General features: G+C 41.2%; 4 protein-coding genes and 1 pseudogene across 14 annotated transcripts; 4 read left to right on the forward strand and 1 right to left on the reverse strand.

Annotated features, from left to right (window-relative positions):
- Positions 1-7,737: 7,737 nt before the first annotated feature.
- Positions 7,738-72,942, reverse strand: STX7 (syntaxin 7). 11 transcript variants are annotated; one of them, XR_011497862.1, is made up of 14 exons: positions 72,792-72,930; positions 65,634-65,784; positions 39,368-39,437; positions 37,283-37,376; positions 36,468-36,605; positions 35,650-35,702; positions 35,016-35,112; positions 33,463-33,535; positions 29,207-29,289; positions 25,388-25,596; positions 25,010-25,285; positions 23,574-23,632; positions 23,073-23,203; positions 21,592-22,810 (listed from the first exon to the last, which is right to left on the reverse strand). XR_011497862.1 is itself a non-coding variant. In XM_070496624.1 (10 exons), exons 2-10 carry the CDS (start codon positions 65,716-65,718, stop codon positions 25,537-25,539), a joined length of 753 nt encoding a protein of 250 aa, XP_070352725.1. In that variant the 5' UTR covers positions 65,719-65,784; positions 72,792-72,930; the 3' UTR covers positions 24,219-25,536. The 11 variants fall into 11 exon arrangements, 2 of the variants coding, with proteins under 2 accessions (XP_070352725.1, XP_014684379.1); XR_011497861.1 differs by having other exon boundaries at positions 22,274-22,879; positions 23,073-23,121; XR_011497860.1 differs by having other exon boundaries at positions 22,274-22,879.
- Positions 72,943-97,684: 24,742 nt separating this feature from the next.
- Positions 97,685-104,457, forward strand: LOC123279610 (trace amine-associated receptor 9). The gene has a single exon (XM_070496374.1). It carries the CDS (start codon positions 100,758-100,760, stop codon positions 101,802-101,804), a length of 1,047 nt encoding a protein of 348 aa, XP_070352475.1. The 5' UTR covers positions 97,685-100,757; the 3' UTR covers positions 101,805-104,457.
- Positions 104,458-114,783: 10,326 nt separating this feature from the next.
- LOC106823306 (trace amine-associated receptor 8) lies at positions 114,784-115,813 on the forward strand. Its single transcript, XM_014828886.3, has one exon. The coding sequence runs from the start codon at positions 114,784-114,786 to the stop codon at positions 115,810-115,812; it is 1,029 nt and encodes a 342-aa protein (XP_014684372.3). The 3' UTR covers position 115,813.
- Positions 115,814-124,311: 8,498 nt separating this feature from the next.
- Positions 124,312-129,029, forward strand: LOC106823303 (trace amine-associated receptor 6-like; annotated as a pseudogene).
- Positions 129,030-136,708: 7,679 nt separating this feature from the next.
- LOC106823302 (trace amine-associated receptor 7c-like) lies at positions 136,709-137,773 on the forward strand. The gene has a single exon (XM_014828882.3). The coding sequence runs from the start codon at positions 136,709-136,711 to the stop codon at positions 137,771-137,773; it is 1,065 nt and encodes a 354-aa protein (XP_014684368.3).
- Positions 137,774-144,179: the final 6,406 nt, after the last annotated feature.

A 144,179-nucleotide genomic window follows, 5' to 3' on the forward strand; every position in this document is an offset into this window, starting at 1 on the left:
CTGAGCTTCAGTTACGTGATCTTGATAAAACCTTCCTCTATTGTACTCTGCTATCTCCCCAAAGCTTTCAGAATTCCCAACAGTATCAGGTATGACGTCCCAGTTCTCCAGGATTGGACGTGGAGTGAGCCATGCTCTCCCTCATGTTCATCTCTATTCCTCTTAATGTCTACAGTGCTCATTTGGTTCTTAATCACTGAAAACTTTTGGCTAGTAAAATTCCTTGAGTTTCTCATTTATCTGGATAGAGTTTGCTTTGGCACAAGTTTGATATATCTTGTCTGTTTCTTAAATCTTATTCAGCTAGAACCAGCCCTCCATATTGGAACTAGCCCATTTCAGATCTCTGAAATGAGAAAAGGGCATCACTTTCACAACTACATCCATTTATCTGGGTTCAGCATTTCCTTCACCATCTCATCTAATTTTTTGATTTAGATGTTGTCAATGCTGTTCCTCATAATATTAAATTTTAAAAACCAGACTCCTACACATAGTAACATTAGAAAACTCCAGAAGTAAAAAAAAGAATACAAAGGCTTTTAAGATTTTTATTCCTCTTTGCATACTCAGCCAAAATGGTCTTTTTATGTTAGTTTAAATCCCACAAAAGATTGTTTATTTGGTTTTCTTCTTGAAAAAGAGAAAAGTTGTGTTTGTGATTGTAAGTATTAACGTGGAGAAGGTTAGTTTCCAAAGAAGAAGAATGTGACCTAATTAGGCTTATTCCTTGCTTTCCTCTTACAGACTTTTGTTGTGCCAGAAGAATGCCAACCAAAGCATGTCCACTTATTATAGTAAAAAGAATACAAAGGAACAGTTGGTTTTTAACTTAAGCAATATTGTCTTGAGAAATGCTACTAGGAAATGTTTACTTGACTAGAGCATGGAGAAGGAGGTTATTTCTGCTCCCTAGAACACATGACTGTTTTAAATATACCTTGAGACTATCATTTAGCTAAAGTCACATCTCCACATGGCAAATGGACCAAGCCAATTACACTAGAAAATGCTCGTTGACTTTAGATTAATTCAGCTGTCAGGGGGGTGGAACGATATAACAGACAATCAAAAATCACTTGGGGGGCCAGCCTCGTGGCCGAGTGGTTAAGTTCGAACGCTCCGCTGCGGTGGCCCAGGGTTTCGCTGGTTCGGACGCGGTTCCTGGACGCGGACATGGCACTGTTCATCAGGCCATGTTGAGGCGGTGTCCCAGATGCCACAACTAGAAGGACCTGCAACTAGGATATACAACTATGTACGGGGTGGGGGGGTGGGGGGGTTTGGGGAGATAAAGCAGAAAAAAAAAAAAGGAAGATTGGCAACAGTTGTTAGCTCAGGTGCCAATCTTTAAAAAAAAAAAAAAATCACTTGGAATCTACAATCTGCGTACCAAAATAGAATGAGTTTTTAGTTCTCAAGGGTTTTTTCATGACAATATAGAAAATCTAAAAAGGAAATATGGACCAATTCCCCACACACAATTCTAATGATGAGGACACTAGTATTGTTATTGTCAGTTTTAATGGAACAGTTAATACAATTCATAATTACATACAAAACATCCCCAACTCTCCTTTCCTTGAGATAGTCATATATTGTTTTATTGAGACCAACTCAACCCTTCTGAAATGAGTTTAGCCTGTTTCGAGTTCACTAGAGAGATGTTTTTCAGGGTATTCACAGGGGCAAACGGGAGCACGCACGGAGGGAGCGAGGGAGGGACGGTAGATCAGCACACCTTCCATTCACCATTCCACCTGCAGCCCTGAGATCAAGCTGCCACTCTTGTATCTTTTCAGCACATGGATCACCATTCACCGAGCTGGTACAAAACTTGTGTATGTAATTTTCCTGGAGAAAAGTTCCCAGTCCACCTGTGCCTGCAGATGCCATTCCAGTGGATACCCAGGCTATTGTATTCCAGGAACTCTGAGCTAAATTAATTTTATATGAGCTAATGCAAGAATTTATACAGATACTAGAGCAATCAACAATAGTTTCAGGGTAATAAGGTCAACAGCCATGGAGAAGACAAAGAGACTCAGGTCCCAGTGGAGGCTGAGGAGGGAAAGACTGAGTTAACCTTTAGAGAATCCCTAATCTTGAATAAAGAAGATGAACTTGGGTTGATTCTCTTTATTTATTTATCTAATATATATATACACACATACATAATATTTATGAAGTCAGAGATAGCAAAGTTGTTGAAGGGATGGAGTATTGCAACTGAAAAGGGAAAGACAAGAACAAAGATACAGTAGGACCACACATCTCACATGGAGATATTTGAAAATTGGGGTCTCTTGGCCCCTGCCTCCACCAAGCATAACCCCGAGGAGCTCAAGATGTTTTTTCTTAGGGCATCTTTTGAAAGGAGTTGATTTCCTGACCCAATGAGTAGTACTTCCTTACCTCTACTCATATTTGCATCCAACAAATCTTACTTATAGCTCTGTCTCCCTTTGAAACTGGGAGTCCTGGAACATGCGTATCTGGGACACTTCTGCATTAATTATACTTATTCAGCTGCCCTCTCCAAACTGAACATGATAAATATGTATCAACTGACTACATATTAGTCACTCAATAAATGAGTTTTTAGTTGGGGGAAGGAGTGAAGGGTAAAAATATAAACATGAAACTTATCCCCTAACTGAACAACCTCTTTCTGTTTTCAATTTTTTAAATTCCAAGATCAGACTGGTAAAACTTCAATATCCGTAATATATTCTTTTGTGCACAAGATTTAATACCATATTCTGTACTAGAAAGTCAATAGATTAACTGGGTAAAATATTTTTATGTGTTTCCTTTCTTTGTATATTCTGGATACAAATTCATAATCGTTTGTTTCTCTACTCACAACTTATTTCCTAATTATGAACATACCAACTGTTTCACCTTTTGTTAGCTTTTCAAATCATTTGTAACTGGGGAAGTGTTTTGAACTCAAGTATAATGTAAAGAAATTATGATCGTTGCCTGCTCTGGACATATGGCTTCATTTAGAATGTTTATAGTTATTAAACTTCAGGAAAAATATAATTGAAGGGAAGTAATATGAACAGAGAGTAAAGTTTACTTAAGTGTTTGTGAATCTCTTTAGATTCATTACAAATAATCTATAGTGAATTCTCTCAAATGTAAACAGTGCTGATTTTCAAATGTCAAAAGTTGCTCTTCAATCATGTTCTTTCTTCAAATGAAGCAAAATGGTGTAGTGATCATCACTGGGCAAGATTATTTTAAACAAAATCTGAGGCTGCAAGCCGAAAATGTCTTATTATTTCTATTCTTCTTTGAAGGTTAAACATTAAAAGGTTTAGAAAGCTAATTTGATATTTTAAAATACTATATCCTTTGTGCTTCTTATTCTTAATATTTGATATCTCTAAATCTGTTATTTTTTGGCTTAAAATATGCTTTTTAATATTTAGATCAATTATTTCCTGGACTAGTTAATTGAATTGATTTTTTTCTGTGAAATCTCATCTTTTATCTATCTTCATTTTACCTATTTTCATCTCAATCAAATTAGATATCAAGTAATGTGGCCTAGAAAATAAAAAAAGAGACATTTAACTGAGTTTTTTAAAAAATTAGGAATAAACAAATAAGCATGTCATTCAACATTTCAACTTCTACTTTAGAGATAAAGCACGTTACTGTATTTGAAACTACAATATGTACTAATTCTGTGTCAAGCATACTCCATTCATTATGCATGAGCTTGATTCTTTAAACATAAATATATCTCAGAACTATAATATCACACAAATATCCTCAAAACATAAACCAGTTAAAACAAGTGTTCTGATCTACCAGTGCCAAGATTATATTGAACCTCTATAAGCATGGCCAAATGCACCATAGTCACTCATACTCTACAGGAGCCCACAGCCACACCTCAAAGGGATTAAAATGAAGGTGACCATGATGACACACAGGCTGTTGAACTGACATCCTCAGGCAGGTCTTTAGATTAAAAGAAGGGTCACTCCACTCACTGAACCTTCCCACTGAGCCAAGAACCTGTTTAACTCTTGGGAGACCCTCCACTGAAGCTGAGAAGAGAAAGCAAGCTCTTTCTCTGCTGAACACATTGGGAAAGCACGCTTTACAGACAAAACCCCTGTTTTGAAGATTTGGAGCCAAGTTCCCCATCTAAGTCCAAGTGTTTGATTCAACCTTTTTTCAAGCTGTCATTTATTATTGTTATCATTATTTGGGAGCTGTTAGACTCATGCACCCTGTGAAGACCCAAACCCAATCACGCACTAATAAACAAAGGGGATGTCATGAGACAGCACACGTCCACACTTGAATGTTCACAACAGTGGAGGGGGAGAGCTCAAGTCATGGAATCCAGGGCATATCACCTCCCTTCCTAGGGCAGGGACGGAATACAAGCTGCATATCCTGCGGCACAGAGACCACAAAGGAGCTTTAGGAATATACTCAGGGAGAAAAATCTCAATTCATCCAGTCTTGTTATTAAGTGCTTTTCTAAATGTATTAACAGGGTGAGGTAAGGAAATCCAATCTCTAGTCACTTACTTCCCCAGGCCGTGGCTACCTTCTGGCACAGCGGGCATATACTGTGCCCATGATGTGCACCAAAATCTGCATTGGGATTTGGAAGTGATGGGCATGAGGACATGCCCATCAACTAATATGTACTTCCATGCCCAGATATATGGAATTATCTTGCTTTTTCATGCTTTTATTTTCCCAAAATATGGAAAATAAATGTAGAAAAATCAATATAAAGTTATTCTCTCTCTCTTTTTTTTAAATAAAAAGGATAATTGACAATGGTTTTTCATAAGGAGACTTTAAAAGTAAGGCCAATTTGTAATTTGTGAAACATAATTGACATTCTCTTTTAAATAAATGCTATCGTTGGATGGATGATTCAGTGGAGAGACAAGAAACACTTTCTTTTCTGAAGGTTATACCAATCTTCCTAATATTTTGGTAAACTGAAATAAAAAAATAATGACAGATAATCTTAACATACAATTTATTTGTTTGTTTGCTTGTTTTTGCCTTTCTATACCTGAAAAGGGTGATGGGGGAGGTGGTGCAGAAACACAGTCATATGTCACGAGAGAAATATGACTAAGGCAATGGTGCTGTTTTGGCAAGGATTAGGCACTGGTGGATGCTACCGATCCTCCCCAACTCTTCATGCCTCCTCCAGTAGTGGGCGGGTGAGGATGAGAGAGGGAGTGTTAGAGACATGGGGAGGATGGGGTCTGGCTGCTGGACCACAGAGCTGCAGAACTACAGAAGAAAGCTTCTCAACACCTCCTCTAAAAAAAAAAAAAAAAATCAATCAGTGACGTAAAGCACGCAGAAGAGCAGAAGCAGAAAACCCAGAAGTCCTAGGGGTCCTAGTGCTTGTGGGCCTCAGACAGCAAAGGTGAGGTGCAGAACCAGGGAACCAGGGCCCGGGAGCAAGAGGCAGCTGAAGTGCCGGTAACGCAGGAGTAACAGAGGGGGTGAAGGGATGGCAGTGAGAGCACATCATGGTCTAGCACAGCGCAGTCCTGTGGAATTTCCTGGGGGGTTTGTTGAAATACAGATTCCAAGGCCATAAACACAGGGGTTTCTGATACTATAGGTTTTGTATAGGCTCAGAAACCTGCATTTTAACAAGTACCAGAGGTTATTCCAATTCATGGTCTATCAGCTACACTTCATGAAACCTCAGCTTAAGTGATCAGAGGCAACGTGACTTGGTCTTCTGGCAGCTGTTTTTTTCAAAGATTGGGAGTAAGTTTCTGTCCTAGTCCTTCTGTGTGGTCAATTTACACAACTTTTGAGAAGTGTGCGAGTCCACATACTCCAGCAGTTGTGAAGCGGACACCACGGGCACGTAATGGTAGCTTTAAGCATTGTTCACCCTCTGAGGTAACAACCCGTAACCTAGGGCAGCATGGCAGGGCAGGAGGAAGACCAGGAGTCAGAGAAGAACCTTTGCAGGAAGGCGTACTCCTTCTCCGGAACATATGACTACATAATTTACATTGCTGTAAGCAAAAGAAACATACTACTTTACATCCTATTTTTTACTTACATTGTATCATTGTTAACATCATTTTGTGCTTCTATAAAATCCTTATATTTTGCATAATGTACAATCAAGTAGGCATTCAATAATTTAAACTACTCCACTATGTCAGGCAAAATATATCACTTCTAAGTTTCTGCTATTACATGGTGATTAACATCTTTGGTGATATGGCATCTTTCTTGTTTTCTAGGCTAAATTTCCACAAGTCTTAGGACGCAGGTTTGGATCCTGGTCAAATGGCGTATGCATTCTTGTTTAGCCTTGACACATACTGCCAAACTGTAAGAGTTGTTTTAGGAAAAAAAAATGTAGCATAACCTTATTTTCAAGGAGATGCTTCCATTTGTGGTCAAAAAGAAGTGTCACAAAATCCTCTTTGGAAGACATTGGTTCATAAGCCTAGGAATCCAGTTTCAAAGCGTCTGTGCATCACACCAGATTTCTCAAGATATTCTTCAAGTATGTGGGACTGGGAGCATGGAGGAAAGCTAGTATTCCATGTGGACCCACTCTTTTATTTTATTTTATTAATTTACTTGAAGTTTGAAATGTTTTTTATGACCTTTGGAACAGATGGAAAAAACAAAGTCGGTCAGATCAGCTGCAGGTGTCCATCACACTCAATAGTTGCATCTTTGCTAACACTTTATGATAAACGTGCATTTTGTGAAGATACGTATCCTGTGACAAACCTCTAAAGCATCCATGATTTTATAGAAGCATGAAATGATGCATCTTAAGCTCAGTTTCCTATCTGTAAAATAATGATGGTGATAATAGCTACTTCACGGGGTTATTGTGAAGACTCAATGAGGTAATGCATGAAAAGTTCTTAGCACAATGCCTGGCCCCTATAAGCACACTATGAGTGTTCGCCATTAAAGATAGGTAGATCAGGGGCCAGCCCGGTGGCGCAGTGGTTAAGTGCGCACGTTCCGCTTTGGCAGTTCGCTGGTTCGGATCCTGGGTGTGGACGTGGCACTGCTTGGCAAGCCATGCTGTGGCAGGCGTCCCACATAGAAAGTAGAGGAAGATGGGCATGGATGTTAGCTCAGGGCCAGTGTTCCTCAGCAAAAAGAGGAGGATTGGCAGCAGTTAGCTCAGGGCTAATCTTCCTCAAAAAAAAAAAAAAAGATGTTATATCATAGTAATTACTAATAATCGCCATAAATATCACAGGACCATGAACTACAACCAAGCAGAAGTTAAATGTAAGCATACGATGAGCAAGGGTTAATTTCTGTATATTCTACAAAACCCCAAACCTTCTGTAAAATTTGACATCACACAACAGTATCTAAGTAGGGCTTCAGAAAACAAGGAGATGAGACTGTGGTTTTGAAAAAAGAAAACTGGAGAAAAGCTGGAGATATCAGCAGAAGTAAAGAGGAGGCAACACAAACCAATAAGCAATTGAGTTGGGAACAGGATCCAAGCAAGAGGTAATAAACCACCATTATATTCGCATCCTCCTCAGGAGTCGTTGAGACAACTGGAGAAAATGCTGGATTCCTAAATACCCAGGATGGGGACTCCAGCTATTTTATTTTTATTAATGCAAAAAGTAAGCCTAAGATCCTGGAAAACTTAGAAAGATTTGAGTTACATACATACAGATACGGGTGTTTATATAGAAAAAATCCTGGAAGGAGATAAACGAAACTGTTAATATTTATTGGGAAGGGAAATAACTGGAAACCTTCAGTTTTCTGCTTTGTATATTTTTACATTGTTTAAAAATAAGCATGGACTATCTTTATAAACATGAAAATCAATAAAGATATTTTCATGATCATTATATTTGCATATTGGTATAAAATCATAACGTGCTGGTAATTTAGCTGACGGCGTTGTTTACAAAGCATAAGCTGTTATTCTCCCTCCCTCTGCTGGCTGGCCAACAGGAGCAGTGAAGCATCCTTTGTCCCTGCCACATGTTCAAGGAGACTCTGGTGGGGAACGCAGCAAAAGCACCTCCTCATTAGAGGCTGTTGATTGCAGAATCAGGACCGCACTGCTTGTCATTTCTTGGTCTGGAGGCGACCAGGTGACACGGTGGAGATGGTTCTTCCTGGAGAAATCTTAGAGCAAAGGCAATTCAGAATATGTCACCTGATGTTCCCCTAAGTCCCACCAACAGTATCTCATGTATGGCTACCTTTAACCTTCAATTTGATAGATAGATTAATAGCCTCAATTTATCAAGTGACAGAATCTCTGGTCTTTCCTTCTTGTGTCTGCTTGGAATTTTCCAGAAAACAGAGAGTGTGTTGCATGCAATTAGCACCAGTTCATGGGTTGCTTTGTGCCAGCAGATGCTCTGCTTTCAGGAAAGCCATCTGCCCCAGGATTTCCAGCACCTTCAACATGCCCACAGGCATGCTAGACCTATGGGGTGGTGACTCCAGTGTGATCTCCTGGGGCCCCACCTTCCCTCCCAGATGCCAGAGCTCTTCCTTCCAGCCTCCAGGTCCCTGGACTTTAAATGGCGCTGGCTGCCTCAGCTAAGGTATGTCCACGGCCACTCTGATCAGGACCTGGCCTGTGTTACCCTGCAACACCCTTCATGCTCTCATTCATGCTGCCTCCTGCCTAGATCCTGTCTGTCTGCAATACACCTTCTGATCCCCAGCGTTAACTTCTCTCTCTGCTGGTTGGAAAGCATTGCCCTCTCGGTCTGTCCAGTTCTTTCAAAGAGAAGTCCTCACAGCAGAGAAGTAGCCCCAGGGGCAATTCGTTCTGTTCATCTCTTTCCTTCCTAGTGCAGCCTCACAGGTTGGAAAATAAACCACTCAAGCACCATTGAGGAGCCTAACTCCTGGGCAGTTTAATTACTACTGGGAATTTCCCCCCAAAGGACCCTTTCATCCCTCCTTGCTATCTGTCTTTCTTCACGTCTATACTCACCATCCCTCTTACCCTACTCAGTCTGTCCATTGGCATTTCTGCACTTGACTAAACCCAAATTCTGAAGTGATTTCAAGGTCTTTTGTAGGGATGTTATGCTAATGAGAGCATGTGGCTAATTGCCTTCTAACCTTCTGTGACAGGGAAGCTTTGAGGATGTGTTTGGCAATGTACATAGACACCCTCCAGAAAGATGTCAGCTGTGGTCAGAGGTGGATTTATAGATTTACCGTGTTGTTAATGGACCTTAATCTTTAGGGCCTCTCACTTGCACCCTTTCTGAGGCTAGCTGTGTTCTCCAGGTAACCAGGGAAGAAGTGGCCCTAGCCATGAGCAGTAGGCAGGAAGTACTGCGCAGCCTGGTGATCACCCTCTACAACCTGGGGCAATGGGACTAGTAGGCTGCCAGGCATACTTCTATATCATCCTGGCCCCCCAGATATAACCTCAGGCCTCCAAATCCTATCTTTGACCCCAAGGAGAAGGGCCAAAGAGATGTCTCCCTGCCTGTGGGCCACTATGCCATGACTCAAGAATATTTTCTGTCCACCGTCTCAAGTACTGCCCAATGGGAAGACAGGGCAGCAAAGATCTAACCAAAGTGGACCATCTGCTGTGGCAGGGGCCCTCAGGGTCCATACCCAGTGTCAACAGGCTGGACTTTTCCCATGACTTTCCTGATCACTGCCTGAGTACGAAACTCAGATGTGGCATTATGAGTAATGAATGATGAAGTTGCAAGAAAGCTTTCTAGTCACTCAACTTCCATCACTCATGGTAGAGGAAAGATGGGACTACATTTCTAGTCTTTCTAGAGAAAATACGACAAAGTGTTTCATATGAAGAGATAAAGTGTGTTCAGCCCAAAAAGTAGGAAAAAAATTGTTATAGAGGTGTTAGGCAGACCATCATTGTCATTATCACTAATTATTTTTCTAGATTTTGTGATGTTTGTGCTAATGTGCTTTTTAAAAAAATTAAAATTTTTTTGTGATTTATGTCCTCATTCTAAGTAGTTTCATAGCTAATTTTGTATTCATAATTTTGTGTTCTTTGTCTTAAAGAAGGCCCACCCACTGGGCTCTGGTCTGTCCAACACAAGCTGTTGTCTGCTTCCTACTCAGGCTGACTTAGCAACGGCTAATCCTGCAGTGACAGATGCAGAAGGCACAAAAGTTTTAATTTTGATGAAGTTCAAATTAATTAAATCAATTGACCATAAATGTAAGGACTTATGTCTGGATTCTCAAGTCTCTTCCATTGATCTATCTTCCTATTCTTGTGCCAATACCACGTTGTCTTGATTACTATGCCTTTATAGGAAGCTTTGAAATCAGGTAGGATTAGTCCACCAACTTTATTTTTCTTTTTCAAAGTTGTTTTGGCAACTCTAAACACCTTTTGCATTTCCATGTAAATTTTAGGATCAGCTTGTCGATTTCTACAAAAATTCCTATTGGAATTTTGATAGAGATTGCATTGAATTTATAGATCCATTTGGAGATGATCACCGTCTCCCAATATCGAGCTTAGATACAATAAATACAAAATACATCTTCATTTATTTAGATATCTTTAATTTCTCTCAAGAATATTTTATAGTTTTCAGTGTACAAGTCTTGCACTTGTTTTATTAAGCTTATTCCTGAGTATTTTATTTCGATGCTAATGTGAATGAAATTATTTTCTAATTTCATGTGTAGAATGTTCATTGTTAGTATACAGAAGTAAGTTGATTTTGTATACTTACCTTGCATCCTCCAACTTTGCAAAACTCACTTATTAGTTCTAGTAGCTTTTTTGTAGATTCCATCTGACTTTCTACATAAATGGTCATGTCATCTGCAAGTAATGACAATTTTACTTCTTCATTTCCCATCTAGATGCCTTTTATTTCTTTTTCTTGGCTTATTGTATTGGCGATAAACACCAATACAATGTTAAATAGTAGTGGTGAAAATGGGCATCTTTGTCTTATTCTCAATCTCAGGGGCAAAGCATTTAGTCTTTCACCATTGTGGATGGTATTAGCTTTGAGTTTTTTGAAGATGCCTTTATCAGGTTGAAGGAGTTTGTTTCTCTTCCTAGTTTGTTGAGAGTTTCATCATGAATGGGCGTTGGATTTTGTCAAATGCATTTTCTGAATCTATTAAGATGATCCTGTGGTTTTTTTGCTTTATTCTATTAATATGGAATGTTACATTCACTGCTTTTAAATATTAAACCAACCTTGCATTCCAAGATTATATTTTTAATGTCTATCTTGTTACTCTAGTCTTTCCTAATTTTTTTTTTAATTAGGATTACTCTTTATGAGCAAGTATAGAGCTAGAGTGACAGGGGTTCCTCCAAAATTGAGACTAAGAGGCATATGCTATGGCATTTGTAGGAATATCTCAGGTCCAGATAGGTAAGTACTGTGCTGCCACAGTGATACAGGGCAGTCATTCTTCCCAAGATGACTTGACAACAGCAAATATTTTATAAGCAGCTCCTCTAGAAGCATTAAACAATGATCCTATCATCCTCCTGAAGATGTAATAGAAATACAGATAAAGTGGGATGGTCTAGTGATTATAAGTATGGTCTTTGCAGGCAGGCTCCCCGGGTTCAAATTCTGGCTCTAGCACCTACTTGCTGTGTGACTTTGGGTAAATTACTTAAACTCTTTGAGCCTTAGATTCCTCATCTCTAAAATCCATCTGTGGTAAAATGGGGCAATAATATAACCTATCCCAAAGGGTTGTTGGGAAGATTACCAATAAGTGTAAGTAAAACACGTAGCCTAGTAGCAGGCATGCAGAACTCAACAAAAGGTAGTAATTATTGGCTGAGATGGTTTTAAAGTTCCCCTCAGCTTGACTGAACTTTAGACAGGTTTCTTCTCAACTATGGGTGCCCCCCCCCACACACACATACCTCTTCTTTCATTGAATATTTGCTTTAGAAAACTTGCAATTATAAATTCTTTCTCTGTCCCTTTGAGATGTAAATCTTTTACAGCCCAAGAATGTCTTTCTCAAGGACCTGGGAGCCATCCCTTTGAAGCATAATCACCAAGAAAGATAGAGTCCTTATCTCCCAGTCTCTGTGGGAAGGTAGGAGCCTAACCTCAACAGGCACCAACCAGCAAACACAGACGGCCTAACGACATTGACCAACCTCCTCACTAGTGCCCTCCTGTACATTTCCATTAGGTCACCTCGGTGCTTACAAACTCTCCCACCTTTTGTCTCAGTGGAGTTGAGTGCAGTCTCCCTCTCCCTTTGCAAGAGTCCTGAATAACGTCTTTCTTACCTGTTTAGCCTGCCCAGTGCAATTTTCCTTACATCATGATGGTTATTATAAGGAGAAAGGAGCAGGAGTTCTCCCTCTCGTGGCTTCAGCTGTGGAACTGAAGTCAATACCCACTGAAGAGTGTCTTAATAAAAGGAAACTATTGCTTTGCTGGTTAAAAGGGAGGGACCTAGGGAATGGGTGACAGAATGTTGACGTAAACTAAGAAGGATTGTGGTTCAATTACAGTGTTCTCATTCTTTGTGAGATCCTCTAGTTGTATATTATAATTTAAATGGAGACGACTACTTAGCTTTAGTCCCTTAAAATATTGCTACTGAAAGGCTATTTGTCCTCTCCCTGTTAAGTGCTTTTCCAACAGGCCTCAATAGTTTTAAAGGCATTACAAGGGCAAAGAAGCTAAGCGTCTGAGAGAACTTAGCATAACTGATGATGCAAAGGAAAGCACCACGTATTAAACAATGACTTAAATGCTATTCCATAAATAAAATTGTGCCGCTGTAGGATGTGTTTGCCTGTGTGAGTCTCTCTGTGCTTGTTTCTCCTCAATAATTGCTTCAATAAAAAAGAATGTCTTCCAAATAGTATTGTCATTCTCTAAAAGACAATTACACCATAAAATTTAGATAATTTGAAAATAGTCGTAAGCAAAGAAACAAAAACTAAATAAAAAGTATTGAAAGAAGGTAAAAATTGAGATTTTTTGTTTCCCTCAGTGAACGTAATGTTTATTCTTGCTTTAAGATCTCGATATAAGTGTTTTCCAGTTACTGATTCATCCAAGAAAAAAGAGTCAATTTCTTTTTGCTGTGTTCCATAGAGCTTGAGGAGATTTTTATTTTATTTTATTCTATTTTATTTTTGGTGAGGACGATTCGCCCTGAGCTAACATCTGTTGCCAATTTCCCTCTATTATGTTTGTGGGATGCCTCCACAGTGTGGTTGATGAATAGAGTTGGTCCACGCCCAGGATCCAAACCTGGGAACCTGGGCTGCCGAAGTGGAGTGCATGGAACTTTAACCACTCGGCCATGGGGCCGGCCCTGACATTTTTAGATTCAAAAGAAAAAGAAGAATACAAATGTCATATTGGAATCATTAAGCAGGAGCTATGGTTTTTAAATTTTCTCTTAAATTTCTAAAAAATCTAAAACAATGATTAAAAATAAAAAGGTTAAATCATACTACTTTACAAATCAGGAATAGCTTTGGAAATTAGAAAAGAGTAGACCTTTAACCATTCCTCTTTATTTAGTCAAAAATACCTGGCCTAACTTCACCCTACTTCTCTGAGGCACATTACCAGCAAGTCTTGGACAAGCAAGCCAGCAGAAGGCCTGAGCCGTGAATCTCAGTGACCCTTACACACCTGAGTGTCTCCTCCCATCATGTTTAATCTAAACCAAATATTGTAGCGTACCAAAATAAGACCTGCTTTGTTTTTCTAAATCCCGTGTTTCTCTGTCATTGTGTATTGTATTTGGGATTAAAGGTTGCTCCTTATTAGAACTATTTAGGAAGAAAGTTCAGTTTAGAGGACCCCAAATCAAAGCACGCTCTTTGCTGTGAGTGATCAAATTCCTCTCAGAATAACATTCTTCTCCTCCATCTATATTTTGGAAATTACAGAAAGATTAATAGATATTTGTAATGCAGTCAATGCTGAATTATTACCAAGAGGCTAAGTATGCGCTTAGGGCAACACCAAAGCAGACGAACCAGGAACGACTAAGAAAAGTTGAACTGTGATGAATTTATACAGCATTTCAAAACAAGAAAATCTAGAAAAATTAATTTTAATTTCAGTACTTATATGAGTTTTATGACCTTTTGAAAAAATAAATTTTCTTTTGAATTACATACAGGGTTGTCACCACAATTTTTTCAGTATTTGGAGCTTCTAAAATTCTCAGTCCAGCCCTGCATATAAAAACTTTAAACACAGAGAGTTAAGGCATCAAAGATGAAAGCTAGTACACTTACAACTATTTATATTGCAAAAGCTTTGCCGTTCTGCAAGAACACGCAGTTTCCCAAACACTGACCTCCCTTTACAGGGTTATGCTTATTAGCTGGGATTTGTAGCTCAATAGCAACACTGTTCATCCTTGGTTCAATTCAGATTGTAATTTCTTTTTAAACTACCTGACCCTTATAATCATATGGTGAGTAGGTGTGATCATTCATCTTCCCGAGGCCAAGTACTTGGCCTGAACACAGAGTCACTTGTGTGTCTGAAGCCTTGCAGCATCATGATGATTGGGGTAAAAACTGTCGATTGAGAAGTTTGAAAGAAACCTTTCAATACGACGTTTTCATTGTCTTGTTCTTTTCCTGGAACTAAAATTCCTGATTGAAAAAACAAGTCTTCCTAGATACAAGGATGAAGCTTTTAAGCGATTATCTTTGCTTCTAATTAAGTGGGTAAGCTATCAGCTATTTCATTGTCCCCAGTGTCAGAATTTGCTGAATAAGATTCTGCTTGTTCTCAGGGCCCAGCATTTACTGAGCACTCAGCATACTGAATGAATTGAATGAATGACTACCCAACCTCATGTCTGTGTGCTGAAGCTGCATAGCTCAGGGCGAATCCTCCTCAGGAAAAGAAAAAAATGTTGCATTAGCGCCCGGCTTCACATCCAGAGCAGTAGAGTTCATGTGTTGCCCAAACTGGATGGGAGGTTGGAGGAGAGTTAAGTCCTGAGCTGATTGCTTAGACTGGGTTTCTGTCTACCCCTGAACCAATCACTGAGGCAAAAGGAACGGGATCAGGCTGACTGATTTACGTGAAGTAGTGCCCACCATCTCTGGAGTTCGGATGGAATCAATTCCACAGCACGTGGCCGCTACCCGATAGACAAGAGAGAATATCCCAAAGGAAAGTCTGGGAACATTAAGAACTGATGAGGGTGGCATGGCTGGTAGCCAGCCAAGAAATAGTGACTATGTGATTTCTATTTTCAATATGACTCAATGAAAAACTGATGAGTATAACTTTTATGGTAGAAGTAGTTCCTTATCTCTTAAAATGTAGAAAAATCTCCTTTAAATTGGTTTTAAAAAAATGTAAAAATTTTTAGTTACATTTGACACCATGCTCTTGTTCTTAAGAAAGGGAGCCTAAGATAGAATATCGTCTATTGAGTACTGGAAAGAGTTTTAGATTTTAATTAGACATTGATTAGCTGACTGGCCTTGACTGCTTCTTAAATAGTTAATGCTATCTGGAGAGAGGTTTTAAATAAAAAGTGCTTGATTTTACACAGATTATGGTTAATATCTTCTGCATATTTTCTAAAATATTTTGCTAATTAGGGGTCACAAAAACATTCTTCTAACATTTTCCTTCTAAATTTTTTATGCATGCTTGAGGGAAATGTGCATTCTCCAATTTTTGGGTGCATGATCCTTTACACATTAAATCAATTTTGTTTATTGTGTTGTACTAAATATTTACTTTTTTGCTGCTTGCGCTAATAATTGAAAGGTATATGAAATACAATATAACAGGTTTCTCCATTTTTCTCTGTATTCTATTAATTTCGGATTTTTCCACTTTGTTTAGAACTGTTATCCCTGCCTTATTAGTTGAAATTTTTATTAAGACACTTTTTATCCCTATTAAGGCTTTTCACTTAGTATTTATAAAATTCACTTAGTATTTATAAGGGCTGATATTGATATAGCTACCCTAGCTTGGTAGATTTGCTTGTTACATTATTTCTTCTAATTCTTTTTTTCTTTCTATAACCTCATGCCTTCTCTCTTTGTAAACTGTATATTGGGAGATGGAGCCTTCTTTTGTCCGATGTGGTAGGCCTTTTATATTTATTATAACTTTTGATCTATTATGCCTTCCATATCTTTGTTTTTTCTATGCTCTTTCTCCATTATTGCATTCTTTGGTCTATCAGAGGTGGGATTTTTAAAGAAGGTTTTTTTCTTATTTCAGAATTTTTTTCCTATTGGCTTGGAAGTTATACTCTGTTGTTCTTCAACGGTTATCCTTGAAAATTTACAATGAATACTTAGGTCAACAAAGCCTAAAGTTATTCACTAGCTTAATTTCCATCTTAAAGGGTCTATGGTTCTTGGACCCCTCACAGTGATTTGCAAGTGCTCCCTCCCACCTTCCCTACATACATATTTCCTGGCTTATAGGCCATTTTGCTAGCATTTTAATTATGTTCTTTTTAACTCCACAAATATATTTTTTAATACAGGCAGTTTTTATTTACATTTCCGACATGTTTGACATGATTACCAGTTTCTTAGCTCATCATTCCTTCTTGCATCTCAGACCTTCCTTCATTTTTCTCTACCCTAAAATTCATCTTTATTCTTTAAGTGAAAGTCTATTGGTCATAAATTCTTTAAAAAAAAAAATTTGAGTATGTCTTTATTTTGCCCTTGTTCTTGAAAGATAACTTCACTCATTCCAGGATGACAATTACTTTCACTTAACACTTTAATGATGTTATTCCACTATCTTTTGACTTCAGTTTTTGGTACTGAAAAGTCTTCTGTCAATTTGTCATTCCTCTGTAGGCAGATGTTTAGTTATTCTGGCTGCTTTTAAGATCTCTCTGTCGTTGCTGTTCTGCAGTTTCCTTATAAGGAAACTACATTGGCGTCCTTTTACTTATCCTGCTTGATATAGATTTTGTTTTTTGTATATGTGGATTCATGTTTTTGATTCGTTCTGGAAATTTCTCAGCAATCATCTCCTTCGTTTTTCCTGCTCTCTGAGACCACAATTACACACATATTAGATCTCATTCTATCCTTCAGCGTCTCATAATCTGTCATTCATATTTGCTGTTTCACTGTCTTTGCTGCATATGCGTTATTTTCTTAGTCAACAAATGATTCCTTTGTCATTAATCTGCTCTTAAACCATTGAGTTATATATTTCAATTATTATATTTCATACTTTAATTTCTACTTGGTTCTTTTAATATCTGCCTTTTCTTTGTACATATCTCTTATTTCACTTTCATTTAAATTCATAGTTATTTCTTTAAGCATTTTATAATTGGTATTCCACTTCTGCCAATCCTAATATCTGAATTCCTTGAGTGTACAAATCTTCTGTTTCTCAATCAAAATGGCTTATTTCCTTGGGTGTTTGATTAGTTAATCTAGAAGCATTAATTAGAGAGAGTTTCCTTCAGAGAGGATTTTCATTCACTTTTTAGAGTCCACCTACCCGGGGCCACTTTCACATGTTAAAGGATTCCTGGTTTTATGCAGGAGTCAGGTTCAGCTTCGTTACTTTGCCTGGTATCCATAACTTCGTCTCAGAATCACAGCCTTTTCCTGTTTCTCAACTACGGTGAGTTTAACTCACTTTCATTTGTAACAGCCCTTAGTGATTAACTTGCTTTCTAACGTGCAAGGAAATGAACTAAATATTATACGAGTTGTACTTCCTCCAAGAACTAATTTTATTTTAGCAGAAGAATCACCAAGTGTACCCAGTCAGAACACTACAACAGAGAGAAAGCTATAGATCCACATCCTCCATGAATACAGATACAAAACCCTTACCAAAACATTAGCCAATAGAATTCGGCAATACATAAAGAGAATTACACACCATGACCAAGCGGGGTTTATTCCAGGGACATAAGGCTGGTTTAATATTCAAAAATCAATCAATTTGTAGCTACCATATTAACAGGCTAAAGAAGAAAACACCATAGGATCCTATCAATTGATGCATAAAAAGCATCTGACAAAATTTAATGCCAATTCATGATAAAAACTCTCAGAAAAATAGGAATAAAAGAGAACTTCCTCAACTTGATGAGGAGTATCTATAAGAAAGCTGCAGCTAACATCACACTTAATGGCGAAACACTGCCTCCTTTCCCCCTAAGACTGGGAACAAGGCAAGGATACCTCTTCTCTCTGCTCTTATTCAATAGAGTGTGGAAGTTCTAGGCACTGTATTAAGGCAAGGCAAGGAAATAAACAGCCCACAGATCAGAAAGGAAGAAATATAACTATTGCTATTTGAGGATGACACGATTGTCTATGTAAAATATCCCAAGAAATCAACAAAAACCTCCTGAAACCAATAAGTGAATTCAGCATGGTCTCAGGATACAAGATAAACATACAAAAATCAATTGTATGTATACTTGCAATAAACATGAGAATATGGGAATTAAAACACAAGATCATTTACAATCTCGAAAGAAATGAAATGTTTAGGTGTAAATCTAATAAAAGCATGTATAGAAGTTAATATGCTGAAAACTGCACGATACTGACTAAAGAAATCAGAGAAGATCTAAATAAACGAAGAGCCATCCTGTGATCATGCATTGGAAGACTCAACATAGCAAAATGGAAAATCTCCTTAAATTGATATACCAGTTTAACATAATTCTTATCGAAATCCCAGCAAGATATTTGTGTAGATATAGATAAGGTTATTCTAAAACATGTATGGAATGGCAATGAACTAAGGTAGCTAAAACAATTTGGAAGAAGAACAAAGCAGAAGCAAGCAGTCTGTTTGATTTTAAGACTTATTAAAGAGAGTAATCAACACTGCCTGGTATTGGTGGAGGTACAGACACACAGCTCAAAGGGATACGACAGCTAACCCATACAGACGCACACAAATATATCCAATTGGTTTTTTTCCCATTAACTCAGTTCTGTCCAACTGGTTTTTGGCAGAGGAGCAAAAGAATTCAATGGAGGAAAGATAGCCTTTACAACAAATATGGTGTTGGAACAACTGGACATCCATATGCAAAAAAATGAACCTATATCTGAGTCTCACATTTCATGCAAAACTAACTCAAAACGGATCATGGACTTAAAGGTAAACTGTAACCCTACAAAACTTTTAGAAAAGAACATAAGGTAAGAGAGAAGAGCTTTGGGATCCAGCGGTAGGCAGAGAGTTCTCGATCCTAAAAGCATGATCCATAAAAGGAAAAAACTGATAAAGTGGACTTCATCAAAATTAAAAACTTCTGCTCTGTGAAAGACCTTGTTAAGAGGAAAAAAAGACAAGCTACAGACTGGGAGAAAGTACTTGAAATCGACTTACATATCCAACCGACGACTAGAATCTAGAATACCTACTGTTAAAGAAAAGCACTCACAACCCCACAGTGAAAAATAAACAGTCCAACTAGAAAAAGGAAGACGTGAAGAAACACGTCACTGAAGAAGAAACACAGTTGCCAAACAAACACGTAAAAAGCCGTTAGTGAAGTATAAATTAAAACCACAATAAGATATCACTAAACACCTATCGGAATAACTAAAATAAAAAATAGGGACACCATCAAATGCTGACAAGGAAGTGAAGAAATGGGATTATTCAAACATCACTGGTGGGAACGTAAAATGGTATAGCCACTCTGGAAAAACAGTTTGGCAAATTCTTAAAAACTAAACATTCAAATACCATATGATCCAGTAATTGCACTACTGGGCATTTATCCCAAAGAAATGAAGACAATGTTCACACAAAAGCTGTACACAAATGTTTATAGCAACTTTAATCATAACAACACCACACTATCCAGATGTCCTTCAGCAGGTGAATGGTTAGGCAAACCATGCTACACCCACATTGTGGAATTCTACTCAGCACTGAAAAAGGAACTCTTGATACCTTGATATACTCAACAACCTGGACGAACCTCCAGAGAATTACGTGGAATGAAAAAGCTAATCCCAAAAGCTTACACACTATATGATTCCAGTTATATAACATTATTGAACTAATAAAATTTTAAAAATGGAGAATAGATGATCGGTTGCCAAGGGTGAAGGAGGGGTTGGGGAAGGGAGCAAAGTGGGTGTAGTTATAAAAGGGCAACAGGAGGGGTTTTTGTGCTGGGAAATGTTCTCTATGGAAATGGATGGAATGTTCTGTATATTGACTGTATCACTGTCAATATCCTGGTTGTGACATTGTACAATAGTTTTGCAGGATGTTACTATCGGAGAACTGGGTCAAAGGTACGTGAGAGGAGTCTGTTGTTTCTTAGAACTGCACATGAATCTACAGTTATCTCAAAATAAAAGTTTAATTTAAAATACCAACATTAAACATATTTTATACTTTAGGGAGAATGGGTTCTTTCTCTTAAGGGTCCATGCCATTCCAAAGGAGAGCAGTGGTCAATTGCCTCCATTCCAGTTTACCGCAGCATAGAAGACTCCTAATAAAAATATTTGATCATAAATCAGGAAAAGGCAGACAACAGAGTACCCCTAATTTAGAAAAAATAATATCCCATCGCATCTGAGACAGAATTTAAATGATACATGATGGTTACCTTACTAAATTTTGGTATGTACCCCACCACAAAATAATAACGTTAAAATCATAGTAACCTTCAGGGAGATTAACACATTAAATTTGGCACTGCAAAGAGGTCGGATATGGTCAGGTCCACTAAAAATCTCTTTAAATGAACTTAAAATAACACAGAATCTAGGTTTAGAAAAAGAATGAAATAAAATCTAATATTCTCCACTAAATTATAATTCAGCTTTTTGTTTCTAGAATCATCACTGACAGACGGTTCAGCTTTAACCTGAAAGTTTTTCATGATCAGGTCTTCAGCTATGCAAGTTACTAAAAGCGGGCATCTTGCTCAGGTTAAACCTTCTGAGGTGTAAATGTGGTTCTCCTATCCGGGTGTGACTAGAGTATTTCAGACCTACCACTAATCATCTGAAAGGAAACTTTCAGAAGGCATTAGAAACTGAAAGTAGTACCAGCAAATTTTTTGCGAGGCTAAACCATTGCATTTTTCAGGTTTCCACCAAGGCTAATAGGTTTTGGAGTCAGAGACTACTGTCTAACAGTACTTACAGTAAACACTTAAAAATTTGTACTTTGGGTTTGCCAAACTGTGAATTAATACCCTTTCAAGTTTATTTAAAGACTCAGCTCCGTTCTAGCAGACTCCCTCTACAACAAGCGAGGGTGTTATGCGTGTACCGACGGCACAGGAAGTCTGGTTTTGCTTTCTACCACTTACATTTTAAGCAGAAATGCCATCACTACACAAAACCTACAGGAACCCCACTGTAATTTAAGTGACCAACCTCTTAAAAACCTGCCAGAAGCAACAGTGTCTATAAAAATCTATGCAGTGTGTCAGTTCCTTAGTTCTATTTCTACATTTAAAATCAGGATTATTTGGAGAAAAACATTACATAATTTCCATGTTAACCAAATGACTGCCCAAAAAAGGATTAAAATGGACATATTGACACAGTATTTGAATTATGAGAAAACGGCTTACCACAAGGCATTATGAGGGTGTACTTTATTCCCTTTTGTTACAAAAAAAACTTTGCCAAGGAATAGGATAGGCTTCAGAGCATTCTAAGGTACTGTTTACCAGGAGTGTATGTGATGCACTGGCTTTGAGAGCACTCTGAAGAAATATAGATTACAAATGTCCCTTAACTCCTTTTTCCAATGCTCTGCCCTCTATCGGGAGCAATAATTTTGTGAAAGTCCTATAAATGTCAGTCCTGACTATCAGCACACCCTAGCTCTGAATCCAGACCCCGTCATCAAAAGAAGAAAGGCTCCTTTTTGGAGACATTACATACAGATCACCTTTCAGATTAGTAGCTACTCTTTAGCAAACTATCAATTTTCTAGTAGTCTGTAAACTAAAAAAAATCAAATTGAGTTACTAAGGGGGGAAGAGAATAAACAGAAAGCCAGGCCTTCAGAGTGAACGGTCCCCAGTTCTGAGGTGCCTGGTGGTCCGAAGGGTGTGAATCCCTCCTCACACCCCCCTTTCCTCCTTGTCTCCCCCCTCCTCAGCCACTGGGGGTTTCTTATTCCTAACACATCAAGTGCTTTTTACATAGTGAATGCTGAACTACAAGCTCCCTGCGGGCAGGGACCATGTCCTTTGGGTTCACTCTTATACCCTCAGTGCTCAGGCATGGCGCAGCCTGGCACAAAATAGGTGCCAAATTAAGTTAACCAAGCATTTATTGAGCAACTATGGGGGGCAAACGGGGGTGGGGGGTAGGACTGAGGCCCTGGGGCTCCAGAATGTTCATATATAGAGATTTTGTTCTGGTTGGGAAGAGCGACTTTCCATTTAGAAGCAGTGCTTCTAAGTTTTTTCTATCAAAGAGCTCCTACTGGAAGAGAACTTGGTGAGGCTTTCTGCTTCGCGTGGTTTGTGCTCCCTCCACATAGCAGTGTTCACTATTGTGCATGGGCTCAGCATCACTGACCCCTTGTTCTGCAGTGCCCTCTGCATCGCAGGGAAGCCAGAAACGACATTTCCCAGAATCTCCTTCGCTCTCCAGTTCTAAGTCACAGTGGACCAAGGAGAGTCTTTTCCATGACCTTGGGAGGTTCCTCACGGGCTGCTGCAACGCAAGTGTGGGCTGGCAGCAGACGTGGGCATCACAGCACCTTCAAGATCTCTTGCAGATCACCTGCCCCGGTGCAATCAACGGCCGTGGCAGCTCCTCGAGACTCACTGGCGTCAGCGCTGCAGGCTGAGACGACAGGAGCTTCAGGATGTTTCGGGATTCACAGCAGCTCCTGGACCAGCTCCTGAGATCCACCTGAGAGGGTGCTGCAGATTCAGCTCCCTGGCTCACCCCACCCTTCTGATGCTCACGGAAGCTTCTAACTCCCCACACTGAAACCCATTATGCTTCTATCAAGTGGCTGTTTTCCTGGCTGAACCCTGATAGAAATGTTAAAACAGTTTAAATTAGCATTAAGGGAAGACAAGTTTCCCACAGGTCTCCTTACCTTCGTGAATGAGATGCTTCTTCACTGAATCTGACTTTGAGAAACCCAGCTGAAATGAAGGAAGATGACCCTGCATGTTTACATCCAGGCAATTTCTTTCCCGTGTTGCAGTATTTTGAGGACACAAACTCCTAAACGTGGGGAAAATGGTTTTATCTTCACTGGCTTATGAACTCTGTCTGGACAGTTGTTAAGGAGAGATGTCGTGTGTTCTGTCACACAAGTGCACACTGTAATACTCCTAGGCTCCTGCTGGTGTACATTTTGCTAAGTGTTTTCCTTGCTGAGAGGTCAAGCTGCTCAAATCTTAGGGCAGACCGAGGCAGTCTGGGACCCACGTGTCAGTTTTTGTCGCGTTAAGTGAATCACGAAAATACACAAACAACTGTTTTGTTTTTTTTGTTCAGGAAATGAAGATGCCTGATGATGTTCTTTACCAGGAAATGAGGAATTTTCATCATATTTAAATGAGCTAAAAATGTCATTCAACTCATAACTTACCCAAACAACTCTCTGTATCCCATTTTGAAATTTAATTTTTACTGCAGCAGCCTGGTCATCTGTAAAAAATACAGCCAATTGTGCCTTTCAAAAAGTAAATGCCAAATAAGTTATCCTGGTGAATCGTTCTTTACTATTAAGGTGGACAATGACTTTTTTTTCTTTACACAGGCTTTATCTTTTATTATGACGTTCTTTTTCCTACACGAAGAAACAAAAATCACACCAACTACAAAAACTATTCTGTGCTTTGCTAAACCACAGACTAATTTTGTGGAACAAGAAGCCTTCAAGTCATTTCTTTTTTCATTATAAATCTGTCTAAAAACCTTCCATATTCAAAACACTATTTTTTGTGTACCAAATTTTACCATTTTTTAACAAAAGCAGTGAAGACGTCGCAAAACCCAGGAGCAACCTCTTCAAGGTGCTGTGTTCCCAGTCCTTGATGTGGAAGCTGCTAGTGGGCATCCAGCATGTTCACTGGGCCTGACTCCAGACGCGGCACCCATACTTTGCTGTCCTAGATCAAGCTCCACCTGCGCCCGGACCTGTCTTTTTCAGAGTTGATCCCCTGCCTACTAAAAGGCACTACGTTGCAATAGCACCAGTTACTCTTTTACCATCAACCATTGTGCAAAACCAGAACTTTCCATAATATTTAATGAGCAATACAGGGCCAAACACTTCACACCACACTGTCATTCACTTTAAGCACAGAGGCTGGTTAATCTCAATCGGTGTCATTCAAGTACATCTTTGGAGCCACTAAAATGAACAATGTGTCACCTGATAAGGAATCTTCTTCAGTTTAAGACTCAGTTTGACTCAAACAGGTTCAGACACGTTGACAGTCACGAAAACAACTCTAATTTCATTTTCCATGGTGTAAGCTTTGCCTTTCAAAACGATTCTAAAACGGGGCCGGCCCCGTGGCCAAGTGGTTAAGTTCGCGCGCTCTGCTGCAGGCGGCCCAGTGTTTCGTTAGTTCGAATCCTGGGCGCGGACATGGCACTGCTCATCAGACCACGCTGAGGCAGCGTCCCACATGCCACAACTAGAAGAACCCACAACGAAGAATACACAACTATGTACCGGGGGGCTTTGGGGAGAAAAAGGAAAAAAAAATAAAAAAAATTAAAAAAAAAAAAGATTCTAAAACAAACCTAAAGGAAAACTAAGAATTTTTAAAATTTGGCTGTTGTACTTTTTTTTCATTTTATCTTTTCTAATCAAGACTACTCTTTGTGTTCCAAATACTGTGTATAAATTTTTCCTGCAAAATTAACGTTTCTTAAAAGAATGCAAGCCACTGAGGTTCCTGTTTTTAACCACTGATCTATGTCCCAGTTAAAATAATTTATAAAATACCACATTTTAAAGTTGCTAAAATCATGCCAAAATATTAAGTGCTTTTGCTGTTATAGGGAACTTACCGTGAAATAAATAGAAGTAAATGCATTTGCCTGTATGAAAATAAAAGTCATCAAGTACAATTATGGCAAAAAATGGAAGTGACTTGTGGAAGCCACTGGGATTTTTATACGGCCATAAGCTACTGGCTCATCACACGAAACAGCTCTTGCTCTGTGCACTTGCAGAGGAAGAACAGGTCCAAGCAGGCCTGCCGGGCTTGCACTGACTCCAGAACAGCTGGTATCTGTACGACTTCTCCCCGCATCGCCCATTGTGTTCGCGAAAGCAGGCCGACTCTGGTAACACAAAGTCTCTAATCATTCACTCACAAAAACAGTTCCCCATAGTCTCTTCTGTGGAAGAAACTGAGTTTTGCTGACGTGCAAAGCAGCTTCTACCTTTTAGCAGCAACGCCTTTTAACATCGCCAAAATAAAAACTTCTGAGTAAACGGGTCCTCCAGAAAGATGCAGAACGGCTGCCGCATGGCCCCCTCTCCTCTGCTGAGAGTGCAGGCGGCACAGCAGCGAAGGCGTAAGGTGTAAGTGTCAGGCCCACGGAAGAAGAGTCCTCACGAAATAGAACCATCCAGACACGTTTAAAATCACCTTTATTTTGGTTGCAAAGATACAATTTAGTTAGTTACTTAATATTTTATTTGTTCCCATTTGAAGTCTCACAGCTTGCCATGTAAAACATTGCCTTTACTATCAAACCGCTATTTAAGAACATTATAAAATACAAACTATAAACTAAGGTAATCCCCTTTACAGTTTTCAGGTTAGTGCATTAAAACAACATTGATTAAAAAAGGTAAGTGAGTTAATTGGTAAACATCCAATTCCTTTTCTATGAAGGATGGTACAAAACGGTACCCAAGGTAAACGCTAAATTTTAAGGGTTAGGTGCTGAAAAACGATAATTGTGTGAAAGCAACTTCTCAAAAGTAATCTGAGCCAAGGATACAAACGTAACCATGATTCTACAGGACATAAGGAAGGTAATTAACTTTCCATCATAACAGCTGTGGAATACACAGCAAATAACAAGCGGGGACCTTCAGAATTCTAACGCAACATTGTATTGATTTGTCATACTTTTCCTCCAAATTACATCAGACACTTGCAGTGACTACACGTTCCCCAGCAAACGTCAGACTTACACAGAGCCTATATAGAAACCGTCTACCCTTAGAATTTTACCAGGCAACCTCCAGCAAATGCTTCATATATACACATCAGGAGTATGAGATATACTAGGAAACCATTCACTGATTTCATTCAGAGAAAACAAGTCTTAAGACAAAACCAACAATGAAAGTTAAATAGACAATTTGTGCTGCTATGAACCAGAAAAACAGTACCACAAACAGATATGTTAATTTTTTTAAGTTATCGACAATATTTCCTCTGCTGGCCCAAGTCAAAATTAAATTTGAGATTTTTAGTCTAGGTTAACACAAATCTGGGTGCCTGTTACACTGTGACAGAGAGAGGCACACAGAACACATGTACCTTTAAATTTACTAATTCCGGAAACTAAGTCAAGTGGATAAATAAATTATACATGGGAGGCATACACAATGTGGGCAACAGCCTAACAGTTATTAGATTGAAAAGTACGGAAGTGATGCCAGCAGTGATACTTAGAAAAACTTTCTCTATTAGAAAACATCAGATCTAATCCAAAGGAAAATTCCCCCCAAATAATAACAAAATATGGGAACCATCGTTTAAAAAAAACAAAAAACCACAACACGATTACAGGCATCCTCCTGCATAATTTAGATAATGTAGTGCAATAGTGTGCTCCTTTGTAATTTTAGCGGCTTGCTCCCCATGCGATGAGACTGATAATTACAACTCCGATGACAAGGATAGAAATGATGATGCACAGGGTTTTTCTGGATTTGCGCTGTAGATGCAAAAACCAAAAACATGTTTACAGGTGGAGTGGAGCATCTCCATAGCAACTGAAAATCATCTGGTTCATTTCTAAAGTAAAATCAATGGTAATTTACTGCCCTCAAAATGCTAGCTGTATTTTTTTGCTTCTCAAAAATCTCTTCAATATATATGACACTTTTCTTTTGAAAAATATTCTTCTTGAATTAATGGTATAATTCAGGGAGTAATTATTCAACTTTTGTTGGTAATTTTTCTGGGGGTGTGTTTGGGCTTAAAAAAGAAGACATAGAGAAATAAAAATTACTGACTTAGGCAACAGACTGAGGTTACCTATGTATGAAAACAAAGAATAGATTAAAAGTTTATATATTTTTAAACTTTCATCAAATAGCTGCTCTTCAAAATGAGTTATTTGAAAGTGTCAGCAAGTCTAAGTGTCTGGCAATTTTTCCTAAAGTAAATTTACTAGTTTCCAAAATCATTCCCATTCTTTAATATTAATGCAAACTGCATTCAAAATCTCAACACACAAATAAAAAACAAAGTTAAAAAAATATTATAATACAGTCATTTAAAATATAAAGGTTTAGAGTTCTGTTCTAGTCTTCACTCCCACCCAGCTGTAGATTTCTGTAATGGCTTGTGTATCTCACAGCAACAAGCAGGAATCCTTTTTCTTACAAACTACAAACATTTGTAAGTATTTCAGTTTCCACATCTCACATCTACATATTTCCCTGGAGCCCAGGTGGTCTCTGCTCGTTACCGTGTGCAATGTACGTTTACGAGCGCTGTGGCTCTCCACCACAGCTTCTCTGCTGCCCAGGGCGCCCTCCCTAGTGGGGAGCAGTGAGGTGCCCGGCTGCTGCAATGAAAGGCATCGCTCACCTTCCTTAACTCTCCCGGTCCACCCAACCCCTTTGGAAGCAGCGTATTTGCAGAGGCATGAGCTTCTATCAAGGCTTCCCCTCCCGGCCCAGGATGGCTCTCTTCTCATCCCTCAGGGCCTGTGGGATCCAGTATAGGGGCAGCTCCAGCTCTGGAGGTGCAGCTTGGGAAGATATGTTCCTTTCCCCAGGTTGCTCTGGGCTTGCCCTTCCACAAGGAAGAGGAAAAGCAAAACCTGGCGATATGTCTACATCCCTCCAAAATCCAAAAGCAAAACTAAACAACATGTAAGCCCACTCACTGATGAGTCCTACTCAACACTGTGCTTGAGCAGTTACAACTGTTGGCCTTTACAGATTACTGTGTGTGTGTTTGTGTGTGTGCATTCAACTGCTCTTGAAGGATGCCCACAGTGCCTGACACAGTGACATTAACTCTGATGAGGTGCAGATCTGAATTTCATGCACAAAGATGGTAGACACGAATTACTCCATGGTGAAGACAACTGGCTTGTAACTCAGCACTCTCTACACCACTTCACTGTTCTCTCTGCATCAGTGAATGTATCGTGACTCGTTCAGTGAAAAATGGCATTGAAACTATAGAGAACTTCCAAGGTTAGTGAGAAAAGTGAAACGCAATTTAAATATCTAAGATGATGACAATATCTTAGATATTTTATAAGAAGGTAAGGTCTGAGAAAATAATTATCAACAACAACAACAAAAATGGAGTTTTAAAAGGGAAAGCAAATGCTAGGGTGTTTAGGGATTCCCAGAGAGCTTGGCCTTATCCTTGCCGAGCATCAAAGCACATATGATGAGACACATTAATAGTCTGTGGTCCTACTACTTGTATAGACTTACATACACTTTACATTTGACAGACAGACGGACTCCCTCTATTAACCTGATTCACTTAGGAAATCCATTCATTCCTGGTGAAGGGTCTGCTGAACGCTGACATAGGACCTACTGGTCAAGGACACTCCAAGCAAATATAATTTCCACAGGACCTAAAGACATCTCTCTAGGACAAGGATCTTTGCCTTAGTCCAGAGTGTCACCAACAAAAAAGAAAGCAGAGAGAGAAGGGAACAGCCAGAAACAGGGGGAGAAGGCTCTCCCAGAGGTTTCTGGGTTGGGATGTCACAGAGACATCGGAGTCTGCAGGAGAGCCTGGAGCTCTCCACTGACCCCTCAGGACTCTAAACACCAGACTTCCAGCCCCGGGGGCCAGGGTTCTGGTTCCGTCCTGAGAGGAGACAGTCTACACTCAGTTTTAAACTGACTGGCATACTTCTGACCTGTCTTCCATGGGATATTAAAATTCAACATCTCCAGCCACTTTAAACCTGGTCACACATGCACAAACACACAGTTAAAGTCTAAGTTATAGGACAATTGATTATGTTCCACATTACCTGATAGTCCGCCGCCCTGGACAGCTGCTGGTTTGCTTGCTGAACGTGCACCTCTGCATTTTCCACATTGGCTTCTATGCTGTCTTTAAAATAAAACACAGCCACCCACACACACGGGAAACTGTTAAACACGTGTTGATGCTCCAGTAATAGAGCTGCACAGATCACCAGACTGCATTCAAGGTAAGACTAAACATGTTCACTATTCAAAGGTTAATATTAGTGGCAGACGGACAGAGTTGAAATTTTTTTAAGCTGGCCATAATTCTTCCCTATATTATTTCTTGGGTAATCCAAAGATGACATAAAAATCTGAAGAAACGAAACTTGATCATCTTCATTACAAGCCTCGTTCTACCTGGTAACCCCTGAAAAGTACTGTCACCTGGCTTGAGTTCTCTGACGGCATCTCAGCTTTTACTTAGGGTAAATATAGACCCCAAAACCACCCTCGCTCTGTGGCCATCATCAACCTACTTCTGTGCTGAGACTCAGCCCTCCCCGAGGAGCCATGCAGCCTTCTCAAGTGAGTTTTCCTCCCCACCCTCCTCTGGCCTGGGGTGGAACGGGGGCCGCTTTGCAGCAGCAGAGACCACTCCTCCTTCCCACCGAATCTCAGTTTGAAAGCTCATGCTATCAACCTCACCCAACCCTCCCTGTTGCAGACATCTACAGATCTCACCGTCTGCTCTCCTCATCCAACCCTCCTTGTTGCAGACATCTATAGATCTCATGGTCTGCTCTCCTCATCCAACCCTCCTTGTTGCAGACATCTACAGATCTCATGGTCTTCTCTCCTCACCCAACCCTCCTTGTTGCAGACATCTATAGATCTCATGGTCTTCTCTTCTCATCCCTTGAATATTTTACCCGACTTGCTGACATTCTCCTCCACATTTCTATTAAACATATTGGCGACTTCAATCTCTAACTGCTGACCCGCTAATTCCTTGGCCTCTCAATCCCTTGAACACACAGTTTTCAAAGACTTTGCCTGGTACCCTTTCTCAGCCACCTGCCTCCGTGATGACACCCCCCACCTGTCGCGACCAGTAACTGCAGCTTCTCCATAATCTCAATTTCAGTCTCACTACCTGTTATCCTTACAGTTCACTCCTTCTAAGACCCAACTTCATTGATCTCCACTTCTTCATTGTCCCTCAAATACTTCATGTTCTCTCTTCCCTCCTTACCTGGCTTACATCCCAAGGCAATCATGCATCGTCACTTTCTTGCATTCACCCTCAGCTCCCCTGTCCCCTCTACTTCAGTCATATTTACATGACAAAGCCCTAACCAGTACCCATGCAGCTGAACATGGATGCAACAAAGAATCTCCTAGGCTGACTTACTTCACTTTAAATTCATGACTGTCAAGCAAGCCTACCTCATTTTCCCACCTCCTGGAAGACCACGTCATTCTTTCTCCTTTCTCTTCACACTTCTCATGACTTCTCACACAGAGTCATTCTCAGCCAGTGACCTTGACTTCCAGGTCACTGAGACAACAGGAACAATCAGAAGACATCTCTACATCCTCCCTCGACCTTATCCACCAACTGCATGCAACAGCACCGGTGCTCTGCCTTCTCTCCTGCTGTCCGGGAGAAACAGTCCACACTCCCAGCAAGAACCCACCTCTCCATCCGTGCACTTTCTCCCATTCCTTGTCTCTTAACACAAGGACCTCCACCCAGCAATTTTTCTCTTTCTCACTCATCAGCAATATTTCTTTCCCTCATGAATCATTCCTCACCATCAATACCTACTATCTTAAAAATGAACCGAAAAACCCCTTTTGTTTATTCCACATCTACTGGCAGCTGTGCCCTCATGCTCTGGTCCACTTTCCAGCTTGACTCCTTCAAAGAGCTGTGAGCACTTGCTGCCTCCAGTCGCTCTCCTCTCATTCTCTCTTCCTCATGCTTTCACCTACACTATTTCACCAACACAGCTCTTGTCCAGATCACCTACATCCTACACACTACTGAAGTCAGCAGTCAACTCTTGGTCCTCAGCTTACTTAACCTACAGCAGCATTTCCAACAGCTGACCAGCCAGTGCTCTTGAAGCACTTTCTCCACCTCATTCCAGAACAACACACTGACTTGGTTTTCCTCTACATCACTGACTATTCTTTCTCAGTCTTTTTTGTTGGTTCCTCTTAAACCTTCTGGGCTCTAAATCAGGAGTCAACAAACTTTTTCTAGAAAGGGCCAAATAATAAATATTTTAAGATTTGTGCTTCATATAATTTCTGCCATAAATACTCACCTATGCCTCCGTCATATGAAAGTTGCCATAGGCACAAACAAATGGATGTAGTTTGCTGACCACACTCTAAATATTTATAGGACGCAGGGTGAAGTCCTGAGAGCCCTTCTCTTCTCTGCCTACACCTGTTTCCGATGTGATCTCACCTAATCCCACAGCTTTAAATCCCCCCTCTGTGCAGATGATCCCCAGATTTATACCCCTAGCCCAGACTTCTCCCCTGAACTCCATGCTCACCTTACCAATGCCTATTAAACCTTCATTTGGGTGTCAACTGGCCCCTCAGACTTAAGATATCCAGGAGTTATTGACTTACATCTAGCCAGACCTGCCCCAGTTAGAAATTTCCCCATCTCAGAAAACGGCAACACCACAACTTTTGTGGGCCAGGCCAAAACCTTAGAGTCATCCTTGAATTAACTTTCTCACCCCATATGCAGCTGGGCAGTAGATTTTTTTGCCTCTACACTAAAAAAAAAAATCCAGAATTCCACCACTTGTCATCCACTTCACTGCTGCCATCCTGATCCAAGGTAACACAAGTGCTCACCTGGATTCCTGCAATAACCTTTGAAGTGCTTTCTCTGCCTTTGGTCTTGCCCTCCAGAGTCTGTTCTCAACCTAGCAGCCAAAGTGAGCCTTTGAAAACCTAAGTGAGACTATAACATGCTTTGCTCAAATCCTCCTGTGGCTTCCCATCTATTAATAATGATAAAAGTCCTTGTAACGGCTCAGGATGCTACATGATGCCATCCCCTGTGACCTCTGACACTGTCTCCATCTTCCTCTTGCCTGCATCACTCCCCAGCGATGCCAGGCATGCTTCCGCCTGGAGGTCCTGGTGCCTGCTCTTCCTCCCCTGGAGCACTTTCTCCTACTTGTTCCCTTACTTCCATGAAGTCTTCACGAAAACGTCACCTATCAGGAAGGCCTCACTTGCCTGCCCTACACAAAGCAGCAACATTCTCCACCACCAGCAGTCCCATCCCCTGCCCTGGCCTCATCTTCCCCATCACTTATCACCATTTACTTACTTTTCTCTCTCTCTTTTTTTTAAATTGTCTCTCTCCTCCCATTAGATGATAAGAGCCACAAAGGCAGAGTCTTTTATCTGTTGTTTAATTTCAGCTGAATCTCCAATGTCTAGATTTGTGCTCAGATATAGCAGGCACTCAATAAATATTTGTTGGATGAACGAATGGTTTTTGAAATTTTACCCTGTGGCCTAGTGGGGCTACAGAGCAGGGTAAGAATGGACAAATAATAGTTATATTAAACTATAAGTCCAAGTATTTCAACTGAACCAAATACAGGAAATATAGTAAATGTATCTTTAGACATAAGCACAGGTATCTTCATATTTCAAAATTACAAACATGATCAGGATCCTGATTAACATTGACAATTATACCTTAAACGAATTACTATTACATTTAAAACTTAAAGGGAGTCTCAGTCACTGACTTTTTCAAAGAATTTTTCTAAAGGAATTTTTATCATCTAAGTAATGCTACTAAATTAATCTACCAAAAAGCTATTAGAATGAATGAGCAGAAAAATGGCTACCTATTCCTTCTAATCTAAAAGACAAGACAACATGCACAATTACAAATAGCACACGTTTCCCCAAAAAGTCCCTGGTGTGATGAGAATTAAACCGGGACAAGACTGAAATCAGAGGTCCCAGAAACAGCCAGAACGATGCTGCATGATGCCCTCCATGATCTCAGCGGCAGGAGGCCCTGACTAAATCTGTGGCTCCTGAAATAAATGAGGGGGTCCTTTCAATTATTAGGAGCCAAAAATGAGATGTGCTTCAGCTAACGCCAAGGATGATGCTTTGCGTGTTGTAGAGACTGTGCTCCCAATTCCCGGGGGACCGAAAGAGAGCAGGGGAGCAGCCTCTCCTGCTGGAGAAGATGCCACAGGTCAACGGCGTCTAGCTCGCTCCCACCTCACGAAATCTAATCAGCAGGGCTTACCTATCATATCTCCTTGCTCATGAATCATCATTCCCAAATCTTTAAATATTTCATTAATATCCATAATATCAGCCTAAGAGAAAAAGGTACATTTTATTATAATCAGAAATTCAGTCCCCAATCCACAAAAGGGGAAATTTAAAAAAACCCAAACCACCACCCCAGGCAAACAGGCAAACAAGCATCCAGACTTCATACACAAATGTTGGAAATACTAGGAAACTATTTAACTATAAACAATCCCAACTAAAGAGACCTTGAATAACAGTAACTTGTTCTCTAAGATAAGTTTGTGACATTAAAAGTATCAGGAGAGGCAGGATGGAAATGAAGGCTCTATCCTAGAGAGGGGCCCTGGGTCACTGAGTTTTGTCATGCAATCAGATTAGTTTTGTTAGCACAAGCAGTATTTCCTCACAAGAGTATAAAATATTCTTTTTTTTGGAGGAAGATTAGCCCTGAGCTAACTGCTGCCAATCCTCCTCTTTTTGCTGAGGAAGACTGGCCCTGAGCTAACATCCATACCCTTCTTCCTCTACTTTATATATGGGATGCCTACCACAGCATGGCTTTTTGCCAAGCAGTGTCATGTCCAAACCTGGGATCCGAACCAGTGAACCCCGGGCCAGCGAGAAGCAGAACGTGCGAACTTAACCGCTGCACCACTGGGCCTGCCCCTAAAATATTCTTGTTATGATATATTTCTAGTAAAAATTTATACATCAACTTGACAGCTTAAAAGAATAAAATATTAGGTGTAAATTTAAAGTCCCACATTAATAAATTTGAATATGCAATGGAATAGTGACGGATAAAGAAGTTATAAATTTACTTTTCTTCAATATATGATAACTATTATTTTGTCTGATTAAAGAGTAAAATTTAAATATTTTATTCAGAAGGGGTGGGGCAATTTACATATTCATCCTGTGCCTTAGTTTCCCCATCTGCAATGATCACGACATAGTTAACCACTTCACGGAGGTTTTATGAGAACTAAAGGAGACAATTGGCATAAAGAATTCACCACATAGTCCTTGGCACACGGAAGTCCTCGATACACTGTAGCTGTTGTCAGCTATTATCAGCCCACCTTCTAGGGAACAGGTGGGTTCCGTAAGAACTAAGGCTTACTAAACCCTTCAGATTGCTTTGATGTCATAAAAATACTAGAGAGCAAAAAAAATACTTTTAAAGCCCTCGTAAAAAGTCTTATTCACACAGGTGTGATGTGTATCATGTGCCAGGGGAGCCATCCACACTTGCTGATCAGACAGTTATCTCCAGACTCCTATTTTCTCAATGCTAAGGGGACCTGAGAACAAAAAAATGTTGGGAGTGTAGGGAAGTATGTTCTCTCTTCGTAGCACAAATTCTAAAGAGACTGTTTTTTTTAAGAAAGGGAATAATTCTAATTTATCTAAGAAATGCCACCAAATTGATGTATTTATTTCGTTTTCTTTCTCGATCCCTCTCCGAGTATTATCTAAGCATCTTGAGGACAAACTCACTAAGATCAGAGCAGGGGCCCAACTCTACAATGTCAAGCTTACTTCAAGCTGCCGAATGGAAGACTCTCTCTCGTGAATGAGGCGGAGGTCATCTTCCGTAATTTCTTCATCCTGCACCTGCACTTGAGGTTGAGTTTGGCTAATAAAAAGAACATGAAAAAAAGACTGTTATTAAAACAATGGGACTTTCTTCCTATTTAAGAAGTACTTACTAAATAGAATATTTTTTCTTCAAAGTCAGAGAACTGTTCACTTAAATTCCCAGAATATAACAGAAATACTAATCAAATTTCATTCATGTTTCATTTCACTGATATTATTTTTTAGAGTTATTATTTAATTACTGGAAGCTCTATTTGGCAGCTAGGTATTTCTTCTCAGTTGACTTAAATCTCACACAGCCAATAATCTATATTAAATAACACTTAAGTCAATAATATTTACCTGAATAAATAATTATCAAGTATTATTGCAATACTGGAATATTTCTATATACTTATATACAATAAATAATTATTTTGAAAAATTTTCAAGTTTATTGTTTTCTATTTATAAATAACTTAGGATAGTCATGACATAACAGACTGAAAGCTTTAATTCTGTCTCAGGGACCACAATGTATAAAACGTATTTGAAAAACTCTCTTCTGATCTGTATAATGTTTTATACTTCTTACCTTTCCCAGGACACAAGATTCTTTTCTTTTGAGCTCTCCTCAGGAAAACCACCCTGAATAATTTAGTAAGAGAACGGACTGAGAAGGGGCAAAGAAAAACACACGGCACTCACATTTTCCCTCATTATAATCTAACCTGATTAATGTATGCACGGCAGTGTTCTGTGTAGAGAAACAGAGAAAAGTTCTTGTTGCAATATTTTAGGCCAACTACTTCAAATAATAATAACATTATATCCTAAGCTGACCAGGAAGCAATTCATTAACTATACTCAAGGGCCAAATAATAAATATTGTTTGATTAAAACATAATAGAGTCTTGGAACGTCTACACTAAGGAACAACTTGTAATAGTTTCCAAGGGAATTTAAAATTAGGTTAAGTCAAAATTCACTCTAACTTATCCTTTCGTTGATTTTCTCCAGGTGTACATTGATATGATATATTCACAATGTTCATTTCATCACTGTCACATAACCAGGAGTAAAGTGCTCTCTAAACTAGCAGACGCAAAGTAACAGCCTCAAGTTCAAGCAAATGTGGGAATACCATTAAAGATTTGACCCTCGATCTCTTCAGACAAAACATTTCTATATTTTTATATAATCTGTAATCCTTTGTTCCAGGACATGGACAAAACAATCACAGTAATACATAACTATTACCCTTAAAAACTGAGAACTTGAAAATAAATATTCAAATACTGATTTCCAAGATACTCACAGATCTTTCATGATTTAAAATACATGCCTAGGTAGTCTTTTCAGGGACCCTTAGAGAGTACTGTTCATTTTTACAATGCCTTTTTAAATACTTACAGATACTCTGGAACTGGCTCTTACTCGAGCAACAAACTCTTTCTCTTTCTCAGCTGCTTGCCTCTGGACCTTCTGAAAGTTTGTCAGCGACGTTGTGAATTCATCTACTAAGCGGTCCTTCTGTATTTTCCTTTGACGCTAGAGAAAAGTGGGGGGAAAACCTACTAGAATCAAGCTGTGAAGTTCCACAGAATTTGCAAAAGCAGGTTCACCACTAGCTGGCTCTTTATTTAATGCTGAAATTTTCACTCACTCTCCAATGACAGGGCCTTACTGAGGAATTCTCAATAACATTCTGACAATATGTTCAAATACTGTGTATCTTTACCTTGAAGCAAAAGGCCCATAACGCTGGATTTTTCACCTGAAATTGTCATCCTAAAAAGTGGGCCGTTATTTTAAAGTAATTCTTTTTTTTTTTTTTAGGCAAATAAAACCTTATGCTCTTACCTAAGTAGTAACTTCTGCTTAGTTAGCAAGGAAAGAAATACGCGCCCCTAGGGACCCTCACATCTTGAACTTCGGGCGCCCTGTGTGAGGTCAGTCCTAGAAGGTCAGGAAGCAATCACGCAGGAAGCACTTTCTCAGCACTGACTTCAGTAGGGGTCAGGGCATTTGCATGGACATAATCTTTGCTTTACTGAACCACCGGATACTACCTGGGCAATTAAGCATAGTTTTGTGTTCTGTGAACTAATCTCAAATAAGAGTTTATCCCCCTAAGTTCCTTTCTGGCCTAACAGTCCACAGATCCTGCAGCGCATCTGCTTTCTCTCACACTCATGGCACCAACAGTGTGTCTCACAGCTCGATACCTGTTCACTGGGGGTGGTGGGCAGGGATCCAAACTCTTTAATGTACTTGTCTGTTTCTTTGGCAAGCTGGTTAGTGTACTGCTGCTTCTGTTGCCTAAAGTGAGAGAAGACACATTATAGCCAAAGAACTAAGATATTTCTTTAAGCCACGACTCTGCCACTTGATTCAACCCTGATGAATAATTTTATAAAAATCACTTTTTTACAGACTGGCTCCAAATTTTCTCTATGAAAATAAAATTTTCCAGGTTCTATTCTTTGATAAATATTGAGCAAAGATTACAGGGAAGGTCCTTTCTCACACGGGGGGTAACCAAGTTTTGAGAAATACATAGCAGCTATTTAGAAAGGAGGACGACTCAAGCCAACTCAAGTTGAGCTTGTGAGGCGTCCGATGTTTGAGACACTGGGGGTGTGGGAGCCTTTATCTACAGCCCACAACGGGGAGCTCAGTACATAAGTAAAGAGGATTTGCTGCCTTACACTGTGCCCAGTTCCCAGATCTTTAGGGCACATCCAGCCACTCATATTTCTCTACCTTAGGGGCATTTACAGCTGATAGATACTTAAAAAAAAAAAGAAGAGAGAAAGGAATTGGCAGTAAGTAACAGTACAAATTTACTATTATTTAAGTTTGCTGTGGAAAAAGGTAACAGCATTTCTCTGTAAAGGGAACAGAACACAATAAAAGAGGTAAATTACATCGGTATTGGTATCTATATTGCTAGCTAGCTTATAAAGTAAAAAGTAAGATTTCTAACTAAAGAATCTGACACTAAAAACACCTCGCATTATTAATGTGATGCTTTACAAGTGACAACATCAGTACCTCTCATACACAATCTCTCATTTCAAACACATGCTGCTCACACTTAGGGTTCTTTAAAACAAGCAGATACTATGAAACAGTTTGTTTACATCTGTATTTGACTGATAAGGAAGAATTATAACCTACTTAAATCTACTTACCAAGTGCTCTGTCTTTAATATGCCTCTTTAAATCTTTAGAAAAAGTAATATAATTAAAATTCTAAAAAGACTTTAATGATGTCTACATTTTCAGAATCTCCACTATTAACCTTAGCAAAATATTGTAACTATTAAGAATTATGTGTTTCTATTCCATTTTATTTTAATAAGTCATGGTTTATTATTTAGATTTGGGGCATTTTTACCACTCTGACATGTATCTACTGCAGAAAAATAAAATATAGATTAGAAATAACTGTAAATTCTTCAAATTGTACTTCAAAAAAAAATGAATTACCATTACCTATCTTTTAATTTCTTCTTCTTTGCAATTTCCCCTTCTACAGCTAACACTGTTTGGCATATCACTTATTACAAATATATTACTTGAAATTTAGAGCTGTAACTAAGACTGAAGATTTAGATTCAGAATGATGGATGAATCATCAGACCCCCCAACAGACATGTTTTCCCTACCAGCAAAATGAAAATAGTTCCTTGGATCGCTCTCACTCCAATGCTGTCAAGTTCAGATGAGAAAATGTGTAAAAACACTGTAAAATCTCTAACACTACACAGTATTCTTGATGTTCTTCTAACAGCATATTAATTTACTGAAACGTATTACATAATGTCATTATAAGATTTTTTTTTTTTTTCAAACAGAGGCTAATGCTTCTGAAATTCAAGGATGCAGATGTGAGCTTTTCGGAGGATAGTTCCCACTGGATACACATTGGATCTAAAACAAGGACAAGTCTGGCCACTGTAGGGCCTGCTGGCTGTGGGAAGTAAATCACACCAACAGAGAAGCTTAGAGAACCATTGTTCAGAGCCATCAAAAACAACATACTTAAAAGCTACAAGAAAGCAACTAAAGAAGTTCTGCTTTGACGGAGTAAGCCAGATCTATTTTATTTTAAAATAAAGAAAAACATCTGCCTTAGACTCTGGACAGGGAGAAACCTACACAAAAGCTTGGTACAAATAAGGAAGCAGAAATACTGTATTAATTTTCCACCATTTTCTCCAGTAAACATAACACTACCCACCATCAAGGAACATTACAACAGGTGTTTTTTCTCTTTTTTCTTTTTTGTTTAATTACATACTTACAGCTGTTGCCTCAATTCAGGTGAATCCTGAGGTGTCCCAAGCTGATTCAGAGTCCTCTGTATTTCTGCAGCTATTATGATGGAAAATAAATGTATAATTGTTACAAATGTTAGAGCAACAGAAATTAGTGCAAGCAATTGGGCAGTTAGAAATTAATACAAGCAACTGGGCAGTTAGAAAAACACAGAAAAACAAAGAGAGAGAGAGGAAACATTACTTGAAAAAGAAGAAAAAAGAAACGATTTAAATCTAGTTAGTGACAATGGATTATTTATTTATTTTTTTCCTGAGGAGGATTCCCTCTGAGCTAACATCCGTGCCAATCTTCCTCTAATTTTTAGTATGTGGGCCGCCAGCACATCATGGCCACTAACACAGCAGTGTAGGTCTGTGTCCGGGAACCAAACCGGGAAGCTGAAGCAGAGTGCACTGAACTTAAGAACTTAAGCACTAGGCCACCAGGGCTGGCCCCAACAATGGATTAATTTTCAAGAGGAAATTGTGTGGGGACGTTAACATGAAAAACTGCACTTATGATCCATAAATAGTCACTTCTTCTCTATCCATTAGAACATTTGGTACAAAGGCACATGGACTTTCAGTTAACTCTACTGGCATAAGAATCAGGAGGAAAATAATTCTAACAATTACATAATTCATTGGAATATAAAGTAAATAAATTACAGTTAATAAATGAGGGAGGAATAACAGAATTAGCAATAATCAGTTTTCAACTATCTATGTAACAGGTGATTCTAGCAAGGATCCTCAAAGGAGGCTAAAACCACAGGACATTCACACGACCTCCAAGTGTCACCACATGGACGACATTATTATAAGAGTTAACTCTACCACAGACGAATGTGTTGCTTAAAACAAAAGATCCGAGTTAGCGCCACAACGGTACAAAGTCATGAGCACCCTGACATGATGCAACAGCAAAGTCACAAGGTGAGCCGAGCGTTTCTCCTGCCAAAGTATTTAACCTGAATCTAACCCTGGGAAAGAAATCAGACCAACCAAGACTGTGGGATAATCTACATAACAACTGGCTGGGACTTTTTAAAATGTCACTGTAACAAAGGAAAAAAAAATGAAGGGTGAGGTGTCGTCTAAAGGAAATAAAAAACTCCAAATAGTAAAACACCCAAAAGGCAATGTATGATTTTTGACTGGATTCGGAATCAGAAAAAAGAAAATGCTGTTAACAAAAATTGTAGGGACAGTTGGAGAAGCTTAAGTTTGAGCTGGAGAGAGGGATTAAACAAAGGCTGAACATGCCAACCGCTGGTGAACCCGGTGAAGGGGGTACAAAGAGTGCACTGTCCTACACTTTTACTTTTCTGTAGGTTTAAAACATTTAAAACCACAAGCCAGGGGTTTAGAATTCATGCTAAGCTCAGGATCCAGAAGTCCACGGCCACGGCAGTAAAGAGAGGCTCTTCACCAAAGAGGAGTCTATAGGTTTGTGCACGTGTGTACACAAACCAAATGCCAGGTGGAAGTAAGCTGAAAATTCACCTCAAGGTAAGGAACTTTCACACTTCCGAGAACTAGAGAAAAACAATCCAACCCATCCACTCGTGTCATTTAAAGTAAGTGGTTTATTTACACAGCTCCAATGCGTTTAAACAGCCATTATTTATTTACAGAATCAAGGGAATGACTGTAACCAAAACACAAGACACCTTCTGCTCATGGATGATATAGTGAACACTGCTGCCATGTCAAAGCTGAACAATATAAATACTGGAGAGGAATCACGGAGCAAATAGCAACCGTTAACCCTTCTGCTAGTTTCAAAGAATTTCTTTTTGCTTCCTTTTTGATAGTAGATTTTTGTAGGGTGGAGAGATTTTCTTTGCTGTTTTTAACTTATGGCTGCTTGTAATTAGTTATATATTTCCTTCTCAACCTCAACAGATTTTCCTGGACTACCTTACAGGGGTTTAAAGCTTTTATTTTCAAAAAAAGTTTACTGATAAGACAAACTGTGGTGTGGCCCCCTCTAGGACAGAGGCAGGCAGCTAGCTCACCTTAGGAGGGTTCTCGTCAGAAAAAAGTCCTATCAAGGGAGGAAAAAACAGACTTTCAATAAATGACACCAGGAAAACGGACTAACCACTTGGGGGTGAAAGCAGAGAACCGTGTCTTACCTCATACAGCAAAATCAATCTGTGATAAATTATTAACTTAAATACTAAAAGTTGGAACCATTTAACTGCTACAAAAAAGTACACAAATGTATTTATTACATGATCTTATTTATGATCTTTGCGTGAGGTATAAAATGTTATCTAAGTATGATACAAAACTAAAAACATGGGGGAAAATATGACAAACTGACAAAACAAAATTTTTAATGTTCTATGAAAAATATGTATCTATATTACAATTATATATAAATAATGTGTGTTTGCTTATACATGGGAGAAAATATCTGCAGCATATGATGACCTAAGGGGTTAATATCCATAATATAGAAAAAACTCCTACAAAACGGTAATAGAAAAATAGTCCAATGAAAAATGGACAGAAGATATCTTGAAATTTACAACAAGCAAATGAACGTATGAGAAATTCAACTTCACTGATAATCAACTTTTCACATATCACCCTGGTAAAAATCAAGAAAAACAAGCAGGTAAGAATACAATCACAATCAAAAGCCCTCAGAAAACAAAAGGTAGAGACAGAGATAAGAAAGAAGGAACAACATCCACATGATGAAGAACTAGAAACAACTGAGAAGAGGTCAGACAAGCCAGTACAAAAGCGGATTGAGAACAGGAACTTTAATAATATTCACTGAAAAAATGAATAGCAATACAAGATTGAAAGTAGGTATCAATCCTGGAAAGGATAACTAACTTCAATGTATGAATGTTCAGCCATGAAAAAGAATTCACTAGAACTGCTTCTGAGAAGCCCAGTGGGAGCATAAACCCACCACGTGGTTATTTCCCTAGTTTGCTAACAGATACACTACCCTCAGCAACCCCACTTTTCATCCTCTCTGAGTAAGGCTCTTACAGAAAGAAGAGACAACGGAAAGCCGCTGGGGCCCTGCACACTAACAGAGCAGTAAACCAGAGCGACACCTACTCCTGTTGCATTGCTCAGAAACACCACCACAGACCTGGCAAGCTGGGAGTGGGGACGCCTCTCCTATTCCCATTTAACTGGCCTGGCTGGAGGCTACAGAAAGCAAATAGTCATGACGGCCATCAGAAGCTTATTCAGATGGTGACTCCAATTGCAATGCTCCTCAGAACGTGATCTGTGTACTGGAACAGATGGCCACAATCTCTGGCACCTTGCATAAACCTGCTGATCCATAAATTCTTTTTGCTCTCTCCTAAAAAACAGAGAGCATGAGACGGAGTTTGCTCTCAATCGGATGGGACAGCAGAGAGCCTTCAGTCTTCTCTCACGGTCCCACACACTCTGTACCTCTGTACCGCAAGTTAGTTCTCAAGGATACCGATCATCTCCTAAGGACATTACCCTAGTCCAACGCCCTGTTTACATCTGCATTTAGGATCTGAAAAGCAAGAAACAACATGTGCTCTTGGGTGTCTTGAAGGATTGAGCACGCCAGCAGGTAGAAGATAAAGTCCATGAAAATCCAGGGCCCTGCTCCCAGTGAAGAATCGCGGTCCATTCATCTGTATGGACTGTTGACATACTCCTGCAAAGGAAATCACAAATTGCTTTTCTTTGCCGTCTCAAATAGAAACGGGGAACAACGCTTGGTGAAAATTTTATGCTGCTCCAACACATTTTACTGAATGCCCCAAATGTTGCCAGCTCTCGCTGCAACTCCCCAAAAGAAAGGCTATCTAGGAAATTCAAGTGGTGGGACAAGCAGCTCTACAACCTGGCTTTAACAACTGGTTGATGCAATGGTAACTCAAACGCCTGTGTAATATCAGGATGCTGCACAATACCAGTGGTGAGTCCCAAGAGGAAAACCATAGGAGTCCTTAGGAATCTTCGAGCAAAATCATGCTCTCTTTGGCAAACCAATGTTATCCTTTTGGGGAATAGTTCTGGTCTTGCTCTCAAGCCCTAGATAAAAAGTAAACAACGGTGTTCTAGGTAACCTGGTGACCTGAGCTGCCCACTATGAATGAGGTGTTATGTTATCTTGTTGGTGTATCTCTCTCTCTGTTTTGTTCTATGTATGTCATTCAGCCTGCCCCTCACCCCAACTCCTCCAGCACCTGTTCAATGGGATAATAAACTAGCAATGGTTATAGAAATAAAAGCCACACGAAGGCTCACCAACATGGACTTACCCTTTCTCAGATGAACATGATTACTGGCAATGCCATGGTATCAATTTGCAGCAAAAACAATCAAAAGTAAATATAGTCATGCACCACATGATGACGTTTCACTCAATGATAGACTGCATATATGACCTGCTCCCATAAGATCAGTACCACAGAGCCTAGGTGCGTAGTAGGCTATACCGTCTCTTTGCGTAAGTACACTCTATGATATTCACACAAGGACAAAATTGCCTAAGGATGCATTTCTCAGAACACATCCCTGTTTTAAGCAATGCATGACCGTAATATGGCACCATTCTTGGGGGTATCAGCCAGCCACCCAGTGGCAAGCTGACTGCACTACTTCCATCTTGGTGGAGGCAGAACTTCATGTTCACCAAAATAGCAGGACTATGGATCTCGTTACGCTTACTCTACTCCCCTCCCCGCATGATTCTACCAGCTTCCAATCCATGTATTAGTCACAATCATGGGATTCCACAGACCAGTGGTTCTGATCAAGATACTCACTTTGCAGAGAAAAATATTAACAGACTTTCCAAGGACAATGGGATTCACTGATCTACCAGAACTCCATTATCTAGAAGCTGCTGCACTGGTGGAATGTTTAATGGCCATGTGAAGACTTGATTATGGTGTCATCTGGGAGATAACATCTTGGGAAGCTGAAGTGCTAGGTCTTTAGGCTCACAAAAAGCCACTGCTCCAGGGTGCCATTTCATCCAAAGTGAGAAAGAAAACTTAGACTGGGGAACTCAGGAGTGCAAGTGAAGAGAGATACTTCACATTTACACCTAATTACCCACTTGCAAATTTTCTTCCATCCCTTGAGCTGATTTAGAGACAATATCCAAGCGAGGATGATAACTGTGTCTCTGCCTGAGAAGCTGAGGCCACATGTGACTACCTGGGGCCAAGATGGGCTACGGCGACTGAGCTGACTCTTAGGGGGATGTAGGGGTATGCCCACACCCAGGGGAGGGGGCGTGTGAATAAAGCTCAGGACATGAGCTGGAGGGAACTAGCTGATACTGTTCAGTCATGAGCGTGAGTACCATACAGCATGTGGCAGGAGCAGCAAGGCCCCAGGGTTGAAAGTCAGGGTGACTCCAAACAGCCGAGGTGTTGAGAGAAGGCAGAAGGAACAAGGAGGGGCTACTAAGGAGAAAAGCATTAATACAGACTCAGCCTTGTTTCCAGCTGCAGAGCGACGACGATGGCACCTGTCAATATTTTCCTCCTTGCTCTGGGATGCATGTATTTAGACAATTTAACTCTTGTCTCCTTCTCTATCCACATCCTTCAGTGCTTTACACAGGGTGTGCTGTTCGTGGTTACCCTTACATGCTGGTCCGCAAGCTAAGGACCCTGTGATTCAGCCTTGGAGACGCGAGCCCTGGCAGTGGGTGCAGGAACTACAGAGGCCTTGGTTTCGCCCCTTTTGTGGAAACAGGAGAGGAGCTCAGGCTCCACGATGGACAGCAGCACTATGTGAGACAGGGGCTTGCTTTCTTTTTCAAGCTCAAGTAAGCAAAAAAGGGAAACATATTCACTGTAGGAAACAAAAAGGATGAACTGTAACAGATGTTTACTTTTGGCCACCTGACACCCAGAACTCTTATTGCACTGGGATCTTCTGGGTCATCACGTCATGACTGCTGGGAAGCACCATCACAGAAGCGGTCATAGGAGAAAAAGCCGGTTGTTGAAGTAACGACACTACTCCAAGAGTCTGGGAGCCTTGCCTACCCACCGTGAGTAACACAGGTGATTCCCTATGAGTGTCCCGGGCACAACTGCACAAAGAAAGGCCAGACTCGGAAGCTGGTTATAAGCAAAAGCTAGATTTACTTAGTGCTATTTAGGTTTTATTGATACTGAAGTTCCTTACAAGTCAAATGCTTTAGCTGATAACCTTCTTTTCACTCTGAAACAATTATCTCAATAACACAGTATCTCATAAAGTGAAGTTTCTTAAGAATGGAACCACTATGTGATCGCCTAATAGAATGCATTTAATTAATGAGTGCTGGATGCTTTTCATGAATACGAATGTAAGACAAAGCCCCCTTTACTCAAGCAGCATGTAATCTAGAAAAGAAAAAAAAGACATCATATAAATCCAGAAAGGAAGCAGTAGCAATAAACGCTATGAAACTGCTTCAAACAAGGACCTGCAAAACAGGTGTTCTATTGGAGGACAATCCAAAAAGCCTTAGTGGAGGTGGCACCGGTATTGGTTTTGAGGTGTAAGAAGCAGGACAATTTACTTTAGAGACTCCAACCTCTGATACCACACTCAGACATAAACTGAAATGATCAGATTACCTACTGGTTTCCTCCACCAGAAGGTAAACTCTGTAAAGGCAAGGACGAGGCCTTGTTCATTACTGCATCTCTAGAACCCACTATACTGTCGACACTCAATGAACATTTTTAAAACTGAACCACAAAAGAGCATTAGAAAGATCAAATCTTATATAAGAGGTGACATGTATTTCTAAGACATAAGGTATACAGAAGGGGAGAGTCAAGAAACATAGATAGGGGTGCTCATTTATTGTTCATTCATCCACAAACACTTACTGGGCAACTGCTATGAACCCGGCACAGGGGAGCAGTTTCGGACATCAGCACCGATTCATCTGTGTTCCTTGAATTTGTACAGCTCTAACCTTGAGGATCAACAAAGGGTTATCATCTGATCGGGTGACAAAGGGCCCATGGAAACATAAATTTGAAATTATAGAATCAAATTTAGCAAACATATTATACGGCATTAGTTCAATCCTATTTTATAAATGAGGTTGACAACCAGACAGGATAACTGACTTGTCTGAGAAACCGTACCTATTTACCAGACAAGCTGGGATTAGAATGTAGATTTCTTGGTTTTCAAACAATATTTTTCTGTGTGCTAAAAGAGCTAAAAGACTTGCAAAAAGATTATTCTATAATCCAGGTGTACGATAGCTGCCAAAGCAAACAAAGGAAAAGTAAGTTCCTAATTTGAAGGAGTAATTTAAAGAAGCTGAGCTGCTCAGATGTACGTTTCAGGGCCCACCAGTGATCAGGAGGACCCTTCTGTTTGGCTGAAACTGATCAGGAAATAACTGCCTGTCCTTTCTTCAGGTCTCATGAACTGGCAAGATTCCAGAGACATTTTACATAGGACTAGCTTTATCCTCTTACACCAGAGGTCAGCAAATGATGGCCTTTAGGGGCCGACAGCCTGGTTCTGTATAGCCCTCCAGTTAAGAACGGTTGTTACATTTTTAAAGAATTAACAAAAAACAAAACAAAAATATCAAAAAAGAAGAATACGCAAGAGACCACATGTGACCTGCAAAACCTAAAATATTTACTATTTGGCTCTTTACAGAAAAAGTTGACTGACCCCTCTCCTAAATTAATAAAAATTACTATAACTTTGTATTTACAAACTCAATTCAGCATGTTACTTGAGTTAGTAAGTACTCACTACATTACTAACTTTATCTTGTACAAAATTTAACAATGTTGCAAATTTTCCACTGAACCTGCACGTGCACTGAGTTGAATTTCTCCAATATTCAGAAAAAATATGTTATCAGTACATCATACGTGCTGGTGTGTATGGGTTATCATTTTCAACTGCACCTTTTCTCACTTTAATTTAGAAACAGAATTGTGGTTACTTTTTGATTGTATTGGATGAACATTTTTGTAGAGTAATTGTTGTATTGTTGGTGGTCTGATGGCTAAGATCTAGCCCTCTCACCGGCGAGACCCAGATTCCTTCCCGGCTCAGGGACCCGCACCATCTGTCTATGGGTTGCCACACTGTGGCGGCTGTACGTTGCCATGATGCTGAAAGCTGTGCCACTAGGATTTCAAATACCAGCAGGGGCTCCCAGGGTAGACAGGTTTCAGCGGAGCTTCCAGATGGAGAAAGACTAGGAAGAAGGACCTGGCCACCTAACTTCAAAAAAATCTGGCCATGAAAATCCTGTGAATAGCAGTGGAGCATTGTCTGACACAGCATGGAAGGGAATAGATGGCACAAAAAGGGACCGGGCAGGGTTCCCTCTGCTGTCCACAGCAGGGCTAGGGGTTGGAATCCACTCAGCGGCAATAACGACAAACTGCTGTGTTATTATCACTCTTTTATTTTATTACTCTCCAGTCTGGGGCTACGTCCTAGTTCTTTTTCTTCTGGAAGATATGAATAGTAGGATAATGGTTCACTGGCTCTTTTGCCATGTCCAAGTTGACTATGTTCAAAAATGTTTAAGAAAAATTAGTTTAGAGAAAGGGAGACAGAGAAAGGTTTCTAAGTAGATGACAAACAGGATGGTGATGTGGAAAAAACGATAATCATTCCTAGTTTCTCCCAAGTTGGTTCTACAGAATTTCATTTCATTATCTGGCCTGGGGTACTGTGAATTTATAGGACAGCCACAGTCAATTTTAACTGGCATATGGCCAACTTTAAAGGACAAAAACCTCATAAAACATGAAAATTAAGGAATGAATTCTTTACATGACCATAAACAGTTTCTTGAAGAAAAGTTCACCTCATACACGGAGATACAATTAAATTAGGATGCACCTTTACAAGAGTATAAAGAACAAATTACTTTTGCATATCTACAATTTAGAACTATTTGCATCATTACTTCTACAGAGGTGACTTTAAAGAATATATTACACTTTTCATAACATAAGGGGGACCTTATTTCCTACACATCCGAAAAGGTGTATTATCACTTCCTCAAAACCAAAACAGCTCGCCTTCTGCTGCTTCATCATCGTCAGTACCAGACACACTTTCTGTTCCATACGGGTCTGCTGCCATCTAGTGGATTACTTAAGAAAGAGTGCTTCATAGCAAAGAGTATTTTTTTTGTCATAAAACCACAGGCGGCCATTGGTATCAGCAGCTACGTAATGAACGGTGCCACCTGTCAGAGCTCACAGGCTGCGGGGGGCACCCTGCACCAGCCCTAACAGGCACACAGAGCACCTTCAAAGAACTGTCTCCAAATAACTGAGAACAGAATACAGCTATCTTCTCTTTTAGCACAAAACATCTCTTGCTCAACCCAAAATACCTCAGAGTTGTAATAACCAATCATAGGGGAAAAAATGGTTAGTAAGATCCCTGGACAAGTGATTCTGAGGTTCTGACTCAGCCCCACCCACATCACACTGAGGAAGACGCAGAGTTTACTGCTGACCAGCAGCCTTGGAGCCAGACAGCCTCATTTGGAAACCTGACCTCACTCTTCCTGGCTGCTGACCGGGGGCAGGTACCTCCTCTCTCCAGGCGGTAACTGTCTCCCAAGTCAAATGGAGAGAAAATCCCCTCTCTCGTTGTCATGAACTCTGACTGAGAACAGTGCCTGTGGGCACCTTGTACTGGATACAGATCAGAGCTGACACGCGAAGTGGTTGTCGTTCTTCTCCAAAGTCAGAGAGAGACGGTGAGAACATTCTTACTGATGTATCTTAACCAACTCATGTGAACCATGCTTTAGGAGGGTACTGAACCTTAATAATCTCAATACAGTTATGAGACTTGCAGAGAGAATGATAAATATCCATTGACACACAATAGTTATAACCCACAATTAGGAGGGAACAGTCAGCTACTGCCTGACAGTGACAAGCATCTAGCAGTCACATACAAGTCACAGAATTGAAACTGAACAAAAAAACCCACAACTAAATATTAAAAAAAAACTCTGTTGTAGACTTTACTCTCTCCTCATCTACTGAACCCTCTGTCTGTTTTAAAGGGAGGTTTGGAAGATGACAGGAGGTGACATTTATGAGAACATTCTGGAAATGGCAGAGATCTCTATAGAACATGAGATGCTGTCACTGGTAAGTTGATTGTAATTAGAGTTAGAATCCTTAGCTTAGGTCCATTACAGAGTACAAGGTGTGTAGGATAATGGGTCATGAGAAAATATCTGTATCAGCTAGTTGAAAATAAGTAACAACACAAAAAGGTTCTAAGAAAAAAAATCAAGTGAATTAGTCTATTTCATATATCAAGAAAAAATAAAAGTCTACTAGAGTTCTGAAAAGCACATCACAAGTGGAAAAACTCCCAAGAGAATTGGAAAGAAAGCGACTAAAATAACTGTGGGCTTTTTTCCAATACGCTGCCTATCTCATGCTCTGTCTTGTGACCCGAACGAGGAGCTTATCTCCCTTGTGGGTAAAAGCTGCTGTGAGCTGTGGAGAGGAGCCGGGCTGGGTGAAGAAGAAGGACCTCCTTTCCACAGGAGGAGTCCCGAGAAGCCGGCGGGAGCCTGCGCCCCAGGGGCCACGCCCACGGCGGGCGCCTCTCCTTCCCAGCGCTCGACACCCGCAGGCCCGTCCTGCCTCCACGAAGCAGCCCCAAGCGTGGAACACACGGAATTTCAAAATCTCTCACTGGTTTTCTCCCCAGATACCTCAACCGTAGACAGGCATACAGGTTAACCAAGTGGAAGCTGAGGGCATTTTAAAGCTACTGTAGATTAACAAACGGGTAAATGTGAAAGCACGGTTCTTAAAAATCAAGTACAGAAACAAATCATTTGAAAACTGCATATAACAATACTTCGGATTTCTAAGACGGGCAAACATCGCTAGCTCTCTCTTAGCAAAGCTGTTCAGTCCTAACATTTATCACAGGACCTGCTGTTTACCTGCTCTGAGAGAGGCCAGAATCAGAGGAAACAAGGCCCAGAGGAAGACGCGGCCCCTTGAGAAGGTGAAGCCAACAGCAAACACAGGCGAGGACTTGCCCACGGGGAAGCTTCCTCCTTCCAGTCCTCACCTTCCTGAGCCCTCCTGGCCCAGCTCCTCGACGAGCTTCTCTCCTCTCACCTACCAGCTGGCCCAGTAATTCTCCTGCTCCAGAGGCAGCTGAGTACAGGCCATGGCATGAGGCTCACCTCCAGTCTACACGGCAGGGATTCTCACACGGTTTCCTCAGCCCCAGTTCCTGATCGGTCCTCTCTGCCAAGACACTGCGACCCAGATGCTGCTAAAACACTGAAAACGGATTGCTGCTGCCTACAGGAACACACTAGAAGTTTGTTTCTGAATCTTCCCTTTTCCTCCTGCCTCAAGCCATATAGAACAAAGAGGGAGGAAAAAAGAAAACCCACAGAAGTCCTATTTTCAGAGAAATTAAGACCAAAAAACCTAAAAAATATGTACATGTGGCCAAAAGCAACAGAGCAGATCCTGAGTGGGAAGCCATATGGCTGGGGTGGGGGATAAGGGGCACTGCAGAGGGGAACAGGAGGCCCACTCCAAGACGTCAGCAGCAAACACCCACTTGCACAAGAAGATGTTGGCTCCCTGAGTGGGGCCGGGCTGAGAGCACCGGGAGCATAGCTCAGAGGTGCAGGCACTCTGCTGGGTGACGCGGGAAGGGGAGGCTGGGACCACACCCAGGGACCCAGAGGCTGCTGATCTCTGAAAGAACTCCTCTCTCCAAGAGGAGGCGGACGCCTCAGAAAGAGGTGCATCCAGGGGCCAATGGAGCAAGTGGGGGACATCAGAATGGAGGGGAAGCCCTTCTACACCAGGCTAGGCTCTGAGAGGTAGCGGGGGGGGAAAAAAACAGCGCCTCAGGGCAGGACAGAGAGACAGGAGCTCTCTCCCTTCACAGCAATCCTGCCAGGAAAGTCAAACTCATTCCACTGAACAGCAAAAGAAAAGAGACAGCAACTACACAAAAGACCATAAAAAAGCTGTCAAAAAGAACAGCAAAACTCCCTACAAAGAAAATACAGCAGGAAAAAACGCTGCCACAAAGTGGATCAGGTGGAAATTATAACCCAAAATAGCGCCACAAATTTTTTTTAAAAAACTCAATGAGGCAATTGCAGTTTTAAAGGAAGATCATGAAAGAACTCATAGATGAGATGGTCAGATTATAGGCACTGGCGAAGAAAAAGTGAGAGGAACTCAGGAAAGAAGGAGAATGACAAATTCAGAAATGAAGACTGAGCGACAAGGAGCACGAGACAGATCAGACACACGGAAGCAGGAGACCCACCATCATGATCCATTGCAGCTGAAGTCGCTTGGGGTCGCTTAGGCCACACCCCCTCTTTCTGATGGTTTTAGCTCCTGGCTCCTGTATCAATTCTTGGTGATTTCAAGACACATCGATGGTCCTTCCACCATCCTGGCCTCAGGTCTTTGCAGACCTCTCCACTGATCTTCTCCTCCATCCTACCTTAGTCACACACTTCAAGATCATACCAAATGCCTTCTCATTACCTATAGCTGTAACTCCTCCAACATCTCAGTTTCATACACGCCACTTACAAATGACCACCTCCTGTATGTTCAGCTCCCTCCCACTGGTACCCTGACTCCACAAGCCTCTGGCCCACCAGGACCTACCACCTTTGGTCCCATGGCTTTGCCACTTCCCCCCATGTCTTCACTTGCCTCCTGACCCAGCATGAACTCCACCGTCAGTCATCGTGTTCACTCTCCTGCAGGTATCCTCAAGCCCCTCTCTCCATTCATCTTAACCACTTGACAGATCCCAAACTCTGGCTGCGCCCAACACCGTGCCTCCTCTATTAATGAACGTGCCATACATCATTTAACCAAACCTCTGTTAGTGGGCATTTTATCCTCAGATTGTATGTTGTAAAGCTGGGGAACTTACCATTTAGCTGCCTCCACAAATGAATCCTTCTGAGTGCGGGACAGATAGAGTGTGATGCTAACTATATGATACAGTTCTCATATCTCTGCTTCCACACTCCATTTATTTAAATGCTCAAAACCCTTGTTCGACTCACAGTAAAAGCCTGAGTCCCTACAATGGCTTACAAGGCCCCACCCAACCCAAGCCCAGCTCCTCCTCTCTCCTCCCTCTGTGCTCACTGGCCTCCTCACCACTCCTCTAATACCACAGGCATGCTCCCACCTCAGGGGCCTTGTACATGCCATTTCCCCATCTAGAACATTCTTTCCCCAGACACTGAAGGATGCACTCACTTCCTTTAGATATCTGTTCAACTATCCTCTCTTCTGTAAGGCCTAGCCTGGCTCCCCCGGTATCCCATTTACAAATGTAATCCCCTCCAAGGATACCAGACCCACAGTGTATGTTTTTTGTCATTGCTGCTTTTCATAACGCTTAACATCTCCTTCCAGTACACTATATAATTTACTTATTTTATGTCTGTGTTCTCTCACTAAAGGTTAACTCCATAAAGGAAGGTATCTTGTTTACTTTATTCACTGACATATCTCCAGCAGCCAGACAGGGCCTAGCACACCATACGTGCTTAATAAATCCTCATGGAATGAACGACTGCACATAGAAGCACAAGAAATGCCCTGGGACAACATGACACAAGACCCAAAAGCACAGTGGTCTGTGACTCAGATCGTCCCAGGTTCAGGTACCAGCCTCCCCACGCAACAGCTGCGCCAACAGAGCAAGTGGCTTAACACTCAAACCGAAATTTCCTCACCTGACAGGGCAGGCTGGAAGGCCAAAAATACAGATACAAAATCCCAATACAAGGCACAGAGGAAACAGTTAATAAAAGAGAGCTAAAAGATACTAACTTACAAACCTTCCAGAAAGAGATGTTTGAATAAGGCAGGGTGGACGGGCAATACTACACAGGTGAAATCACTGGCTGTGCGGGGCACCCCAACCAGCTCCTCCTGAGCCCCAGCAGCAAGGCAGCGCTCTGCGTAGTCACAAACAAGCGGCCGCGGCTGGATTTTTAGTTAAAGGCTTACACACTCCCCACCAGGAAAATGGCAGTCCACAGGCCTGCAGGAGGTCTTGCTGATGTCTGTGGGCATTCTCTTGGCCTTTAAATGGGATGAAGACCAAATTATCCAGAGAAGTAGGAGGCCATATTCAATATTGATAATATGCTACTGTAACGATCAATGGTTTCTTCTAATAATGACCGTGATATTGATACTCTAACAACAAGGAAGACTGGAAAAAATAAATGTACCAAGACTCACAGAACACTACTTTGGACAACCTTCAGGTTCTTTCAAATAAATTAATAAGCAAATCACTTAATACCTGCTTTAAGGAAAAAACTCATCTGGAATAAGTATAAAAGGCAATCAAAATATTACCAAAAATATTAATCAAATGTATTGCTCAGTAACTAGTGAAAAACAACAAAAAAAGAGTCAAAGAATGAAGACAACAATTGTCTAGACCATTACAGGAAACAAAAACTAAACCAGCCCAACCTAACTCCTGCTGTCCAGCTTGGACATCAGCACCGGGCAACTGAAATGTGCAGACAGGCAGCATCATCGGGTGGCTGAGCAGCTGTGACACAGTGAACCATGAACTCTATTTTAATGAAAGAGAAGTCACTCTGTAATACAGTTACTAAACATATTAAATATATTTACAGTGAAAAAATCTAGTAATTATAATAATTTCCAAATAGGGTGTGGAAACATAGATATGAGAATTTTCTCATATACTCAGCATCACACTCTATCGATATAGAACTCAGAAGGATTCATCTGTGGAGGCAGCATAAATGGTAAGTTCTCCGACTTTTAAACCTGGAATCTTTGGAAAAAATGTCCACTAACCGAGGTTAGTTAAATGATGTATGGCACATTCATATAACAGAAAATTATGCAGCCAATACAGAAGAGAGAAAAAGCAAGCAGCAAAACAATATGTAGAGTATGATCTCATTTTCATAAAAAAATGGAAGAATATAATTATGTGTAAATACTTCTGTAGCCATTCAGATTTATTACTAAACAAAAGAGTATGTAAACTGACTTTAAAGCTGTTTTCCTTATGTTGCCAATGAGTAGAAACACTGTAACAGGCAAGCCATGTTGGTATAAAAGCACTGAAAATTCAACTGATTTCACATTATTAGTCTTGGCTTACCTTTATAATCATTATCAGTAATGGCTTTAAAAAGAAGTAAATGTTATACTGAACGCATGTTTAATACAGGTATTTCTATATTTAACTATTCTTCTTATTAATGTGCTATTTAGCAAATGGAAACATCCTCTGGAATGCTGAGTTTTTCATTAAAGTCCCAAAAGTTAGTATTCTCTCATTCTACATCCTGTGATCAATAACATCTTCCCAAGCACAGCAATGCACATTCCTTTTTGAAATACACTAACTTACAACAAAGTGTAGAATCTCGGGGTTTAAAAGCAAACTTCAGCATCATCTGGGTTTCCCATAACTTTAAATCCCAGGGCAGCAGGCCAGGGGGCGCAAGGCTGTGTCAGTTTGTTGGGGCTGCCGCAGCGGAACCCCACAGACTGGGTGGCTGAACCAACAGAATTGGATCTTCTCACAGCTCCGGACGGAGGCTGCAAGTCTAAGGTCAAGGGGCCAACAGGGTGGGCTTTTCCTGAGGCTTCTCTCCTGGGCTTGGCCTCCTTCTTGCTGTGTCCCCATGTGGCTTTTTCCCTGTGCCTGTGCATTCCTGGTGTATCTTACTCTTCTTATATAGACAACAGTCCTACTGGATTAGGGCCCTACCCTGATGACCTCTTGTAACCTTAATTACCTCTTTAAAGGCCCTATCCCCAAATACAGTCAGATGGAGTGTTAGGGCTTCAACATGAATTCTGTAGGGGGGGGGGGGTGAGGGAGGGCATAATTCAGTCCACAACAAGGACCTTCACAGAGCTTACGTGAGGGGAAAGCGAAAAAAAGTTGTAATGAATAAATTAACATACCTGTCAAGTATGTTCAGTCTAAGCTCAAACACCTCTATGAGTGAGTAACCTAGGCCAGTCCACAGCATCCTCAGACAGCCATGCTGGAAGGACCACCCACGACCGTTCTAACTTCCTTCTGCTGGTCTCCTGTTGTACTCCTCAACGCCACACAGAATGAAAGACCCTCTTCCAGAGGAAGCCGCAATCCTAGCTGCCTGCTAGGTGAAGCGTCCCCAGAACTTTCAAAATGCTGAATGCATCAATGTATCATCATTTGATTTCTTTACTCTTCTCACTCCATCCTTCACTCTTAGTAACTGTTTCTCTTTAAAGACTGAGCTCACAGGCATGCAATGGGCCTTTCCTTTAAGACTCCTTTACATACTTGTTTCTTCTTCATTGACATAATTTTACATTGCAGTCAGGGTATCTGAGGGCTTCCCATTTTATTAAACTGTCTTCCTTCCTTCCAGTGTCACATCTTGGAATCACAACATTCTCTTTTCTGAAATTTTCTGCTCTAACCTTTGTCAACCAACAGTACAGCCTCTGGATGGAAAGCCCTCGAAGAACACAGTTATGCATAAAGACTGATCCCCAGCTAGAGAAGAGATGATAGAGTGGTTAAGGAAAAGAACGTTTGCACTTAGGAAAAAATATAAGGACAAAAGATGAAACACAAAAGAATCCACAAGCCAGCATCTGAATTACCAAATGAGTGAGGAGATGGCTGCCATAAGGTCAAAGGAGAGGAAAGAAATGAACATCTATCTAATGGCTACTACATTTCTAGGCACACTCACCTCTACTTTTCGAAAACAGAGAAACACTGAGTAACCCATGTGGGCTCACTCATTCCACTTTTACTAAGGGCCGACTCACCAGTACAGACAGAGCCGTGAACAAGACACTAAGCCCTTTCTCCCAGGGAACTGACATTTTAGTAGGGAATGCAGAAAAGAAGTAAATAATTTTAGCAGTTTAATTTACTGATAAGAGGCATTATAAAAACAAAACAAGTTAATGAGAAAAAGAATGAATGGAGGAAGCAAAATGGCCGGTCAGGGAAGACCTCTCTAAGGAAGTAAGCTTTGGGATGAGACCAAGAAACCAATCACATGAGGATCTGGGAAGCTGTTTGAAGCAGAAGACTAGCAAGTGCAAAGACCCTCAGGTAAGAATGAGCTCGACTGTTAGAGCAGCAGAAGGAAGCGCAACGCAGCTGGAATGCTGCAGCTGCAAGGGGGAGGGGGCAGGAGACGGCACTGGGGGCAGGGATGGGACCCCGGAGGATGCTGTGGGGCACGGCAGGGGTCTGTACTGGACTGTAAGTGCCACAGGAAACCACTGTAGAGTTTTCAGCCGTGGGATGATGACATGATATGACTCACAGTGTGAAAAGTCCACCCAGGACGGCACGTGGAGAACAGACTGTGGACAGGCAGGAAAGAGGCAGAGAGGACAATCTGGAGGCTGCAGTCACGCAAAGACACCATAGCAGCAGCTTGGACCTGGGTGGTGACAGCAGAGATGGAGAGAAATGGACAAAGGTGGCAGGTGGAACCAATAGGACTTGGACTGAGACTGACCTTGGGGGGTGAAGACTCATAGTCCTGGGGTTTGGGGTTGGGGGTACGGTAAGAAAGGTCACGTTCAGGGCAGAGGCATGCAGATGGTGCACAGCCAGGAGCAGCGGGTGCTACAGCTCCCTGGAGCACCCTGGAACCATATCCTCTGGTTTCAGTTCAGAAAACAGACAGAGTTCACTCACACTCGGTCATAAACAGCACTCACGTTCGGTCACGCAGGGAAAGTCACCAACGAGACGGGAAAGCTGTCGCTCTGTTAGAGCTCCCCCAGACAAGACACCACCTTCCACACTGTCTCTGTCCTATGTCAACACCTTAGGCAGGAAGAAAATCACAACCATGAAACTGAAGCACCTGAAGTTTTTCTCCTCAAGGGGAAAAAATCCAAGCAAATATTCTCAGATGTGTGAGGTTAGAAGTAGATATCCCAAACAGCATTTTAGGAGAGAGAGGGAAATCACACTCTCAACTCCTTTTACTCTACACACTGCCTTCACATCCACCAATGCCCACCCATGGACCACCTCAGAACAAAAGGAAACATCCTCAATTCCTGAGCTAAGACACAGTTCCAGGAAACTCATTAACTTCTGGCACTGCAGCTGTTTGCAAGCAAAACGTGCCCTGGCACCAAAAAAGAGAAGTGGGTGACATGCGCTTCCCTTTTGTGCAGTCATGCATTCAAACGCAAAAACAAGCGTCCCTCCACCAGACTCTCATTAAGAACGGTATTCATTCTCAAAAGTCACAAAGGGGCCCACCTGTTTATACAGACTTTATTTCATCTCAAAGTCCTAAGAACCTCATGGGGACAAGAGCACTGATCCTTCTTAAGGAACAAGGAAAGTACACACATGGAATGAGAAGCTAATTACAACACAGAGAAACCAGTAACATTCTTTCCAATTCTAAACAAGCCTGTGTTGAACTAACAGCTTTAATCTACCGGAGATAAATGATAAAAAAAAAAAGAAAAACCCGAAACAATGAAGATTCAACATAAACATTTTTCAGTCACCTTCTCTTAACCTTTATAACATGGGCTGTTCACACATTTTATGCCTCCCTAGAAAGTCCCGCCTTCCCAAATCTTCTGGGAAACACAGACACACAAGCCCACGTGATAAATTATGCATATTTTAGCAGATACCTTCTGCACTCATAAATTCATATTTATTTATAGCTTATGTTACCAATGGATTTATTTTGTTCATTTTCCAAAGGCTAACCTTTAGCCTCTATCTTCCTCTTTCAGATTATCCTTTAAAATAAATTCAAATGCCAGAACTCTCATTAGCACTGGTGGTAAGACTTACTGTAATATGTACATATGGGAAAATTTTATCTCAAGGACTACGTTTCACGGTCAGCTGTCATTTCTACTCATCAATTTTCTCCAACTCATAACTTAGTTAATTCTGACATGATTCACACCAGAATCTCTTGTGACTGCACCTCTCCCATCTCCTAATACTTAGAAATAATATGTAAAACTCTCAGTGGAACTTTAGCTGGTCTTGTGAATGACTGTTTCCATTATGAGATTTTAAAGTACACATTGCAGGTCCAGATATGGCAATTGGTCTCTTAATAACAAAGAAAATAATCCTGCATATGTTAGAACAGCTTGCAGGATTCTTTAAAATTTTGGTTAGAATTATATAGCCTGTTAAAGTTGGAAGAGGCCATAATCCAGCCCACAGAAAATATATATAAGAAAATCATATCCTGGAAAGTGAAACAGCTTACTCAAGGTCACACTGCCATTCAGATCTGATTTTGGGAAATGCACATGCACACATATATGGTTTGCCTAATTAGAAAACTTTTCCTATTGCCTCACTGATTTTCCTAACTCAGCGACGTTCTGAAAAGTCTGATTCTAAAAAGGGAATTGCAATATAAATCACAATGAGATACAACACTGGCTAAAATGGGTAAAATTTAAAAGACTGTAAATGCCAAACGTTGGCAAGGATTTGGAGCCATAAACTCTGATACACTGGCTGGTGGGAGGACAACCTGGTACAAGTACTTGAGGCAACTGTTTAGCTGTACCTACTCCACAGCTGGGCATATACATATCCTGTGACCCAGAAACCCAATTCTTAGGTGCACACATGCAACAAAAGAACGTACAAGAATGTTTAGAGAAGTGTTGTTCATAATAGTAAAAAAACAAAAACAAAGCAAAAATCCAGAAACACTCCAAATGTGCACCAACAGTAGGGAGAATAAACAGACTAGTAGGTGTGCATATGGAATAACATACAGCAATGAAAACAATGACCTAAACTGCATGCAACAACATGGATGAACTGCACAAACATAATGGCAGAAAGAAGTCCAACAGAAAACATGTTACCTGATCCTATGACAGTTAAAACAACTAGAACAATTAACCAGGCCACGGGTTATCTCTGGAGAGCACGGAGGGGCTGGAAGCATGGGGAGGGCTTCGCGGGGCTGTGATGTTCTACTTCTTGACACATGTCGTGCTGTGATAGATAACTCATTGAGCAATACATGCAAAATTGGTGTACTACTCAATTATACACTATACTCCTATTTTTTTTAAGTTTAAAAAAACCCTAATCTTTAATTATGTGATGGATTTCAATGTATTTATTCTGCTTCTTTCAAGGACATGAGTTCTCTGTGTGTCCTGAATACACTTGTCTATATGGTGTGTTTGTGCAAGGACGAATGGCCCCTGTGAAATATCCTGCTCTGGTTTACCGTATATAAAAAAAAGGCTCAGCTTTTTGAACCCACAGAGGCTTGCCCATCCTTGAACCATACATCACAGGCAGGAGTTTGTCTCAAGGAAAATACAGACAGATGATAAAGGGTCAATGGGTGGATATCTCATTTCCAGATACTGCTGATAAAAATGTTACTTTTGAGCATCTCGATCCAAAGCTTGAGAACTAAATCGGAGCATTTCTTTGAAGCATTAGGACCTTCTGGGGCTGGGATAACAAACAGTTTTATTTGCATGCTAATTCCAGTCTACTGGGAAGGACGGCCTGGAGCACTGGGTTGAGAAAGACTTGATGCCATGTTAGGGACAGTGACAGAGAACACTGTCTACACCACGGGCAAAGGATGGGGCTGTGGAGACACAAATACCCTGCTGACTGTGACAGAGTCAACAGAACACTCTCTCCCATGGGATAAAAATACGTTCTCAATCATTTCAAATGCTCCACAGATAAATTCCTAATAAAGTCTTAGTTTGTTATACCTGTTTATTACTCATTCTTAAAAAGTTACATTATTTTCATATAATTCTATGTCTAAGTATTTACGACACAAATATTTTATGTTTAATATAAATTACATGATTGCAATATGGTTTAAGTACTTCACTAGTAAAGCAAATCGGTAAGACTATAGACTATTTTTAACAAAAAGTTTAATGGAAAAAAACACACAAGTTTAAAAACATTTTGTTTCATCTATCCTATTCTTTGCAAAATGGAATTGTCAGAATATAATACTATTTTAGGGCCAGCCCCATGGCGGAGTGGTTAAGTTTACGTGCTCTGCTTCGGCGGCCCAGGGTTTCACCGGTTCGAATCCTGAGCGCAGAAATCGCACCGCTCATCAAACTATGCTGAGGTGACGTCCCACATGCCACGACTGGAAGGGCGCACAACTAAAAGTACCTAACTGTGTACCAGGGGGCTTTGGGGAAAAAAAGGAAAATTAAAATCTTAAAAAAAAAAAGAACCAAAAATCTTGTTGGTTGCTATTTTCTTTTTTTGTATAAACTAAACCATACAACTCAATATTTACAAATTTTCACTGACCTTAATCAAAACTAATATGGAAATGAACGCTGCCCACTGCAGTGCTCAGGAAGACCGGAGCTTAGCTGAACAGATGCTCATCTTCTAACCACGAGGGTGATACCTTACTCACAGCCATGTTCTCTTTAGATTTCTTTAAAACTAAATAATTTGTACTGACAAAAATTCAAAAGATGTAAATACCGTGTGAAGAGAAGCACCTAAATGTGGTGCAAAGTACCAGCTTATTCACTCATATCCAGTATTATTAGCATTACCGGATGGGAAAAAAGTGAACTGAAATTTCACACTTCTGTCTTTCACATCCACGTGATTTCCACGCAGCCCTCATCAGTAACACACACTGGTGGTAGGTTAGACTTATAACAATAAGTTACTCTGTCTAAATCATTTAGATATCGAATCTGAGAATCAGAAAAAACACATAGTGATGACATTCTACATTCACGACCCAGAATCTCAGATGAGTAGTTAACCTGCCACACAACTCTTCTCCACTTTCCCCGTATGTTCCATTCCCTCGACTGTCAGAACCACAGGTAGTCCATTTTCTCTCCTGTCTATTATGTTTCCGACAGCCTCCCCTTCTCTATCCGACGCCCTTGCCTCCTATTTTGTTTAAAAGTAGACCCACTCAGGAACTCTCCCATCTTCACCCACCACACCTACTGTCCGCACCACACTCGCCTCGACTCTGTACAGTGGATGAAGGACGAACCACTCACTAGCGATCCATTCCCCTTCCCCTCTGGCCTCCAAACACATTTTTTGCAACTATACTCTCACTAGAATCTCCCTTTGGTAGTGGAAAAATGCAAGCCCTTCTTTGACCCTCTCTACTTCTTGTAGAATCTGCTAGTTGCCTACTAAATATTGACACCTCCCTTCTCTCACAAATGGAGCATTCCCCAATTTTAGTGAGCACATTGCAGGGCAGCTCAAGGATGCTGTCAGCCTCCCTAGCAGCTGGGTGTGGCCATGTGACTGTGTCTAAATTCTGGTCAGTAACATAAGCAGAGATGACTGGGATTCCAGGCAGTCACTTTAAATGGAAGGGCTAGGTCCTCCTCCCTTTCTTCCTCCATCTACACTTGGAACGTGGATATGAAACCACTCTTTTCAAAGTCACCAGATTGCCAGATCCAATTCTGTGCTTTCATCTTAGTCCCTCGCGGCAGCATTAGACACAGAGGATGCCTCACTCATTCTTGAAACACTCTTGTTTTGATTGCTGGAAATCTACCACATTCTGATTTTCTTCTTACCCCACTGGGCACTCCTTCTCTGACTTTTTATGCTGTTTCTCCTTCCCTTCTTGACTTCATTTTTTAACGCTCCAGCCCTCTTCTCTTCACTCACTCCTTTGTGACTATTTTAGACTTATGGTATTAATACCATTTATACTCTGATGACACTGTGAACTCCAAATTCACATATCTAAATTAGATGTCTGACATCTCTACTTAGATGTTTAAAAGACATTTCAAAATTTACTTGGCCAAAAAAACCCTCCCCACTTCTTCTGAACTATGGTCCTTCCCACCTCAGTTCATCCTTACTACCACCCACTTGGTAGCTCAATGTGAAAACCACAGATTCATCCTGGCCTCCCCTCTTGGCTCTCATCCCACTCACATTCACCAGCAAGTCCTGCTGGCTCTGCATCCCCAGTATAGCCAGTGCTTCTCTTTGTCTCCAATGCTACCACCCTGGTGCAAGCCAGCATCTCCCTCATCAGACTCCCTTGATGGCCAATGTGTCCCCTTCTATTGCCCCAAAGTCTATCTTCTAAGCAGCGGCCAAAGTAATCTTTTCCAAGTGCAGATCTGGTTGTGTCTTCCCTGTCTCTTAGAATGAAATCTCAACACCCTAGACGGCTTCCAAGGCTCTAGATAACCTACTCGGCCTCCTCTCTCATTTCATCTCCTGCCACTCTTGCCTCAAGTGCTCTGTTTTAACAGCAGCTGCAGCCTCCACCTAAATGCTCTTTCCCAGTATTTTCTCACTACCAGCCCCTTCTCATCCTTGCACAGGGACCATCAAAGCGAAGGCAGCTTCTCCCCAAGTCACTTGTGCTCACATCACTCTCATTTTATTTTCTTCATAGGAAATTACGTTGTTGATTAATTTTTTCCTTTTTTTTTTTTTTTTGGTGAGAAGGATTGGCCCTGAGCTAATGTCTGTTGCCAATCCTCTTCTTTTTCCTTGAGGAAGATTGTCACTGAGCTAACATCTGTGCCCACCTTCCTCTATTTTGTATATGGGACGCCGCCACAGCACAGCTTGATAAACAGTGCTAGGGTCACGCCTGGGATCCGAACCTGCAAACCCCAGGCCACTGAAGCGAAGCATGCAAACTTAACCAGTACGCCACCAGACTGGCCCTTATTTTTTTTTTACCATCTGTTTCTCCTTACACTATAAACTACATGAGAACGTAGCCTTGTGGATCTGGTTTACTGCCATATCCCCAGGGTCTGGAACTGTGACTAGCAAGTAGACGCTCAGCAAATTATCTGATGAATGAATACAGACAGAATATCAAAATTAAAGTCACTTTATCTAAGCCATTATTCCAGTGTTTAATACTCTTACTAACAGACCTGACAAACATCTGACCACCACAAGTGGTCACTTAGGAACAAAGATCGCACTCCTGCTGAGGTACCCAACTCCATCCCTGACCAGCTTGGACGCTTCCAAAGCCGTTATTCCGTCTCAAGTTGACGTCCGATGACTGCAGCTCCTGTTCATTTGTGGAGGCCTTTACGATCACACAGAACACACGTCTCGTTTTACATAAGACAGTGCTTCAAACATCTGAAGGTGATGGCTGTACCCTCTCCTGACTGTCCCAGTCTTCCCAACAACTCGTCCCAAGGCACAGCTGGGGGTCTCACTGCCACCCTCCTACACATTCCAAGACTGCCCCGAACTGCAACGTATTCGCTTACTTAGCTATTGGCTATGCCGCAGATATGCAACACTTGCCCAATTTATCACTTCTCATCTGGCTGGACCAACAGATCTCTTTCTCAGGGAGCATGACCTGACTTAAGCTACCTCCTTCCTCCTTTCGTTTCAAGCTCACACTCAATCTCCAATCCACATCCTTTCGTACCACCAAGAGCCTACTGCTCCATAACCTGAGTGCATTACAGTCATTTCTCATCCTCTTCCCAGAACTCCTGACCCCATTTGGCTTTCCCAACACAGGATACCTGTCCTATTCCCTGTAGGAAGGCCTGCTGACCCCCTTTTTTTTGTATAAAGGTCCTGGTTTTCTACACATGTAAATTAAAATTCTAAATTCTTCTAATTTTCACACAGGCAGCCTGAGGCAGACCAGCACTATTCTAACCAGCAGCAAGGGGGCCATAAAATGAGGCCCTGCTGTGGCCACCATCAGAACAGATCTGAAGCTAGAAGAGCAAGGCAGAGCCAACACTGGTGCCCAGGGACAAACTGGAACACCCTTGCTGTACCCTCATGTACCATCCTTAACGCACCATTCCAGTAGCCCCTGCTGTGGACAACACGAAACCTCCACATCAGTCACTTCCTTGATCCTCTAAGCATAGCTGGAAAAAACAAGAACTACCCCAGATCAGAATAAGCATTATTTTCCAAAGCTGTTCATGGCGGCACCTTTTTACAACTATCTGTTCTCTGATTTTACTCCCTTTGCCTTCAAAACACACTGACATCTCAGTTAAATCTTCTAGGTAGAGTAGTAACTGTGGGGAAGTTAATGATTAGATAAGGAAACACAGTTTGGTCATCTGAAAACATTCTTTATTTCAGCAGTGTGCAAACACATTCAAGTGAAGGAGTAGCCTTAGCAAAGCAGGCTGGCGAATCAAACTCTATGATCTTGCTCTGAAAGAGCCCAGGTAATGGCAGAGGGCCCAGACACCGACAGCAAGATGACCAGAATGATCCCACTATGTGATTAGCTGTGACTGAGGAACAAAAAAACATCTATAGGCTCAAATCTACTACAGATTTTTTCCTGAGAACTAATAAGCATAAGCATTTTACAGGCCATGGTATTCTGTCTTTGACAGGTGGAGCAAAGGATAATTTGTGGGGAATCTGGTAGTTATCTTCTATATCTGCCCCCGTTAGATTAAAATGTCTCCTCCTTAGTTCTCCCTTGCTCCAGAATACTGTACCATGTATTTACCCTTTACAAAATTAACCTAAACCACATCCAGTCAGACTTTACTTTTAATAAACATACGTCCCATAAGCTCTTGGTAGTGTTCCTCAGTTCCAAACCTATGACATTTTGCCAACAGTCTCATTCGTCTTATTTAGAACCAGATCATTTTAAAGCAATTAAAAGTATCTATCCTTTCAAGTCTTTATCGCATTAATGAAATAATGCACATTACTTACTATACAGAAAACTGCAGTAAGTGTTATCTCTTCTAATATGTTTCTTATATTCATTCTAAAGAGTTCTAACCTTTATAAATCTCGTCTTGTGGGAATGTCCTCCCTCTTTCCATCACTAGAGTTGTCCTTTTATGCGCCTCCACCAAGTTCAGTTAAAAATTGAAAACAGGGACCAGCCTGGTGGCATAGTGGTTGAGTTCGTGTGTTCTGCTTTGGCAGCTCAGGGCTTGCTAGTTTGGATCCTGCAGACCTACACACCGCTTATCAAGCCATGCTGTGGCAGGCATCCCACATATAAAAAATGGAGGAAGACGAGCAGAGATGTTCGCTCAGGGCCACTCTTCCTCAGCAAGAAGAGGAGGATTGGCGGCGGATGTTAGCTCAGGGCTAAACTTTCTCAAAAAAACAAACTTGAAAACAAACAGTGAAGTCAATTTAAAACTCAACTCACAACATTGTGTGATCTTCTGGATGTTGGATGAGATTCGCTGGGCCAGCTGGGCGGGGTCACCACCTATTCCCGGAGTATAAGACATGGTGGACGAGCTTGTTCGCCAATTTCATCAGATGATGGTGGGCTGTGCAGTTTTCTAAGCAGTCACCTAAATAATATAAAAGAAAAGTCACATAATTGTACTTTAAAAGTTATTGGCTTACATTTTCCAAATTATCAACCTAGGAGGTTATAAGTACAAACCTGATTTACCTAACAGGGTTGAAATCTAGCAAAGGAACACATCAAATAGTAGAACTCTCATGTCTATCAAAAAAACTGAACTTTAAAGGACAGAGTTATGCTAAACTTGTTAAACAATTAAAATAAGACTCAAATTGTACATTCTCTTTCAGAACTTCTTTGATCTCTCTAAGGATGAGGTGTTAATTCCCTTTTCTGGGTATAATGTTAATTGTTTATATATTTTCTCCTTAACTCAACCGCGAGCAAATACATGGCAAGGCCCAGATGCTATTTATCTCTCTTTCTCCAACACTTAAAGTAATTTCTAGCACAGAATAGGTATCTAAATATTTATTAAATGGAATACAGACCCCAAGCTATCCCCAGAAACTTCATTATATTTAATTTAACACACACAGGAGCACCTCAGGAACATATGACTAATGAGTCCCAAATTTTAATGGGGAAGAAGGTCAAATTTGAGAGAGCAGAACCTATGAAAGAGAAAAAAAGGAATGACCTGTAAAATGTTCATCACACACACCTTCCTGACACAGCAAGAACAACTCCCGTCTGCCAGAAGCTGGTGCTTTATAAGATAGGAAGCAGACTGGTCCTGCTCCAGGAAGGAGGGAAGATGAAGTCCTTTTCTTCTTCACTCCACACCGCACCACTCAGGGTTTAGAAAGAAGGATGAAAAGGGGTGTCCCTGCGTCCAGGACCATGCACAGCAAAGATTTCAACTAATCCGACATCCTCTTCCCACTGAGCGTGCAGTGAATGTTGCAAAGGTATGGGCAGGGAATTTGTAAGCCAACTCTCTTCTAAGAGTCTGTGACATGCTCAGCACTCAACTGAGCACTTGGGAGTTGCAAGGAAACAAACAAAACATCAGACATAAAGGATCTGCTTAAATCAAGTTTGTCATTTAGGACAAAGGCTGAAATTAATAACGTGAAACAACAAAAGCAATACGAATCAGTAATAGGTCACACGCTGGGCGCAAGCGATAGGAGTTACAAAGGGGAAACAACATCACCCTCATCTACGAAGAATTCATGAAACAGAAATGTCAGATCTGGATACCTGGGTATGACTGGTCTAGAAAACAACAGAGGCGAAGACATGAAGCCCAGGACAGGGCAAACGCAGTGTGTCCTTTAGCACAGGAAGGGGGGTTCCTGGCCAGCCCCAGGTCAGATGACTCACGGCTAGGACAAGCAGGAGACAACATAGTAAGGGAAAGAGAAGGATGACCTGACATTGATCACACATCTGTGAAATGCAAAGCACTTCACACGGAATGTCTAATTTTCCCCTTTAAAGCACGGAGTAGCAAATAAACCTTGTTTTAATGATGAGCAAACTGTGGCTTACCAAGATTAAGTAACTGGAAAAGTAACCCAACCCACCCACCAGGTGGAGGTGGGATTCAGTCCCAGGGTTCTGGTTCCAAAGGTACCCCTGCTTGCTGCAAAACTAATGGCATAGAAGGGGCCAGGCCCTGGTAGCCACGTTTAGTTTGAACGTGTCGCAATAAGAAACCACTGGAGATTTCTGGTAGGGGAGAAGAGGCAACAAGGAAATGCGTGTCTTTGTTCTAAGGGTCAGTACTGGCAGGAAGTACAAGAGCTGAACTGTTGAGACAGGTGGAAAAGACCTGGCTCCATGCCTGAAATTCTGATGCATCGTGGAATGTGCCTGGCTACCTGGAATTCCTGGGAGCTTTCAGATGCTCTCCATTCTTTCATTGATCTACAGGTCCAGTTTATTCTGGGCCCTTTGGACCTCAGCAAGTCCTAGAGACAGACCCAAAACTAATTTCATGAATGGGTAAACTCAGACCTCAACTCAGACAGCTGAACGGCGGCAGCAAGGTGGCAGAAATAAACTTCCTTTCAGGTCACCCTGGACTTGGGCCTGCAGCCACCTGAAGAGCTGGGGCCTAGACAGAACAAGACTGGACCTGGGGATCCAATGAGACCAACACTATCTCAAACATCCTGCAAATCAGCAATCGGATCTCTAAACGCTGCATTTTTTTTTTTTTTTGAAGATTAGCCCTGAGCTAACTACTGCTACCTCCTCTTTTTGCTGAGGAAGACTGGCCCTGAGCTAACATCCATGCCCATCTTCCTCTACTTTACACGTGGGACACCTACCACAGCATGGCTTTTTGCCAAGCAGTGCCATGTCCGTACCCGGGATCCGAACCAGCGAACCCTGGGCCGTCGAGAAGCGTGTGAACTTAACCGCTACGCCACCCGGCCGGGCCCCCCTTTTTTTTTTCATCAAGAGTTTTACTAATTCACATACTATACAACTCACTTATTTAAAGTGTACAACCCAATGGTGTTTTAAAATATTCACAAAGTTGTGCCACCATTGCCACATCACTTTTAGAACATTTCATTATCCCCAAAATAAAGCCCATATGCATTAGCAGTCACTTCTTGTTTCTCTCTAACCTCCCCAGCTGTAGGCAACCACTAATGTACTGTCTGTCTTTTTGGGTTTGCCTGATCTGTACACATCATATCAATGGAATCATACAATCTGTGTTCTTTTGTGGCTGACTTCTTTCTCTTAGCACGTTTTCAAGGTCCATCCATGTAGGAGTATGCATCAATACTTCATTCCTTTTCATTGCCAAATTATATTCCACTGCATGGATAGAGTCAATCTTCTCCTGGCTCAATGGCATCTTTCTTCCTCCTTCCCCTCTATCAACCAGATTTCTAGAAAAACTGGCTCCCAGCCAACGCAAAGACATTGAATGAGGAAATGTTCCTTTCTCTTATTTATGTACTCTCTTAGGAGGACTCCTCCATCCACATACATAAATATACCTATACACAAATGAGTCTCACACCCAAGTCACACTCAACTCTCTTTAGTGTCTATGTGTCTTCAAAACTACAGGAACCTGCCAACTGCCTTCTCAGCTGCCAATGGACCTGGTAACAGGAAATCTCCACTTTGGGCAAGACACTTAGCACGGAGGCCTGCTGCCAGGATCAAAATGAGATAACCCATGTCCAGGGACGAAGAGCTTTTCCATTGTGCAGAGGAAAGGTACCATCTGCTCTTGTATCTGCAGGGGCAGCATCAACAGACAATGACAACTTGCTTGCATAGAGCAACCACAAAACCACGTTATTCCCCAAGGCCTACTCTCTCCCCAAGACAGGAGATACAAGTCAATCACTGAGTCCTGTCACCTCGAGCTTGGTATTTCGGCATTTCCCTTAACTCTCAAAACTCACGCCAGCCTAGGCCAAGCCTTCTCACCATTTCCTTTTCAGGCCCCCCTTTTCCCTCTTCAGAGAATCAACCAATTAGCTACAAACACTACCACTTTCCTCATCCCTTTACTCAGGCAACTAAATTTGGGAAAGTTCCTGTTGGTGACATAATTAGGTTTCACACATCCTAAGAGCTGCTGCCGTTGGCGTGGTGAGAATTTCCTTAGAGAAAGGGCACAGCCGTGTTCACCTCAGCTCAGCATCGACTGACGAACGAAAAGAAATTTGCCAACGATGGAAAAGAAAGATACATAAAAACTCAACAACATTAACAATGGCTAACTTACTATTTCCTAAGCATTGGCTTTAGGACTTTTACACCTTTTTCTCAGCTGATTCTTACAACAAGCCTATGAGGTAGGTACAACTATTATTCCGATTTTTCATATAAAGACACAGACATAATGAGAAGAAGTAATTTGCTAAATGTAAGAAAAAAGCTAAAATTTGAAACTATATCTTAGAGCCCATATTTTCAAAACACTAAACCATGTTGCCTCCCTCTGCAACAAAATCAAGGACACGTGAGCCCACTCAATTAGAAAAAACAAATTTACCACCTTTCTGCAGACCCCATATGAAGTTTTGCTAAGCCCACTCTTAAGATGGGGAAACAGGCTTGGGATAAGTACCTGCGTGGATCAAGGTAACACAGCTGAAAAGTTTACTCCTTTTCTCTCTTATTCTGCTAGCAGTGGTATGTAAGGACAACAGTGGCTGGCTCTTCTGATGATGAGATATGAGAAATAAAGGAGCCAAATGATGAACTTTACTGTAAAAAAATATATATACACGGATAGACAGACACATAGCTAACTATAAATTGACTTAAAAGTTTATCTTTGTGTACAGGCTTAATCAACCAAGTTATTCTGGTGTCTGCTTCCCACATCGGTGTCCAGCACCTGGCCCAGAGCTAATATGCACTAAAGTTCTCTTGCTGAATACTTCTGAAAGCCAATTCAGAATTCCTAGTTTTACTGCTCAGAATAACAGTAACTCATTATCTGTACTGCACTATCACGTGTTCAAATATCACATGTATGGCCAGTGACTTGGACAGCTCACGCATAGACCATTACCACCACAGCAGAAAGTTCTACTAAACAGTGCTCATCTAAACATTTCAATAATTGTGTTCCTATTAGGATATATCAACCCCATAAAGACAAAGGAGGACAGAGAGGATCAAAGTGCAAGACAGTCCTCTGTCGGTGTCTGCAGAAGAATGGTACCAAGATCTGGGGATGCTCAAGTCCCTTATATAAAATAGCACAGTATTTACACATAACCTACACACATCCTCCCATATACCTTAAAATAGCTCTAAATTACCTATAATACCTAGTACAATATAAATGCTATGTAAATAGTTGTTATACTGTAACCTTTAGGGAATAATGACAAGAAAAAAAAGTCTGTACATGTTCACTACAGATGTAAACATCGTAGGCCTTTAGATTCACTGTTGGTTGAACCTGCAAATGTGGAACCATGGATATGAAGGGCCAACTATACTCATAACGAGCATCTTCTCAAGACTGTTTCTAAAGAGAACAAATGAAAGAACAAAGGAAATTTTAACATGGAATCTTGAGTGTCAAACACCACTTCCAGTTACTACCGGACATGTGCAGAATCTTTAAGAGTCCCATGAAGCATAAACCTCATGCTCTATAAATCTAGCATGGACAAAACAATAGAAACAGTCTTAATGGTGAGCAGCACCATAAAGCACTAGACTTCCCTCCACGCCGTGCTCCAAAATGTTAGGTTCCCAGAGGGGTAGGGGTTTTTTTTCCTCTGTTTTGTGGACTCTCTATTCTTAGTACCTGGCTATATAACAGGTGCTTAACAAATATTTGTAGAATGAATGAATAAATGTACCTATTTCCTAAGAACACACACCTAGTGTGAGGGTAAATATGACCATTTCTAAGACACTGAATTCCAGTGCCTTCTTTCAGATCTTGGATGTTCCAGGCCTACTGCTGCCTTGGGACTTTGCTGGGTGCCATTTCCTATGCCGAGAATGCTCCTCCCATGATTTTCGAGACAGGCTCCTTTTTCCCAGCAAGCTCTCATCACAGGCTAGAGAAGCTCTCTGGGACCACTCCCATGTGAAGTGAGAGGTCACCAACCCTGCCACTCTCTGTTGCTCTGTCTAGCTTACTGCATCATAGTGCTAATCACCACTTACAATGACCCAGTTAGGATACAGTTTATTATCTATCTCTACCTCTGGAAAATAAACATGAGAGAGAGAACCTTGTCACCTTGTGGAATCCACAGATGTTCCATGAATGTCAGCGCCATCGCTCTACAGACATGAGCATTCTCTATGAACTACACTAACGGCACTCTTTAGCTCAGCTCCTCCATCCATTAACCTATTATACTATTTGGGTTTAGTTCACAATACCAAGGATTTTTCACCCTTTCACATAGTAAACGTTCAAATTAAATGGAATCACGGGCAAACTTTACTCAGACTTACTGCAGGTGTTTTATAGAATTTATTTTTCAAACACCAGCACGTGGCTCAAGTTTGGGATCATAACCAAAATTAGGATGGACCTTGTTATTGGGAGCAGATGCAACACACTTGAAGAAAAATTACATAGATGTTAATGAGTTAATACACTATCGTATTAACTTTCACAGAAACTTTTAAAGTAGACTATAATTCTTAGTCACAAGTCAGACGAACTTCTCAAAGTGGCCTGCAAAGCAGAGGCTTGTCCACATCACGAGACACAGTTTAACACCGCTATCAGTTATTGCTCGGGCCACCCCCCAGAAACGCCCAGCTACAATATTACCAAACAGCGCAGCATTTCCTCATTCCTCGTCCAGATTCCGCGCAAGTTTTACATTATACATATGTATAGTCCGAATACTTTGATCTGAATTAAACAAAAAGGAATGTATGTATATAAGAGCCAAGCAAATCTAAGAAACCCGATAGAAAAAAATACAGCATCTGACCCAATGCTTTTTTTCTCTTTTGGTCTGAGTTTAAAGAAAGTAACAACCTAAAAAACAAGGGGGGAGGGGGCGCCTGGAAACATTTTATGTATTTTTAAAGGTCCTTAGGTAAACCCATAATGAGACGGACTGAGATCAAAGAAAGTTGGCGCGTTGTCACAGCCATCAGGCCGATGGGGAAACGACGCCAGGGCGCCCCGGGACGCAGGCGCGCGCCCCCGCCCGCAGCCCGCATTTTCGGTTCCCCGAGCCGCGCCGGGAGGAGGACGCGTCTCCGCCGGGACTCGGAAAGAGGAAGAGCTCAGCTGGCGCCCCGCGCCCGGCGCCAGCTGGATCCGGAGCTGCCAGAGCGGCCCGGCCGCCGGCCCCACCCGGAGCGCGCGGCCCGCGGGGCAGGCGGGAGGCCGGGCCCTGCTGACCGCGCCGGCCCGGGCCGTGGGCCGTGGGGCGCGGTGCGCTCCCGAGCCGGGGCAGCGCCCGCCGCCGCCGCCGCCGCCGCCGCCGCCGCCGCCTCCCCAGCGCCCGCCGCACAGCGCAGGGCGGCGGCCACCTGACCACGCGCAGCGACACGGAGGCGCGGCAGCCGCGGGGCCACGCGCCCCTGGGCGCAGCGTCCCCCGCCCCTGGCCCCTCTTACCCCGACCTCCTCGGCCGCCGCCACCTCCTCCTCCTCCGGCCGCGGGACCCTCGGCCCCACCGCCCGCAAACACCGCTCTGAGCTGATGGGCGGTGGCGTCCGGACGCCCACTGCGCATGCCCGCGGTACGGCCTGGGAAGGAGGCGGGCTCGCTCCCCTCCCATTGGCCCGCGGAGCTGAATGACAGCGGCCCTGTCCCGCCCCTTCGGGCTCTAAGCTGAGGAATGGCGGTTGGGGGGGACCAGCAAAATTGCCGAGGGGTGTTTGAGGCGTGGCACGCAGATGGTGAACGCCTCGGCCTGCGTGCGAAAAACGAGAGGAGGGAACGGAGGGGGGCCGTCGTCTGTATCCAGGGGTGCCCTCCTGCCTAGCCTCGAGTCTTCGGCCCGCCGCATCAGCTCGTGCCTCCTGTTTGCTAACCCTCGGCTCTGCAGGAGAGTATTCGCGGGTCCATTAACAAGTGCGAACGCAAATGCGCAATGCCAGCAGGAACAATGCAGGCATCAGGGAAGTCACCTCCGTGTGCTCACTTGGTAGACAAGTTTTCATGGCACATACAGGTCATCCTTGAAGGACAGGGCGCAGTTTTCACGGGGTTTGAAGAGAGCAGAGAATGTTCTCGTAATAAATACAGTATTCAAACAGAATGTAAGTGTTAAAACAGCATCAGTTGCTTCAGGTGAAAGAAATGCCTCACCAAATGAATTAGAAGATAGATTGGCTTGGCTTCTGCCGGTATTAAGGCAACACTGTTTTCTGAAAGGATCATCAGGGCATCAAAAGGCCGGATGCACTTAGAAGAAAAAACAAGAGTATTTTGAATTGAGCGAATTCTAGGTTGTTTGGAATTATACATACATATGTACATAAAAGTAAGGTCGGCCAGGGATAAGAAACACAAGGGTCATTCAATTTTTCATTTTTCTACTTTTAACAGATAAATGGGAACAAGAAATATTTCTTTCTCATCTTTACTGAAGAAAACTACAGTGCAAGTGTGATAAAAAGCAGCAACTTATACTCTGCCTCTGTGAAGAGGGGGTGATGGAGTGAGGTGGGCATATTGGCCAAGCAGAAGGCACACACCCCATCTGAAGGGGCAGCGTGATTCACCTAGAGCCAATTGTAGACTTTTAGGAATACTGGCCCAATACACAGTAGTCAAATTTTCTACTTTGTCAAGATACACTGGAAATTCAGATTTTCATGTGAAATTTCTCCTTTCTTCAGTATTCTTAAATTTGTATAATATATTCTGTGATCAGACAAAATATGTGTTTCAACCTCTATAAAAGGCAATAGTGTCAACCACAGAGTATGAAAGCTGGGGAGGCCCTTATGGAAATCTAGCTCTACTTCCTCGTTTCACAGATTAAAGAAACTAAAACCCAAAGAAACTTCATCAAAATCACATAGGTAATTATAAGCAACACATGTCCAGATGACCTAATTCGGAATCTTGAGATCTTCCTACCATGTCACTCATTCGGCAGCTGTTCATGGAAAATCTGTCATACATCAGGTATTGTGCCAGGCGCTGCAGGTATCAAGATGGGTAGGGTATAGTGTTTTCCCTCAAGGAGCTCCAGAAGTGATCCTTGCCACGACACTATAAGAGGAGCTGTGATAAAGATTTGTACGCAGCACAGTGGCAACCCAGAGATGCTGACGCCTTACTGTGGGGTCAGGGACCATTCCAAAGGGGAAGTGTACACAGAATCTTGAAAGATGTGTAAAGGTTCACTGGGAAGACAAGATGGGAAAGGACATTTCAGGCAAAAAAAGAAGCACATAAAAATTTATAAAATCATAGGCAAGTGCAAACTCTTAGGGATCTCTATATAAGTTTACTTAGATAGAGCATAGCCAGTGGATTGGCAGGGTATGAGACTGGAAAGGCAAATGGAGTTCATATAACAAAAAGCCTCTATATCACGTTAGATGAGTATCTAATAAGAGTTAAACCATTAAAGAATTTTAAGCAGAGGTGTGATGTGTTGGTAATTCCATGCTATGAAGAAAACTCTGAGAAGTGAGGGAAATTAAAAAGAAAGAACACTGAGACTAGAGGGTGGGAGGGTGAGAAGGAGGGAGAGAGAGGTTGCAGCCACTAAGGAGGCTGTTGCAATAGTAGCATCCCCCATCAAGAATCTCCCCAATATCCGAGATGTTGAAGGACTAACTAAAGCAAATACATTGGAGAAAAAGAGGTGAGGACAGCTTTGAGAAATATTTAGGAAGACTTGGAAATCAAATAGGTATGGAGAATGAAAGAGATGACTCACTCTTAGGACATGTGAAACTGAGCTGAACATGCTGTAGCTAACTGGGCTCGGAGGTTGCTAATAAAGCAATTGCAGTTTGAAGGTGGAGGTGGTCAAATGAGGGAGCAAAGTGACATTAAGTTGAGCTTTGGACGTGTTGTCTTTAAGATCCTGGGGAAGGGAGATCCAGTTTGAGATGCTCAATGCCCTACAGGTACTTGAAAATGTGAGCTAGTGTTCAGGATAGAGCTCTGGTTGGAACCCTGGGAACAGATGAGCTCACTAACTCTAAGGATGGAATGTCATGGACTTTCTGTGTTTAAGGGAGGGCAGAGAAAGAGAAACTCTGGAAAGGTTTAATCAGAGAGATAGGTAGTAAATCAGGAAAAGGTGAACTAGAGAATGAGGGATAACACTTCCAAAAGAAGGCGTGGTCTATGATATCACATGTCACGGAAAGTTCAAGTAAGTTTACAACTGAAAGTTGTGTGTTGGACTTGAGAACTAAGAAGTGGTTGGCGAATTTAGGAAGAGGGATTTCCATCAATCCAAGAACTATCATGCAAAGAACTTACATCTACATAAGGTCTGCTGCACTTTCCAAACATCCTTCCCTGTTACCTTTGCTAGAACCCTGGGCTGTGGGAGGGGAAGTCACCTGCACTGCAGTAGAGCCTGAGGCTAGGTACCTCTCAGGTTATCCTGCTGGTTATTGACCGAACTGGGACCAAACCTCAGCTCTGAATCCTCCTCCTGGGCTCTTTCTTATTTCTCAAGGTTTAAAATACATCATGAGTGGATTCATTCCAGGTCTTTTGAAAATCTAAGAATAAGATTTCACCCCTTTGTAGTCAATTGAAAAAAGATAAGTGTATTTTAGGTAAACCTACAAAATTTAGAGGCACAGAAGACAAATGAATTCTGAAAGAACTCATTTATAGCATCCCATCTCTGCATCTGTCTGCTACTTAGTGAAATTCAGCCAGGTGCCTTCAACCCAGGCGGAGCTCAAAAATTCTGCTCATTCAACAAGTGATCATTTCATTTCTCCCCAAACAAATCCTTTACACTGCAGGAGTTACCTATGTTTGAAGGCTTGTAATTTGGCCTTCCAGAGCCAGTAATTTTGGGGATTTTGGTATTCTTCAAAGGTTTTGAAGGGCAATCAGAAGTCCTTAAGTGATAATTATTAATAATTAAATAAATAATAAAACAAGTAATTAATAATTACTTATTTGTTCAGATTAAAGTAGTTTCAGAATTCCTAACTCATACTCCTGTGAGAAAAAAAGTAAAAACTTGAGTACAGTGTTTATGGAGAATTCTTTTTGTCTTTAGCCTTAGATTATTGAGTCAAAAGAATGTTTTCCAAAATTAACCAGATCAGTTCTTTTTCCCTACCCCCTTCAGTGGAGTTATGTTATATGTTTGTATTGCATTTAGTTTCATTTATCATGTGTCTGCATTCTATCTGGCATTCTCAAAACACATTGGTTGATTTTTTTTAATTTGCATAAAGTTCACTCTGTGGCATGTAGTTCTATAGATTTTTGACAAATGCATGGAGTCATGAATCCGTCACCCAAGTATCATACAGGACATTTTCATTCACCCTGAAGATTCTCTTTTGCAGTAACTTTTATCCAACCCCTCCTCCTCCCCCAACTCTTTGCAACCACTCATATTTTCCATGCCTGTGGTTCTGCCTTCTCCAGCATATCATACAAAGTGAATCATACAGTATGTAGCCTGTTAGGTCTAACTTCTTTCACTTACCAGAATTTAAGATATTTAAGACACATCCACATTGTTGTATGAATCAATAATTTTTTTTTTATGGCTGAGTAGTGTTCCATTGTTTGGATGTAACAGTCTATTTATCCATTCACCTGTTAGTTTTTTCTAATTTTTGGCAATTGTGAATAAAGCTTCTATAACTATTTGCGTACAAGTTTTGACAAAAATATAAGTTTTCAATTCACTTGGATAAATATCTACAAGTGAGATTGTTGGGTTGTATATGTTTAATTTTATAAGGAACTACCAAATTGTTTTCCAAAATAGCTGTGACATTTTGCATTCCCATCAGTAATGAATGGGGATTTCTGTTGCTCTAAATCCTTATCATCATTTAATATTGTTAGATTTTATTTTTTAGTTTTAATCCATTCTAATAGATATGTAGTGGTATCTCATTGTAGTTTTAATTTCATTTCCATAATAATATTGAACATCTTTTTATATGCTTATTTGAAATTCATATATCTTCTTTATCGAAGTGTCTTTTCAGATCTATTGCTCATTTTTTATTGACTTGTCTTCCTGTTGTTGAGTTTTAACAGTTTCTTATATATTCTGGTGCCTTACAAACATGCCATTTGCAAATATTTCTCCCATTTTGTAGCTTATCTCTTCATTTTCCTTACAGTGTCTTTCACAGAGCAAAAATTTTTAATTTTGATAAAGTCTAATTTTCCAAATTTTTCTATTATGGATCATGCTTTTGGTGTTGAATCTCGTCACAAAACTCACTACCAAACCCAGAATTACATAGATTTTCTCCTATAATTTCTTCCTAAGGTTTTGGAGTTTTACATTTTACATTTCGGTCTATAATCCATTTTGAGATGATTTTTGTACAATGTATGAGGTATGTACCAAGGTTCTTTCTTTCTTTTTTTGGGGGGGGGCATATGAATATCAAGTTATTCCAGCACCATTTGTAGGAAAGACTATCCTTTCTCCATTGAATTGCCTTCGCAATCCTTTCAAAAATTTGTTTACTGTATTTACATGGGTCTATTTCTGCTCTCTTTATTCTGTTTCATTGATCTAGTACATAGACACATAGATCACCACACTGTCTTAGTTATAGAAGCTCTAGAATAAGTTTTGAAATCAGGTAACTTCTTTTCCAGAATTGTTTTTCCAGAATTGTTTTGGCTATTTCAGTTTCTTGGCCTTTCTACATAAATTTTAGAAGCATCTAGTCAATATCTATAAAATCTTGCTAAGATTTTGATAGGTATTGAACTGAACCTATAGAATGTATTGGGGAAAATTGACACCCTAATATTTAGATTTTCAATTCATGAACACAGTATATTTCCACATTTATTTTGATTTTCTTTTATTTTTTTATCAGTTTTATAATTTTCAGTATACAGATACTGCAAGTATTTTGTGTGTTATGTAATTTCTGCATTTATTTTGGTTTTACAGTAAGTGTATTTTTTATATTTCAAATTCCATTTGTTTATTGCTGATATATAGGAATGTGATTGGCTTTTCCATATTAACTTTGTCTCCTGTGATCCTAACTAAACTAATTGATTAGTTGTAGGAGTTTTTTTTGTGTATTCTTTGGGATTTCTCTACAAAGACAATGTTATCTGTGAATGGAGGCAGTTTTATTTTTTCTTTTCCAATCTTTCTGCATTTTATTTCTTTTTCTTGCCCTGTCAAACTAGGTAGGACTTCCAATATGATGCTAAGTAATAATAGCGAGAGAGGACATCTATGCTGTGTTTCTGATCTTAGGGGGAAAGCGTGCAGTTTCTCACCATTAAGCAGGACGTTAGCTGTGGGTTTTTGTAGATTCTCTTTATTAAGTTAATCATACACCAGGGGTTTTCTTACTTCTGTGCTTTGCTCATGCATGTCTCTGTAACTAGAATATGTCCTCTCTTCCTCCTTATTTTTTAAGTAAACTATTTCAAAATAATTATAGACTTGCTGAAAAGTCACAAAGATAGTACAGTTTCCTTTCTACTTATAGTTTGCTGAGAATTTTTATAATTAATTTATGTTGAATTTTGCCAAATGCTTTTTCTCCGTCTTTTGAGATAATTGTGAGCTTTACTTATTTAGTCTGTTAATATGGTGAACTATATTAATTGATCTTCCAATATTGAACCAGTCTTGCATTTCTGGGATGGAACTCATTTGGTTGTGATACATTATTCTTTTTATATATTGCTGGATTTGATTTGCTAATATTTTGTTGAGAATTCTTATGTTTGTATTCTTTAGGGCCCATCTCTATAGTTTTTGTTTGTTTGTTTCTTCTTATAATGTTTTTTTCTGGTTTCAGCATTAGGATTATTCTGGTCTCACACAATGATTTGGGATGTGTTTCCTCCTCTTCTATTTTCTGGAAAAGATTTTGTAGAATTGGTATTATTTCTCTTGAAATGTTTGGTAGAATTCACCAGTGAAACAATATGGGTCTAGAGTTTGGTTTTGTTGGTTTATTTGTTTGTTTTTGAAGGTTTTTAACTATGAATTAAATTTCTTCTGTAGATATAGAACCATTCAAGTTACCTATTTTTTTTTTGAGCTTTGATAGTTTCTTTTGATATCTGTCCATTTCATCTAAGTTACTGAATTTATGTGTATAGTGTTTGTAGTATTTCCTCCTTCTCCCTTTAATGTCTCAGAGATCAGTAGTGATGTTCTTCTTTTATTCTTGATATGGGTAATTTGCAACTTCTCCTTCTTTTTCTTTTTTTTTCTTGATCCATAGTGTGAGAAGTTTATCAGTACTACTGCTATTTTGAAATAACAGCTTTTGGTTTTTGTTTAGTTACTTTATTACTTCCCTGTTTTCAATTTCATTGACTTCTGCTTTAATCTTTATTATTTCCTTCCTTATACATGCTTTGAGTTTAATCAGCCTTTTTTCTTGGTTTCTTACGTCATAAGCTTAATTTACTGATTTGAGATCCTACTTCTTTTCTAATGTAAGCATTTACTGCTATAAATTCCCCTCTAAGAACTGCTTTGGCTGCATCACATATTTTGATATGTTGTATTTCCATTTTCATTTAATTTAAAAATTTTTTTAAATATCCTTTGAGAAATCCTCTCTGACCCATGGATTTTTTAGACGTGTTAATTTCCAAATATTTATTAAGTTTCCAGATATTTTCTTTCATTAATTTTTAGTTTAATTCCTTTATGGTCAAAGAACATACCTGGTATGGTTTCTGTTCTTTTAAATGTGTTGAGGTTTGTTTGATAGCCCAGAATATAATCTATGAATATTTCATGAGCCCTAGAAAAGAAAGTGTAAGTGGACTGCTGCTCTTGGGTGAAATATTCTATAAAAGTTAATTTATTCAAGTTTGTTGATAGTGTTTTGGAGATTTAGCTGATTTTCTGTCTACTTGTTTCATCAGTTACAGAGAGAGAAGGGTTGAAGTCTCCAACTGTAACTGTGAATTTGCCTACTTTTGCTTCCAAGTCTATCAGGATTTGTCTCATATATTTTGAAGCTCTGTTGTTCTGCGTCCACAAATTTAGGATTGTTGTGTCTTCTGGGGAATTGAACCCTTTATCATTATGTAATGTCCTTATTTATCCCTGATTATTAAATCCTTGTTCTTAGGTCTACTTTGTCTCAGGTTAATGTAGCTACTTCAACTTTCATTTGATAAAGGTTTACCTGGTATATCTTTCTCCATCATTTTATGTTTACCTCATCTAGGTCTTTCATCTGAAGTGGATATTTGATAGGCAGCATACAGTTGTGTCTTGTTTCTTTATTCTGTCTTAAAATCTTTTCCTTTTAATTGTGATGTACAGATCACTCACATTTAAAGTTATTATTGATATGTTTGAATTAAAATATGCCATCTTGCTTATTGTCTAGTTGTTCTTTCTTTATTCTTTTTCTTTTCTTCTTCCCTGGCTTTAATTAAGAATTTTAAAGTTATCCTATTTTACCTCCTCTTTTGACTTATTATTTACACTTGTTTTAATGATAATTTATACCACTTTTAAAATTAATCTGAATCTCTCTTCAAAGAACGTATTTATAAGGACATTATAACAATATATTCCCAATCTTCTCTCTCCTTCCTTGTGCTACTATTGTCATATGTTTCACTTTTACGTATGCTATCAAAACACAATATATTTTTCTGTTTTTGCTGTAAACAGTCATCCACCTTTTAGACCAATTTAAAATGAGAGAAGAAATTTATTTTACCTTCATATATTCCATTTCCAAATCTCTTCATTTCTTTGTATAGATCCAAGTTTATGACCTATATCATATTCCTTCTACCTGGATGATTTTCTTTTCATCTTGGAGTAAAAAAGGCAAGGGAAGCAGAAACGTTAAACAGGATGATTTGTATTTATGACACAACTAGAGGAGGAAAAAAAATTTATCCTCTACTCTCTTACATTCATAGTCTGGGATTTATGAATTAAACTAACAAAAGACAGATTAACAGGAGAAGAAGGTTTATTTTATACACATATGGGAGCCAACAAAGGAAGTAGCGGGCTTATCAAATGGTTAGAGTTAAAGGCTTATGTATCTAAATTAGTAGGAGAAAGGAAAGGAGGGGAAAATGGTTCTTAAGGGAAAAACAGACAGGTTTCTTCAGGAAAGACAAATGGGTTTTGAGGAGAACAGCTGGGAGATAGGAAAGCTTGTGATAATGTCTGTATGGGTTTGAATGGTCTTAAAACTCCCCTGCAGAAGGGATTTTGGATACGTTTTATATCTGTCCTCCTTTCTGGGAGTAGATCTACCCCGAAGAGAAATTTTTAAGCCGTCTAATTTCCCAGAAGTTGCTGCTTTTAGTCCTATAACAGAAGCTTTGAGAAGGTGTTTTTGTTTATTTGCTTGTTGTTTTGTTTTTTTTTGTATCTGTTGAATCTCAGATGTCTTCGGCTTAAAAGAATCTTTATGCCAAAGTGGTATATTTTGGGGTGACATATTCTTATTCCTTTTACACAGAAATTTATAATTTATTCCTTAAAATCATAAACAAAGTGAAAGAGAATGACAAATGAAGAGAAAAAAACACTGAGGACTGTGACCTGGGGCATCTTCCTGGCAGGCCTAGTAGGACCACTGTGCCCTCAGCGCAATCTGAAGGGATGTGAGTGAAAGTGGGAAAGAGAGAGCTGTTTCCTGTTGCCTCCTTCACTTTCCTTGGCTCTCATGGATTGAAGCTCACCTCATGGGGAGTTAAGTCCCCTACCCTTTCAGGTTGTGTTACCCAGGTTTTCTGGAAAGTCAGATCCCAAACCAGAACTATGCATTGCTTAGGTGGAAAGTGGAGGGAGAAGCCATAACTTCTGTGCGTACAATTGGTTTGGAACTGTATGCTGGCCCCACTGTGGCTCACTCAGGGCATATGATGGAGGCTTTGCAGAAACGCAAACTCGTGGGAGGGAGGCTGAGAGACCTGGGGTGTTGGACAATAAGGCAATGTCCCTGGTGGCTGGGATCTCCTGGGAACAAATGGCTGAAGTCTTGGAGACCCCTGGGACTGAGCAAATCTGGGGAGGTTTATCAACTGTATGAGAATGAGCAAAAATAGCTAATAATCACATGTGAAAAGCCCACAAAAGTGTGCAAAGAAAAGTGAAACAAAACAAATAGTTTGGTTGTTGTTTTGACCCATCAAATAAGAAACTAACCTGGACTCAGTCAGGACAGACTTTATTGGAAATTTATTGCGATGGGGGGAAGGGACTGTTGTGGGTGGGAGTGCCCTTTGACCACAGATCTGCAAATCTCCTGAGTTAGGAAAAAGGACTTTTATAGAGAGGAGTAAGCGAGACTAGAGACAGATGAGTGTGAGGACATGGGATGAATGGGAGTGACAAAATCAGACAGTAGATCAGAAATCCTTTTACTTTCTCCAAGGCCAGTCTCTCCTCAGGAGGGCCATTAAGGAACCGATGGCCCTTTGCTAGCTGAGGCTGAGGGTGGACCAAAGTTCAGGTACCTGGGGGAAGGAAAGAATCTTAAGCAAAGTGTACTTAACAAGCATTTTGTTCCAAGTGATCTGTAGAGACTAGAAGTTCAACTAATCTTTTATAAGGCCAAAAATGGAAATTTGGCCTTGTTCCATTTGGCCTTGTTATAGGTAAGTGGGGCAGGGGGGCATCCATGAGTCTTATCTATGTCATATGAAGAAGGGTGGTTATTTGCAAAAAGCCACCCCCCAGAACGCAAAAGGTATGAGGACTTCTTTAACCATCACTGTTTTCCAGGATGACAAGGCTCAGGTAGAATTCAGCTTTGTCAGACCCGAGAGACTGGCTAGATGACAAACAATGACTGTGATGCGGGCTCGGGAAGCCGAGAAGTCAGGAGAAGGATTTCTTGGATTCTCGAGGTTTGGCAGTAGTGCTCTTTTATTCAGAGAATAGCATGGGACAAGGCGCATGGGCAGTGAAGAGCTGCGGGCATGGGGACAGGACCTATGGGCAGTAAGAGCTGCGGGCATGGGACAAGGCGCATGGGCAGTGAAGAGCTGCGGGCATGGGGACAAGGACCAATGGGCAGTAAGAGCTGCGGGCATGGGGACAGGACCTATGGGCAGTAAGAGCTGCGGGCATGGGGACAAGGACCAATGGGCAGTAAGAGCTGCGGGCATGGGGACAAGGACCAATGGGCAGTAAGAGCTGCGGGCATGGGGACAGGACCTATGGGCAGTAAGAGCTGCAGGCATGGGGACAAGGACCAATGGGCAGTGAGAGCTGCGGGCATGGGGACAGGACCTATGGGCAGTAAGAGCTGCGGGCATGGGGACAGGACCTATGGGCAGTAAGAGCTGCGGGCATGGGGACAAGGACCAATGGGCAGTAAGAGCTGCGGGCATGGGGACAAGGACCAATGGGCAGTAAGAGCTGCGGGCATGGGGACAAGGACCAATGGGCAGTAAGAGCTGCGGGCATGGGGACAGGACCTATGGGCAGTAAGAGCTGCAGGCATGGGGACAAGGACCAATGGGCAGTGAAGAGCTGCGGGCATGGGGACAAGGACCAATGGGCAGTAAGAGCTGCGGGCATGGGGACAAGGACCAATGGGCAGTAAGAGCTGCGGGCATGGGGACAAGGACCAATGGGCAGTAAGAGCTGCAGGCATGGGGACAAGGACCAATGGGCAGTGAGAGCTGCGGGCATGGGGACAGGACCTATGGGCAGTAAGAGCTGCGGGCATGGGGACAGGACCTATGGGCAGTAAGAGCTGCGGGCATGGGGACAAGGACCAATGGGCAGTAAGAGCTGCGGGCATGGGGACAAGGACCAATGGGCAGTAAGAGCTGCGGGCATGGGGACAAGGACCAATGGGCAGTAAGAGCTGCGGGCATGGGGACAGGACCTATGGGCAGTAAGAGCTGCAGGCATGGGGACAAGGACCAATGGGCAGTGAAGAGCTGCGGGCATGGGGACAAGGACCAATGGGCAGTGAAGAGCTGCGGGCATGGGGACAAGGACCAATGGGCAGTAAGAGCTGCGGGCATGGGGACAAGGACCAATGGGCAGTAAGAGCTGCAGGCATGGGGACAAGGACCAATGGGCAGTGAGAGCTGCGGGCATGGGGACAAGGACCAATGGGCAGTAAGAGCTGCGGGCATGGGGACAAGGACCAATGGGCAGTAAGAGCTGCGGGCATGGGGACAAGGACCAATGGGCAGTAAGAGCTGCGGGCATGGGGACAAGGACCAATGGGCAGTAAGAGTTGCGGGCATGGGGACAAGGACCAATGGGCAGTAAGAGCTGTGGGCATGGGGACAGGAGCCAAGGGCAGTGAAGAGCTGCAAACATGGGTTGAGGGTAGGGCTAAATTTAAGGCATAGGTATGTGAGTTATCTCTTTACAAGACAAAGGAAATATTATGTAAAAAAAAAGTCATTAAAATGGTATCAGTGCAGGTGGGGTCTGATTATTGGGTGGTTCTATAACTTTAGATAAGAATCAGATCAGATCAAGTCAGGATGCCCTATGCTTCCCAGATGATGATATAGATCGGCATGTAGGGCAGGACACCTTGGGCTTTTCTCCCTGGGGCCGGCTTGATCCTCACCAATAGTACACAGTGATGACAGGGGTAGGTATATAGCGGAATGGGCCCTTTCTTACAGTGTGGGAATTCTCCAAATTGACACAGCCTTTCTGCAAACTTTGAAATGCAATTTACTAACTCTTCAGCCTGTCAACCTCACCTTTAGAAATCTATACTGAGGAATTGGATGAGTGTACTGCAATGGCATATATTACAGTACTGTTGTAAATGTCAAACGTTTGGGAACAATATAACTATCTGCCAATGGGATTTATGTAGGACATTTGCACACACATAACACTGTGGCATTAACAAAGATAATGGAGAGGCAGAAGGTGGTGCGGTGATTAGGCGCATGCTCTCTGGAGTCAGGCTGCCTGGATTCAAATAGTAGCTCCAGCACTTGTAGATGGGGAATCTCAGGAAACTCACTTAACCTCTCTGTGCCCCAGTTTTCTGACCTGGGAAATCGAGATGTGTGTGTCTTGCAGCCTTGTTGGGAGGATTAAATGAGTTACTGCGTGAAAGCACATACTGCCCATACTGTTATATAAATGTAACAGTACAGTATTATTAAATTTATATTATTGACATCCAAGGGTGTCTACCATATATTAAATATGAAACTCTAGTTACAAAACAAAATATGTATTATACTGACGTGGATCAAGGCTGCCCCAGGGAGAGAAGCCCAAGGCGTCCTGCCCTACATACCGATCTATATCATCCTCGGGAAGCATAGGACGTCCTGACCTGATTCGACCTGATTCATATCCAAAGTTATAGACCACCCAAGGTAACCAGACCCAACCTGCACTGATACCATTTTAACCACTTTTTTTTTTAACATGATCTTTCCTTTGTCTTGTAAAGAAATAACTCACATACCTATGCCTTATAAATTTAGCTCTACCCTCAAACCATTGCAGCTCTTCACAGCCCATGAGTCCTGTCCCCATAGTGCAGCTCTTCCCTGCCCCGGGTCCTGGCCCCATGCTATTATCTGAATAAAGGAGCACTACTACCAGACCTTGAGAGTCCAAGAAATCTTTCTTTTGACTCTTCAGTTCACTGAACCCATATCAATACCGTTTTTGAAATACATATATAGAGAGAGAAAGGGAGAGAGAAACAATAATATCTGGAAGAATATACATGCAGTCTTTAACTTTTACTTTATGTGCTTCTGAACTCTTCAATTTTTTTCTTTTAACACAATCCATGGGGGAAAAACAAAGCTATCGCCTATTTGAATATAAACAAAAGATATGTACATAGTCAGGGAATGGGGTGGGGTGGGAATACCATAGCTCAGGGCTGTATTTGGCCCTGGGGTAATAATTTCTTGGTCTTTGAAGTTGAAGAGAAAAATGTTTCCATAGGTTCAATTTGTGGTAAGATTACTCTAGAATGCAGTCTTTAAACGTCTAAATGTCAAACTATTATTACAAAGCTATCATAATCAAAACAGTATAACATTGGCATAAAAACAGACACACAGATGAATGGAACGGAATAGAGAGCCCAGAAATAGACCCACACATATATGGTTAATTAATTTACAACCAAGGAGCCAAGAACATACAATGGGGAAGGGATAGTCTCTTCAACAAATGGAGTTGAAACTGGACAGCTACATGCAAAAGACTGAATGTAAAATCTGAAACCATAAAACTCCTAGGAGAAAACATAGGAGGTAAGCACCTTGACATCAGCCTTGGCAATGATTTTTTGGATTTGACACCAAAAGCAAAGGCAAGAAAAGCAAAAATAAACAAGTGGGACTACATCAAACTAAAAACTTCTGTACAGCAAAGGAAATCATCAATAAAATGAAAAAGCAACCTCTGAAATGGGAGAAAATATTTGCAAATCATGTATCTGATAAGGGGTTAATATCCAAAAGATATATAAAAATTCCTACAACTTGGTCAGCCCAGTGGTGTAGTGGTTAAGTTTGCATGTTCCACTTCAGTGGCCCAGGGTTCGCTGGTTCAGATCCCAGGAGTAAACCTGTGCACTGCTTGTCAAACCATGCTGCAGGTGTCCCACAAATAAAGTAGAGGAAGGTGGGCACGGATGTTAGCTCAGGGCCAGTCTTCCTCAGCAAAAAGAGGAGGATTGGAGGCAGATGTTAGCTCAAGGCTAATCTTCCTCAAAGAAAAAATATTCCTACAACTCAATGGAAAAAAAAAACTCCATCTAATTAAAAAAATGGGCAGAAGATCTGAACAGACATTTTGCCAAAGAACACATACAAATGGCCAACAGGGACATGAAAAAGTACTCAATATCACTAATCATTAGGGAAATCCAAGTCAAAACCATAATCAGATATCACCTCACATCTATTTGAATGGCTATGATCAAAAAGATGAGAAATATTAAGTGTTGGTGAGGATGTGGAGAAAAGGGAACACTTGTGCACTGTTGGTGGGCATGTAAGTTGGTGCAGCGACTATGGAAAATAGGATGGAGGTTTGTCAAAAAGTTAAAAATAGAACTACCATAGATCCAGAATTCCACTTCTTGGTACTTATCTGAAGAAAACAAAATGACTCTCTCAAAAAGACATCTGCACCCCCATGTTCATTGTACTATTATTTACAATAGCTAAGACATGTAAACGATCTAAGTTTCCATCAACAAATGAATGGATATGGAAAATGTGGTATGTATACACAGTGGGATATTATTCAGCCACAAAAAAAAGAAGGAAATCCTGCCATTTGTAATAGCATTGATGGAATTTAAGAGCATTCTTAAATTCACAGATATATTGAATTATTAATTTCTTTCATATAGTAAGTGAAATAAATCAGACAAAGACAAATATTATATGATCTCACTTGTATGTAGAATCTAAAAAAAAACATCTCATAGGTACGGAGAACTGATTGATGGATGCCAGAAGTTGGGGTGGGGGTGGGTGAAATGGGTGAAGGTGGTCAAAAGGTACAAACTTCTAGTTATGAGATAAATAAGTCCCTAGGGATGTAATGTACAGCATGCTATTGTTGACAACACTGTATTGTATATTTGAAAGTTGCTGAGAGTAAATCTTAAAAGTTCTCATCACAAGAAAAAAAAACTGTACCTATGTCTGGTGATGGATGTTAACTAAACTTATTCTGGTAATCATTTCACAATATATACATGTATGAAGTCATTACATTGTATACCTAAAACTAATATAGTGTTACATGTCAATTATATCTCAACTTAAAAAATCTAGTGTTAATTGGAGTTAAAGATGATCGATGATTGTAAAAAGAAGTTTAAATGTTAACAATATTGAAGAGCTTCCTCTAAACAGCTAATCAGCTAATCTACAATTTAGGAGATATTCAGAGAGCTTTGGCTTTGAATATTTCTAGTTATGTCTTCCAGTTGATATTCTCTGTAGGGGAAGAAGACATTTCCTCTACCCACTCTGGGTCCTTCTGGCCAGACAGCAAGTTAAACTCACATGAGACGGAACAACAGGAGAAAATTAAACAAAGCTTTATAACATGTATACATGGGAGAGGCTCAGGAAAACTGAGCAACTCAACAAAATGGCGGAAGCTCTCACCTTAAATACCACCCTCAGCTAAAGACAAAGGAGGATGTTGGGGGTTGGGGGAATCGGTTATGGGAGATTACCAGAAAAGCACAGCAAACAAGAGTAAGGTTATTATGCAGATTTAAGTCCTTGCCTTCTGCATTGATGAGAGTTTCTAGAGATAAGGTCATCCCCCACTTCTTCCTGGTACAGAGAGGGAAACACCTTTACAGATGGAGATTTCCTTTACAAATGTAAATATCTCTTACAAAGGGTAACTTCTGCTTTACAGAGTTTCTCTCATGTCTGCAGTTTTTAAAAGTAACCAGCCCCCAATAATTCTCATGCCAAAGAGAGGAATCTTGGGGTGGCCAATTCCCATCCCCCACACCTCAAAAGTCATCAATGTAATTTTGGTGCCTCATTTTTCACAGGGCACTCAATTGAGGAGGATAGATAAAGGACTAAAAAGCCCCCATCTTCAGATAGCCTACAGAAAGAACAGAAGACAAAGATTCAATGGAATCTTCGTTCTGTCTCTTATTCTCTGTGAATTCAGGTCAGTTTCTCCAAGTCTGTACCTCAGTTTTCACACGTCAAGTAGAAATTATCATATTACCTCGTAGGACTGTGACGAGTAAATGAGTTAACAATGTAAAACATTTGTGAGAGGACCTAGCACAGCGTTCGTGTCAGTTCTCACTATTACTGCAGCCTCGGGTGAGGTAGAAACACCCTTCAGGGATGTGACCTTACTTCAGGAAGGAGGCGTTCTTGGTGCTGGGCTGTGAAAGAGGAAGGATTGCTGAACCATGGAGGTGGGGGGGTGGGGGGGGGGTGGGAATCACTTCTCTTTCTCAGTTTCCCTGTCTCTTCCTTCGTCTTTCTATCCTTTTCCTTTCTCTCTATCTCTGTCAGTCCCATCTGCCCTCATCTCGCATTATCTCACCCTATTTTCCATTTGGTCTTTTCTTGGATTTAACTGAAATTCCACAATCAATGACAAGACAAAACAAAAATGCATTACAGATTTCTGTCTGGTCTGATTATTGTGAAATCATCAATGACACTCCATGTGCTGTTGGGCTCTAAGCTGTTTTCGAAGGAAGAATAGCACACTGCTCTTCATTAACGTCTAGCATCACATAGAGAAATAGGACCACGAAACCTTAGGTGGGAGCTATTTGGCGTGGGTGAAGGGCATCTTGGGGTCAGTTGTTTCACCTGTAACCGCCGCAAATGGTAAACACACTGCCAAGTAAAAGTGAAATGAACCAGAGACAGCCAAACAGTTACAAATCCACGTAGACATAACCTGTCTTTTTCTTATAGGGGTAACAAATCCAAGTTCAGACAGTTTGAAGATGTGTGCGGAGTCACAGAAATTTAGAAGCCTGAATGCCATTTGTCCTTACTAACTCAGTTCGCAGTCTCTCTGACTGAAGAAGTTTCTCCAGTAAATACCATCAATCTGGCTCCGCTGAGGGCCATCTCCTCCAGCCCTCCCCTCCACCTCCTCCTTGCTCCCTGCAGTGTACCTCTCCCTCCTCCCAGAGTTCTTATCTCAGAGCCCTTTCATCGTTTACTTGGCCTCTCCCACACTCGACTCTGAACTTACTTAGGCTGGGGATCGTGGCTTTATCTGCATTCTTAGCACCCAGCATGGATGCCTGGCACTAGAAGGTGCTTAGCAAGTGTGGGTGGAATGAAAGGACCCGCTTTTTCTCACTCCGAGTTCAGAGTTCTTTCATTATAACAGTGCTACTTCCCCAGACGCAGTGGTCTGTAGAATGCTGGAATCACTGGGGTGCTTGATTTCAAAAGCATATTTCAGTCCTGAAGATGAGAACTTCTGGGTGTGGGGGCTGGAACTCTTAAGGACCTTGTGTGATTCTAATGAACACAAAAGTTCAAAAGCCTTTCTTTGAGTTGTCTCTGTGGAGGGGTGGCTTGGAGTGGAGGGAGTCCATAGCTACCTAACTGGTATGCTTTCAAACTGTTTGCTGTGGGGCTCATTTTTGCAGGGAGAAAGTGCTCATTTTGAAACAGACACTCCCCCTTTTGGGCATTTCCCTCTTTAGTGTTTGTTTGGTCAGCCCAGTATTGTTCAGAGTGACCGCTAAGGGGCAGCAGAGTACAGGAAATAGGAGAGGGTCATCAACCAGAATGGAGACATTGCGACCTTTGAAACAGTTCAGTAAGAAAGACACGCCAAGAAACGATGAGTTCATGCCCCAATCCTCCTCACATGTTTACCTACTATTTTAGGAATCTTTTTTTCAAGCACCATAATTTATATTATTGTTAAGTAAATGATTTCTAGATTATTGTTCACTGAACATTAAGAAATGGTGTTTAGAAATACGTTTTTTCTTAAAAATCAAAGAAACTATCCCAACTGAAGATATGTAATGGCATTGATAAGGCAGAAGTGGAAATTTAAAAAAATTTTTTAAAAACCCCATTGTATCATTTAAATTATGTGATGGAGAATATTGTATCAGTAAGAATTTGGTCAAGAAACAACCCAATAACTTGTTATATCTAACTTGTTCCATGCTTTATAAAACAAATCTGACATCTTGGACAATTTTATTCAGGTCATAGTGTGGAATTGTAAAGTCATTATTGACTTGCATGTGTCCTTAGAGAAGCAATTTCACTGTGTTACAGTGACACTTGGTAGATTCCTGACACAGTAGATTTATAATGAATAATCATTCCCTTAATGCTGTGAGTTCTCTGGGTGATGGATGATGACATCTGATCATGGCCCCCAAACAACTTTCTCTAGACTTTTTAGCTCTGCACAGATCTATCCATTTGTCCACTGGACAGTTCCCAATTTGATTGTCCACAGGCATCTCAACTTCAACATGTCCCAACAGGAAATCCTCTCTCCTCCTCACTTCCTACCCAAACTTTCTCCTCCACAGTGTTATCTAGGGAGAAAGCAAGAAATCATCCTGAAATTCTCATTCTTTTCCCTTTATAACATTGAATCCATTATAAGGTTATTTTATGCAGAAATTTAACTCATCAGAAAGGTTTAGGGTAGATTCCAAAGTCTACAGGAAGCAGGAAGGCAGGAGGGCCAGGTTCAGAGAGGAACCAAAGGAAGATTCCACCACGGAGTGCTTTCCTTAGAAACCCGCCACAGGAACTTCATTCTTAGCTAACCTCTGTCACCATGAACATGGGACAGCATCACCACAGCTCCTCCCACTCCCCTGCAGCTCTGTGAAGAGTCTCGGACTCAAGTTCTGAGTGGACACGTCCATCCATGCTTTGGACATTGCAGAGGGACGGTGCAGGGAGAGGGCCAGAACACGGGTCCTGATTTGCCCTCACTTGGTATTCTTAACAACAGGAAGAATATTTGAATATTGGGCACTCAAATTAATACAGGTCTCCTACAGACAACACACTCTTTTCCCCATACTTACATTTCAAAGTGTTTCTTTTTCTCGTCACATAATATTCCTTATATAACTCAAAACACATTCAAGTCTCACCCAAGTGGCAGCTGAGCCTTCCCAATCATTGCCTCCCGCTCCAAGTGCATGACTTCTGGGTGGCATATGATCTTCTCTCAATATTAAATAACTTATGAACTAAATTATAAAGATAACCACAACTAACACACCCTATATAAAGTAGTGAAATAGACGGAGGTAACCAAAATGGAAAAAGAAATTATACTATACAAATTTAAAAATTACAAAATTGGGAAAATTAGGTGAAATGAAGCAATGCCCTTTCCTGCAATTGGTCGTGGAGTTACAGTGATTTTTGTCTTTTCTTGTGCACTGCCTAGTCCATCTTCCTTTCACCTTCAGCCAGCACCTCTGTGCTGAGGCTTCTCGACTCAGTGGGGCGCTTCATTTCTGAGAAAATTGAACCTTTAGAAGTCCTACCTTTATAGGGTTGTTAAGTTTTTCCGTTGACATTTACCACTAGTCAAGGGGTCCAGCCGTATCCTTTTCTGCACTCGCTGCACGGCAACACCCAGTATTATTGCCGCAGCATCAAAAATCCTAACTGACCCTTTTATGCCCATTTTCTCAGTAGCATTGGGAGCCCAAAATGGCAAGATAGAAATTTCAGCTTCAAATTCAATGAAATTATTGGTCAGATTTGTTGGAATTAACATGGAAGCATTCTTCTATTGGACAGTAAATCTTTAAACCATCAGAGGCCACAGTTGTTATTATGGGAAGGAGAAATTTTCCAGGAGTTAGTTATGGGAAGTACTTCCCACATCAGATGCTTGATAATAAGACAGATTCTCAGGCTCGAGTCTCCTGAGTTTCTTAGGTGGAAACTAATAAATAGTTGTGATTCTTTTCTCAACTTTATGTACATAACTAGTTTTATTTTTGTAATTTTATACTCCTAAGGAAGGTCCTCTCCATGAATGTTCCATGTGGCTCTTTACCCCTTTGAACCTCATGTCTGCCTTCTTCACGTATTCTGTTCTGTAGTGTCCCAATTTTTATAGACATTAAAATGCCATTTGATTGATTTCTAGCAATTGCTGATGACTTTCACTATATGTTCACTGAATAGGCCAATAACACCTGGGCTCCTTTCCTGAGGTTCTGGTTCTGTAGCTGGAGGATTATATTCTAGGCAGCCCCCACTTCACAGTTACTTTTGGGTGGAGGCACGGTCACCATCTCCCTTTCTGAGGCTTCCTAAGTTCCTCCGTGACTCTCAGCTCAGTCAGGCACAGGATGGCACACGAGTCTGACACAGCAGGAGGGTCTCCGCGCAGACCTCTGGCTTCTGCGATGTTCTTCCGCTGGCCCCTCCTCATTTCCCCCAGCTGCTCCTCCAGCGCGTTCTACCAACGCCGCCTTCCTTGTCACTCTCACCGTGTGGTCCTTCTGCTGTAGATCTGCCCTTGCCTTTCTGACTTACTCTCAGCTGGAACTTGTTGCTCGCCCTGCGGGCTCTTCCTGGTCACTACTCCAGCAGATTCTTCCAAGCTCCAAGTGAGCCCCCAGGGCCAAGCTGCAGGTTGCACACTGCGCTGGAGCGGGGACAGACCAATTCACTGTGAGCAGTTTCTCTTTGATATGACCCAAATGTCTGCTTAATCCCTTCCCTATGTCACCTTTTCTCATCTGGAGGAAATGAGGAAGCAGTGACAAGAAGGTTGCTTGGGTCCCACAAAATCCAAGGAAAGAAAAAGGTGGTGGATGGCACAAAGCAGTAGTCTGCAGTCATATTGTCCTTGAATTGTTTGCTCTTTCAGCTAGTTACTATGATCTTTTTCAACATATCTTTTGAACGATTTTAATTTATTTCTTTGTGTTTAAAGTTTTATCTTTCATTGCATCCTTTCTGAATATGACTAATTGGATTAGCAGATATGTGGGTGGTAATTTGGGAAAAATTCCATATCCAGAAAGGAAGGCAATCTAGACTGAAGAATAAGTGTGTGGGATAGAGCTGAGCACAGGGCCTGGCTATGTGATCCTGGATAACTGAGGAAACTCACAAAAGGAAAGAATGAACAAGATGAATAAACAGGGCAACTGACCCAAGAAAGAACACAAATAATGTAGTGAACATAAGACATCTGTAAACAATTCTTATTGGTAGTCATAGAGAGATTCAAGCATGAGTTTCAAAGATAGGACAAGTCTAGGCTGCAATCATAAAGATACAATCAAGGCACCAGAGAAAGTGCTCTGAAACGTAACCTATCACTGCCATGCTTCTGTTTATTACTGTGTAAGAGCCAAGAGATCTGACCCTTTCACATAAAATAACTCTAGATTTTGGACATAATCAAAAGGTAGCTGTGAAGGCTCTGGAGGCTGAACACAAGCAAACAGATTTTGGTGGGAAGAACATGCTTAGAGGAAGGCAGGTGTGCAAAATGTAGGTTCCCATTTTCATGGTGTTTAGTCTAGGGCCAAGCTTAGCATGACACTTGGGTTGTCAGGGGAACTCGTAGGAAAACACAATCTTTCTGGCCTGGAGAAGCAGAAAACTGGATCCAGGGTAACTGTGGTCATTGGGGAAAGTGTGGGAATCTCAGAAAGGAAACAGCCAGATTGGGGGATCCCTAAATTCTGTCTGCCTTCAGCTCTGGTTGACACTTGGTGGACACATGCATCAAACAGATGAAAACATCTTAGGTAAAGACAATGGATCTGAATTAAGAGAAGCTACCACTATGGATAATACTCATCAGAGAAAATAACAGAATTTGGAATCTCCACAACTTAATATTCATAATGTCCAGAATACAATTCAAAATTATCCAACATACAGAGAGCCAGGGAGAGACAGCCTTGATGATCTAGCAGTTAAAGTTCAGTACATTCCACTTCGGAGGTCCAGGTTTGGTTCCCAGGCATGGAACTACACTGCTCGTCTGTCAGTAGCCATGCTGTGGAGATGGCTCACACAGAAGAACCAGAAGAACTTACAACTATAAACAACTATGTCCCAGGGCTTGTGGGGGGGTGGTGGTGGAGGGGTGCAGCAGAATGGATGGAGGAAAAAAGGAGGATGACAGGCAACAGATGTTAGCTTAGGGAGACTCTTCCCCTAAAAAAAGAGAGAGAGAGAGAGAGAAGAGCCAGAGAAATGGGACACATTCTCAAGAAAAAAGAAAATCAGTTGAGACCAATCCTGAGATGACAAACATGAGCTAGGTGATAAGGATTTTAAAGCAGTTGCTAATAACTCTATCCTCAATGTAGTAGAACAAAATATCCCAGCAATAGATAAAACATGGAATCTCAGCAGAGAATTGAAAGCAATAAAAACAGAAAGTGAAAATTCTAGAACTCAAAAAAATATAATATTTGAAATAAAATATTGCTATATGGACTTAGCCAAATGAAAGTTACAGATAATGAAGTTGAAGCTAAAGATAGCTCCTTAGAAATGATCCAATATTAAGAACAGTTTGGGGAAAAAAGATTGAAAAACAAGAACATAGCCTCAGAGAGTAGTTAGATAACATCCAATGGTTTCATCTTGTGTAATTGCAGCCCTAGGAAGAAAGGAGAAAGATTATAGAGCAGAAAATAATGAGAAAAAATAAAGGCCAAGTATTTCTCCCCGTGCCACATTTAGGATTTCTGAATTTCTACAAGTTAAGGCTCTGAGTAATTAAGTATCTTATCACACAGGAGACAGAGCTATGATTTCACTATGAGTTTTCCTAGATTTGAGGTCGATGCTCTTAATTACCCCACTATTCTGCCTTAATAATAGGTGTGTATTAAATAAACAAGTAAAATAAACTCCGAAAAGCAAAACAATATAATCAATGGTATTTTCAGTGCAATGAATCAAGTTTTGCAAGACAAAAAAATCACCTAAATCAAGTTTGTATGATGAAATTGAACTCTTGAAATTAGATCCAAGTGCTGTGCTAGGTTTATTTTGTTTTATCCCTTTAGTGTAGACCTAACCTGTCCAGTACATAGCAACTAGCCACATTTTACCTTAAGTTAGTTAACAGTAAACTTAAAAATCGGTTTCCCCCTGACCCCATTTCAAGTGTTCAATAAGCACATGAGGCTGGTGGCTATCGTATTGAACAGCGCAGATTATAGGATGTTTCTTTCCTCACAGAAAGTTTTATTGGATAGCTCTGTTCTAGAATACTTGTGATTCAGTGAACTTTCTCTTTTCCCAGAGCCCTGAATCAACAAGGACACCACATTTTGTTTCCTCTGCTCTGAATCTTAAAAAATTGTCTAAGAATATTACAGAGAATCATTAAGATTTTTAAGCAAATGTTAAAAAAGAAGTTTAATAGCACAGACCCAACACTCGGCAGATGATTTCCTTGGTGACCCTCCTCTTAGGGTCGCACTGCGTTCTACTGCTGGCCTCCCACTGCTCTGTGTCCTCGGCTGCCTGACTCACTCCTGACTTTTCGGAACCCTCCATTGTACCAGGACCATCGCCAGTCTCCCCTTCACCCAGTCCAGTGCTCCGTGCCAGGCAAGAATGGATTGACTACGGGTATAATGTGATACGAGATATGAGAAATATCTACAACTCCTCACAGTTAAAAGACACTTTCCAGAGAGCTCTTAAAGATGAACTTTGGCTAAGAATTTCCAGCCTCGTGGAAAGTCAAAGAGTGCTTAAAGGAGCTGTTTGTCACATCTTGCCAAGGAGGACTGGTGGTATTCCTATGTCTATGCTCTTCCCAATTAATCACTTACGTCTAGAGCAAATAATTCTATTGCATTGATTAAACGCTAATTCAAAATTTTTTTCCTAAACATAAATGTACTGGATAGTACCAAGTCCCATTTTTAAATTTCACTAGACCAGGGTTCTTGGATTCTATCATATCCTGCTTTTCTTTGTGTTAAAGAATTCATGCGGAGATGTTATTAGGGCAGAAATAGGTTTAGCAACTATTCTGACTTGTCAAATGGTCTCAGAGAGTGGGCTGGTTTTGGGTGGGGATGTGATAGGCAGATGTAAGTATCTTTGCAGATGTTCAATGGATAGCCCTGCTTAAAGGTGGACTGCCACAGTTTTTGTAATGTTTTTCTTTCTTTTTCTCCCCAAAGCCCCCCAGTACATAGTTGTATATTCTAGCTCTGCTATGTATGATGCCACCTCAGCAAGGCTTGATGAGTGGTGCTAGGTCCAAGCCCAGGAACCAAACCTGTGAAACCCTGGGCTGCCAAAGTGGAGCGTGCGAACTTAACCACTTGGCCACGGGGCCGGCCGCAGTGTTTGTAATCTTGATGACTAGAAGTATTTGGAGACCAGAAGCAGACATTGGCTTAAAATGCAGAATTCGTTTCCTGTCTCAGGAACCAGAGAATCTTTGGGGCAAATGGGTCTTCATTTTTGAGGGAAAATAAGTAGAACAACAACTATAATTAGCCACTCAGATATACTGTCATCTTTTGTTCTCTGTTATTCCCAGAAAAATCCTGAAGTCACCAGATATACAAATGTAGACAGTAAGTGTCATGCTTTGGGAGTGTAAATGGTAGCATCACGTTAAATGGGCCTGCATCAGGAGACCGTTTGCACTGGGAGCCACGATGGAGGGGGAAGGGAGAGGTTGATGGGGCTGGGAACCTGACCTCCTGCTGTTGAGACGGTTCATTCGGCTGACAGGGTGGGGTTTGAGAGGGGCTTGCACAGATGATGAGCGGAAATGGACACACGAAAGCTCCAATATTTCTTTTTGTGTTTTATTATTTTTTTAATTGCAGTAACATAGGATTATAACAATATATAGCTTTCAGACGTACATTGTAATATATTTCGAATTCTGTGTAAATTAAATTACTTCTTGTAAAACATTGGGTCTCTCTTTCCATATTCATCTCTGTGTGAGTATAATTTTTTTCCGAACCGTCTGAGAATACATTGAATACATCATGGCCCTTTAGCCCTACATATTTCACTAATTTAGCGTCATACTACACTTTGACCAACTGCCATTTTGTCGACTGACCCAGGAATATATTCTATTCCAGGATCACATAGTTCTTTTAGTTGTTTTGCCCTTTAGTCTCATTTCGTCAGTCTTTTAAGACACAGACATTTTTGAAGAATATAGTCTTCCCTTCTCCCACTGTTTGAAAACATAGTGTTTCTCAACTTGGCTTTGTCCGACCTTTCTTCATGATGAGACCCCGTTTATGCCTTCCTGACTGGACCACTATCCACATCATCTTGTGCGCTTCTCAGGGTACCTACTTAGAGGAACCTTTGGCCAGCGGCTGCTGAGGGTGATGTTAATTGTGATCCCCTGGTGAGGTCTTGTTTGATTTCTCCACTCTAGAGCTCCTAGTTTTTCTTTTGCAATTAATAAGCAATCTCTGGGAGATGATGCTTTAAACCACACAAATACCCGGTTATCATCAAAATTCCCCTCCTTTCCCACTAGATTTAGCATCAATTGATGATTCTTGCCTGAATCAATATTAATGTGATGTTTCCAAAATTATGATGTTCCAACTCTAGCACTCTGTCCATGTGTATCAGTCTGCCCTTGGGATTCTACTGGAAGGAAGAGCCCTCCTTTATCTGTCTGTTTGTCTATCTATCACATATTTATCTACCTACCTATGATCTATCATCTATCTATCTATCGATCGATCTATCTTGGTATCATCTTCCATCTATCAATATCTATCATTAATATGGCCTCATGAATTCCCTTTCTTTTCAATGGCTTATAATTTTTCACTCTCCCTAATTATTCTGGCACTCAAATTGCCCCTAATTTGACCAATGCGAATCCGCTCATGTTGGCAACAATGTTCTTATGAAATGCTCCAAAATTTTTTTAATCTCTTCCTTCATTTCTGATATAAAAATATGTTCCAGTTTCTTTCTGTACCTTCCCTGTCCCATCGCCTGGATGAACCATTTCTTTGTGAAGCCCTAGACCCTTTACTGGTAAAAAGCATTAAGCACCAAGGTGTCGGTCTCAGGGGTGCTCATTACCGACAAGTGTCTTTGCTTCTCGGGAAGGGCACGTTTTTAGACATCCATAAGACTGAAGGCTGCTCTTTTAGGGCCAGAGTATGAAGACCCGAGGAAGGGGTCACTCTCCTTTTGACAACAGCAGCATTACTTGGGCACCAGTGGAGTGGGGAGTTCTAAAGCTTGAGGAGACAGCATCCTTTACATAGACACTCAGACTCTCAGGTGGGGCACCATCTTCGGTGGCAATGGTGCAATTCCTTTAGCCAGCTTGAGAGTAACACAAAAGATGTGGTGGAATTATGAGGAGAGCTGGGGCAGAAGAAGAAAGTATGAGCAGGTATCAAACAGTGATTTTATTGGGGAGACTGATGTGTGAGCACATGGATGCTCCCATCTGGGACATTCCAGGAGTAACTGGGAGACATTTACAAAGAGGAGACTTAAGTTTATGCCATCCAACCAGGGAGGGCTTAAGGAAGTATAAACTGGGAAGTAAAATAAAAAATGAATTGATTTAAAACTTGCAGAATAGTGAAGCTTGCAAATACCACAGGTGTATACACACACCCCACACATACACAAACCTTTAAAATTCATAGACTAGGGAAGACTATTACCTGGAGAGTACAGACATATCAATAAAGGATTTCCACGTGCACCCACAAGCTTTTTCTAGGATCCTGCACTTTCAACAGAGGCCAGATGTGTGGTATGCGATAAATGGCAATAAAAGTAGTCCAGTCTGTAGTCGAAAGATTAAGATTTAGGTCCAAGGTTGCATCTTTTTCATACTTAAATGAAGTAAAGATTAATTATTCACTATTCTTTGGTGAACTCTGTGAACCATCTTAAGATTGTATGCCTCAGTATAAAAAAAAACCTCAAGCACCTACAGAAGCCAATTTGATCCCTGTTTGAACCTTGGATGACTTGGCAGGAATCATTTCCTTCCAGAAACGTGGTTACTCGAGAAACTCCCCTCCAGACCATCCCAGGTGTCGCCTACTCCTCTGAGGGAGTTTTAAAACTAGACCATTTTTTAAGGATGGGAAGATAAGGGGCTCGGTGAGTTACTGCTTATTCTAATCCATCTTATTGATTTTAGACAACTCAAACTGGCCGTTAGCATGGAATATACGTACACGCTGATTATATTAGCATCAATTTGACAACAATAGTTCTTCAAATCACCCCAAGCTGTCCAAACCTGGAATGAATATAAAAAGAAAAAACACAAACTCCGAAAAGATCCGCAATATAAGAAATATGCTGCCCAATTAAGTTTCTCAAGCTATTATAAGTAAATGTTTCCTCGGTCTTCACACTCTATACTATAGGGATTTTTGAGGTTATAATTCGAAGGAGATATAATTTATATTTTCCTTCTTGAAAAAACAAGTACAGTTTGTCACTGCTGTCAAAGTAGATACTCAAGGGAGATTACTTGGTACATAAAGCTCAGTCTTAGGTGGCCTAATTAGTTCTCGACTTGGGTGGTTACAGGTGAGGTTTCAGAAGGTAAAGAAACACAAAAAAGGAATTTTCTAACGATTAGCCAATTACATTCTATAACATATATAATGATAATATAAATGATTGGACTAAGTGTATTGCCAGCCATTTATTTGGTACTAAATTTGACTATAATTTTAATGGCTTTCTGCCACAAGTTCCCACTCTAAATATATTAAAAACTTGGGAATCCTTTTTGGAAAGACCAAGGTGTTATAAGTTTATGCCAAAAAATAAAAGGTAGAAAATTTCCTAACTTTCATTTTAACCAGAGATTTTTTTCTCTTCCAGAAACCTTTGAAATTGCCATCTCTTTCTTGTTTTAAATTGCCGCAATAGGGAATTTGAGAATTTTAAAATAATCAGTCAAGAAGGCGATGGCGGACACTTTCTCCCAAGCTGCAGCTGTGGAGCTCTGCTACGAGAACATGAATGGATCCTGTGTGAAGACCCCTTACTCGCCAGGGCCCCGAGCAGTTCTGTACGCCGTCCTCGGTCTGGGGGCCGTGCTGGCCGTGCTGGGAAACTTACTGGTCATTATTGCCATCCTCCACTTCAAACAGCTGCACACACCTACCAACTTCCTGATCGAGTCCCTGGCCTGTGCCGACTTCTTGGTGGGGGTGACAGTGATGCCCTTCAGCGCCGTGAGGTCTGTGGAGAGCTGCTGGTACTTTGGAGAGAGCTACTGTACATTTCACACGTGTTTTGATACTTCCTTCTGCTTTGCTTCTTTGTTTCACTTATGCTGCATCTCTGTCGATAGATACATTGCTGTTACTGAGCCTCTGACCTATCCAGCCAGGTTTACTGTCTCGGTGTCGGGAATATGCATTATTCTCTCTTGGTTCTGTTCGCTCACATACAGCTTTTCTGTCTTTTACATGGGGGCCAATGGAGAAGGCATCGAGGGACTAGTAGCTGCTCTCACCTGTGTAGGGGGCTGTCAGGCTCCACTGAATCAAAACTGGGTGCTCCTGTGTTTCCTTCTCTTCTTTACACCCACTGTTGCCATGGTGCTTATATATGGTAAGATATTTTTGGTGGCTAAACATCAGGCTAGGAAGATAGAAAGTGCAGCCAGCCAAGCTCAGTCGTCCTCCGAGAGTTACAAGGAAAGAGTCGCAAAGAGAGAGAGAAAAGCTGCTAAGACGTTGGGTATTGCTATGGCAGCGTTTCTTGTCTCTTGGCTACCGTACATTATTGATGCCATGATTGATGCTTATATGAACTTTATAACTCCTCTGTATGTTTATGAGATTTTAGTGTGGTGTGTTTATTATAATTCTGCTATGAACCCCTTGATATATGCTTTCTTTTACCCATGGTTTCGGAAGGCAGTAAAACTTATTGTAACTGGCAAAGTCTTAAGGAGTGATTCATCAACAATTAATCTGTTTTCTGAGGAAGCAGATATACATTGAGAAGATTACTGCAGGGATTTCAAAACCAACGTGGAATGAAGGTCAAGCTCAACATTGAGCACTTGGCTCTAGAGGGTCAAGTGTCATCATTTGCCAACTCGGAGGATGTTTGATCTGAAGCATTGGTCATCTACATCTATCTTGGCATTTTTTCAAATTTAGTGAGTGATAAATAAGATTTGCTGATTATTTCCCATTTAGTATTCTTCTATGTTTTTTTGATTCTCTACCTTTTTCTCTGAAATTTCTCCTTGTTTCTTCAAATAATTTTAAGTTTTGTAGTTTCTTCTGTATTTGTTACCAATATTACTTTGTTCAAAATACACAGAGGGGGGAAAAGCTCCTGTGTAACTTGTAAGTTAGATTCTTTGGGGACAAAAATCCTCTTTAAGGTATGTTTTGTTTGAGAGGTAAGCACATGATTATAAATTCTTGCAAATTTTTTTAATCTAAAGGACTTTATAGAGAGCTGTCATGTGGAACTTCCCTCAGCTTATAGATTGGCGAACACTGGCGCTCTTGTGGTTTTGAACACTAGCAATGCTTCCTCTCCATCTCACAGTCACTGTTTCACAAGGAACACGTATGGTGATTACACGGTTACACACTGTGTCTACTTTTGGAGAACATAATTTATTATGGTCAAATGAGCATGTAGACATAAAGATGGCTTCTGTATTCCTTTTTAGTAATTTGAAATAAAATAATAATTTTATAAAAAGGTTAATTCGAATTCACATTTTTTAACTTTTGAATTCTTTCTTTGTACTGTACTGTATTTGGCATTTGAAACATAAAGTCGACTGACTCCAACATAGCCAAGGACTATTTCAAAATAGCAATTACTCAAAGTCGTGTTATACACTCTAGAAATAGTTTCAGTTTTCTCATCTGATGACAGTTCTTACTCACATGAATTTTAATTCATTTTAATTAAAAATATATGTTGAGTGTTTTAAGATAGAGTAAACATTTGAAAAAGATACTAATAATAGGGTGATTTGCCTTCTCAAATCTTTGAAGCATAGCCTTAAATCTCTGTTTAGCTGGCTCATTTTAGACTATTCTATGACAAGCTTGTTTCACAAAATGTAAAGAAGAGGTAAATGGAGTTACATAAATGTTACATGTTACATATTTTATATGTGAACCAGTTTGGAAAGATTTTATTTCCAAAGCTTAAGCTGTTTCATATTTGTACATTAATGCCTTCATTGAGAATATTTAGGAGAAAAAATGTTGAAGATAAAAGAGAATGAAAGGAATCTAAAAGTCTTCGTAGCAGAATGCCTGTTTGTGATTCATGTCAAGGAACAGGTCTGCGAACCACCTTACAAATGTCACAGTCAAGGTCCCTCACTCTCACTCCTGGAGAAGAGCTCAAAGCCTGCGTCCCTTTGACAGTGAGGCAGCAGTGTTGCCATCACAGAAGTGTGTGTTCCTTCCCTCATTCGCAGGTGTGAACTTATGCTGACAATCATAAATAATGAGGAAATCATTCGGGGGACTTAAAAAATATACATACTATTCTGCTACCTTGCACTGTGTAGGGTGTAATCTTTAGATGAATTGACTGCAGAGATGAATCCTGTCCAGAGATGTATGCAAGCTCTCTTTCACATCAGTAAGTGCAGAATGCACTTCACATTTACTCTTTCTTGTTTATTTTTCTATTCTCCTTGCAGTCCTTCATAAAGGAAGCCTTTTGATAAAAAAAAAAACTTGCTTATTTTCCCCAAAACTAACTAGATGATGACTACAGCACCACGCCTCTCTTCTGCATCTCATCTGTTTATACAAATTTTCTGTTAACTCCTTGGCTAGCTGCACACCAAACTGCTGCGTACTTTTTATTTGCTGGTAACTGTTTGTCCACGTTGTTTCAACACCTAGGACAGTGCCGTGCACTTAGTAAATCCCTAAGATAGTTTTTAAGCAAATAAATGAGTAATTCTTCTTTATTTTCACCCATCAAAGAACTGTTAGTCTTTTACATTAAGAAAAGAGAAGCTGCCTTGGGGCCAGGCTGTGGCCTAGTGGTGAAGTTCAGTGGGCTCTGCTTCGGCAGCCTGGGCTCAGCACTGGTGCAGGCCTACACCACTCGTCAGCAGCCATGCTCTGGCAGTGACCCACATATAAAACAGAGGAAGACTGACACAGATGTCAGTTCAGGGTGAACCTTCCTCAGCAAAGAAAAGAAAAGCCTGCCTCATTCTTCATTTGGTTTTCTAAAATAGAAAAGTTCTGATAATCACTGTTTAGGAGAAAATCCAGCTTTAGGCTATGGACAGGGTTTGTCTAACCCAATCACTAAAAAGTGACTTTATATTTAATGAGAAAAAGTGCTGGAACACGTAAACTTTCGTAATATTGAGTCTCTTTACCTGAAGAGAGTGCACATGAGGTGACACCCCAGAGCCTTCCTGCAAGGACTGTAAGTGTCAAGTTGTTTTTGGAAACACGCACCTTCTTTCATCCGCAGAGGCTACACCGTGTCCGAGTCCAGAGTGAGGTCCCAGAGCCAGGCCACCCGGGTTTGAATCCCGTCTCTACCGTTGAATTAGCTTCCACCGTGGTCAAGTCCTTACCCTAGGTCTAGCTCGGCTGCTCACCTGTAACATGAAATGACAGCAGCATTCTCACTGAGGTTCTGTGCAAGACGACAGTGACTCAAAACAGGTTTGTGGGTTTTGGAGCCCAGAGAGCTGATAAATAAACCACCAGATCACAGAAACACTGTTTGCTTCATACTTTGTAAATGTTCGCAGTAGAAGGAAAATTATCAGGATGTTTTGTTTGAGACACTTTCACAACATGCCTTTATCAGGTGGATTCTGTGAAGTCACACCATCTAGCCTTTTATCCAAAAGGGCCACTTGGCTTTGTACACAGAATTGGAAAAACATGTTATTTCATAATTAGAACTTAGAGTTCAGGAAGAGCTGCAGGGTTCTGTGGGAAGAGGCGCTCAGCTGATTCAGAAAGCGACATGAATTCAAAAGTCAATCTCTGCGCTAACCATTTCACAGTACACAGAAGTCAAACCATTGTGCTGTCCGCCTTAGACTTATGCAGTGACGTGTGTCAGTTATTTCTAAATAAACTGGAAAAAAAAGTAAGTCCTTCCTGGAGTGGTAATAACTCTAAGTTTCCGTAAGTGGAAGAGACAGCAGAAATCCAGTTATACAAACTAAAAATTACATATATCTACATAAATAAAAGGACATTTGAATAATCCTGCTTGTGTTACATTCCTATATGTGGATTTTCAGAATTAATGTTTGTTTTTCTTATTGTTACTATTAATTGTAGGAATTATTGATGAGGAAACAAGCTCCGGAGAGACTGCGTGCGCCACATGCTGGGGTTGCATGTTTAGACCCATGTCCGTCTGTCTTCAAAGCCAATGCTGTACTGCCATTGTGGACCAGTCAGAAACCAACAAAATGAAAATGCACGGTCTGTCTTCCCAGGCTGACATAGGAGCTGACACTTATACTTTGTTCACACACACTCACACACACTTACACACACACATTAACAGTTGAAGGGATAAGCACTCAACTGTGTCTAATGGCAAAGGGCAATGTTGCACCAGTTTCTAAGGGCAATTTCAGGCTGAGGACTATAGACCACTTTAAAGATGAGACTATACAAGGCTCCTGTTATGACTTATCTTGGTTAAATTTATGGGGCAGGCAAAATCCGCCTGGGACTCCTCACCTGCCCTGTCTCTACTTTCTCCCCTCTCCTAGGAGCTCCTTGGCATCGCTGGCTGTGGTCAACTTATTTGCGCTGTGTCCTTTCCCACCTTTCCTATGAGCTGATAAACAATAACTATTGGAGGAATGAGTTAAATTGTTCGTAGGGACACATTAACGATAAATCTCATGCATCTCAGAGGGTTTCCCTTTGACTTGGTAGTAAATGAAGGCATTAGAGAAATTTTAGGGGAAATTCCAAAAGAAGTACTTTACAAAAAGAATAAAATACTAATAGTGAACTTTCCAGAAAGCAAGATTTCTTCAGGTGGGATAAGTTCCTAGTGTCATTCAATTAGTACCAGTTAGACAAAACCAAAGGTTCACCTTGTACATCAATTATACTTCAATAAAAAAAATGTTAAAAACACCAAAGTTCCTCCTATTGGGAAGATTTTCCCTCTCCACTCTCATCCAAGGCCAATACTGAGGAAGTTGGTAACGCAACTGCTGCCCATTTTTGGTTTGAACCCACACACAGAGACAGCCTATCTGAAAGTCAGGCTAGAGCTTTTCCTCCTCTTCAGGTTGCTGAAATGTGAGATGGAGGGTGCTGGTGCAACTGTGGTGGGTAACGGGCTCTGGGCTCATGCCCTCTCCCCTGGCTCAGGCTTGGTCCCAGGTGCATCATTTCCATTTTACAATGAATTCTGCTGGACCCACCCAACTTTAAGACTTGGAAAATCCAACAAGACCCACTTCATGATGGGCAGTTAAAGACACATGATCACTTGATGTCACATGTGCAAATTGTCCATCATGACCTGGGCTCAGTAGCACACAAAAGCCATCTTCAAAAGGCGTTTTATCCTCCACTGTGAATCGCATGGCCTTGCTCCAGAATCCTGAGGAGTGAATTGTGTTTCTCCCACCGAAGCCTCCCGTTGTATCTACACTGCATCTTTTTCCTCTTCTGACAGCTCCAGCACCCCAAGGTCACTAAATTTATGGCAATTATACTGCAGCCCAGACCCATTGCAGAGCCTTCTCCTGCTCCAAGCCTCAACAAAGCTGGCAGACTTCTTTGTTACCCAGTAAACGGACCAGAGCAGCATTCCTGAGTGTGGAGTGTGTTGTTTTGGCTCCTGAACAATCTACCAGGTATTGTGCTTCCTTCTTTGCCATACAGGATACAAGATGTCATCAATTGTCTTGGACTGGGATGAGACATCCCTGATTACTTTAATGAAACAGAGGGTCCCTGAGTCTTCCTAGGCCTTATCTCTAAACTTCTAGGAAGCATGTATCTGACCAAGGCTAGGGACTAGGTGTCTAGTGTGCTAGGTACCACTCGCTCATCCTGCTGGATCAATATAAGGCGATCAATGTAATGAATCAGTGTGATCTTCCATAGGATGCCCAGCTGGTCCTGATCCCTTTCTTGAAGGAGGAGGCAAGCAGTATCTTTCTGGATCTGTGCAAAGACGCAGTAAATAATAAGGGTATCATTTTGAAGGTGGTAATAAATCATATCAAGGTAGAGAACAGATTTTGGTTGAGAACATATAAAACTTACTGAAAATGTTGGTCCAAATCTGGGGGGCCATCAGGCTGCCATATGAGGCAGAGTTTCCCCAATGGCATGATAATGTGTTGCAAACGTGGTTACGCTGCCTGCAGACACTGATCCATTCAGCACTCAGGGAAGTCAGTGGGCCCAAGGTGGCCGATGCTGTTTGGCCAGTAGACTCAGGCCACAAGCAGCTTCACCAAGTCTCTTCTGATGTTGGCCAAACTGAGTGGCGTCTACAGTGTGCTGTCTACAGGTGGCAAGTACCATGAACAACACCCAGCACTTTCCCCACTCCCACATCTTACTGAGAAAGGCTAATTTCTTAACCTGTTGTGTGGCTGGCTGAGTGTTTGGATTATTCATCCTTCCATCACGCCCCTAGCTATGTGACTTTGCTGCTCTTCCCACTTGAGGCAAAGGGAGAGCAGGAGTGACGGTGTGCCGGTTCTAAGTCTGGGCCTTAAGAGGCCTTACCATTCCTGCTTGCTCTCTTGGACCTCTGCTGTCACCATGAGGACGCGCTCTGGGAGCCCACTGCTCAAGGCAGCCAGAGACACATGAAGTCTTGCTGCACAGAACCAGACCCCATTCCCCTTCCCCAGCTGCTGCAGCCTGAGGTGCAGTCAGCCCAGCACAACCTCAAGAGGCGTGAGAAAGAAATGCTTCATGTCGTATGCAGTTGAGAATTTGTGGCTGCTTGTTACACGCAACAGGTAATGGGTGAACACTGTTCTGTATTCTTATTACACCAAAGCGAAGAATGGCAGCAGACACAGTTCCGCAGTTGAGGCAGACTTGCCTCAAGACTGTTGCAGTAGAGAGAGGCCAGAACTCAGCCTGTGTCCAACTCCACTGACACAAAGGGCGGGAGGGTTTTTATCCGCTGCAGGGAACAGAGGGAGGGTTTGTAGCCCACCTTTGTTTGCTAACTGGCCTTACCCAAAGGAGAAGGACACTTCCTCACATCTTCATGACAGGAGGCAGTTCTACAACTTGGAATAAGGCAGCTCTGAAGCTAGGCTCCCACCCTTCCACGTTTCAGAGACGGCTCTCTGGTCCTTGAGATAGGCAGGCCTGGGTTGCAAAACTGACAAGAAGTTTTCAAAAGACATATCTCAAAGGGGCAGAGAAAGAACTTCCAAGTTTTCTGAAGTTAATGCTCTCAGAAAAGGGAGCTGAGGGGCCTAGAGTCAGGAGGAAGCCTGTCCATAGTTTAGTCAAGCTGAGGGGATAGTTAAGGCATCTTGGTCGGTTGTAATGAATACATAATGCAAAGCAAAGGTGTCATTTTCACTAAGGTCCTGTATTGACATCCCAGGTCACCTCCAGCTTATCCCGTTGTGAAATGTCTTAGTCATCTCCAGCTGCCACAAAAACTACCATGGACTGGGTGGCTTACAAACAACAGAAATTTGTTGCTCACTGTTCTGGAGGTCGGGAAGACCAAGATCAAGATGCCAGCAGATTTGGGTCTGGCAAGGGGCTACTTCCTGGTTCATAAATGGCTATCTTTCTTTTTTTTTTAAAGATTGGCACCTGAGCTAACATCTGTTGCCAACCTTTTTTTTTTTTTTTTCTTCTTCTTCTTCTTCTCTCCAAAGCTCCCCAGTGCATAGTTGTATATTCCAGTTGTAGGTCCTTCTGGTTGTGCTGTTTGGGACTCCGCCTCAGCATGGCTTGATGAGCAGTGCCATGTCCACGCCCAGGATCCGAACCAGCAAAACCCTGGGCCACCAAAGTGGAGTGTGTGAACTTAACCACTGGGCCATGGGGTCAGCCCCCATAAACAGCTATCTTTTGCTTTGTGCTCACATGGCAGAAGGGCAGGGGACCTCCCAGGGCCTCTTCTATAAGGGCACCAGTCTCATTCATGAGGGCTTCACCCTCAGGATCTAATCACCTTCTAAGGGCCCTGCCTCTAAATACCATCATATTGGAGACTAGGTTACAGAAAAGAAATTTGAGGGGACACAAACATTCAGTGTATTGTAACAGGTCACCATCTGTGATGAAGTGAAAAAGACTGGGGAGCACAGACTCCAACCTAGGAGGGAATAATTCCTTTCCCAGAAGGAAACAACAGGCTCTGGTGTGGAGGTGTCCACACATCCCATAGTGATTCAAAGGCTTACTCTCCTCATCACGTGATGAGGTTGGAGGTTGGGTTTAAATACACGTCTGCCATCAGCAACTGCTGTCTTCTCACTGAACTTGCCACTGGAGCAAACTTCTTTGTTTATGGGCTGACATTTCTGGCCATAATTGAAGCAGGAAGTAGAGTTAAGAGGTGATTTAGAAGGAAGATAGTTTACAATAGAAAAAAGGCAAATAACGTGAAAGATCATCTACTAGCTCCCAACTCAATAAATTTTGTTTATAGCCTTCTATACATTTCGTATTGAATTGAATATTCTAATAGAAAACACAAAAGAAGTAAATACTGCTTCCTATTGCATCATCTACTGTTATCAGTGCCTGAATCACTTGTTGGTGCCCATTAGAGACCCAGATTCCAGACTTCCACCCAGGACCTCTCATCACCATCTGCCGAGAAATAAGCATTTGAGCAGAAGATTTGAACAGAAAGGACACCAAAAGTTGTGCTTGTCTTTGTCAAAGTACTCTATAAAATTATTTCTTCTGGAATATTTCATTCTTCAGTTGTTGATTTTATTGGCTGTATTTTAATGTCATATTATGTCATAGGTTTTAGATTTTTGTTGAGCCTTCTTACTTTGGAATGGGTGGATTTGTTTAGTTTGTATTTCTTTCTCTTTTATCCTCCCCCAACCAAAAACACACATTATGTGCCTGGGAGTTCTGAGCTGTCTCCATCCAGCCCTAAAGATCTCCAGACACAATCACGCTCCACGCTAGTGCTTTGGGTTCCTGCTGTGCTGTCAGATGGGAAATGTCACTGGTCCAGGCCGTTAGCCATGGGCAGCTCAGCTGAGTTCCTGGATGTGAATCCATATCTGTGTCCTTGTTTCCCCCGAGGCTAGCAGCTTTCTAAAAGCCAAAGTCCCAGGTGGAATTGGGACAAAGTCATTTAGTTTCAGCATCCTTGCACGTGTGCTGCGAGGCGAGGAGCCTCACCCCAGCCCCTGGCCTCACGCCGTGAGCTGTGCACGAGTTCCTGTGTGCCGTGAGCACTTTTAGTCCCCTTTACAGGAGTCAAGCCCTGGATTCCAGTGCTGCTTCCGGACCTGGGAGCCTCTAGGTCCTCCTTGTAGCCCTGCTCGCATTTGGCCTTCCTGTCTCTTTCTTCGTGCACAGAGAAGATCATCTCCTTTATGAACTTTGCTCTATCTCCTCCCCATTAATAAATATCCTGCCCTTTCCATGGGTTTGGAGCACAGGCGTTGAGGAAGGAACTAACTGAGCCATCTTGACTGAAAGTCCCAACGAAATCTTCATCTTGTCTGGAAGTAAAGGTGGAAGAGATGAAATGTGTTTTATCCAATTGCATATATTTTCTAATCTTACTGTTTTACTTGAGCAAGATTTTTGGTCTGAAAAGGTAAGAACCTGGAGGTTTTGTTTCCAGTTTGTCTCTCCAGACAAGCGGTGCTCTTCCTTCTAACTTTACAGATCTGCTGGCACCACGATTTGGAGGCAGGCACCTCACAGCAGCAGCAGGAGCAGTGGGACCCCATCCTCCAAGGATCACACTTCAGCAGAAGTAGGTAGATGCCTGTGGTGGGCAGAATAACGGCCCCCCAATGATGTCCACATGCTAATACCCAGAACCTGTGAATCTGTTACCCTCCCTGGCAAAAGGGACTTTGCAGGTGTGGCTCAATTAAGGATCTTGAGATGGGAGAGTAGCCTGGATTACCCAGGTGTGCCCAATGTAATCACAAGGCTCAGTAAAAGCGGAAGAGAGGGGGCAAGCCCCGTGGCCGAGTGGTTAAGTTCGCGCACTCTGCTTCGGCCCAGGGTTTCGCTGGTTCAGATCCTGGGCGCGAACTTGGTGCCGCCCATCAGGTCACGTTGAGGCGGCGTCCCATATGCCACGACTAGAAGGACCTGCAACTAAGATATACAACTATGTACCAGGGGGGATTTTGGGAGATAAAGCAGGAAAAAAAAAAAAAAAGCTGAAGAGGGAGAGGAGAGAGTCAGGGTCAGAGTCAGAGAGCTATGAGGATGCTGTGCTGTGGGTTATACACATGGAGGAAGGGACTGCGAGCTCAGGAATGCAGGCGGCCTCTGGGAGTGGGAAAAGGCAGGAAACAGTCTCCAAAAGAGCCTCCCGAGGGATGGCAGCTGTGTCGCTGCCTTGCTGTGAGTCACTGAGACCCACGCAGTTTCTGACCTCCAGAAGTGTGAGATAATGACTCTGTGCTGCTTTAAGCCACTGTTTGTGGCAATGTGTTACAGCAGCAACAGGAAACTAATACAATGTCATGATCCCAAGGTAGGCCCCTCACCTCTGACTGCGGACACCTCAGTCAGCCGGGGCTCAGCCGTCGAATGACCCCAGAGACCATTACCCACTCAGCAGCACTCAGAGACTTTGCTTTCCTAACACAGGGCAGCTCAAGGCCCTTTGGCTTTAAGAAAGCCTCCCTATTTCTACTCCCTTGAACCTAATCTCCCAGAGCCAAGAGCTGTGCTCATCTGCTTCCCTGCTTGGTGGTAAAACCTTTCCAACCAGAGCTCAGTCTTTCGTCTCATATTCTCCATTGCTTTTCCTTTAGCATTCCAGAATAAAATCATTAATAAACCAAATCAAAACAAAACAAAAAATGGCAACGTGCTCGTTCCCTGATTCCAAGTCTCCCGCTTCATGCTGCATGCCTCTTTTCCTCTTTACAGTTGGCTTATTAAATATCAGTCTTTGCTCATGGTCTCTTCTGCCTTCCCTACCCATTCCCAGTCATTCTCAATCCACTGCAACTGCATTCTCTCTCCAACATCCTGACAGAAGAAGTGCAATCATGCTCATCAGTGATTTAGCTGTTAATGCCAACAAGCAATTCTCAGTTTACTTAACTTGACCCATTGTCAACATCTGACACTCCTGGGATGCCTCCTTCATGAACCTCTTTCATCCCATGGGGCCTGGGGGACCACGCTTTCCTGGTTTTTCCATCTGCGTTTCTGTCTACTCTTCCCTTTGCAGGCATGACTTTGAAGATGGTGCACCTCCAGTTCCTTCTATGTTCACTGTACCCTCTCTATTCCAGTGAACACATACTGAGTGAGCATCTGACCCATTGTAGGCATTCTGGCAGGTGTGCACCAGGCAATCACATTCACTCCTACAGCCTCAAAACACCAGTCACTCAGGATCCCAAATGATTATATCCGGCACAATTTCTTTCCTGAACTGAAAATTTATGGGCTAAACTACCCACTGCAGAGTTCCAGTTCCATGTCCCTCTGACCAACCCTAACCTAACCCATCATCTTTCCTTCCCAAATGTAGTCTTTCTCCCATATACCTTATCTTTCTTGTTGGCAAGCTAAAAACCTGGGAAGCATCCTCGATTCCGGGCTCCATCATGCAGCCCTAAATCTCTACATCCTTTCAGTTTTTAAACTGTGTATTTCATATTTTCAGAAAATAGGGAGGCAAGGCTACTGAGTAAGAGTGTGGTGAAATCATGTTAGCTCTGAGAATTTAGAGAAGAGAAGACTGCATTACCCAGAAGAATCTGGGAGATGATCAACTGAATAACTGTTTTCTTGGCACCTTTCATATCTGTTCTACTTACGTTCCAACGTGTCCAATATGTTTTCAGTATCTTTATCCTAAACGACAGCTCCCATTGCTATTCTGCAGTCCTGAATGTGTTGTGGAGGAAAATGTCTTCATCACTTCTCACGTGCTTTATAGGATCGCAGGTGCCCATTGTCCTCAGACCTTAATTCCTTTCAATAGCGCTCTCTGTTTCTAATTTGCCTCCCTAACTCCCGTTACTATCGCAAGGACTAGGCTGAGACAGGAGACGCTGGCCCTGTCAGAACTGCCTGGCCCTCACCTCCCACACCTTCCCATCTGGCAGATTTGCAGTTAGCTCCGCTTGAATTCCTTTCTGCATCATTTAGTTGCTGTTGCAAAGAGATAATTTAATCTCTGAAATGCAACCGGCAGGGCCCCTGGCTGGACTTGTGACTAGTCCAGCAGCACAGAAGCTGCTCCTGGCGCTTGAGCTTGTAGTTGTAGTCGTGAAACTCTCACTAATTTTATCTTCGAGTCTGTGTTTCGTGTGTGGAGCCTGAAGGGACAGTGGGGCGTGTACGGGGCCTGGAATGTGGAATCCCGGGGCGCGTGATTGGCCTGCATCCCCTCCTCCCCTCCCCGCTGGGATGGACGCTCAGCTGTCTCCACCCCCTGGCACCTTGGGCCCCGTCCAGGTCCCCACTCCCCACCTGGACCTATTTCCGTGGCCGCCTCTCCCCGCAGCATCCGAGGACTGGATTGACACGGGGAGGGTTGCGTCTGGCACTACTCCGCAGTCCAGGGCGAGGGTGGCGGTTGTCACTCCACCACAGGCTGCTGGGGCCACAACAGCTTCAAGGAGCAACTCAGGGGGACCAAGCCTCTCACCCACCCCCAATCCAGGTGCTGAGTGGGTCCCGATGTAGAGGTCGCAACCCCTAGGGCCTCTCCCGTCTGCCTGTGGTTGAGGAGGCCGACCCAGGAGAAGGGCAGATGCCTGCTCAGCTTTCTCACCTGCCACCCGGCCACACATGTCGTCTCAGTGGTTGGCGGAGGGGGATCCTGACGAGGGGTGGGCCAGGCGCGCTGCGGTGCAGGGCCGGGTCTCCAGGCACCTGTGAGGGTCTGCACTTGCCCTCAAACATCTCCCAGCCCGGGGGGTGGGACGTTCCCCCACGAAATCCAACACCAGGCAGGTCAGAGAGACCAAGGAGGGGAGGAAAAAGCTTTAACCCGAGGGCACTTTTTTCCATGTTCTTGAACAAAGATCTCTGCATTTTTATTTGCCCTGCGCCCTGAACATCTTGTAGCCAATCTTGTAAATAGGCAGTAAGTAACATAACTCTCAACCACTGGGCAAGGCTATTTCAGGACAGTGAACTTACAGAAATCTGCTGACTATGAAAATTACAAGTATTTCCACAGAGTAACAGAGCACAGGGAAATAACGTTGTACAACTTATTAATTATAACTATCAAAAGAAAGTTTCCTTGCAGGATTCACACCTCACTCTGTAGGGACTCCTTGTGAGGACTTTATAAGGTGCGAAGTTTATTGGCTGCTTCCTACAACATCCTAGGGGCTACCTTCTCCTTCAACGTGAAGGGGCGTGTCTATTAAAAGGTGACCTTTCAAATATGCCGTTATATTATATGTGATTATCCTTCGTGAGAACAGAAGAGCTTCATGTGTGGAAAGAACCAGGTATTTAAATGAAATTTCTTCCATTGGTGAGATAATGCGAATTCTGGCCTGGTGAAAATTCTTAGTAGATTTGCATGGAGTTAACTATCGATGAGGCTTAGATGTAGTTACAGAAATAATTACATAAATTAAAGACAGAAAGGATAAATTTCTGAGTTTTTGAAATTCTTTAATGTCTCCTTATAATTAAAATGGAAAAAGGACGGACGTGAGGCAATATGTAAAAGCACTTGCTCAAATATGCAGTGTGACTTTTTTTTAATTTTCGGGATTGAAAACTATTGTTCTGACCACAAGGCAGGGCTGAAACACACCACCACCTGCAGACCATGAGCCACAGTCCTTCCCCACCTGGCGCGGTGCAGCTCTGCTACGAGGGCGTGAACGGGTCTTGTATTAAAACTCCCTACTCACCAGGAGCCCGGGTGCTTCTGTACGCATGGTTTGGCTTGGGCGCTGTGCTGGCTGTGTTTGGAAACCTTCTGGTGGTGACTGCCATCCTTCACTTCAAGCAGCTGCACTCTCCCGCCAACTTTCTCCTCGCCTCTCTGGCCTGCGCTGACTTCCTGGTGGGGGTCACTGTGATGCCCTTCAGCATGGTCAGGTCCGTGGAGAGCTGCTGGTACTTTGGAGCCAGATTCTGTGCCCTCCACAGTTGCTGTGATGTGGCATTTTGTTACTCTTCTCTCTTCCACTTGTGCTGCATCTCCATCGACAGGTACATTGCTGTCACTGACCCTCTGGTCTATCCCACAAAGTTCACGGCGTCTGTGTCAGGGATGTGCATCAGCATCTCCTGGATCCTGCCCCTTGTCTACAGCGGTGCTGTGTTCTACACAGGTGTCAGTAACGATGGGATGGAGGAATTAGTAAGTGCCCTCAACTGTATAGGTGGTTGTCAAATTGTTGTAAATCAAGACTGGGTGTTGATAGACTTTCTGTTATTCTTCATACCTACACTTGTCATGATAATTCTTTACAGTAAGATTTTTCTTGTAGCTAAACAAGCTATAAAAATTGAGCACACTGGTGGCAAAGCAGAGTCATCCTCGGAGAGTTATAAAGCCAGAGTGGCCAAGAGAGAGAGAAAAGCAGCTAAAACCCTGGGCATCACAGTGGTAGCATTTCTGATTTCATGGTTACCGTATACAATTGACACGCTTGTTGATGCCTTCATGGGCTTCGTAACCCCTGCCTATATTTATGAGATCTGCTGTTGGGGGGCCTATTATAACTCAGCCGTGAACCCTCTGATTTATGCTTTATTTTATCCTTGGTTTAGGAAAGCCATAAAGGTTATTGTGAGTGGGGAAGTTTTGAAGGATAGCTCATCAACCATTAGTTTATTTTCAGAATAAATGCAAGCACTAAGTGGAGAAAATTAAGGATATTTTCAAAACTACGAATTTATGATGAAATTAGGTATAAGAAATGAACAAAACCTTTCAAAATAGAGAAATATAGTCTTTTTTCAAATTCGCCAAGAACGAACTCCCAAGAATGTGCCTCCATTATAACATTGTGAAGATATTTACTGCACTAAATAATAATTGATAAACTGGTTTCCATGTGTCACCTGTCTCAATGCTCTGTACATGTCCTTAGCACCCACAGTTGTTTCTTCCAGCATCACTGAATTCTGAATCTCATCTCTGGCTGTGAAATCTCAAATTATTTTCCCTTTTATGCTCAACTCCCTTTTGTCGTCAAATGGTCTTTCTCTCCCTGACTTTCCGACGCTGTGTTGGTGTATGAGGCCATCATAACGATGCTCCGCAGACTGCATGGCTTAAACTACAGACATTTATTTTCTCATGATTTTAGAAGTTAAAACTCCAAAATCAAGGTGCCATCAGGGTTGGTTTCTTCTGAGGTCCCCCCTTGTCTTGTGGATGGCTGTCTTCTCTGTGCTCACACGGTGTCTCTGTGTGTTTCTGTGTCGTCATCTCCTCTTCTTATAAGGGCACAGCTCATATGGGATTAGGGCTCAACCTTAAAAACCTCATTTTAGCTTAATTACCCTTTAAGACCTTGTCTCCAAATATCGTCCACTCTGCAGTCCTGGGAGTTAGGACTTCCACATAGGAACCTTGGGGGACACGACTCAGCCCATCACAGACACTGTCCAGATTTGATGACACCACCCAGAGATCTGCCTGTTTGCTGCTCCTCTGTGATTCTTTCTTCCTGTTCCTTTACTGTCTGTACCTTCCAGGAGTTTTTGTGGCAGCAGCTAGGTCTCTCCTGCTTAATGGCTGGGAGCATCTTGGAATGTTCCCCGTGATATTGTGGGACCAGTAATCCAGCCTTGTGATCATGGACCAACTACAGACATTGCCCAGAAGTGAAAAACGTCAAGTGGAAACATTTCCTAGGAAAGGGTGGCACAATGGTCGTTAGCAAATGGGAATTCTGCAAGTGAGAGAATCATCAATTATCACCAGCAGCGGCCATTTCTACTCCAACTTTTCTTACTTGAAATTAGTGGGTAATTCACTTCTCCAATTTTTCTCAGCTGCTTTCTCACCTGAATATAGTGTGTATTTCTCTTTCCCCAAATGTTGTGGGGTCAAAAATTCTATGTTAATACTGCAAAAATTTTTATTAAAAATCATATAAACAATGTATGCTATAATTTTACCTTTTACTCTCTGGAATATTTTATAGTGTTGATTCAATAAGAGTCTTTTTGGAATGCGTATCTAGAGTATTTTGTATAATGGAACTGAAATGTGGTAGATAGTGGTATGTAAACCTTTTCCTTTTTTTTTTTGTTTTCTTTTTTCTTTTTGGTTCATCTGTGGAATCTCAATTAAAATGATTGAAGCGTTTTTTTCTCATCAGTTTTCACTAAGACTTTTCATTGTTTTCAAACAAATATTGAGCATTAATTATATGCAAGCGTCTGTGTCAGGAATGGCTAAGGATAATAAATGTATTTTATATAGCACTTAAGAAAACAGTTTTGCAGGTAATATGGACAATACATTTTAAATGATATTATTGAGGGCCAAAAGTATGTCGGAGATGCTAAGTCCATTGACGACTAACTGCCACCCAAGGCTGGTACTTGGTGTTGGTCATTCCATGCTATAACACTGTCTTCTCACCCACATGTGGTCCCATGGCCTGAGGGGTTAAAAAATTGTTAAAGGAGACTTTATTTTTTGAGTAGAAAGGACTTTTATTTTTTTTTGAGGAAGATCAGCCCTGAGCTAACATCTGCTGCCAATCCTCCTCTTTTTGCTGAGGAAGACTGGTCCTGAGCTAACAGCTGTGCCCATCTTCCTCTACCTTTTTTTTTTTCTTGTATGTGGGACGCCTACCACAGCATGGCTTGCCAAGCAGTGCCATGTCTGCACCTGGGGTCCAAACTGGCAAACCCCGGGCCACCAAAGATGAACGTGTGCACTTAACCACTGCGCCACCGGGCCGGCCCTAGAGAGGACTTTTGATGGGTCTTCAAGTGCATTTGGACTTGGTAAGCAGACAGGAGAGTGGACAGCTTTTTTTGACAAGAGGATTAATTTCCATAAATGGAGAATCGGACTTGGCAAACTGGAAGACAATGACTAGATTGGTAGCGTGATAAGAATCAATAAATAAAGTTTCATGCTATCACTTACTCTACTCCATAGATCAGATTAGCTGTAACAGAGTTAAAAAATGACACCGTGTTCCCAAGTTTTAGAGTGTAGAGCACAAACATAGAAAAAATTTAGTGAAAGGGTTGAATAATTGCTCCATGCAATAAATATCTCATAGAATTGCACTGTTAAATTATAGATAATGAATATAATGGAAGTTCAAAGGTAAATTAAAGATTTTTGAAATTTATCCTAGGGGCAAGTGAAATATTATGAATGATGCCAAACCTTCAATACAATTCTAAATGTGGAAATTCTTTTGGACACGTAGAGGGTATGTGGAACATCACCAAGAAGAAGGAAGGTGTGAGATTAGATTCTTCCATATACTTCATGATAGTTTCCTAAATATGACTGTTCTAGATACGCTGCGCATGGCTCTCTAATTATACCAGCACATAATGCCTTTGTTGTTCCACGTGAAACCCCCTCAGTCATAGTGGACTGAATCAGAGTTGAAAACATGATTCCAGGAAAGCTCAGCAATAGCTTGGGCTGAATCCATCTTATTACCAATCAAGAGAATATGAAATAACACACCAGATCATGTTAATACTGAGCATCAGAATGAAGGTTTCTGGATCTTGCCTAGGTTCCATTTCTATAAGTTCTAAGTGCTCATTATTTCCTTCATTAATATAAGAAATATATTTATGACCAAAATTCAGCACATAGCTAGAGGTGAAATTTTAGCAGCATTCTCTTTCGGGTCCAGATAAAGACAAGATGGCCCAATACCATCACATTGTATAAACATTGCTTTAGAAGTGCTAGTTAATACAGTTAGGCAAGAGACATAAATGGACGTAGAAATTCAAAAATAGGAAGTTAAAATTTCATATTTTTGCAGATGATGACTAAAAATAAACTTGTCTAAGCCTGCCTTGATACCCTTGAAAACTAGTTCCAGATACCAATAACTCTTTTCCTGACATAGAAACAGAGTTTACAAATACATATTTCCCATAATTATTTAGTTCACTTCAGATTTCAATGAGCTCAGCGGCCTTGGGTTGTAGTACATGCATCACCTAAGGCAACTTTCCTATTATGTTTATTAACCCTTCCGCATGTGGGGCATCTGCTTGTAGGAACGGTGGACTAGGTTATGAGACCATGCTCCTGCTGAGGACAACTAAAAACTCTGGAGAAAATATTTTTAAAATCTTTAAAGTGTCAGAGATTTCAATGCAGTCAAGAGTTATCCAAGATCCAGGAAAAAGGAAATTCAGAGAGGTGAATCTGACATTTAGGGGAACTGGCTTCATCACATATCAGCCACTTCCCAAAAGAACATAAGAGAGGATGAAAAGCTGAGCAGAGCTCTTGAGAACCCCCGGAGTTAGTGGGAAGCAATTAGGTTTTCGGTCCCAAAGAGAAAGCTGAGCCCAGGTCACACACCCACCACCAATGATTGTGGTTAAAACCTTGAAAACTACTATTCTCTAAACATCAGGGTAAACCTTTACTTCAAATTTTCTCAATTCCTATAATGAAGATTAAGATGATCCAAGATTGCTAATTCTCCTAGCCAGGTGCCAGAAGTAAATGTCATGTTCTCTGGAGGAAGATATCATCTCAGTTCCCAAATTATTGCATCAATTTTTCATATGGAATGACTCAAACTCAACAAAAAATCACCAAGAAAAAAGGAGACAAGACAATATCATGAAACCAGCAGAAATCATAAAGTTTTTTTTAAAAAACAGGAGATTTGTATGATGCTTTAAAATGACTAAGCTGAATATCTTCACCCGTTTTTAATATAACTATGTTGACAACATTCAAGGAGATAATAATCAAGTTTGGAAACTTCAGTAGAGGAGTATAAACAATTTTAAAAAGTAGAAGTTCTAGAGCTGTAAAATCTTAGTTTCTGCTTCTCAGGCCACAAAGAACCCAGGAAGCCAGACATTGGCTATATGGAAGTCTACTGATAGGCTGTACAAAAACATCACCTATGTGTTGGTTGCCCCTGGCTACTGTCTATCACAGATGACAACTCATGCCATAGAAAGTTTATTCCTTAAAACTTCAGATTATCTTCATCTGGTCACTTCAGCAGCCTTTGAGAAATTGAATTCTCACCCCACTGGAGAAGTGGAACTTCTTCCACTCCGAGTCTGGAAGTGGTGGCAGATGCCGGAGTCTCTGGGCGGTGGCCCATGACAGTGGAACCACATGGCTCTAGGAGATTGGTGGTCTTAATGGTGGCTTAGTCAGAATAAGCAGTCAAGGTGAGACTGAGAGAATCTGAGGACACAGAAAAGATGGTCCAGTGCAAAACCCCACAGGACAAGGAGGAAATCAAAATGAAAATTAGAGAATATCATATACTGAATGATGCGAAAAATGGGACAAAACAACAAAATAAAATATTATAAATTAACAAATTGTGGTACATAGGAGGGAAATCTGATTTGAGCCATGATGAAACAGCTTGAATTAAATCGTTCCTCCCACCGAGAACGATTATAAAGCTCAGTTGAACACACAGAGCAACTATTTGAAGCACTGGAAAGCAATCAAGATAGCCTGGAATTGATGGGACAAAATCAGAGAGAGAAGGAAACGCATTGAAGTGAACTGGGCCTCCCCAGAGATGTTTCGATTCACAGCATCAATTCCTGCTGTGACACATAAGCAGAAAGTGGTGGCCTAAAGCCATCAACCGTCTCATATTGCTATTAGAAAAAAATTGCTGTTCAGGTACCAAGTTAGCCTGTGTGTGGAGGTCAAGATCCAGGAGAAACGAGGCCAGCAGCAAAGTGAGCCCAGCATGCAGGGCTGCGTTTGCTCTCGGGCTTTTTCCGAATCTTAAACTGCTGTGGCAAGATGCTGAGACGCTGAGAAGAAAGCAGTTGCTAAGCAGCGAAGTGGAGCTTTGATGGTCTCACCCAGCTGGGGAGGCAAAAACTGGAGATCCAGCTGTGCCAAGGAGGAAGGACTGAGGCGTACGCCACAGGATTTCAGCTGAAATTCTTTGGAGGGAGGCAACTTCAGAAACAGCCCAGTCTCCACAAAGTCTGAAATCTAAACTGGACCCATCACATTCGGGATCTGCTTATACCTCACCAGGCAGAAGAAAACTAAGCCCTTTTTGGAAGAAAACAACATCATCCAGAATCTTTATAATTTTATGTTCCTAAAGATTAGTACTCAATAAAAAATTACCAGGTATTTCAGGAGACAGAATCAAATGACTGAATAATTTATTTTTCTCAAATAATTGGGAAGAATGACCCACAGGTAATCCAGATATTGGAACTAATGGATATGATTTTTTAAAAAAACCTCTTTCTAATACTTTAATGAAGATAAAGACTAAATGGAAAATTCGATCAGAAACAGAAATCTTTAAAGAATAAAATGGAAATTCCAGAAATGAAATGCACAATATTGAAATTAAGCACTCAATTACAGTCTAACAGGAGATTAAAAGCTGTTAAAGGTTGTAAAAGAGGGGATTAATGTACAAAAAGTAGACAAGTAGAAAATTTCCAGAGTAAAGCTCTAAGAAAAAATAATTTGGAAAATACAGAAAACAGTGTGAGTCATACATGACATAGTGAAAAATCTAAAATAAATACAATATGAATCACAAAAGTATAGGGTGGAATAAGTAAATCAGAAACAGTGTTTGAGGATATATTTGGCCAACAATTTTCCAAAATTCATAAAAGAGATCACCAGTATTAAGAAACTCTACAACCGAAAAAAGAGAATGAACCCCTTTCAATTGGACAAAGAAACCCACACATGGTACATACACTGAAGACAAAGACAAAGAAAAAATTTAAAAGCAACCACAGAAAGAAAACTCATTACTTTCAAAGGAGCACAAATAAGACGTGTCTCTGACTTTTCAATAGACCTGAGGGGTGCCAGAGACCTTGGAATAATATCATTAAAGCATTTGTATAAAATAACTGACAACCTTGAACTCTGGAGACAGCAAAAACAGCTTTCAAAATTGAACGCAAAGTAAAAGTATTTTTTAGACAAACAAAATCTGAGAGCTTTCATTACCAACAGATCCACACAGAAGGAAAACTGAAGGGAGTTCTCCAGCCAGAAGAAAACTGATCCCAGAGGAAACACTGGATTGTAGGAAGTGATGGCAAGGACCACAACGTGCAGACACGGGAAAGAGAAGATGAATGCGGATGTAAAAATAAACGTCTTTTGGACTTCAATTATACGCAGGATTAACATAAATGGCAACAGAATCAAAAAGAGTGGGAGAGATAAATGGAGTTCAGGTATTTAATTGCAATTCCTGGCAATCCTTTGCATTGCCTATAATTGGTATAACTACTACTTTATTGAAGAATTTAATTAATCAGAGATTCATTTTAAAACTCTAGGATACCTGCCAACAGAGTAATAAAAGTGAGTCCAATTCATAATTTTATAGGGACAGATTGAATAATGAAAAAAATCTGTTTACTCTAAAAAATATGTGAATAGAAAAAACAGTCGTATAGTCAACTTAAACCCAAATGCATTGTCATATTAAATATATACAGAATAATTATTGAAATTGACAACAAAGCTATTATTGGATTTAAAAATTCAGCTCTATATGCCTTGCTTTAGTTTACTCTTGGTTTAGGAAAGAATTAAAACTAACATAATTGGTCAAGAATTAAAGGATAGTTTATCAACACAAATTTGCTTTCAGGAAAAGCCTCAATTAAAATCAAGGAAATTGTGATATGTTGGGAATTTTCATTTTTTATGACATGGAATACAGTATTTGAATATGATACCAAATTTGGGGGGGCCTCACTGCTAATCGGCCCACGTCTCAGCTTTGTGATTTTTCCATTTCCCAGGCTTCTGGGGGCAATGTCTTGGTGTTTTCACCTTTCAGGCTCACCTCCCTGTTACTTTCCATGCTCATTTTCTTCTTACTATTCCTATTAATGTCACATGCTCTCGGTCTTGCCCTAGACTCTCGTTGTCTCGACTTTCACGTCAACCTCTTCTTTTCCTGGAGCTCTTTTTCTTGCATCTCCTCAGCTCCCTCTGCTTCACGCTCCAGCAAGGACTTTGGTCCCTTGGGTTCAGCAGTGGTGTTCCAGCAATCAGGGAATCAGATGTTAATTTCAGATCTGGCACAAGCATAAGGTTTGATATTTAGGGACATTCTGCTACTGTGGTATTGACCATGACAAACGACACGTTTACCACAATAATTATCTTTTCAACATGGTTACTTTCATGTGGCATGTCCCTTCACTTCTTCAACATGACATGGGAATAATTAGCTGCCTGTCACGACATACTACAAACGTTATCAAACTCTGTGCATTGCTGATCATAATGCAAACTTATGATGTCAAAAATTTATGGGGAAAGATGATATATTCAAGAAATTGTGTTTGGATGGTTAGCTATCTATTGGGATAAAAGAAGTTCTGATTCTCTCTTGTCCACCATATACGCATGTACACCTATATACGTAGTTTCATGCAAACAGATCTGAATGTAAAATATAAGTATTATAAGAATTCAGAAGAAAATATTGGAGAATATTTTCAGACTTTCTCAGAACAGATTGGTAGATTAATTATAAATTTAAAATTTTCACATCATTCGAAAAAATCAAAATGTAAAAAAAGATAAACTTGAAAAATCTCTTTAGAACATCTATTCTATTCTAATTGCTTTCATTGAAAGTGGAGAAGAAAAGGATGATTTTTCCCAGCACTTTACTCTCAAAATCCCAAGGGCCTGTTGAAGGGGAAAGAGAGCTGATATTCCAGATTTGGGGAAGTTACAGGCACTAGGAAAACTTCCCTTCATCACAGAACAAGAGTGGAAAAGATAATTGAAGAACAAAAATAAGTGAGAAAGTAGTGAGGGTCTCTGAGGATACAGAGCCTCCCTGGATATGGTCTGGGTTGAGAGAAGGGCTCGTAACACGTGGCAGTGTGGCTGGATGAATAAAGGCCCCACAAACAGATCCACATCAGAATCCCTGGACCCTATAAATATTAATCTTATTTGGAAAAACGGGTCTCTGCATACGTGATTAAGTTAAGCATCTTGAGATAGAAAAATTGTCCTGGATTATCCAGGTGGGCCCTAAACGCCATCACAAGTGTCCTTATAAGGAAGAGGCACAGGGAGACCGCACACGTGGAGGAGAAGGTGACGTGATCTCAGAGGTGAGACTGGAGAGGTGAGACCACATGCCAAGGAATGCCGGCAGCCCACAGAAGCTGCAGAGGCTGGGACGGCTCTCCCCTGGACCCTCCAGAGGGCAAGTGGCTCTGCTCACATCTTGAGTTTGAGTTCCTTACTTCTAGCCTCCAGACTGTAAGGGAGTAAACTTTGGTTGTTTCAAGCCACCCATGGGTGGCGATTTGTTACAGCTGCCAGAGCAAACTAGTACAGTCAGGTGATCTGCGGGGAGAAGATCCAAGTGCAGGGAACTCCTTCTCCACTGCCTGGGGAGACATCCGGAAGTACCAAACCACAGGGCAGAAATGACCACAAGGTTGTCTCAGCGTGTGGCCTGCGCGCCTCCCTGATCTACCATGGTCAGGAACAGTGGAAGCTTCCTGAGCCACCGGGGGTAGCATGGAGTCAGGACAAGTGCTAAAAATCCCCACCAAATGTCCCACGGCCCACTGTGCCACACCATCGCTGAATGGTCCCATGCTTCTGAGAGGGGCCCTAGAATCATCTGACAGGTAGCCTGAGCTGAAGGAGCCTTACTGGCAGCAACAGGGGATGACTGCTCTGTGACACGACTGACCTGTGACCAGAGACCAGACAGGACATTGCACTGGACATCAGTGAGGGGGGTGGTCCCCCAGACCAGAGCTCCACTCCGTGGTGTGAGTGTTGATGCCTGTTAATCCGGGGAGGAAGGCAGAGAAGACCCAGTAGCCTGAGATGAAGTGTCTATCACCTGGAGGTGAGGGGGCTTGGCTCCGAAATTAGGTTCCTTTACAGGCGTGGAGCGTACAGGCTCAGAACATAGGATCTGGAGCTAAATGCAAATCCCCAAGTTCGTCATTTACTACAGGTGTAACCTTGGGAAAGTTAACTAACTTCTTGGTGTTTTAGTCTCTCGTCTCTATAATAGGGATCGTAATAATCGTGCTGACTTCCTTGCACGTGAGTTTTTTGCATGTGACAATTTAATGATTTAACACATGTAAACCACCCAGGTCTACCAGGTGTTCAAAAGCTGTTTGCTACTGTTGTCATGGTGGCTACCTTAAAACAAGGCACCACGTTTCGCACACCTCAATCTGTGCTCCGTGATTCACAGAAGATCCTTGTGGGTCTTTCTGGAATTTCTATCATGTTTTAGGAGGCACACATCTGTACCATAGACTGATAAAGCTATCAGATAAGATCTATGACCAAAGTTCTAAGACAATTGATGTTCTGATGTAAGGTAGGTGCTCTGAGGCTATGTTGGGGTCAGAAATATCAGGTGACTGTGATGAGACAGAGTGTAAAGAGAACTTGAGAACGTTCCGATTTCCTGGGCAGACACAGGGGAGCTTAGAGAGGAGGACGGGATGGAAGGAGGGAGATATAAAGTAGAAAGAAAACTGATATAGCGCTCTGACATGACTGAGATCTCTGAGTCTCAGCTGAAGACGCCAAAAAGGAAGGTGCTTGAAAAGTAGAATTAACAGCCCCTAACTAGTCTCTTAATTTCTATAAAAGTGAAACCTTTTCCTAGAGATGAGGGAAGACTGATGATGGTACACTGGCTCTGAAATCTGAAAAAGCCAAAGCAGCATACCACTTAATGAGCAGCACGTGGGTGGTCTGGAGCACGCGCAGAAGAGATCCCCAGATTCACAGCCCTTCTGAGCCCCAGAGGGGGACATTGTTAGCATGTTATTCAGAGCTTAGGGTCATGTGATCTTCCTATTTCCATTATGAGAAAGATGGCCATTTCATTCCAGATGGAGCCTACTGAGAGAATCCCAATCTACTCATGTGGAAACGAGGCAGATTACATAGCACACCTGGACATTAGATGCAACCCTGGGAGAAAGAGTGGGGACCCCAGATTACTGAGCTTAAGTTTATCGCACCCCACACTCATGACAGAATTAAAGATCAGTTACAGAAAAACAAGAAAAGTGTATTCTGACTCACATGAATTTGAGGTAATTGAGATTTTTACCTGCTGAGGAGTGTGTTTTCTCTACTCCATGCACTAATCATAAGATAAAATCTAAAATGATTATTGGGATGTAAAATGCTGTGCACAGTTTTTGAGACTTTTCCCTGTTATTTACCTTACTATCTTTCGTTCATCCTTCTAAACCTGGCACTACGTTTATATCTTTAGTGAATTCTTTTCATTCATCCAATTTTATAATTGTCCCTGTGCCATTTCTTTTTTTTCTTTTCCTTTTTTTTTTGAGGAAGACTGGCCCTGAGCTAACATCCATGCCCATCTTCCTCTATTTTATATGTGGGACGCTTGCCACAGCATAGTGTGCCAAGCAGTGCCATGTCCACATCCGGGATCCAAACCGGCGAACCCCAGGCTGCCGAAGCGGAACGTGTGCACTTAACCGTTGTGCCACTGGGCTGGCCCCTAGCCATTTCTTGCTTTCTACTTTTTCCATGTCTTAATTCTGGCTCGAAGCACATTGCATTGTTATTATTGTCTATATCTCTGTCTCATATCACACGGAGACCCCCAAGGGGCAGGAGATGTTTCCTGTTTATTTTTGTATCATCAAGACCCTGATATGAATAGATGCTCAATAAATAAACAAATATAAATGTTGATACATGAAATTGGACTGCAAGTGGATTTATACACGTCTTCAGAGGACTTCCACTCCCTGAATCTTCTGATTACTGAAGCATCTTTGCCTTGATCCTCATCTTAAAGAAAACACTCTCAGATTTCACCATTAAGTATATCATATGCGACAGGGCCTTTAGTTGAGACATCGATGTGTACAAAAGATCTCTTGTACTTTTACTTTGCTAAACTAATGAGTAAATGTTGAATTGTATCAAATGCTTGTTTGCATTCCACAGTTGATTATAAATTCAGATCTGTTAAAATGGTGAATTATATTTGATTTTCTCGTGTTAAAGCAAACTTTCATTCTTTGCATAGACTGCAATCATGACGTGTCATCTCTTTATGTATTGCTGGGTCTGGTTTGTAAAAGATTTGCTAAGGAGTTTTGCATCTTGGTTCATGGGTTGGAGGGTCCTTTCACTTTTCTTTTTCACATGGCTCTTGTTGGGGTTTAGATGGGGACCATTCTACATCACAATAGAAATTGTAAGGGAAGATTATTAAACATAAGCTTCTTCTCACTGTTCACAGCCTGCACTACAGGAACTCCTGTGCAGATGACTGGCTGTGGGATTTGGCCGTGCTTCCTGGGGCTTTTGTCCTTTACTCCCCAGACAGTCTTGCCCAAGGAGGAGGCGAGTAGTAAAGGTAACTAATAAATATCAAATCACCCACATCTCAGTAACTTTGACAAAGAGGACGATCCCTTGTATCAGGTTCAGGTAATAAAAGATGTTTGATACATTTTAAGGCAAGAAATCTTTGTGTCAAAAGAGATTTACTTGACGTTAAATTCTTATTGGATTTAGAAAATTGTTTCCAATTATATTCTAAAGAATAAGAATAAAATGACAATAATAGTTAAGATCTATTGAGCACTTAAATTGAATATATAATTATTTCATATGTTCAGAGCTCAAAATTAAAATGGACCTGTGAAGGGCATGGAGGAAACATCTGGTAACTCTAACACAGATATTCAGTTTAAAAGACCTTTTCTCTCCTTTCAGGAATATAAAACTGCTGTATTTTGTGTGATTGACAAAGGGCAGAACTTCTCCAACTGTTTACCTGTTCACAGTGGCGTCATGAGCAGCCGCTATTCACTCCCGCAGCGGAGCAGCTCCTCTACGAGAATGTGACCGGATCCTGTGTGAAAACTCCCTACTGGTCCAGACCCCGGGTCCTTCTGTACGGGGGGTTTTCGGCTTGGGCGCTGTGCTGGCCATGTTGGGAAACCTTCTGGTGATGATTTCCATCCTTCACTTCCAGCAGCTGCACTCTCCAACCAACTTTCTCCTCGCCTCTCTGGCCTGCGCTGACTTCCTGGTGGGGGTCACTGTGATGCCCTTCAGCATGGTCAGGTCTGTGGAGAGCCGCTGGTACTTTGGAGCCAGATTCTGTGCCCTCCACAGTTGCTGTGATGTGGCATTTTGTTACTCTTCTCTCTTCCACTTGTGCTGCATCTCCATCGACAGGTACATTGCTGTCACTGACCCTCTGGTCTATCCCGCCAAGTTCACGGCGTCTGTGTCAGGGATGTGTGTCAGCATCTCCTGGATCCTGCCCCTTGTCTACAGTGGTGCCGTGTTCTACACAGGTGCCCCTGAGAGGGGATGGAGGAACTAAAAGGGCGCTCAGCTGCGTAGGTGGTTGTCAGCTTGTTATAAATCAATTTTGGATTTTGATTGGTTTTCTATTACTTTTCACACCTACTCTGTTATGACGATTCTGTACAGTAGTATTTTTCTTGTAGCTAGAAAAGAGGCTAAAAAGATTGAAAATCTTAGTAGCAAATAAGAGGGATTCTCAGGGACATACAAGACCAGGGTGGCAAAGAGAGAAAGAAGAGCAGCTAAAACCCTGCGCATATGCTGGCAGCATTTTGATCTCATGGTTACCGTACGTGATTGATTCATTCACTGATTCCTTTCTGGGTTTTATAACCTTCTTATGTTTATGAGATGTTTGCTGGCTTAGTTATTATAACTCTGCTCTAAATCTTTTTATTTATGCTTTATTTTACTGTTGGTTTAGGAGAGCAATAAAACATTAATTAACTGGCCGAGTACTAAAATACAGTTCATCAACCATAAATTTACTTTCTAAAGAGGGCTAATTATCAAATTGAGGGATTTGGTTATATTCTGGGAATTTCCCAGCAGCTGTGACATGAAATACACGGCATGAAAATGTCCATCAAATGGGGGAGGAGAAATGTTACCTCAGTTTCGGCAGCATGACCTCATGCTTTCCTTTCTTGGTGAGGTGAGCATCTTTACCCATTTGATAGAAATGTATTTACCAAATAATGGTTGACACGAGGTTCATATTTTCTAGATTCCTCAAACCTGGGCTGTCTCCTGCTCTGTCAGTTGTTATTTTCCTCTTCCAGGCCTCCTTTCCAGGTCACTTTCTGTCCCTGTCAGAGGCTCCTGTTCCCTGTTCCCTGGGAAAGTCTGTGTCCCCATGTCTCTCTGGACTCGGTTAACTCTGCCCTCATGTCAGCAGCTGGTTTCCTGGGGTCCCGTCTTTCTGGGTGCTGAGAGCTCTCTGAGCCTCATCCAGCAGCTTTCCAGACTTGGGGCAGAACTCCCATTTCATAATTTGGGGAGATCTTGTAAATGTGGGGATATCCGTGACAGATGGTGCAATTTCCACAGCAGTGATTGTCCTTTCCTGTGGCTGTTCCCTCATTTCATGAGGTGTGTTGTTTTACCTTGATGCAGGAAATTTTCTGTCACTTTTTTTCTGTAAACACTGTCCAGAGTTTGTACGTTGTTGATGACAAAAATAATAATGTATGGTAAATTGTGGGAAAAGGATGGATTACTCTGGATTTGGTGCTATGGTGTATAGCTTTTTGGAAAAGTACGTTCAGCGTCTTGCCTCCTATCATTCATAAAATCAAAACTAATTTTTCCAGATGTTAAAAACTAGATGAAAATATTTCTTTTATAATTTTTCATTAGAAGAATCATGACGGAAAACCCATATAGATTCATGCATTCAGTTTAAATTTTTTAAAATCAAAAGAAAATAAAGCCTAGTTAAGGAAAAAAAGTCAAACTTGGGAAACTACTGGCAGCATAGATGATAGAGAGAGGGTTAAAAGATTTAAAAATATGAAGGCCTTTTACAAAACAGTAAGACGCAGATAAACACCTCACTAGACAAATGGACGGGCAGTTTCACAGAGAAAAAGTTAGAAATGGCAAAAAAATACATTAAAATGCAAATTCACAAATAATCAAAAATGCTAATAAAATTGTGAATGAGTTTCATATATTAAGTTGGCAAATATTAGAAGGACCAGTAATACCTGAGGTTAATTGGAGTTTGGGAAAACGAGCACATTCTTGAAAGCTGAGCACTCTCTCATACGTCTCCAGTGATTACAGTTGTTTCTCTTTTCTGAAGGGAATCAAAATTTTTATAAAAATTTAAATCATACGTGTCATTTGACTTTGTAGTTCCATTTCTAGCAAGTAATCCTGAGAAAAGAGCCAGACAAGAAGGCAAACGTGACAGAGATATTCTTAATATAACTCAATTAGCTGGAAAGTGGCTAGGTCAATATGGGATAAATTAAATAAGCTATGCTTCATCTATGTAATGGAATGTTATGAAGCCATTAAAAAGCACTACCAATTTCTGCATAGATTGACATGGATAGACAAGCACTATGTATTTTTTGACCAGAAACAACAAAATCAGAAAACTCTAACCCATATTATAAAACAGTATATGTCATATGGCCCCCATGTATTTACACTTCTATATGCTTTTACAAAGTGTAATCTTAGGTACAATGGACAGTGTGTGTGTGTGGGCAGGATTTACTTTGCCATTTATCTGCATCATTTGAAACTTTATGATGAAATTAACATCAAAATTGATATTAACATTTCACGTCTCTCTCTTCTACTTGAGTATTGAGTTAGTTTGTCAGTTTGTTTGCTTGTTTTAATTTAATGAGACTATCTTTTGTGTATATGTCCCCAGTATAAATCTTTTATTACCTCGAATGAAATTAATTGTAGCTGCCTTAGTATATTTGGGGAAGTACATTGAAGTATCTTAGGAATTACCTCTAGTGTTATGAAAGTAGTTGACTATGTTATGCAGCGTGTCTTTAAGATCCTCCGACTCCTCCTTCACTAAGTGTTAATTCTGTGCTGCTTTGTGGGTTCTTGTCAAAACGTTAAATCTGATCCCACTTTACCTCCCTTCCTTGAGATCCATTGATCCCGCCCTCGAGACCCATTCCCATGTATGTTCCTTGGGCTTCTGCTACTATAGATGGGCAAAATCATGGATTCTTCTCTTTGGTGTTGTATGGCCTCATGGGTCACGTTTTGTAAGCCACCCTTTGGGACCTGCTGGGACCTGAGTCTGGTTATAAGTCTAGAGGCCAGGAAAGGTGTTAGGGGAGCTCCTGAGGAGGGTGAGGGGTGAGCTGTAAGGCAATGACCTGAGGAGAGGCCATTGTAGCTTAGACAAGGGGAGACTGAGCTCCTCAGGCAGCGGTGGAAGGGCTGCCTCCATTGGCAGAGAAGGCTTGACAGAGTTTAGCAGTTGGAGGCAACCTGTTTCATCAGGACCTGCCTCTCTGTCACCATCCTAATTTTTAGAATCCATTTCCTTTGCAATCAATGCCAGAATTTTAACAAAAGAGCCCCTGGGAGTTTGAGAATTCAGTTTGCACTGTAAGTCCACCAGCTGCAGAACTAGGCTTGGGGTTTGGTTCCCAGAAACTCAGTCCTGTGGCTCAAGAGATAAGGGCTCTTTCAAGGCATTCATTGAAGCTTTCAATCCCTTACATGGACCTTGAGCTGGAATTAAAGCCTCTAGAGTCATCAGTTTCTTTCCCCAGGTTCTCCAGAGCAGTTAGAAGAAACTAACCAGCCCACTACACTCCCCATTTTTACTAAAACGCTGTATGGCGCAAGTACTTGGTCACCCAGAGCTTTTCTCCTGTAGGCACTTGATTCCAGGCACCTACAGAGAACAGTGTGACTAAATGTTTTTCCACTGTAGCCCATGGCTACCAGGTCCCTCTCTACACGGAAAACAGGGTCATTAATGCCTTCAAATATAATTATATCTGATACCCAATTCAGGAATCCCAGAATCTATTCAGAGAACTTATCTTAAGATTCAGTTCCTTGTGACACAGTTATTTGCCATTGTTAGATGTCCCTCCTTCTTTCTTAAAGTATGGATTCCTGTGACTTCTATATTGTCTGATATTTATATCGCCACAACAGCTTTCTTATGCTGATTATTTCCAAGTATATCTTTTCCCATTCTTTTTCATTTCAATCTGTCTGTGTCTTTATACTTGATTAACAAGTAACAAGCAATAGGATGTACTGGAGTATATGAGGAAGCCATTTGGGATAAAACTAATGCAGCCTGACTTTGTTTTTCCAAAAGGGCCTGACATGCCCTGTTGATCATGCTTTGTATATCTGCTTTAAATATTTACTGTGTCCCAAAGATAAGAACATTACCCATAAAGATAAGAATATAACTTCCCCCACATTGGCATTTCTTTAAGGATAAAAATTTTTCCCTAAACTAAGGATTATTTGCTGACCTGCTGTGCTCACCTCGTGACCATCCACCTCCAACTAGCCACCTGTTGTGTTCACTGAATTGCTGTGCTGGCAAAGCAATCTTGAGACTATTGTGAAAGGGACACTGCTATCATATGTGATGCATGCTTTTTGATGGTATATAACCACCCTGTACACCCCTACTTCTCTGGAGTGCTCCCTTCCTTTGTGAAAGGACTCCCTTGGGCTATATGGTCCTCAGGGTTGGCTCATAAGAATGCACCCCAATTTTGATTTATACATTGGTTATGGATTATATGCATCAACATGCTTAAAATTTGTCTCTTATGGGAAGCATATAGTTGAAATTTGATTTTTATATGCAATCTGACAATTTCTGTCTATTAAATGGAAGTTCAATCAATTTATATCTGATGTGATATTTTTATGTATTTGAGTTTAATTCTTTTATCTTGATATTTTCTTCTCACTTATTCCTTTTTATTGGTTTCTCTGTTGCTCCTTTCTTGTCTTACTTTTTGCTAAAATGACAGTTTTAGTTTCCATTTCTTTCTTCTACTAGCTTCTTACCATGGAGAGAGATAATATATATATGGCTTAGAAGACTTAACATTATTAAGATGTCCAATCCTTCAAAGTTACCAGGAAAATATAGCAATCTTACATACGTAAGCAGTTATTTGCAGAGTATCTAAATTCATAAACCATAAAGGACAAAAGTGAAAGGAGAAATGAACAAGTATATTCTTCTGAGGAGATATTTGAGTTCCTCTCTCCATAGTTGTTTTATGGATTCAGGATTTTTCCCCCCAGAAATTGACAAGGTGATTCTAAAAGTTATATGAAAAGTAAGACATAGAATGGCCAAACAATTCTGGAAAGGAAAACAAAGTGCAATGCTTACACAGCCTGGCTTTACTACTGACTATGCAAAGTTTCACTCGACAGTAAGATATTGGCTTAAGTATAGACACATATATCAACAGAATAGAATAGATAGTCCAAAAGTAGACTCACACATATGTGGGTGATTGGTTTTTGACAAAGGACACACATCATTCACCAAAGAAAGAATAGACATTTCAAGAAATGCTGCTGGTGTTACCGCAGAAAGGGCACGATCTGCTCGCCACAAGACAAAAGCCAATCATCAAGAGGCAAGATGGTGGCAGAGAAAGGGCATTTTATTACAGCTTGCTAGCAAGAGGGAAGATGGCCGACTAATGTCCAAAAGAACCATCTTAAGGGGGCACAGAATCTTGAAGCAGTTATTTGGCCAGTGGGTTACAGGGGAGGGGTTAGGAATGTTGACGCTCTGGTGTTACAGACTGGGAGTCAGCACAACAGATCTTTCAGTTTTCATTGATGATGGCTATCGCCATAGACTCTCTGTTTGGGGGGGTCATCACATTCCTAAGGAACTTGAAAGAACAAAGTTATTGTCTTATCACAGCTGGGAGGTATATGCACTAGCAGGGGTCATAAACTCTAGAGAACAGATGGATCTCCTGGAGGGTGCAAATCCAGTTGGGTTAGTTAGTCAGAAGTCATTCAAAGTTAGGACACGGTCTCTTTCCTCAATATGGCTTCCCTTATGTCAACCTTGTGTTGAGCCGGTTTCAGTTCAATTGTTGAATAGCCATATACCACTACTACTAATAAACCTCAGACCCTTCCTCACAACATACTTAAAATTAATATGACATGAATCATAAAAATAAACATTAGAAGTAAAATTATAAAAATTCTAGAAGGAACAGGGAAGAAAATAGTTGTGACATCGTGTAGGCAAAATTTCTTAGACAAGAAACAAAGGCACTAACTGTAAAAACATGATAAGTTGAACTTCATCAAAATTATAACCTCCTATCTTCAAAAAACACTCTCAAGAAAATGAAAAGTTGAACTTCATGATATGTAATTAAAAAGGACTTGTAGCCAGTCAACTCAGTAACAAGAAAACAATTAAAAATGGGCAAAAATGTTAATAGACCCATTCAACAAACTGGATACAGTAATAGCCAGTAATAACATGAACAGATTCTCAACATCACCATTCATTAAACGAAAAACATGAGATACCACTACACACCAACTAGCATGGTTAAACTAAAAGAAATGACAGCAGCCAGTGTGGAAGAGGACTTGAAGCCATTGGAACCCTCACAGATCACTGGTGGGAGTACAAAATGGTGTATTTACTTTAGAACACAGTTTGTAGTTGGCTTGTATGGTTAAACATACACTTCCCATGTGGTCCAGCAATTCTTGTTTGGCTTGTTAGTGCCCTTGAGTGGATTCCAACTCCTGCCATCTCTGTGGACAGGAAAATGGAGCCCTGATGAGTTTTTGTTCCATCCTCTCACTGTCCAGCGCTCTATCAGTACTCCAGTGTTTTTCCATTTCCAAAATGGGTGGCTGAGTCTGGAAGTTCTGCTGAAACCACAGTGACCATGGCAGCTATATGTTGCTGTGATGCTGAAAGCTGCACACAGCTGCCAGTGTAACCACGGACAGATGGGTGGTGTGGATCCCTGACGGGAACATGAACCTGGGCCATGGTGTTGAGAGCACTGGATCTTAACCACTAGCACCAGGGCTCCAGCAACTCTACTCTTAGGTATTTACCTAAAAGAAGTGAAAACACATATCTATGCAAAGAACTGTATATGAATGCTCACAGCAACACTACTACTAACAGCCTCAAAATGAACACAGTCCAAATGTCTATCGACAGGCATATGAATAAAGTAATTGTGGTGTATTCATACAATGGACTGCTATTTAGCAATAACAGGAATGAATTGCTAATATATTCAAATATAGGTGAAACTCACAGACATTGATCTGAGTGAAAGAAGCTGGACACTGGAGAGCACATACCGTGTGATTCTTTTCATATGTCGTTTCTAGACCAGGGAAGCCCATCTGCAGCCACAGAAGGGAGATCAGTGGTTGCCTCGGGTAGGAGAAGGGAGATGTGGGGAGAGATGGATAGTACTTCTGTGTAAAGGGCACCAGGAAGACTGTTGGGTGTTGGAAATATCTACATCTTGTCTGCGGTGGTGGTGACAGGGGTGGATACACTGATCACAAGTGATCAGCCTGTCACTTTAAAAGTGTGAACTTTTCAAATATAAATTACACCTCAATATCAAAAAGCTGATTTTTAAATATGACCGGAAGTCATTCATCAGAAAAATCTTTTCCAAAGCCTGAGCTGAGTTCAGTTCGAGAGCTTTAAGAGGAAAGGAAATTTGCCAATGATTAAACAGTCTGTAACACAGAAATCTCCACATTCCAAACATCCTTCCTTTGTATTGCTTCTTTAACATCTTCCCCACAGTTCCCATTCAGAAACAAAACAAAAACCAAAAAACCTTAGCAGGAACTACCTTTTATTTGTACTTAACATTTCTTTTGTTTTCCATGAGGAAAACATCTTGCACTCACTTCACCCACGTTTCCAAATCAGAATTATTAAAACTAAATCTGAAACGTTCCAGATTTACTTTACTTTACTTTACTGAAAGAGTTTTAGTGAGATCAAACAGGAATCGTAAATAAATAGTTCTTACAAAAAAATGAAAATGCAATCTCTGATAATTAGTAAGAATGAACAATGTGGCTTTAGAATTCTGGACAAAGGTCTTACAGACAGGCTTGATTTCCATTTCTATTACATGAAAAGGTCAAATGTCAAAAAATTAGAAGGGTATAAACTTATTTTTAGCATAAACATAATCATTATTTAAAAGTTTCTTTCTTTCACAACTTGCACTATGGGGATTCAGTCTTAAGCGCTTTGCGTATTTGGAATTATTTAGCTAATTTCCTGAGGGTACAGAGTGTTTTCTTCACTCTGATAAATTAGGAAAAGAGCGCTAATAAATTGTGGCACTCAAGCATTCATCGCATAACAGCTCCTTAAAGACAAGTGCTTCTCAGATGTGAAGAACTAGGTAATGTGAAGAAAGATATGTTTTTTAACTTAAATAAATGGCATTTTATGTAATGATGCAATTTAACTGCTTATTCATCTGGAAGTGAATTATTTCGTGAGATGAGGATATGAATCACTTTCTAAACAAGAAAATAAGGATTTGCACTTACAAAGAAATAGGGACAGAAAGTATTGGCAACTAGTGACAAATTGTATATATCTTTTTCTTTTAAGGACTTTTGAAAGCCTGAATGACAGCGTTGGCGCTAGAGGATGACAGCTTCTCCAGGTATCAGAACAGAGACTCCCGAGCAGGTAGTGGCCCCTCCTGCGGCTGCGCAGCTCTGCTACGAGAACCTGAATGGATCCTGTGTCAGGACCCCCTACTCCCCAGGCGCCCGCCTGGCTCTGTACGATGTCTTCGGCTTCGGAGCTGTGCTGGCTATGTTCGGAAACCTCCTGGTGATGATTTCCATCCTTCACTTCCAGCAGCTGCACTCTCCAACCAACTTTCTCATCGCCTCTCTGGCCGGCGCTGACTTCCTGGTGGGGGTCACTGTGATGCCCTTCAGCATGGTCAGGTCCGTGGAGAGCTGCTGGTACTTTGGGCGGACTTACTGTACGATGCACTCTTGTTTCGAAGGGTCATTCTGTTATGCCTCCATCTACCACTTGTGTTTTATTTCTCTCGATAGATACATTGCGGTCACGGACCCTCTGGTCTATCCAACCAGGTTCACTGCCTCTGTCTCTGGCATGTGCATTGCCTTCTCCTGGCTCCTGTCTGTTATTTTTTCTTCTTCCCTTCTTGGCACAGGTGCAAATGAAGCTGGGCTGGAGGAGCTAGTCAGTGCTCTCACCTGTGTGGGAGGCTGTCAGATTGCAGTGAATCAAAGTTGGGTACTGGTCAATTTTCTATTATTTTTCATTCCCACTCTGGTGATGATAATGGTTTACTCCAAGATTTTCCTCATTGCTAAACAACAGGCTAGAAAGATTGAAAGTCTGAGCAATAAGACTTCGAGATCATCAGGCAGCTACAGAGACAGAGTGTCCAAGAGGGAGAGAAAAGCAGCAAAGACCCTGGGATTCGCCGTGACAGCGTTTCTGATCTCATGGCTGCCCTACTTCATTGACTCGGTCACCGATGCCTTCCTAGGTTTCATCACACCCACATATATGTATGAGATACTGGTTTGGGTTGCTTACTATAACTCAGCAATGAACCCCTTGATTTATGCTTTCTTTTATCCTTGGTTTCGAAAAGCTATCAAACTCATTGTCACTGGCAAAGTCTTGAGAGAGAATTCCTCAACAATAAATGTATTTTCTGAGTAGGTTCTGCTTTTATATTGGGAAAATTGAAAATAAATTCACGTTGGATGCATAATGAGGAGAAAAAAATTAATCATAAATGTGCAAATTCTTTTATGTAAAATAATTGAATTATGCTTCAACTCTGAGCCAAATGTTTAAACCAGGTTCAAAGTTCTTTGCTAAATATAATATCAGAATCTGATTGTAATGGATACAGCACCACCTTGGAGCCAGAAACAACTGGACTGCAATACCAACTCTGGTATTTCACACTGCGATCTTGGGCTGCTTAATTCTCTGATCCTCAGTGGATTTCTTGGTTAATAACACCTCCCTTGCAGTGTTCTTGAGAAATTTAAAAGAATACATATAAAGGATCTAGTTGATTTTTCTCTAAACCCTACCTTTTATTACTTTATACTAGTTTAATCCCTGGCCATATGTTCTCTCTATTCCTTTATAATATTTTTCTGTTAAAATGTAAATTCAGCTAAGAGATACTTAGAGAGGTGGTGGCTCCTGGCTCAGCAAGGGCAAAGGAGGGAGTCTGCACAGTCTGAGCTTCAGATTTCCAAGTCCAAAAATGTGATTTCAGAGTCAGGAAAAATCAGTCAAGAGATAGATTTGTTAACTACATTATCAATTCAATTATTTATAAGGGGAAAGAGAATTGGTGTCATAAATAAGACTACTCATTCATTCAGTCTGTGCGCTTCTTCCTGGTGAGTAAGGCTGCTCATAAAATGACATTAGAGTTCAGTTAGCATGTTTAAAGCAAGGGCTTTAAGATGTCATTCATTATTGTACTTTATCTTAAGTTAACTTATAATTGACTCACTTACATTATGCATTGTTCCAAAAATTATTTACAAGAGCTTTCAATGATACACTTGAAAGCCTAAATGAAAAATGTTTTCATGTGAAAGGGGTGACTGGGCATGTGTGTATGGTGACGGAGGGTAGTTAGTCTTTGGCTGGTGAACATGATGTAGTCTACACAGAAATCGAAATATAATGATGCACGCTTGAAATTTATATAATGTTATAAACCAGTGTTACTTCAATGGAAAAAAATGTGTTGAGAACCAGCCCTAATTGCCTAGTGGTTGAAGTTCAGCTTCCTCAACACTTTGGAGGCCTGGGTTTGTTTCCTGGTCACAGAATCGCACCACCTGTCTGTCACTTGCCAGGCTGTGGTGGCAGCTCACATAGAAGAACTAGAAGGACTTGCAACTAGATATACAACCATGTACTGGGGATTTGGGGAGAAAACAAAGAAGAGAGGAAGACTGCCAACAGACCTTAGCTCAGAGCAAATCTTCCCCGCAAAAAAGGGAAAGTGTTCAAACAAATAAACTAAAATAAAGGGCTTAAAATGATGACAAGACAAAGGCTGGACAGTGCATTTCCTTATGACCCACAAACTAGGTTCCAAAGCAAAAAACGGAAACTGAATTAGTTATACAATTCACATTGAAGAAACCCAGCCCATCATTTCAGAGAACTGTTCTTGGTGCTAAGACTGGTGGATGCTGTTTGTCCCAAGAACAATGTAAATAAATTACTTGATTCTATTCTAGCTTCAGTTTTGTCACAATCAGACATTAAGATTTTAAAATCAGATTATCATATTTTGGTGCAAAAGTTAATAGGTATCAAAAAAATTGCTATTTTTCTCTAATTTTTAGCTTGGTGTAAATCAGCATTCTGTATTTGAGATCATTTCTGACTATTGTCACACAAATGCTTTGAACTGGTAAGCCTGTCCCGAGAGAGTGTATTGTTTCTGGTCACACTGTTCTTGTGAGGAACCCTCGTGTCTTTATTTGATGATTAAAGATGATGCAGATGATTAAGGTGGACTAGACTGCTCAGTATCAGTTTCCCACACTTCTTCCACTCTAACACTAAATACCATCAATTCATTTTGATTCTAGTGGTTTTAGTATAGTGACTTTTTTCTAATGGTGTTCCACAAGCTATAGAATAAACATATTGCCTCATTTTAAAGATAAAGAAGCTAAGACCAAAGTGTTTAAGAAATCTCGTGAATATCACAAAGCTTCTGGATTCACATAAGTACTTCTAACATCTAGTTCAATACATTGACACTTGTCTTTCCCTATTTTTTAGCAGCCTTTCAAATACTTTAGACAAATCATCTACTTTTGCCACTTCCTTTCCTAGATCAACATACCATTCTATCTATTTTTATAAATGCTTGAAAACTTTCATTATGAAGACACAGTCTCCTGCCCTCATTGTTCTCTTCTGTGAATACGCTGTTTGTGTGGGGACCAGTCTGCAGCCTTTGCTTCAGTGAACATTTATTGAGTTCTTCTGGTATGCACTACATGAGATTTGGAACAGGATAAAACAATAACAACATAAACCTAATAAAGTTTTATCTAAGTTACAGAAAACTCAAGTTGTTAAAGCCGTTTGAAACACAAGATGTTTGTGCAAATTATTTTAAAGGAAAAGTTCAATCATCATAAATAAAAGTATAAACAAAGTTCTTTAGGGAGATGGGGACATTAGAGGGAGTAATTGAATGCTCTGATATAACATTTTAATCTGTAGCTTTCCCCTCCTTCATATTTCTTCATTATTAAAATACTATTTGGTTGTACTAGATTTTTTCACCCTAAGTCTGAAAGGAGGGTCATTCGGATAACTGCGCCTCAACTACTAAGCGGGATTGGTCTGCATGGCAAACAAAATCATGATTTTGTTTTCAGCTATTAATTCACTTGGTTCCTTTGCGCCTTTTCTCCACACAAATCACTTCCTCTCTCCTAAGCACTGTTGAGATTAGAAGTTTCACTGAACTTTTTTCCATGGATATTGTTAGTCCATCGTTATGAATAACAACATGATTATGTTTGCAAATTTTATGCACCTTCAGTAACTCATGTATTTAACATGACTTTGTAAGGTTTCCTTTTAGTTTTCCATGTACAACGATTAAAACAGTAGAGTCTGTAGATGCATTTCTGTGTATTCTCCTTTCTCAGGAACCACTATGATCATTGAGTCTACGACATTACTTTCTGTTTTCTAATGATCTGTTGTGAGTATTTGTTTCTCCAATAAAACTGTGCTACTCAAAAGAATGTCCCTTCTTGGTCATCTTTATACCTCCAGCTGGACCTTACAGAGGACGTGGAAATAATGGATAATCAATAAGTGTTTACTGAATAAATAGAGTGTATTCCTTTAAATATAGAAATATTTGAATGTTTATATAAAATGTGCATGGTCATGTTAAGAAAATAATAGGATTTCTCTCAAGCTGTATTTGTAAGGACAGCTCTCACATATTTATGATATTTATCAACTAGCTTTGAAGGATTTTATAGAACTTCAATTATATTTAGAGGTTCAATTACATATAATTAGAATTCTGGTTCAAAAAAATCCCTCAAAACTTCAAAGCATTGCTCCACTGCCTTCTAGGACAAGTGTACTGGTAAGAAGGATGATGCCAGCACGATGTTCTTTCCTTTCTCTTGAGCTATCTACCTCCCTCTGGCCATTCTTCTAGGAACTTTGAAGATTTTCTTTTTATCCTTATCTGAATTTGTTTCCTGTATATCTTTCATTTGTCCTCTTTGCACTTGGTAGACACTTTGAATTTGAAGCCTCAGACCTCTTTAACCCAGAAGAAACTTTCTCTACAATTACTTTTGATATTTTCTTCCTTTCACGCTTTCTGATTGCTCTCTCTGGGACTGAGAATTTCTCCCAGGCTCTATTGAAAAGAACAGTGCTTACCTCTCTAGTATCCTTCTATTGTGGGTATTCTGGGGTGTGCTTTTCTCTACTCTAGTTTTTCAATCAATTGGATCCCATCTGATCTTTATCATTCAGATGGACTTTTTGGGGCATTTCAATGAGATTTCAGGAATAAGGTATGTTAAACTATGTGCTCTGTGATCTTGAAAGGGCTGGTCTTCATTCAGTTGGAATGTAACATTTCAACCATTCCAATTGTGAAAATGTTGAAATGTTTAGATACTGGGAGGTAAATACTATTGCCCTGAGTCCCCATGCGACCCCTTGCTACCTCCCCCTGCATCCTCCTCCCAAACTCCAGGGCTCCTCCTGATCCAGCAACTGAAGGATCAACGCGAGGCCAAGGAGGGCATCTCTGGGGCCTGCTCTGCCTCTCAGAATAGCATCCTTTCTGACTGGTCATTGGCCACATCTTGCCATACGGTTTTTAGTGTTTTGAAATATCAACCCTGAATATTGACCCAGAAACCAAGTGGTCACATTTTGAAGAGCACCTCATCAACCACAAAATTATTTATGATCATGAAAGCTTAAATAGGGGAAATTTAAGAACGTATTCAAAATTATGAATTGATTGTTTAATTATTATTTACTTTCTAAGAAATGAACGAGAGCTCTTAAAATATATGATAGGATGTTGGAAGTATTCTTTATTCAAGAAAAGCATGAAGAAATGGGACTCCATCCATTTTCTTCATCCTCCGCTCTAGTCTGATTGGGAAGCATGGCTCATCAAATATGTCTCTAGATATGGGACAGTCTGCTTTTGGTGCTGTACAAACACAATGGTTTCACTAATTTCTCTACTCGTACAGGCACCCCTGCTCTGTGGACTCTCCCTTCCCAATCTTTAGGAACGCTGTTGGCAGGTCTCATTGCCTTCTGCCCAACTTCCAAGATTTAAAATCCCAAATGAAAGTCCATTCTAATTCAGATTAAAACTTTAAAATCACAACCAGTTTAGCACTCTCCTCTTTCCTGCCCGAGTCAGTGCAATCCAGGCCTAGGTCTTTGGAACCTGGAGCAGGAGGGATGTAAGTCTATTTTTTAACTCTTCCTTACACCCTCCTTTCCTCCTTGTGGACCCACCCAGCCTCCAGGGTGGAGCGGGAATGGAATAAGGAGAATAGTAATAATGGAGGAAAAGTCTTTCTTCCGCCTGGTAGTGTCCTAGTCCTGATGGACAATGCCTGGAATGTGGCAGGCGTCCAAAGGTAGGCTCTGTGATGAGGTACATGTGTGACTCCTTTTGGGGGAAGCCTGTCCACTGTCCAGATTCCTGATGTGGGTGAGCCACTCCAGTAGGCCTCTTCCAACTCCTCCTCAGAGTCTGTCCATGACGGGAAATATCATAGGCTTTTACTTCAAAGTTCCCTTTGCCCAGAGGACTACTCCACTGAGGAAGATACTGGCAAGCGGATTCAAGCTTGATTCCCATTTAGATCTGCTTATTCAGTTGACATGCTGACCTGCCCTGTGTCATGTTGAGCAGAGGAAAGTGGAATAGGAGAGAAATGGCTGGGAGAAAAAATGGTCTGGCAGGGAGACAAGCCTATGCTCTCACTGATTCAGGTGGCAAAGATGTGTGAGTTCCACATAGGCTAGAGGACGCGTGGAAACCGGTCAGGCTCAGTCCTTGTTGCAGGTCTTTCAGTTCAGACAAGTTGTGACACATCCACCAGGACTTGAGGGGGATGTTGGAGAGGTCAAACCAGCACTGATCACAAGCATCAGGCTCTTGGGGTTGGGAATGGCTCCTGCAGGGAAGCCTGAAGAACCCGGATGGGTACCGCCGGAGACAGACGTTATTGGGATGCTCATTACACAGAGGCCATGACCACGAAGCAAAGGTTACACGGAGACCAAATTTCGTATAAAATTATTTTGCTCCTTTTCTTCTACTCTATCCTTCTCCCTCTGGGATAGAATAGGAATGAGGGTTAGACAAAGAATGAGAAACCAGACAGGCCCCTTCCCTAAAACCAGGCTTTTTAAGCTTAGACCCGGTGAGCACAGGGATACTCAATGAGATACAGATGGAAGTTTTAAGCTGGAGTGGACCGAGATGGAAATTGTAAACACTCAGAGTAACTAGACAGATGTGAGATCTACCTGCGATCTAACAAAGGGAAGAAGAAGGAAGATTTGCTAGAGCAAATTTAGAGGCTGTGATTGCAGAAAAAATCATTTCGTGTTGTTTCTCACCAGAAAGAGTTCCATAAGCAGTAAACACACATATCTAAGAAATATTTACTATACACAAGTGAATTATGTGATAAATCAAGACAAGAACTGATACAGTGTACAGAGTCCATTGACCTCCCCACCTTCCAAGGACACTGTGCCTGGGCCCTACACAGAGAAATATATCTGGGCTTGGGGTCAAAAATGGCCACTTTGGCCCTGACTCTAAGGCACAAGTTACAAAGAAGATGTCCTGCGTCATGTTCCTTGTCTGGGTTGGCCACCCTGATGGGCACCTGACTGGACTTTAGAAACATCCCATCCATGGGAACAAAAAAGATAGAAGCACCCCATCCATGGGAACAAGAAGAAATAACTCAAAGTATCCAAATTCAGAAACCCTGAGTCAGAACCTAGAGAAACCTTAGGATAAAAGGGAGTCACA

Source organism: Equus asinus, chromosome 24 (assembly GCF_041296235.1).
Source record: "Equus asinus isolate D_3611 breed Donkey chromosome 24, EquAss-T2T_v2, whole genome shotgun sequence".
NCBI classification, from domain to species: domain Eukaryota; kingdom Metazoa; phylum Chordata; class Mammalia; order Perissodactyla; family Equidae; genus Equus; species Equus asinus.

What these genes read in the sequence shown, in the direction of transcription:
- STX7 (XM_014828893.3), bottom strand. Translation starts at nt 65,718, where the DNA reads ATGTCTTATACTCCGGGAATAGGTGGTGACCCCGCCCAGCTGGCCCAG. An exon ending in CCACCACCCCCAGTGAACAG is followed by an intron (nt 36,606 to 37,282) that starts GTATCGAGCTGT and finishes ACTTTTCTCTAG; the next exon opens with CGTCAAAGGAAAATACAGAA. An exon ending in TGAGCAAGGAGATATGATAG is followed by an intron (nt 29,290 to 33,462) that starts GTAAGCCCTGCT and finishes TTTATTTTAAAG; the next exon opens with ACAGCATAGAAGCCAATGTG.
- LOC123279610 (XM_070496374.1), top strand. Translation starts at nt 100,758, where the DNA reads ATGGCGGACACTTTCTCCCAAGCTGCAGCTGTGGAGCTCTGCTACGAG.
- LOC106823306 (XM_014828886.3), top strand. Translation starts at nt 114,784, where the DNA reads ATGAGCCACAGTCCTTCCCCACCTGGCGCGGTGCAGCTCTGCTACGAG.
- LOC106823302 (XM_014828882.3), top strand. Translation starts at nt 136,709, where the DNA reads ATGACAGCTTCTCCAGGTATCAGAACAGAGACTCCCGAGCAGGTAGTG.